The sequence below is a fragment of the Ambystoma mexicanum genome, chromosome 5p, assembly GCF_040938575.1.
Source record: "Ambystoma mexicanum isolate Mex_15411 chromosome 5p, UKY_AmexF1_1, whole genome shotgun sequence".
Lineage (NCBI taxonomy): Eukaryota > Metazoa > Chordata > Amphibia > Caudata > Ambystomatidae > Ambystoma > Ambystoma mexicanum.
Genome location: NC_090930.1, coordinates 234,331,050 through 234,475,228, shown reverse-complemented (window position 1 = coordinate 234,475,228; position 144,179 = coordinate 234,331,050).

Sequence of the window (144,179 nt, the reverse complement as noted above, 5' to 3'; positions counted from 1 at the left end):
CACTTCTGGGGGAAAGTGATAAAAGGCAGAATACCTCTAAGAAGGTGCAGCTGAAAGTTTGACTTCTTAGAGACAGCAAAGATGTGAGGAGAGAAGGAGAGGGTGGAGGTAAAGATGACACCAAGGTTCATAGCCTCACAGGAAGGAGAAGGAAGGGGGTCCAGTGTGGGCGGCCAGAGAAAGAGTGGAAAGGAAAGTGCAGGTGTCCTGATGAGGAGGATCTCTGTCCTACTGGCATTAAGGCAGAGATCATTGGCCATACACCATTCCTGAATTGCAGCAAGACAGTCTGGTATGAGAGAAGGAGCAGGGGTGACTGAGGGTAGCTTGAAGGAGAGCTGGGTGTCATTAGCATAACACTGAAAATTAGAACAGAATGAAGAGATGCAGTGGGCCAGAGGTGCCAGGTAGTGGTTGAGTAGCCAGGGAGAAATGTTAGACCCCTGGGGAACACCACAAGTAGAGAGAGAGATTGAAGAGAGGAAAGACCCCAATTGGATCTGGGAGGGTCGGTCAGTGAGAATGGAGGTCAACCAGCACAGGACCTGACCAGTGATACCCAGATTTTCTCAGGAAGTTAACTGAGCAGGATGGCATGGTTGACAATGACAAAAGCAGAGGATAGATTGAGGAAATTGAGGACAGAAGGAAGATTAGAGTCAAGATTAGAGAACAAGTCGTCATTGGTGTTCAGTAGAGCAGTTTCCATACTTCTGGCAGCTCTGAAATCAGACTGGTGGTCGTTGAGACAACTAAAAGATTCAGTGTGCAGATTAATCTCGGAGATGGCCGGCTTTTCCAGGATTTCACCCAGGAAAGGAGTAATGGAGATTGGGTGATAGATAGTCAGAGAGGAAGGATAGGCAGAGGGCTTCTTAAGAAGGGTGTGCACAAGGGAGTGCTTCAGGAGAGGGGAAGGTTCCTGTGGCAAAGGAGTGATTGCATAACTTGGCCAAGGCTGGAGCCACGGTGTCAATGTGGTCCTTGATTGTCCTGGGTGAGCAGGGGAGAACCTGATTTGATGAGACTTTCCTAGATAGGACTAGTCTAGAAACATTGTCAGGGGTGAACATGGGAATGGGGGAGAAAGGAGGAGGGCAAGAGGCCGAAGACAGGCCAGGGATGGCAGAAGAGGAGGAAGAGGAGGTAGAGGATGAGATAGTGGACAGGTTGTCCTGAGCTTTAGTGGTGAAACGAGAAGCCAGGGCCATGCAGACGGCCTGGGAGGGAACAGGAGTTGTTGAGACTGCAGCAGGATTGGCCAGTTCCTTGCACATTTTGAAATGCTCGTTCAAGTTGTTAGATGCCGCAGAGGCGCCAGCTTGGATGTATCCTCTCTTCCTAGAGAGGACAGAGAGTCTGTACTGCCTTTGGAGCAGTCTGCGGGCCAGTTTGTCAGAGGGTGTGCCTGATGCCCTCCCCTTCCTCTCAGCCACCCTACACTTGCATTTAAGGGTGGTGAGGTCAGAATCATACCGAGAGTTGCACTTGGAAGTGGGCTTCAAGCGGATCCTCATACAGGGGCAAGGAAATCAAGAATGTTAGAGATTGAGAGATGAAGTTTAGAGATGGCTGTGTTAGAGTGTGAGTCAGTGAAATGTGTAGGAGCAGGAGAGAAAGTAGTGGCGAAAGCCTCCACTGATACCCTCTTTATAGGTCAGATGACCGTGAAAGTAGGTGGCATTGCTGGGGGTGGCTTGACCTGAGTGGTAGAGAGAGAGAGGTGGGAGGGGAGGATGAAATTGTCACTCCAAGAGAGAGGAGTGGTGAGATGGTTAGAGAGGTAGAGGTCTGAGGAGATTAGAACATCCAGGGAGTGCCCTGCAGAGTGAGTTGGGCCAGAGGGAAGCATAGAGAGAGAAACAGAGTTGCAGAGGTTGTGAAAAGTCCCCGAAGAAGGGTTGGTGGCATCCAGGTGGATGTTCAGGTCTCCAAGGAGGAGAAGTTGAGAGGTAGAGTCAAGGAGGGAGGAGGAAAGGTCAGCTTACTCAGAGAGGAAGAGGGGGACCTGGCCTGGCAGCCTGAAGATAGTTGCCACAGTGAGAGAGAGGCCAGGAGAGATAGAGAGCCTGAAGACCAGGCATTCAAAGGAGGAGTAGTCCTGCGTAGGAATGTCTGAATCAGGGATCCACTCTGGGAAAATCAAGGCTACACCCCCGCTCGGATGGTTAGTTCGGGGTTTGGAGATCTTGTAGCCATTAGGAAGTGTCAAAACTCATAACCATGCTGGCTGTGAACCAAGTCTTGGTGAGACCGAGTACATCCAAATCAAGCTCTTCCAGGAGAAGGACTTCCGTGGAGGGGTATAGGCCAGAGGTGCACCCTGTGGAAATGTTAGAGGTACTTGAGGATGGGCAGAGGACTAAGGATGAGAAGACACAGTAGTCAGAAAGGAAGAAGAGAGTGCCAGAGAATAGTTGAGGAAGGAGGCAACAGGGTGGCCAGAGAAGCAGAAGAGAGTGCCAGAGGAAGGATGTGGCAGAGGAGCCAGAGAGGGGAAAGTAGGGACAGCAGGAGAACAAACGAAGTTGATAAGGTGCATCTATCAAAAAGGAGGAGATTGTCATGAGAGCCCAGGACCAAGACGGTGCCATTTAGGTAGACATTAATGATGGTCTTAGAGGAATGGAAAGGAGCCAGGAGGACCTCCCACCAGGTGCCACCATTAATGGGAGAAGAGGAAACACGAAAGAGAACAGAGACCATATGGGGGTCCATAGGCTTGGAGAGGGAACTACAAAGAGGATGTTGGTGAGGATCTATTTGGAGGAAACACTGGTGTATGTATCAGTGATAGGGAGGCCTGGGTTGGATACCGGGATGTCCCTTTTGAGCTTCTTCCTGCAAGACATAGTGAGAGGGATAGGATAGTTGATTGAGTAGCAGTTAGAGAGGATAGGTGAGACAGAGAGCCCCATAGAGGGTATGGGAGAAAAAGGGGGGAGGTTTGGGGGTCATGCAGGTGGGGGGGTAGCGCAGGGGGAAGACAGTAGGGAGGCACAAGGGGAGGAACAACAGTGAGGATAAACGGTACAGAACAAGAAACAACGCACTTATGAAATCAAATGTATGCAAGGACCATCAGCAAAGCAGAAAACACAGCAAGGAAGATTGCAAGCAATGCAAAGTAATGCCAAAACCAAGAGCAAAATCAGGGTAAAAAACAATCACCAGAGAACAAAACCACAACAAGGAATGTAGAAGTAAGGAATGCAGGCAATGCAAGTAATGCAAAAAAAACCATAGAGAACACTACCATGTCAATATATTAGGGAAGAAAACAATGACAGTTTCAAAGTACAAAGCAGAATCCCAACCCACCAGAACAGTAAACAACTGAGAGAACCTAGAAGTAATGAGTGCAGGCAAAGGCAAAGGTACTGTAATGTAACACACAGTGGAATGGGCAGGGAAGAGTAAGCAAGTGGGGTGACAACAATAGGTCAGAGAGCACAACTTACTGTGCAACAGAGTTCCTGTCCTCACCCCAGCACAGGAGAAGTTTTTGTTGCCTGATGATGGTGGCGATGGTCTGTGGGGACAGGGGGAGAAAACACATGTCAGTGCATGCTTACCTGTTGTCTAAGCAGGGGTTCAGGCCCTGGGTCCTCCTTGTCCGAACATGCCCAAACAGGAATTGACATTTTCTTTGTCTGCATTTCGCTTCAGTCATTCAGGCAAGAGATGCCCTTGATCTAAGAGTTAAGAGCAGAAAGGAAGAGGAACAGCTACGGTGATGTGTGGGGCTTAGGTCAGGTGACATAGATCCAATTGCACATGCTCACCAACTGCAAAGGAGAAGAGACTGGAGGGATGCTTAAGTAGGCAAAAAGAGCGGCAAACCAGGAAGGCAACAACAGTTTAAGTGATTGACAGGTGGGCAGGGCTTAGGCCAGCTTACCTAGATTCACTTTCACCTGCTCACCAAATGCCAAAATGAGCCTGTACAAAGGGGTATTGCTTTTCTCACAGCTCTCAAGGTATGCCCAGCCATGCACTGTTGGCACGTTGCACAGTTAACAATAACATTTACAAAATGTTCATACAGATTGGGGACAAACCACTCTTCTGAAATATCTGCTTCCACATATTCCCTTGTGGTGTGTGCTGGCGAGTGCAGTTGTTCAAACCCTACCATAAGTAACTTAATGGGCATGACATGCTTCCCTGTGCTATTCTTTTGCCACACTATGTCAATGGGGGACAGAGAAACACCCCTTCTTTATTCACAGACCCTGTCCTGTCTGTGGTGCGTGTCCCTGCATTTACACTATCTGTGTCAATGGTAGCACTTTATAACCCTCTTTTAACATTTGCTTAAGCATGATTGTGTGCGATTTTGTGCATCTGCTGCTTCATCAACATAGGAAGTCAAGTATGTTCCCTTAGTGTGAGCTGCACACTTCACCATGGCAGCCACTGTGGGATATGCCAGTGCATCGAGTAATCTCTCTAGTAATGGGACATGTTGTACTGGTGTGCCATCTTCATGATGAAAACCCTTCCTTCTCCACTGTGTCAGTCCTGCGTGTACTGTAGATGACACGTAGGTGGAGTCAGAATATATCTTCACTGTCTGGTCCATGTGCTGTTCAAATGCTAATATCAATGCTACTAACTCAGCTGCCTCCACAGAGAAATTTGCTGGTAATCTGGCAATGTCACAACCTCAAAATCATCACCCCTACTCCTTAGCACTTTTGCTCCTGAATGCTTTAATCCTGGGCTTTGTCTATTGGCGATGACCCATCAATGAAGACCACCTCTACCCCCTCTAACTTCTTTTCCCTTAGTAGGGGTATATCATCATGTTAGTCATTGTATGTAGAACAGTCATGAACCGCGTCTCCCCTGCACTGGTTCAGCAATCAATCTTGCAGGATTCACCGTGCAACATGCGACAAGGTTTATGGGTGGATTGGTCAGTATAACCTCATATCCAGATGCTCCCTGTGTATTGAGTGTTGACTTTGGTTTTTGATGAATGGCAAACAGGTTATGTTCTATGACAACGTTAATGCACTATCCATCATTATCATGGATGATTTCTCTATTGCAAAGGCTGCAACAGCCAGTGCTTTTTTGCATGGCTTACAATGCCCTCTCATAACTGCATCTAAGAACCTGCTGTAATACGCCAATGGTTTGTGCCCCATTGGAGTTTATTGTGTGAGGAAAACCGTCATCAGGTATTCATTTGAATGGGAGAATAGATAACATTGGTCCCTGTAATCTGGCATCACCAATTTGGGGGCTGTACCTATTACTTGTTTCAGTTCCTCAAATGCATCAATCATTTTGCCTGTCCACATTATAGGGCTCTTGTCTTTCTGTGCTTCCTATAGTCCTTCTAAAAGGGGTCGAACATACGTGCTGTAGTTAAAAACCCACACGTGACAATAGTTACATAGCCCCAGGAATTGCTGTAATTCTTTCACTGTCAATGGACGGGGCATATTTGCAGCTGCCTCTTCTCTGTCAGGTGTCATCTGCCTCCCTTCCTTTGGCATTACCTGGCCCAAATATGATTCTTACTCCAGGCAATACTGCAATTTCTCCTTGTCCACCATGTACCTCTTCTCAAGCAATACTGTTAATCACATCACTGAGTCAGTTCTGCACTCTTCCTCTGTTGTGCTAGACACCAGTAAATCATCAACATACTGTATAATTGCACTGGGTGCCTGTCTATTTGCAAAGTACATCTGTAGTACCCTATTGAAAACACTGGGGGAGCCTTGTATGTTGAAGCCTAATTCCTCCATATCAAAACACTGTGAGATATTTGAATCTGTATTCAAAGATAAGGACAATAAGGCGTCCTTTAAGTTAATGACCTTAAGGTGGTATGTTTCACAAAAATGTTGCCAAGTTGGGCACAACTGTAAATACTGCTTTCACAATGTTGTTTTAAGGGCGTAAATCATGTACATATCTCATTTAGCTTTTTTCACAGGATACACTGCCGTGCAAGGGGGTTCATATGGCACATTGATACCATGTCAGATCAAGGCAGCAATAATTTCACAAATACCGTCACCTGCCTCTTTTGACATGGGATACTGTTTAACTTTGTGTAAGATTGCTCCCTCCTTCAATTGCATTTGTACCACGTCAATCCTGTTCTGCAGACCTACATCATAAGGGCCATAGTTTGCTTGGTACCTTTGTCAAATCTTCTTGCATAAAAGATGGTATCTTTTTATACAAAAATATTATCTGAAGGGTTTCCCTGTACTGTATTTTCAAATGGTATGGAATACAAATCTCAAAAACTACCTCATCATTCGTATCACTGTATTCAAATAGGTCCTCATTTGTCATTTCTCTCAACTGCTGTGTTGAGTCCAGTGCTATTGTTGTGTGCCAATTAACAACGTCCTTGTCAGTTCCATGTAATACTACTCTGTCCTCTCGTACCACTGCTGCTTCTACATTTTTTGTTATAATTTCCCGTTCTGCCATAACTGTGGGTCCTTCTGCTCTAACAAAAAACTCTGTGGGTAATTTTAGTCATTTATCCTGTATTCAAGGGATCCAACCTAATAATACTTGTGATCCATAAAGGAATAATCTTAATTTAAAGGCATCCCTCGTAATGCTTTCTGACCATGGAATTCTCATATACAATCTCTCGCATTTGCATAATGAATGCCTGATGTTGAACATATTATCCCTTTCTCAGTCAATGAAATTGTGATATTTAATTCACTCATCAAATATATTCTCAATAAGTTAACCAGTGCCTTTCGGGAATACAGTAATTGCACAGCCATCATATTTTCTCCCACTATTATAGGTAATTCTTCTGTGAATGGAACCTTTGTCATAACCCCACAGAATCATTGTGCATCCATCGTTATTCCTGAAAGTGGAAACCCTCCCTGACACAAAATCTTGCTGCTTCAGTGTCAAATAAAAAGGAAAATGTCCTATCATCTATTGGCAGCCCACCCGGGGTAACTATTCTAGGTTGGGAGTTACTGATAGCACTGGACACATCATGCTTCCCTGTGGGCTGTCCTATTGGGGATAGATATTCATTCCTTTTCCAGTAATGGGTTTACTTCCCCTGTCATGGGCTCAGGAGTTTGTGGCAATATGTTACTGCCCCACTGTCCAGACTGTTGTGTTTTCTTTTGTAAGGGATTTAGTGATTGTTAGTTGTATTTGTGGCTGCTGTATATGGGGTGTCTGCTGCACAGTCTGATGTTGCTGCTGCATTGTCTGATGTATCTGTTATTTTGTGTTATTTTGTGGAAATTGCTGTTGTTGCGTATATTGACATGTAACCTGTTCTTGCTGTGACTGTGTGTACTGTGACAGGGGCACTACAGGCCCCCTCTTAGGCCATATTATTGCCATCCTTCACTCATTGCTCCTATATGCTCATGCATAATGCTCTGTCTTCCCACACGTCTAACATTGTCCTCCAAAACCTCCAAAACCTCTGAATCGTTGTCTCATTCCATCAAAACCTTCATACCTGTGCCCTCTTCCCCTCTGCACTTACCTTCTTTTTCTGGGGTAATAATTACTTTCTCCTCTCCCTCCTGAATGTCTGCTTGTCTCCTGCTGTTGATATTCTTAGTCATAATTTTCTCTCCCAACATTTGTTAATATTGCTCCCTCTACGGTTATCCTTCACGATTTCTTTTGCACCAATTTAGCATCCTTTCTCTGCCTTTCAACTACTTTGTTCCTTTCCATCTCTTGTTTCATTCAGCAATAGTGAACAATATTCAACTGTATTTTCTGCCATTGTTTCACCTCAATCCCTACAATTTCCTTTAGCTGTTTCTGCACTTCTTCTGGAAGACCCTGACATAAAATGTGATAAAACACAGGTATATTTTTATCCAAAAATTCCCTAGTTTTCGAAGTCAACTTCATGGTATTTCTTGTATATCTGCAGCTGGATCCTCATCTATCCTCATCTTACCTGTCATAATCACACTCATGTCTGATGTATTTGAAAATTGCACCCTCAATACCCTCCAAACGTTCGCTTTGCAATTGTTAAAAGGCGAACAATCATGTGCAGTGTTTTGTGCCATCAGATCGTGATTTCCTGCCCTTTCCATAAATCATCTGATTGTTGTGCCAATATCGAAGTGAATATGATATGGTATTTGTAACGCGCCTATACACAAGTGTTTCAAGGCACGAAATACATTCTTTAACTCCAATTCTGCCAATGTCATCCATGCAGTCCTTTTCTCCAACTCATATATTCACTTTCCTGCCTCTGCTGTCAATGATGATTAATTAGCCATTACATTCCTATTCCTATCACCGGCATGCTGGCTGGCTAACTTTGCAAAACAAGGCCAAATTAAAATGTCTCCTACTAGTGCATAGATCCATCCATGGTAAGGCATATCTATCCTCTTCTATCAACCCTTACAAGCCCTATTACACCTTTCACTCTACTTCCTACACCACCATTGTGGCACCTCACATTCCCTGTGCTTTCCCTCAACTCAGTTATTCACTCTTCTTCGTTCGCTTATTCGGAACTTCATCCCCACTGCATTTCGAAACATGGTCCACATGGATGTATTCAGAAGCAAATTGTAAGCCCATCTACTTTGTTCTGAGCTATCCTCTTGACTCACCTTTCCAGCCTTATTACTTACACTTTCCCGCAACACTAGCCAGACTCTTCTCTCTTTTATCTCCAACACACTAGCAGTTAAGAGTTTGAGGTCACAGCTCATACTTAGTCTGCATACCTGCTGATACTTAATTTTCCAAAGTTTGTTCACCGTATTGTTCTCAGTATCTGTCCAATATAGCCCTTCTCAAAAATGGTTATCATGCCAGTGAAGCTCTCCCATTCATAAGAGGCACAATGCCTCCTGATTGTCAGCTATATTATCTTTTGTACAATCCTTTGTGACAAAAAGATCATGTTTTCCTTATATGTATCTATGCTGTGTGTGCATTTTGGGAAGGCTGTGATTTGGTAAATGGGCAGTGCTTGATCATCCAAGAGGCCTAGCTGATTTTAAATTAAGAAAGACGCTTTCATGTAAATGTACTAATTGTTTTACACCTCCTCCTCTGGATATATACGAACAAACAATTTATTTCCAAATACTCTGCCATGTCGAGTAGCCCAAAATAGCCCACACATTCACATAATGTCCTGCACAAATGGTTTTTGAGTAACCCAGTTGTGTGGGAAATAGCCCCATCCGGCATGCATGGATGTGAGGGAGTTGACATACTGATAGAAGAGGATGAGCAGCGACAGCAAGCAGCACTACACCAGAACATGATAACACATGCACCTTCCACTGAAATTCATGATTGGGTGAATCATTGTAATACATCTGCATATTGGTTTAATTCCCCACAGACACAGGCAATAGCATTTAGTAATGTAGCAAATTCAAACCTGAGCATTTCCTGTTACCATGCCAATAAGATATCCTGCTACTGAACACCCAGGCTTCTTTCTAGTTTCAGCAATTTTGCCAAAGAGGTGGACTAACTGAACATTGTACATATAGCACATTTTGGGGCTGATTACTCAAAAATCAGTGCACCACTGTAATATGCGCCAATTGCTTGTTACATTATGCAACAGAGATTTCAAATATACAAGCACCACAACATTGCCTACCTGGAAGTTAAAACATCAAGAAAGGTAAAATAGAGAAAACATGTTTGAACTGCAGCACACCCAGATCTTAGAAACAGTACCAGAACACATCAGTTTCAAAAATGGAATTACGGTTATGCCCATCAAAATAATGCCATATTGGGCATTAGTGTCGAGAGTTGGGTGCCACATCTACATACCTTACCACCCTTCCCTTGCTGCAATGTCCTTTGTCCGGTCCTTCGTTTCTGAAGGAATGACCCTCTGTTCCCAATGCTTTTTTAAGGCCCTCCGTTTATTGGTTTGTGCTATAGAATTCCCTTATATACATGGTTATCGATGTATCTTTATGCATATAGGGGATTTGTGTGCTTTGGTTGCACTGTATTCACTTTCACATATGAATGTCACAAGTATGGCCAGCACTTATATGTGCATTGGGCCACGGGTGCAATATCGTTGGGGAGATGGTTTTATCAGGGGTCCTCCACAAGCAGGTAATCAATCGGACGTCAGAAGTAGTGCAAGAAGGTGCATACACCAAGCAAGAAGTAATTCAGTTTAGTACAGCTGGTTAAGCACAAATCAAACAGCACAGTGGAACAGAACTGGTTTATAGGAGCTGACTAAACCGCCCACTGCCACCAAACGTTTTAACCATTAAATATTAGACTTCCTACAAGGCGGATTGGCTGGACTACATCAGTCCCCTATAGCTAAACATATTTTAATCGAGAATGATTGGAGCAAACACTCTTAGCCCTTTTGTCCATCACCTACCCTGTGGCGTCACATTTCTTCCCACTCTGCCCATCAATTACTTGTTTCTTGTTTACACTATGCAACTGTGCTGACCTCTGAGAACTTTATTATTCTGCCATTGGCCAGCACACATAGAAAAACACAAACATCCTAAGCTGGTCGGAACGGAGACATTCACATGACATTCAACCAATGAGGCGGGATGCAGACATCAGCAAGAGCAAATTTTCCTTGTTACCATTCAAGGACACCAGGACTAATCTTCTGATTGGCTCCTTCTTGTATCAACCCATCGTCCCACTTCCTTCTTCCCAGGCCCATCTGCCAAGGAGCAATTTCAAACTGCTGACCACACCATAATTTTGCCTCCCAGAATATGTTTTCTTGCAAGTTTAATTTTCCCGCCACCCATGAACCTTGCTCATTGACCTTGTATGTAGCTGCTGGCTCCTGTTCCCACTGACTCCTGTGTTCTGGGAACAGTCAGCTGGCATCTGTGTTCCAGCACCCTGTTACCGCAGAGTGCTCATGCAATTCCTATTTTTGCCCATCATGCAGTGCCTGTTAATGTTAATCCCACGTTATTTACCTACCTGTGGCCCTCGCCTCATAAGAGTGGCTAAGTAGTTTCCTCCCGCGACAGGTTACCCTAGGTTACCCTAGTTATCTCGTTCTCATATCTAATACTTCTAAAGCCCTTTCAAACAGTGGTCGAAGTGTAAGAAAAGAAGTAGTGGAGCTATGTTCCCTACAGGCCTGCCCCGCCCCTCACAAACCCCATCGCCCTGCCCCCTCCCACACACAATACAAACCCCCAACCACATTTGTCTGCAGTTTAAGAGAATGTTCAGTGCTGTGAACTGAAAGTGCAAGTTACAACCTCTTCCTACACTTTTATTTTAAAACGAAACTGTTCCGGAACGGTTTCTTTTTAAAAGAAAAGTATAGGAGCTGTAAAACTTAATTTAAAAAAGTATAGGAGCACCGCTCCCGTCCGCTCCCGTTCACTTCGACCACTGCTTTCAAATCCCCCTTGGAGACCCTTCATCTCTGGATTTCTCGAGCTGTTCATGCTCATTAGACACCTTTATGACAGCTGTCAATGATATCCTATCCCACCCAGAAGTGCCCTATCCGGCTCTCCTTATTCCAGCAGCTGGTAGGTCCTCCCTCCTTGGCAGTGCTGAATCAGCACCCTCTCTGCATGGTCATCAGCAGACACTCAGCCACTATCCAATATTTGATTGAAGCTCATTTTGGCTGATGTATCCTAAAAGGCAGAGCACTGCAAAACAGTAGTAGGTCTGATAAGAACAGTGCTTGATGTTGTAAATGCCCCTCTGCCTGTTTCCACCAGGGAATATCACAGTGCAAGAGCATTACATTAAAAGGAAATTGTGTTTTTCTAAATTTGGATGTATACTTTTATGAATTGGGCCCCATTGTTCTCTGTGTTGGTGGACGCGCAAAGTACAAAGATTATTGCAGAGTATCCATTCAAAAGTAAATATATCCTAGACTAGAAACAGAACTGTTACATCATCTTACAGTGCTATTTAGTGTTGGCTCATAGGTAGTACTGCAGGATGAGTGTAGGAAGAGAGAGATGGCAACCAATCTGCCCTCTACACATGATTGTTTTCTTTGTCATTTGCTGCATCTGTGTGCTTTTACAGACTGCCTTTGATGTCACCCCAATAGAAACAGCTTTCCTAACCTGTAGGTATTATTATTTATTCTGTAAGCTTCAAAGACTGTGTCTATGAGGGAGGTATCTGTGTGGCCAGAATTCACCTTCTCCACTCTAACGTCATTGTCACAATAAAATGGTTTGTTGAAACGGAATAGGCTGCAGCAGTTGGACAAACAGCTTAGTACTCTGGCCCATGTAGCAGCTCTGAGAAGTAATCCTTCAACATAAAGACTTGGAACATTGTGTAGTGAAATTAAATGAACAATTGCTACTGGCAAAGTTCATAATTGTGTCTATGTTTTGTGAATAATAGGCAATTAAAAATTAAGAACGTTTCTGCTTCATTGACTTTATTCAAAGCTTTATTATTGCAGAGAATACGTGGCATACGAAATTATACTATCCCACGTTTAAATGAGTGTAAAAAACAAAGTTTTGGTATATGAAATGGCGTATTATATATACTATGAGATATTTTAGCTGTGCAAAAGTAGTAAGATCCGTTTTACAATGTGCAGCATGGCAAAATGTATTTACAATCATCGGAAAACAGAATTATTTTTAGTGAGAGAATTTGCACCATTTGCGTGTGCACAACAATTCAAACATTTTTAAGCAGTGCAATAATAGGTGTGATTATAGGTCTCAGGGCCTGATTCAGGGAGTTTTGTGCAATTTTGACTTTGCACCGCTGAAAAGTGACGTGGCACTGCGGACACAAACTCTGATACATGGAACTGTGAAAAGTGTATTTTTGGTGTGCAATGTCATGTTGTACTGCAAACATGACTTTGGGCCTCATTCGAACCTTGCCAGTATCCTGGCAGTAAACCCGACAGGATACCGGCAAAGGCTGTTACTGTTTCTGGCAGTCGGTCTGCCACCTTATTACGAGTGCTGCAGGGATGGAGTTAATCCCCATTCATAGAGTCCTCTAGGACTCCATGGGGGGATTTGCCATCAATGCCAGAAACTGCAATGCTGCTGCCGGTAAGGAGGGCTTTTATTGCCAGTAGCGCACCAGCCTTATCCCCAGCTGGAGGTAACCCAGGTGCCCCAACGGCAAACCCATAGTCGGCCAGTCAGGTTAAGTGCCTGTTTCCATGAATACTGGCACTTTTTTACTGGGCCGGTCAACTCGGAATGAGGCCCTTCGTACTGACTTTGCACTGAAAAAATACACCTTGCACAGTTCCATGAATCAGGGTTTGTGTCAGCAGTGGAAAGTCACTTCTCAGTAGTGCAAAGTCACTTTGAACCATGGAAAGAATTCCATGAATCAGGTCATAAATCTTCTCCAACAAAATAAATTAATCTGACATGCACAGATATTTGTGTGCAGCCATTTATTGCTGCTAGCTGAAGATTGTAGTGTAGCCCTGTATTTCATCTAGCTGAATATTTGAATATATCTTGCCGACTAACTCATAGACAACCTAATCCCCCTGATCTCTTGAAACATCCCACTGTCTGGAGGAACATACCCCACCTCACCACTCCCTTCGAATAGCCCACGACTCCTAAACACTCCCACACCGCTTTCTGACGGAACACTCCACACCCCAGCTTTCCTCTCCAACTTCCCCACCTCCCCCAACCCACCGACACTGCCTGCCTTCACCCCATGCCTTCCGGACCCCACTTCACCTCAGCCTACCCATCCCTAAGTGTTGCATGAGAATCCCTCAAACACCACCTCCTTGACAGACCGCCAATCCTCTCACACACACCAGAGGTAGTCAAGAATCCCTTCAAACACAGATTTTGCAACACCCATATCATCTAATGTCTGCATGCCCCTCCTTACTGGCCCCCTTCATACCTACTCATACCCCTTACCGGCATGATTCATTCACTGCCATCCTCCGTAGTCCAGTTAAGTCCCTCTTTACCGAATTTACCGAATTTAGCGAATCCTTTATTGCATATTTCCCCCAGCAACCTCAACATTCCCAGAAAAATCAGCAACAGAACATCCTCTTAAACCTCACACTGCCCCTCTCACTCCAACTACACTCTCTAACTACCTCTCACACTGACCCCTTTCACCACCTTGGACCTGACCAGCACACAAACACACCCTCTGAGACCCCACCTGCAACTCCTTCACACACTCCCCCTCCCCACCACACCTGACTGTCCCTCCAAGCCCCACACATCACAAACACTCTTTCCACAGACAACCCTCCCACCTATAGAGTTCACACATCCCTGTAAAGCCTCCACTATCGTCCCAACCCTGCACTCCCCCACTGGCTTCCCAAAGGGCCACCCACCCTCACCTTTCTTTCCCACTCTCATGCATTCTCATCAATGCCAGATCTGTGATGTGAAATAGGCAGGGCAAATTCGACTTAATCTCCTCTGAAAGCCCAGACATCATGTTCATACAGAAACCTGTTTGTCTGATGATTTCCAACCCATCGCACACAAGGCATTCCCCCGTGAATACCCACTCATCACTAACAACAGAGCTAGCAGTGTAAGTGAAATTGCCTTCCTTTACAAACATCTACTAACCTCACCTATCTATCTCACACTCCAAGGCACAGGCATACAGAGAAGATTGGCATTCTCTCTTAGTGAAATTTGCTCAGCCACAGTCCCCCTGGCGACAAACGATACTTCACTAACATCCTAAGTGACTCTCTAGCGACCATCCTGGCCTCTGCCACTTCTGTTATCCTACTAGGAAAACTCAACATATGGTTCAATGCCCTTAACAACCCCATGTCACAACCACTCTTCGACAAACTGGAAGCCATCAACATGACTCAGCAGGTAACAGGTGCCATCCACACAGCATGGCATAATCTTGATGCAATATTCAGCTCCACTGACCTCATCTTGTTAGGAAAGAATTCATGTTTGTAGGTAATTTTCCTTCCATGTGGCAACCCCCAAACTTTTTGCTGTTGTTTTACACCCTGATCTAGACTTTGTCGGAGAAGCACAGCCTTCCGCCGCACTTCTCTGGGCTTTCGCTCCATTCGTAGGGGGAAACTGACATGCCCTTAAGACATTCAGTACCGGGAGACTTTGTTTCCCTTAGTCCTTTCCACATGTTGCAGCTTTTGAGCAACATGAAACAAGAGTGCACCGTAAGTTACATTACCGTGCTCTTGGGTCTCTAGTCATTCCAATGGCCCTAGAAACTCTTGCTGGACTTATCATGAAATGTGCAAGTGTGTCACGGACGGGACTGGTGGCAGCTATCGTTTCTTTGTGTTTTGAACCCCTTTTTGCCATGTTAACCGCGCTTCCCGCGTTTGGCCCAAATGGGTGGCCTGGCCTCCAAAATGGCCATACCACGAGGTTCTTTGTCCTGTCTGCTGACCGTCATGCCCCTTCAGCTTCCCCCAGGTCGAGCCGACCCGGGGCGGTCCTTATTTGGTCATGCACTTTCCCACGAAACACAACGCTTTTGCAGGCTTCTGCATGCCTTGTGTGTGCCTCCAGGATGTGGGCTGGAGGTCTGTTCCCAATACACATCCTGGGTGCCAGAGAGTCTAGATTGTCTTGAATGCCTGGGACCAACGTGGTACTTGATAGGTCCACATATGGTGTGAGTGTTTTGTGAGCAGATCTCCCATTGGGTTTTCTCTGTTTTGGCGCGAAGGGAAGGGAAGAGGAGGCTGGAAACACCACTACCATGTCGATCTCCTGAGTTCTCACGAACGAAGGATAAGGAGCCAAGTATCCTGCAACTAAGAAGCTGAGTCGAGGAATCGCTGGTGACCCGCTGAAGGTTTGGCACCCTGCACTGCTGTCGTCCTGTGAGACCCCTCTGCCTCTGATCGAACGACAAGGCCTGTACTGGCGCTTCGACCCTTTAGAATAGTGGGAACAGCTATTCTCAGCATCTTCACCAAATCCTGTACGTAAGCCTTTGCAAGCATCCCTGGGCCATCCATTGGACTAACCAGCCTACACAGGAACCTTGCTCTGTCACTGCAGTCTGGTTACAGCTATTCCCGTGTCCTCATCACTCTCACACGATTGTTACACTTGGCATTCCCAGGTCTGAAGTGAGACGTGTGCTTTGGGACCGGAATACACGCTGTTGCTGAGTTGCCCTGCTGTGGTAACAAACCTGTGCGTGTTTGCTGCATCTGGGACACCCTCGACCCTGCTCCTGCTGTTGCGGAATCTACATGGCATCGAGACATCCTGCTGCTCGCATCTGAACTTGCCAGTACTGAAACGGAACCGGAGAAGCCTGGGTCTGCCTGCATCGGGGACCGGTGAGTAGTCAATACCCTAACCGGTCGCCATCCCGCAGGAGCCTGTGGCTTTCCATCGATGTCGTAAACAACAACCCTTTTCCGCACTCGCGCCTTGCTTCTGCCCACAAGTGGAGGCCACGCGTGAGTAGCGGGGAACTGTTCATCATCGTTTTTGTTCACCTCTCTGAACTGCCTGATCTCCCTGAAGAGACTCTCCTTTGCCCGTTGGCACCCGCGTGTGCAGGTACTTTTGAGCACAAGGCTCCACTCTTCGTAGGGCTCAGACTTCCTTCTAGTTAGGTGGCCCCTGATGTTGAACTGGGTCTAACGATTACTTGCACTGCCTGTTTTCCTCACCATCTATGTGGTCTGCATATTTCGTGCTTCTAACTCTTTAGACCCCTTGGTCTTGTATATATATTGTATTGCTTGTGATGTGTTGGTTTATTGGAGTTTTACCGTGATTCTTTACTATGGTCGATGTTACAAAGGCCTTGAAATAAATGTGTCTATATTTTTAATATAACACCTGTCTGGAGTAATTTGTAAGCATCCTTGCTTTGTATGCTCATTGTGTGCTTTCAGTCAGCCTCACCCCTCTTGAGACCTAGTCTTGACTGCCACCATCGCTACCCTGATTGGTCTGGCTTGTCCAGAGGTTACCCTGTTCCAAGAAACTAGGCTGGCCTTCTGAACCTCTGCCCCTCCAGGACAGAGTTCAGAAATCCATCTTAACACATCTCATACTCCCCCAATGACCGTTCATATGGACAGACCATGCAGCCATATTTTTCTCTTTGTATGGCTAACACAAGACCATCAACCCATGTCCCGCTATTGAACAAGGTCATACTAAACCCAGACCTGGCCGACTCCCTGCTCTCCTCCCTCCCCAACCTACCAGCCAATAAAGGATTACCTTCCATCAACCAATTTCTACTCATGGCTCGCTAATGCTCTCCTACCTCTCACCCACTCATGATGTATCCCCACCAGACAAGACGCCTTGCTCAAATGGTTCACCCCTCCTCAAATCTCTCAAAACATGCATCTGTATCCTGGAACATAGATAGTGGTCAGACCCATCTCCCCAAAACATAACAGCCTATGCCCGTCAGTACCATATCTAGAAAGCCAATATCTGTAAGGCAAAACACATCTTTTTACAAGAGCAGAATCCCTAACACTCATAACAATAGCAAGGAACTCCACAAGATTATCACACAATTCATGCCCGCCTGAACTTCTCCCCCATCTCATGTCTCCCAACATCTCTGAGACACTCACTTGCTCACATCTACAACACAGCGCTAGAAGGAACCTCCACCATCCTCATGATACGGACAACCCACCCATCTTCTTCTCTTTCTCTCCCATCTCTAGACATGAATTCTGAAAATTATTGGCTGACAGCCGTCCATTCAGAACCTTGGAGTGACCCATGCCCCCCACCCTCCTGAAAGAAATCTTCCCCTCTAGCTGTGCAGGCAGCATTGCAGGATCCATCCTTAACTCTTCCCTCACCTCAGGCACTTTTCCAGCAGCTTAAAAAAAATCTTACATCAAAAGCCTTCTGAAAAAGAAAACACTTGACTCCCTCCTGCATGCAAACTATACACCAATTTAAAAAACACCTGTTTCTTGACCAAACTCACCAACTGTACGGCCTACTCCCAGCTCAGCACCTTCACAGAAGCCAGCCACCTTCTCAATACTGCCCAGTCCAGCTTCAGACCCATGAACTGAATCATACCTAGCCTTCATATGAGATGACCTCCAAAACACTGCAGAAACTGAGGGCTGTGCCGTACTCATACTCCTCAACCTCTCTGCGGTTTTAGACACTATTAACCACAGCATCATCATTGACAGAATCCACTCCCTTGGCATTAGGGACACAGCACTAAGGTGGGTCTTCTGTTTCCTCGCCAACAGGCACCAAATCACCCACCTCCCTCCATTCACTTTGACCAGCCACCCCGCAAATAATGGAGTGCCTCAAGGCGCCTTTCTATCCCCTCTTCTCTTCAGTTTCTACATGAGCCCTCTCCCCACATGTATCAATTCACACAACCTCACCTGCTACAACTACATTGATGACATACAAATCATCTTTAGAATCCCGAAGTCTGCCTCCAACCCCCCCACCCTGACCATGCATCCTGCCTCACTGACATTGGATGACAGTCAACCACTTCCTGCTCAATGTCAGAGAAACAGAAATCACGTTCTATGGAAAGACAGCCCCCTTCTGTCAAACCACCCCCTGCCTCCCTCTATAGCCCCCTCGATGCATCCTCTGCAGTCAAACACCTGGGTTGTAAAATGAACACTGACCTGACTTGATCATACCACATTACCACTTTGTCAAAATCCTGCTACCTAGACCTCCACATACTTTGACATATCTTCCTTTACCTCTCTTATCCCAACAGAGTGCCTGCAATCATGTCCATTGTCCTCTTCCTACTAGGCTATGCCAAATCTCTCTACCCGGGTGTCCCTGCTTTAAAACTCAGAAAGCTCCAAAGAGCCCAGAGCTTCACAGCTAGACTACTCCTCACCCTCGGTCCCAGAGAGCATATCAAGATGCTATTCACCCATGCACCTTGACTAACCCTGTCCTGTCATCTTGAGCTAGCTATTCACCCAGGATGACTGGAGGCATGAATGAACTCCCATACATTCACCAAAAGATGGTAAGAATTAAGAATTAACCTGTTTACCAGCAAAAGCAGACTGGTATGTATCTCATTCCATACTTTAGCCAAAGGCAAGTGTAGGGAAGATAGCTCAATGGCAAAGTGCTTGCCTTGGAAGCAAGACGACACAGAGCAACACAGGTTCGATCCCCGGGTCCGCGCTTAGAAGCCTCTGGGTGTTAGGAGTGTTATAAATAACCTATCATATCATATCAAAGCTACGCACCCATGCACATCTGCAACATACACCTTTCCCAACCACATATTGGACAACACCTCTGCCATTAGAATCCCGATATCCCCATTACAAGAATTCAGTCTAGCTGGACACATAATGTACTTCCATTACTCTTGCATGCTCTCTTATCATTTTCAAAGCACCCATCCACGTGCCTGCTTGACCTGGGCAGCTAGTAGGGAACTTACCACCCCTGCCCAACTTTGCTTTAGATAAAATGCATACATACATTCTAAACTCCTCCAATGATTTTTCCCATACCTGGACTCTGGTCCCCAGAGGGCTGTTCAACCTAAAGTGTGTAGGGACCAAAAAGCGCTATACAAATGATGCTAATGATATGCAAGAAGACACACATTGCTGCAGCAGGCACTCGACACACAGATTTATCTTAAAAATCAAATAGCATGATGTGTGTGACATGTACTCTGGGGGCAAAGCTCTCTTGTTAACCTTAAGCTCTAATGATATTTTATACAGTGCCATTAAGACCTGTTGGTGACAATGAAATCACTACCAGGACAACTCCCATATGTAGTACACGCTTGATAATTATTTTATTTTTCGGACTAGCCCCAAGTTATTGAACATGCAAAAAGAACATACAAAAGACTAAATACATTCAAAACATTAAAGGTGTAAAATAGTAATTGCATTGAGAAAGCAAGTGTAGTAATTGTAGACTGTGCCAGTGTTTGTGGTAAGAGCAAATATGGAAAGTGCAGCTAGGTTTGCACAGCACACCCCTTGACAGGTAGACGTGACATAGAAGATTTAACTAAAGGAGCAATCTCCTTGTCAGTGTAATGCACACCAACAGAAACATATTTCTATGAAACTATCATTTTTTCTATCTCACAAAGTTTTCTAAAACCCTAGTTTTGGCTTTGATGAAATGACAATTGGTATGCAGGAGTTCAAGGATGAGTAGCAGTTCCTAAGCTCCTACTTAGCCCACACTACTAACAAACCAGCAGTGATCTCAAAAGCAAAGGTGACACAGGCACAACCTGAATGGTACTCCTCCTTCACTTCTTAAAGTAACATCAGCCAAAAACTGGCTATAATGTTCAAAAGGGGTATGAGGGTTATTATCTCAAGCATAGTTGTCCCCTTCCAAGGTTAGGAAGGATTTAGAACACAGGGGTAACAGCTAGACATTCTGGCTAAAATGTTTACATGTGTCCTTTTAAAATAACTAAATCAATGGATTGAGAACAACCAGGTTTTGCCTATTAACCAGACAGTATTCAGGATGAAGGCTAGTACCAGCCATAATATGATTTGTTACTGTCTACTGTGGAATATGTGTGGGATTGTCAGCAATTGCTAGTTTATGCTGCCTTCATCGATTCCAGCAAAGCTTTTGACACAGTCATTAGGAACAAACAATGGAGAAAGCTAGGGAACTGGAATATTCCTAATGGCCTGTTAAAAATGATACAGCTGCGTTATTCTGACACTAGTGTCCGGGTAAGAACTGACAATATGCCTGGCCATGTCACTGATGCATATCCAACAGTGAAGGGAGTTAAACAGGGGTGCATACTGCAGCTACACCTTTCAACCTGTTGCTCGCCTGGTGTCAAACTTTATTTGCCCAGATGCCCGACCAGTCAATTTTGGCCCTCTGAATTACAACTGGCTAGGATTTGCTGATGATTTTTTGGTAACTGATTACACACCAAAAGGTCTTCAAGTACGGCTAGATGCCCTGAGTGAGTATGCGTTGCCTAATGGCTTTCAAATTAATATCGGAAAAACCAAGATAATTGCATTTCAGGGTAAAAACAAGAACATGAAAAAACTGAATATGGTGTGGAAAATTGATGATAAAGAGATAGAGCAGGTGAAATGCTACCGATTCTTGTGCATAGTAATAGATGAGAAGTTGAGCTGGGACGAACAATGGCCAGCTAATGAAACTTAGAGGCCCATTCATTGAATTATTGTGCGCCGCGCAAGTGTGCGAAAGCGTGTGAATCGCAGCGCCAGCGGAAAAATCGCAGCGCAAGTGTGCGAAAGCCATGCACATCGATTCATGGAAGTCCCTGCGTGTGTAAATCCTGGGATGTGCGCTAAAATCCTGTGTGGCGCATGCGGGCGTACACGTCATCAAACGGCATGCGCTATGCGCACAGAGAAAGCGGACATAGCACGGCGCACACAACAAAATTAGGCGTAACACGGGGCGTAACACGTGGAATAGGGAACAACCTGTGAAAATGTGAGCGTTACGGGGGAAGTACAGGAGGCAAATGCGCGGAACGCCCACACGCACGCCTACAACACATATTCATGGAATCGAACAGGGGAAACGCGTGCACCAAAAAGATGCGCTAATCCCGAAACACGCACGCCAGCAGGAAGCAGGCGTACGCGGCCCCGCGCAGCATAAAAATACGCGCAAACAACAAACAACCTCAGACGCTATGATGAATATACCATTCCTCGCAGCAGTGATCGTGGGACACCGCAGGAGGAGGAGGATGACCAGGCCCAGAATTTTTACACCCAGGACCAGCCTTTTTGGGATGCCTGATGACTAGGTGTATGGGAGGTGCAGGTTCCCACCACACATAATACTCGACCTGGTGAGTGAGTGGGAGGATGACCTTACATCACCCACCCTGTGCTCCCAAGCACTGAGCCCCTTGGAAAAGGTGCATGGGAGGTACAGGTTCCCACCACACATAATACTCGACCTGGTGAGTGAGTGGGAGGATGACCTTACATCACCCACCCTGTGCTCCCAAGCACTGAGCCCCTTGGAAAAGGTGCTCAATGTACTGCACTTCTTGGCCAAAGGTTCATTTCAGTGGACAAGTGGCATAGTGGGGGGGTGTCACAGGTCACGCAGTCACGCTGCCTACACCAGGTGTTGGCCATCATGACTGCACGCTCTTCAGTCCGCAGGCACATATACATGCCCGGAACACCTGCAGAAAGTCAGGCTGCCGTCCAGGACTTTGACAGGGTGGCACACTTCCCCAAAGTGCTAGGTGCCATTGATTGCACCCATGTGGCTCTATGCCCTCCCAGGGCAACTGAGCACATCTATAGAAACCGCAAGCACTGGCATTCCATCAACGTGCAGGTAGTATGTGATGCCAAGGGAATCATCACCTCAGTATATGCCAACTATCCAGGCTCCACCCATGACAGTTTCATTTTCAGAATGTCACCGTTAAACCGGGACCTAGAAGCTGGGCGGCATGGCGATACATGGCTGCTTGGTGAGTATAAATGCCTCTGAACATGCATGCATGCCAGATACTGAGTAATGTCACAACCCCACTAATGATACCTATCATCACCTCCCCAGGGGACAATGCCTACCCTCTGAGCACCCACATGATGACACCAATTCAGAACCCCACCACACCACCCGAGGTAAGATACAACACAGCCCATATTGCAACCCGGGGCATAGTGGAGCGCACATTCGGAGTGCTCAAGTCATGCTTTCGCTCCCTTAACCGCTCTGGTGGGCAGCTGCTATATGCGCCCCCAGTAGTGTGCAGGATCATAGTGGCAGCATGTGTCCTGAACAACGTTGCAACACGCCGGGGCCTGCGGGTGGACATGGCGGTGCCCCCACATCCCCAACCACATGCACGGCCGCTGTGCATGGGAGGGGAAAGGGCAAGTGGTGAGGCAGCGCGTACGCAGATGGTGGCTAATTACTTCACCGAAAATCACACCCCTGTGGAGTGCACACAGCCCTGGTACATACCAGCTGACAATCAATGGTGATGACATAAGGGACAGTCAACTGTCACAACCATACCATCCTGAGATTGGTCACCTGGAAGTGTCACATTGTGTGCATCCCTACCTACTGAAAGACAACCAATGCTATGTCACAAAAAGGCACACATTTATGCTGCATTGCATGAATGACTACCCCCTTGCAAAATACAACATGAAAATAGTGCCATGTCATCCAAACCCTCCCCATCTCAGCTACCCAACACACCATGGCATGTCATACAATGTGAAACCAAACAAATGAATGCACAATACATGACACAAGTGTCACAAGGTGCACTGTCCCAAATGGAAACAGGCCACAGACAATATGCTCCCAGTAATCAATAACAAACCGCACACATGAACAAATACTTACCAGCAACACAATAAAGCAACACAGGATGAAACAGGACCAAAATATGACAGTACAAGTAGCGCAAGTCTTACAACCTGAATAAGCCAGCACATCGACCCCTTCTAACTGCAGAGGGTTGTTGTCAGGCAAATGTGTCAGCGTCCTGCATACAACATGAACTGCATCTGAAAAGGAGACGTCCTTGTGAAGACATGAAGAAGGGACCTGTGAATAAGGAGAAAGACATGGATGCACAAGCACATATCAATACACCATGCAGTGTTCAATACAACAACAATCCCCACTAGGGATGGCCACATAGTTTTGACCCCAGACTGCCCACACAGCTCATGGGAGCCCAATGTCACCGTGTAAGTCACTGTCACTTGGTCACACCCTTTGCAAGCCCATGGAAAGGGGAAGCAGGAGGGGTGTGTGTGTCAGGAACCCAAGCATCTAACCCAAACACAGGACAAGCCTGCATGTGCCCAGCTGGAATACACAGTGGATGCCTATGGGAGCCACACAAGGCAACACACTGTAAAAAAAAAAAAAATATATCAAAAATGGCCATGTGTGGGCCGGGGGGGAGGCCACCCAGGAGTTTCGAGGACAGGGTGCACACAAACACCCACCTGCGTGGATGTTGCGAAAAAAAAAAATACCTCCAGGGGCTCATGGCCTGCACGGCTACGCCAATGTTGGAGAAATGCTGTTGCTCTCTTCTCCCTCTGCTGCTACATCAGGAGGTGGCGGTGCTATGCGAGGCAGCCCACACAAAGCCCTGGTATGATCCTCCATGGCAGCAAGCATTCTGGTGTGGAAGGTCCCGTTCTGGAGGTTGATAGTACAGAGATCCCCATGCAGCACCTCACAGGTTGCCTGCATTTCTGCACGCATGGCCTTGCGTGATGCCCAGATCTCCTCACGAGTTGCCTGCAGCTCAGCTGAGAGCGAACGTGTGAGCTGCTCCAGCTGCTGTTCTGCCCTAAAATTTCGGGAAGCCTCAAGTTCTACCAGATTCTCCCTGAGGAAATGGAGTTCTAATCTCAGGGCTTCCCTGTGGCCCTGGGACTCTACAGATATGGCTTCGTGGAGAGTCTCCAGTGCTGCCCGTCGGTCCCTGTTGGACGCCAACATGTCCTCCCTTTGTGATTGGCAAAGGGACTCTGTTGCCTGCTGTTGGAGCTCCATCTGCCTTTCAGGGGGGAGAATGGAAGTGGCCAACTTCTACATTGCCTGAGCCATGATTTCAACCTATTGCTCCCTGTTGTGCTGCTATACCGTACATGGAGTTTTCCCATACAGTATTGCCTGGTGGTGCATGGCCACCAAGTCGGCGGGCACCACACCTGTTTGGGGCAAGGCGATCTGCACCTTGCTGTGCTGGCACTGCCTGAGGCTGCAGGACTGCATTCCCCCTCTGATCTGCTGGTCCAGGAACAGGATCAGATGTTTTGGAGTGTGACCCTGCATCCATTACCGCCAAAGGCAGAGTTACCAACACTGACATCCCCATAAAGGGGTCTACCCCTGGTGCAGGTGGGTTGGACAGAACAGCATCCCTACCAGAAACACTCACCTGCGCCAGCACATAAGTCTCATCATCCGAGGTGCACCTAGAGACACCCCTGGACAGTATGGTCTGCAGGAGGATTGGGTTTTCACCCACCACCACACCACGTCCTCCACTGGTGCCGGTCGTGCCTGAGATTCCTCCTGGGTCTGCACCATCTCCTCCACCTCTACAGCATCAAGTGCGTCATCACCTGCAAAAACATGAAAGACAACAAATGGAAACAGGCATGAGCACCATAGCACACACATAGGCTTGACATGCCAGAGATCCAGTAAATGAACAACACCTGTCCCACATGACCATAACCTTGGCATGCATGCACTGTCAATGATTTGGAAGGGGAGGCAAAAAGCAGACACTGAGGACTCCAAGATGGAAAATGAACACATGTGCTGCATGCTGGATAGCACTGTCATCACATATTAACCTGTGAGTGGCATGGTCAATCCACATACATGGCACATGCCAGCACACAGATGGCACGTAGCATAGCCATGGTACATTTGACAAGTACAGCCATATGTCAGTGAATGAATACTGTCACCAATCCATGTGAGATGGACATGGTGAGATGAAAAATGTAAAATAGTTTGACAAAATATGCATGTGCCACACACTGCAACACATCCAGTGTGCAATAATACATTGATGGCAGTCAGATGGATACATCAATGGTTGGTCACTTTAACATGACAGAACACAACAGTCATGTTCAACATTCAAACAGGGCCCAAAAATTAATGTGAGAAGGCCCTTACTCAATCAGCCTGAATGGTCAAATCATTCCCATAAAAGGTAATGTGGGCCAATGTGGGTTGTAATCTATGACAGAAGCATGTCACATATGTGGCATTGGGGCAGAAAAATGTGTTGCAAGAATGGGAGGTTTGAAACAATCAGGCTGAATGAACACTGAAAAATAAGAACAATGTTGTTGCAAGATGACAGTTCAAGGGCAACTGCAGTAATGGGGCGCTAATTGGCTACTGTGGTCAGAAGGGATACTCTCATACCCAAACCCAGGGCTGGTGAATGGTTTGGAGGAAGCACATGGGTGACCCATACTACTCAGGAGTACACACCCTCACCTGGCACTCAATCATTTCACATCACCCAAGAAATATACACATGGATTACACACACTTGCATGGGCACTCACCGGACAAAGCCTCATAATCTTGAAGGTCTCCCACGCCTTGGATCTGTTCCTCTGTGACAAAGGTTCCGGCAACAGACTCATTTTCAGTGAGTTGGTCGTCCTCTGGTGGAGACCCACCGCCAGTCACCAGAGAAGAGGCATGATTGGAAGTCAGCTTGTTCTTTGCTCTGCGTTTCAGGTAATTCAACTGCTTGTAGAAATCATCAGCTGTGCGCCTCACAAATCCAAGGGCACTAATGTGGTACGCGATGGTCTGCCAGTGGGCCCTACGTTGAGCAGGCTTAGTCTTACAGCCTGCAGTCACCAACATTTTGCGGCTATGTGCCGACACATAGGCCACAAATGCATCAAGTTCGGCGTCATTGCCGCTAGGCTTCCTTGACGTGCCGGAGTGTGTAGCCGTGTCTGGGGTCTCAGCCTATAGTGCAAGAGCACCCTTCTTCTTCTTCTTGTAAGGTGGTGCGGATCCTGAGTGGCTTACACTGCTCTGGTCAGTTGGGGCAGAAGCGCAGGTGGACTGGGTACTAGAAACCTGTAAAGGCACAATGACCATAGGTCTTGGTGCAGGCATTGGCTGCAGGGTGATGTCAGCAGGGCCAACGTCGGTGTGATGCACCTGGACCGACACTGTCCCGGCTGGGAGACTCGGAGCTGGGGGGGATTGAGCTGCAGCTGCCCCTGCAGCCTCCCCACCCTGCCTACTTGGTGCAGCAGATGACATTGCTGCCCCAGATCCACGTGGCCTGGTGACAGCAACTTTCACCGGCACACATGGATTAGACTTGCTGACCTGGAAGTCAGCCTGGGAGTCATCCTGTGCCGGTTCAGGTGACAAAATGGGCCGGTCCAACAAGGGCTGAGCTGGGATGGTGTCAACTACTTTTCCCACAACCATTGGGGGGGCATAGGTGTCCCCGATTGGTCCTCCACACACGGGGCTCTAAGGGCACCCTGTAAATCCTGGCCACGTCCCCTACCACGCCCACCATGCCCACCTTTTGGAGGTCGGCCACCTTTGCCTCCCTTACTGCTTGGTCGCCTCCCAACCATGGCACTGATGTTGTTGTGCATATGGCAGTTGCAGTAAACAATTGTCCTGGGCAATTGGGGTGAAAGGGGTAGGGTACTAGATGGAATTCGTACCCTAGTGCTCTAGCAAGGCAGGATGTGACCCCTGGGGGAAGATGACGGGTCACGAAATGCGCAGGCACCCCAAAAACAAAAGTACACGTGCACGCAACCCCTGGTAGACTATGTGTGTGGAAAAATGAACCCGCACTACGCTGTGGCACCCAGAAACACAAAAATAAGCGTACGCGTGTTACACGCAGCCTGGGGTATGCAACACACGGGGGCAACCACAGTTGAAAAATACATGCGTGACTCACTGTCTGCCTTTAAAAAGAATGTGAAAAAGACACGCGTGTGCTCGTTGGCAACACCCCCGCCAAAAGAAGAAAAGAATGCAGTCTGAGGAAACAGGGTGTACGAACTGAAAACGTTGTGAAGTAATCGCGTGTGAACCGAGGAGAAGTACAAGAAATACCCGCTCGCTCTCCACAAAAAGCACGTACAAGAAAATAGCGTGATACTCGTATCTTTTAAGCCAGCCCACACGTGCAACGTCACTTATGCGCTTACGCGCTAAGGGTCTTTCTTCGGATTTCACACTGACGTGCACTTTCTTCATGTGCCAAATCACTCTGTATCAAGCTGGCCATGCGAAAACACATGGAAGACCACGCCCCTGCCCAAAAGGCCATTTTCCTGCTCCCAAGAGCCCCGAGCACACTCCCAGCAGCCATCTGCTGCCTGCCTGCTGCCCAAGTGCCCTGCTATTTGGTGCCTGCACGTCAGACATCTGCAGGGGTCCAGTTGCTGTGTCCACCCCTGCTGGAACAGAAGACTCCCGACTGGGATACCATCGCTCCACAGCCCAGTCCCAGGACCTAGTTGCCCACCCACGCTTGCCTCGGGGGTCGCCATGTCAGGACAAACACCATCTGAGACCAGTGGCGACCCCCAGCCAGAGAGGCAGAGGGCCACCAGCTTCAGTGAGAAGGAAGTTGGTGTCCTGGTGGAGCACGTCCAGGGGCATTGTGATGCCCTCTTCGGAACATCACGTGCCAACAAGCAAGGACAGGAGAGGATCTGGTAGGACGCAGTGGTTGCCATCAACGCGGAGGGGGTGGCAACACGCGACATCAAGCACGTCCGGAAGGGCTGGGAGGTCTTCAGGTCCTGGACCGTCTACAAGGCCCGGCGCCTCGCGGAGGGGAGCCGGGTCAGCATGAGCAACATCCAGATGAGGGTCCTGGAACGCATAGGCCCAGCGCTCCACGCCCAGATCCTTCAGAGGCAGACCCGTCTAGAGTTGAGTGATAAGTGGCCAAGCATTGCTGTGTGAGACAGGGCATGTTGCAGTGTGCTGGTAGTCTGATACGTGCCTGTATGTGTGATATAGGCCATGTATTGATGTGTGTGTGCAGGGACATCATGGTCATGCATATGAGACCAGTAATGTGTGAACCACATGGATGGTGCATGTGTTCTAATGCAACATGGGAGCTGTATGCGGAATGCACACATGAACGCATGCCAGTCTCTGTTCTTGGACATAGAGGGGGGGTGAGGGATGGGTGCTGCTCTCATGTACATGTATGGTGCACATGTGTGTGTGTCTGAGAAGTGTGTGTGTGACTTTGAAACGCCATGGGCGGAGCACGCACGCCATCACGAACAGCGGCGTTGCGATGTGACACTGTTGGGAGGGGCCCTGGTCGGTGGGTTCCTACATGTGTCTCGCACTCTGGCAGGCCTCTCCTCCTCTGTGGAGACTATGCGCCAGTCATTCTCCCTACCGTCTTCCGGCCCAGATTCCACCAGGGCCCCCTGTGGACCTGGCCCGACCAACACAGCCAGCTTGGTGGAGATCCCATCCCTGCCACAGTCGGGAGTCAGCGGTCCAGCAGGGGTGGACACCCCAACAACTGGAGACCAGCAGATGGAGGATGTGCAGGCATCATCGGACAGGGCACATGGACTGCAGCAACAGCAGCAGGCTCTAGGTGGGAGCAATGATGGCTCGGGGCCATCAACATCAGAGGGGCAGGCATCGGCCAGAGGGCAGGAGGACCCTGGAATGGGTGTGTCTTCTGTGTGGCTGCAGTTGGGCCAGCGTATAGATCCGGAGTGCCGGCTAGCGCAAGAGGCGCAGCTCACCATGGTCATGGCGGAGTTCTCCATGCGTCGAGCGTTGAGGGGGGCAGAGTGCCTCGAGGCAACTCGCAGGGAGTTGGAACAGGCCATGAGTGCATCCCTGTGAGACCTCGGGGGCAGGGCAGAGTCCAGCCTCCGGGACATCGACATGGAGTTCGTTGATGCCCTAGCCCGGGACATCACAGAGTGAGCCGCAGGACTTGCCCGCCACCATTGTATATAGTTAGATAGTGTTAGGTTTCCTTTCTGTTATTATTTATTTTGGGGCGCTTGGACAATGCCCCACGTTTTTGTATATAGTTCTTCATTAGGTAGGGTTTTTTCTAGTTTTCAACTGAAAGGTTGGACTCATGGACCCTGGATTTGTACTTTGTTAATAGTTCAACACTGGATTTCACTTTTTATTTTTTATTTCTTTTCCCATGGATCAATGGTTTTGTCTTGGTTTATCACTTTGGATATGTTTTGCTGGACATTCACTTTGGACCCATGTGCATTTGGATTGATTTCAATTCTGCGTTCACTCATTTTCTTTTTATATTTTGGACATGCAGCTTTTTCTTCATCATTTCCATTCTTGTGTGTTTCATTTCATTCCCTTGCCTTTGTTTTTAATACATCTTAATTTCCTACTTCAATGTGTGGTATTTTCTCTTTGGTATGCATGTCAGGATGTGTGTTTTCTCAATCTCATGCACGCATTGTGTGGGTGTAACAGAACTGTGTTGATGTGCATACTTGCCACTTATGATGTTTCATGTGATAGGGATTACATTGTGGGGTGGATGTGGTACCTGGTTGTGTGTTTGGACTGGGGTGGCGTGGGGTGTGATGTGGCTGGCCATAAGGCCCATGATTGAGGATCGTCATGACGTGGGGGCGGGGGGACATGAGTCGGGCCCTGCTGGCAGGTGACCCTAACTGATGGGGGGTGGGGGTGCTGGGGGACATGAGTCGGGCCCTGCTGGCAGGTGACCCTCACTGATGGGGGTGGGGGGGCTGGGGTACATGAGTCGGGGCCTGCTGGCAGGTGACCCTCACTGATAGGGTTGGAGGGGCTGGGGGACATGGGTCGGGCCCTGCTGGCAGGTGACCCTCACTGATTGGGGGTGGGGGTGCTGGGGGTGCTGGGGGACATGAGTCGGGCCCTGCTGGCAGGTGACCCTCACTGATGGGGGGTGGGGGTGCTGGGGGACATGAGTTGGTGATCACTAGTGCAAGGTGACATTTGGGCTGGCTGGGGGGCATGCCCATGGTGGATGGGCTGCCTGCAGGACATGACATGGGGTGCACGGTAGTCCCCTGTGGTGTGGGCTGCCTGCAGGGGCCATGGAGGGGGTAGAGGGCACACCTGGTAGGACACACACTGCCAATTCACGTTTAAAACTTCCCGTGCACCCCAGTGATACAAGTACCCCTCTCGCACAGGGCCAATCGCGTGTGAAACTTCCCGCGAACCCCAGTAATACACGTACCCTGCTCGCACAGGGCCAATCGCGTGTGAAACTTCCTACGTACCCCCGAAATCCATGTACCCTGCTCGCACAGGGACAATCGCGTGTGAAACTTCCTTCGCACCCCCGAAATCCATGTACCCCTCTCGCACAGGGCCAATCGCATGTGAAACTTCCCACACACCCCAGTAATACACATACCCCGCTCGCACAGGCCCAATCGCGTGTGAAACTTCCTGCGAACCCCAGTAATACACGTACCCTGCTCGCACAGGGCCAATCGCGTGTGAAACTTCCCGCGTACCCCCAAAATCCACGCACCCCGCTCGCACAAGGCCAATTGCATGTGAAACTTCCCGCGCACCCCAGTAATACACGTACCCCTCTCGCACAGGGGCAATCACGTGTGAAACTTCCCGTGCACCCCAGTAATACACCTACCCCGCTTGCACAGGGCCAATTGCATGTGAAACTTCCTGCGCACCCCAGTAATACACGTACCCCACTCGCACAGGGACAATCGCGTGTGAAACTTCCCGCGCACCCCAGTAACACACGTATCCCGCTCGCACAGGGCCAATCGCGTGTGAAACTTCCCGCGCACCCCAGTAATACACGTACCCCGGAATGAGCCCCTGTATGTATTAAAATACAAAATAAAAAATAGCAATATAGGTTGGAGTACTGGTGATGAAATATAAAACATTATTTTAGTAATCAGTAAACGTACAACATGCGTTAATAAATTAAATGCATTGATACATTAAATGTGGTATTTATAATGCATGATTTAAATATCAAGTTCGACCTCATAAAACATCAAGTTTGTCTTCATAAAGTAGGAATTTTAATAGTAAGCTTTATTAAACTAGAATTATTTTAACAAGTGATGTATTAGGTGTAATGTACAAGTAAATGTTTTTTGTTTGAACAAAGCCAAAGCATGTTTTCCATATTAAAATAAAAAAAAAAAACTTGCCAAGTCCTCTAAGGAATGTTGCAACTGACTTATTTTGAAGATGGGATGTTTGGAATGCAGTCCTTGCAATTGTGTATTGACTGCATCCAGAGAATTCTAATTGGCTGAGAGGGGGGTCAATAATGACATCAATCTGTAATGTTGTCTTAACGACCGAGGTAGTTGTAATTTATCGTGGGTAATTGACCCAACCACAAGTTAAGGCCTGAGAACATTTCAAGGGGGTATAAGTTGAGTGAGGGTCTTAATCACAAGCAATCATGACCACTCCTGAGGTCTGTAAGGCTACTAACGCATTGTAGTAATACTAATGTAGGTTTCTGAGTTCTGGTGGTGATGTACAAGGTGTTTGCTTGACAGTGAGAACAATAAATACAAATTAAACAAGGTTTTGTTTTTCACTTTGGTGCATTATAAGGGATACTGCCTGTCACAGTAAATAACAAAGATCCTCATGTAATAATGCTAGTAAATGACATTGCTATTTCTTGAATGCAGAGAAAAGCTTTCTATGTTTGAAATCAGAATGTTTGGAATGCAGTCAACTCTAGTGGGGCTTGACACTAATCCCAACCTTCCGATTGGCTGAGCAAAGGTCAATAATGACTTTCATGTGCTAATCGGTTGTTTAAATGTGCTTTCTGAAGGCATGAACCTAAACTCTTGTTTTGGTCCAATATAAGGTATGTTCAGAGTCTTTGAGCTCATGGGTTTTGTAATATTAAACTTATACTGAAGTGATGCTACTTAGTGGAAGGTAGTTTTAATGTTTCTACTGTGATCAAATACCAGCGGCATTGTCTCTTAGTGCTGTCTTCTAGAGTAACAGAGCTTGGGTTTTCAGAGACACTACACACTGTAAAAAGCAACTGCTAGTGGCAGTGTGGGCATCCCAAAGCCTTTCTTTAAACGATTTCAGAAGTTGTTTCCTTGCAAAACAGCCATGCCTTAAGAGCACAAAATAAAATGAGATCCCGCTCTGTAGAAGCACGCTTCAGAGATTGTTCCTGTAGTCACCTAAAAGCCACCTCTATGGTTCTAGGTGTTGCACACTCAGTCGTGAACCTTTTTCTGATTTTAATTTTCTGGTTGCGCTCTATTGAGTGGAACCATAAAAGAGCAATTGAGATCCATTTGTGTATAACATAGTGGTACCGTTATTATAAGGCACCAGCTGCACACACTGATGCAAATGAACATCACAGTAGCATGTCAGCTACCATAGTTGTTAAAGATGTACCTTCCTAATCATAGGATGTCAAACAATAATTTAAATTAAAAAAAAAAAAATAGCAGCACCTTCCTTATGCTGTGCTTATGATGGAGTACCTGGTCATAGCCTTAACAATATAATTATTGGTGCTACTGACTCATAAAGTCATAACAGCTGGTGAATGGGGTGATAACAACAGCATATGTTGGCAGTGCCTGGCTAATGCCTATGCAATTGTTATACAAAAGTCAGAACTTCCTGCTTTGCCAATGCTTGTTCTGCATGGATACAGAATTGCAATTCTCATTGTGTAATCTTTAGTTCAGTGTATGGTTCTGGAAAGTTAATGTAACGTTTGTCAATCATCATTTCAGTGTGAGCGTTGCAAATCTGAAATACAAGAGTGCAGAGGAATCGCTCCATATGGATGAGGGAATGCACATCCGTTGCTGGCAAGGAAGCGTCACCTTGCTGTCATGGGTGGGACACTAACGGAGGCAAAGCCGTACTGCCAAGTAAGCTTGTTCATGACCCCGAATGGAGCGTCATGTCAAACGTCAATCACGGCCACTCGCTTCAAGATTCAAGTGGTAGCTTTGAGTCTGAAAATGAGATAAACCCCGTGTGTCCATTTGTAGTAAACCTCCACAAGATTCAAACTGTTCCAGCACGCCCTGTTATCCGGCCTTGGCCCCAGCTTCCTAGAATCCTAGAACCTACACCGCACAAGATGCAAAATGCTTCTGAATGACACGAAATGTTCTGCAGCGTGACAGGCATAATCCTCTGAAAAAATAAGCTTATTTATCTGCGACATTATCATCTGTCAACAAACTGAAGGGAAATCGTGTCAAGGGAGCTTTATAATGCGATTCCAGGTGGAGGTAACCTTGATTTGTGCTGCAATGATGGCACTTAAAGCTAACAAACATTAAACTGCCAGGATAATTGCAGCATGCCACAACTTGGCATTACTGAATGCATGTTTAAAATATATATATATTTTTTTGTGGAACCTATGCAGGAACATATGTATTTGCAAAGACGGGCGTATTTGTACTACACACACAGACATGACATTTTTATTGAATTTAAATATACATATTTATTTTAAATTAAACATATGAATATTTGTTCATTGTTTTAAAAAATACATATTTTACGAAGTGGAGCGGACATATATCCGAAATCGTATATTGATGCTAGTGCATTTTACAAGACATTTGTCCTAGTGCAAACATGTTTTAAGTTCATTTTTGCACAGAGGTATTGTTTACCTGCATGGACAGATCTCGTAGACTTTGCAACAGTGAACATTGCCTGCCATACAGGCCCAGCTCCTAAATCCCCGAATCACATGCAAATTCATTCTTATTACTCGTTTTTATTTTGCAGTGTGTAACTTTCCTTCGCGTCGAAATGCTGCTAAACTCTTTACTCTAGTCACCGTGTGTCAGCCTGCATTTGGAGACCCGTGTTCTGAGACCGGCGGGTTGTTCGCTGCTGTTTCCGGTGCAGCGGTGCTCTACAGTCTTCTTTTTATGGTTGGTGAGAGATTGAGTGCTCGTCTTCTGGTAAGGAGAGGAGAAGGGGGGTGTGGCAATCACCGGCGCTAAAGCCCGTGCTGTAAGGTCCTTCCCCCACATAATCTACCAACATTGGTTGTTCGCAATTTCGTGATTCACATCAAGACTGATGGGTGAAGAGAAGCAGGGTCAGTAACTGTGGGCTTAGAGCCGACCCTTGAGCACTATCACTGCGGCGGGCATTTGTTCTTTTGCCATCTTTAGCGCTTAGTGCATGGGTCCCCAAACGTTTGTACACATTGAGCAACATTTGCAGATCAAATGAAATGGTGAGCAACATCAATTTTTCGACAAAACATATCAGCGCCTAGTTGGCCGACAAATGATTGCAACACAAATTAGAAACGTAATACACTTAAGACTGCTTATAGAACATTTTAATTTGCAGTACTTAATAGTTATCTAGACCACGTGCAATTCTAGTAAAGTAAATTTGCAAGGCCTTTAACTTCATTTGACATTAAGTGGTTGTTTACAGGAAATGTTGAGGCAGTTGAGTAGTCAGTAGTACATTTTTAGACAAATATGGCATGTCAAGTTCTTCAAATATATAGTAGGACTAAATAAACATTACCAGGGGTTTCAGGTTCTCGAGCAAAATATTTTTACGAAAAGTAGTGCAAATGTTTGAACAGTAATATTGGTCACAAATGGAGTACTGATATTCAGGTGTACTTTGTGATTCTGCCTGAGGATTTTCTGGGATCTTTGGTGGCAAATGGTGCACTCCTAAACATACAAGATCAGCAATATTGTTCCAAAGACATTGATTACTGTATTGTGGATTGTTTTTTCTTCACGAATGTTATGACATTTTGCATTTCTGATTGAACGAAGAGTGAACACTATCCTTTTGCGTTACTTTTCCAATGGCCAGGGTGCGCACCACAAAGAAGATGTCTGACAGCGAGAGCGGCTGGTTGGCGATGTCTAACCTCGACAAAGTGACATTGCAAAGAATTACTAAATCACAAGAAATAAGGATATGTTCTTAAAACTGCTAAACAGTTCAGAGGCCACAAAGAAAAGTGTTAGTTTGTTTCAGTCTTTGATTCAAACTATCCGGGAGAAAGCTATTGGCAAATGGCATCCCCAAGTTCAGGAAGTCTAGGTTACAGAAATGGAGGCCTCACTGTTCGATGTAGAATGTAGAATAGCTTAAAGAAAATGGAACCATGATTCACTGAGTTATTTGCACATGGCTGGTCAGATTCATAGTTTAAAAATGCATATAGAAATTGCTAAAAGACAAAAAAAATATTTTTTTGAGAAACAATGGTAGCTTTTTTGAAGGACATCAAATTGTTTTATCTTTAATGCATTTGCAGAGACAGGCATTATGCCCTCTCCTTGGACCATCAGCCCACCATAGTTATAGGCCAATTTCCCCTCTGGACATTGCCAATAAAATATTCTCCAAATGTTTGTTGTTCAGACTGTAGGAGGCGACTCAAAGTAATAATATATTGAAGCCCTCCCAAACAGGGTTCAGTGGAGGGCTCAGTACAGTGGACCACTGCTTCACTCTGAAAACCATCATGGAGAAATAAGGTAAGCTTAAAAGAGGGAGATTATTTTGGGCTTTTTTTCACATTTGGAGAATTTGGTTTGATTGATAGAAACATAGTATGGCATAAATTAAATTGTATTGGAGTCCCTAACGTTTTATTAAATCCAACTGTGATATGCAGACATTTCAGCGTCTATCCAATATACAAGATCATGGAATTATACATTGTATTCCTCCACCAATAAACCTGAAAAGTAGAGATGTCAGTTTTCACCAATGTATTCCTTTCAGACAATGATTCTAGTACTTCTCTAAGAAAGGTTAATCCACCCTCTCTCCGAAGGGTACATTTTATAGCATGCTTCTTAATGCCAAAGACACAGCTATTTTGGATTTAATCCTGCCAGGTCTCTAAACACAAACTACATTTTTATAAACTATAGTTTTGTAACGCTCACCTGATTCTCGCAGAGGCGCCGGTCTTGACTGGGCGACTACTGTATCTTCAAAGGTGATGTGTAGCACCCGGTTGGCTCTTTGGGCTGGACCTCTGTGCACTGTATGCCTGACGTGTAGAGTAAGATGTCTGCAGATAGAAAATATGGGGTTAATGAACTGGGGTTATTGGGGTGTCCCTATCTCTTTCCTCTTCTCCTCTCCTGTAGACCCCCAAAGGTTAACGCTCTCACCTTAGGTAAGTGAATGCCGAGCTCTCCATCTGCCTCGGGGCAGGGTGCTGTAACCAGTTTCTTCACTGGATAGGTAGCGCAGGCCTCTTGACTTCAGAGGACTGCTGTCCGTCGTTTACTGCACGAACGGTAAGTTTCGAGTCATTCAAATGTCTTTAAAGTCTTTAATAATGATGTCTCTTGTTTTGCAGGGTTCTGGCGATGGCGGTTGACGGGCTGAAGTGAGTTGAAGATGGAGCCCGTGTGATGAATAGAAGCGCCTGGAAGCACGTAAGTAAGCGCTTGTTGCCTGCTTCACTATGCGCTCTAACTGTCTTTTTATTTTGCAGGTACGAGTTCGGAGCGGCTGCAGGGTGCCGGAATACCCACTGGATTAGATGTGGAAAGGAGTAATGGCACGTGAGTATTAAAGTTCCCCAATGTCTTTAAACGCACCTTGTTTTGTCTTTCAGATGCGGGATGCAGCGCCGAAGGCCTCCGGAGCGCACGAAGAGTAGGTAAGCCTTTGCCTTTCAGATGCCGGAATGCTAACCTGTTCTTTCTTGTCTTTATAGGTGTTGCTGAAGACTGGATTCAGGATGGTAAGCCTTTGCCTTTCAGATGCCGGAATGCTAACCTGTTCTTTCTTGTCTTTATAGGTGTTGCTGAAGACTGGATTCAGGATGGTAAGCCTTTTTCCTTAGGCCCAGGACCGGATGCAGAAGACACGATGAGCGTTCTGCTGCAGAGGTTGCAGAATAACGCAAAGCAAGATTCATCCACCGGGTGTGGTTTAAATAGCCTCCTGTAGTGCTTAGGTGTCTCCTTCCACAGCCACGCCTAAGTAAGAAAAGAGTTCCTGGTAAGAAAAGAGTTCCTGCCTTCCAGAAGAGTTCCAGTGTTCTGAATCTAGGGAGTGGCTCCAGCCCCACCCAACAGGAAAAGTAGTTCCAAACAGAAGAGGATCAGAGGCTCAACTGGCAGGCAAGTAAGCAGCATGGTCTGCTGAAGGTTAGTCCACCCAAGCATTATGAGCCCGGCGCTTCCAGCGCTGGGACTGGGCATATTTATGAGCCTGGTGCCACTGGCACCAGGACTGGGTCCAAAAGGTCCCAATTGGGACTGGTTGGCACTCGGAACCTGGGTTATGGATCTGCTTCCAAGGGAGTTGGGAAAACCCTGACCTTTTGGAAGCAGAGATCATGACAGTACCCCCCCTCAAGGCCCCTCCCAAACCGGGCTTCTCCGGGGGTTTTGGCTTGTCAGGAAATGTTCGGTGAAATCTTTTGATTAGGCGAGGAGCGTGGACATATTCAGCAGGTTCCCAGGATCTCTCTTGGGGGCCGTAGCCTTTCCAGTCAATTAGGTAGAATAGTTTAGATTTGGAGATCTTGGAGTCCAGAATGCTTTTGACTTCAAACTCGAGTTCTCCATCCACTAGGATAGGTTTTGGAGATTTGGTTAGTCGGGTTTGAGGTTGCACGGGTTTTAATAGAGAGACGTGGAAGACCGGATGTATCTTCATGTGCGGGGGCAAGTCCAATTTGACCGCTACTGGGTTTACTATGGTAGTGATGGAATAGGGACCAAGGTATCTTGGGTTGAATGTGCGTGGCCCTTTTAGAGATAGATATTTGGTGGATAACCAGACTTGATCCCCTACTTGATAGTGAGGGGCTTCCTTCCGATGTTGATCTGCTCCTTTCTTGTATTGTTCTTTAGCCCTTTGAAGGTGAGAAACAGCTTCCTTAAAGGCTTGGGTGATTGTAGAATGCAGGTAGTCTACTGCTGGTGTTTCAAGATCTTGGAGGGGATCCAACTCCGAGGTTCGAGGGTGACTGCCGTACAAAAGAAAAAACGGGGTTTTCCCAGTTCCCGAATGGACAGAGTTATTGTAGGCATACTCGGCTATCCAAAGGATATCTTTCCAAGTTTTTTCAGTTTGTTGCAGCATGCAGCGTAAATACTGTTCCAGAGTTTGATTGGTCCTCTCGGTTTGTCCGTCGGTCTGAGGGTGGTGACTGGTCGATAGTCTCACATCAATTTGAGCCGACCGACAGCAACTTCGCCAAAAATGAGAAATAAATTGACTACCTCGATCCGAAGTTAGAACCGAAGGAAAACCGTGCAGTCGGACGATGTTTTCGAGAAATTCTCGGGCCAGAGTTGCTGCTGTTGGCAAGCCTTTGAGCGGAATGAAATGCGCGATCTTGGAGAATAAGTCCACGATTACTAGAATCGTATTGTATCCGGAGCATGGAGGTAGATCGGTGATGAAGTCCATAGAAAGCGTATGCCAAGGGCGAGGTGGGATGTCAATAGGGCGTAGGAGGCCTGCTGGTCTTTCCTTTTGACTCTTGTTTTGGGCGCATACTCCACAGGACATTATAAAGTTTCTGATATCTTTTTTCCAAGACGGCCACCAGAAGTAGCGCTTGATCTTTTCTGAGGTCTTGGCTATACCGGGATGACCTTCCATTAAAGAGTCGTGATAACAAGAGATTACTTTTTTCTGTAAATCTGTGCTGGGTAGGTATAATCGTTCTTGGAAATACAATAAGTTGTCCTTTACTGCAAAGTCCTTTCCCTGCAGATGCCAATTCTGTATGTCTGCTGGAGTTACAAGTTGCCTGGCTTGATCCTTAACTTCCTCTATGGATTCTGTGGCGATTACACCCAGAATTCTTTGTTCGGGAATGATTGGTACAGGTTTAGGGTTGACCAAGTGTTCTTCCACTCCCATCCGAGAAAGGGCATCGGCTTTACCGTTCTTTGTACCAGGTCGATAGGTAATTATGAAGTCAAACTCGGCAAAGAATAATGCCCAACGGAGTTGTCTAGAGGATTGGGCTTTTGCGGTCTTCAAATATTGCAGGTTTCGGTGATCCGTAATCACAGTAACGGTGTGTCGGGCCCCCAGCAGATAATGCCGCCAAGCCTTAAAGGCAGACTTGATAGCCAGAAGTTCCTTGTCTGTAATCGTGTAATTGATTTCAGGAGGCGAGAATTTGCGGGACCAAAATGCCACGGGATGCAACTGATTGGTTACCGGGTCCTTTTGTGATAGAACTGCCCCCATGGCAAGGCTTGAAGCATCAGTTTCCACGATGTAGGGGAGTTCGGGGCAAGGGTGTTTTAAGATTGGTGCAGAGATAAATTTAGTCTTCAAATCCTGGAAAGCTTGTTCCGCCTCGGTAGACCATTCAAAACGTTTGTTTTTCTTTAACAAGGCAGTGATGGGCTGGACTATTCGAGAGAATTCGGGGATAAACCTGCGGTAAAAGTTAGCGAAGCCTAACATGCTTTGCACACCTTTTACGGAGGATGGTGATGGCCATTTGAGAACTGCATCAACCTTCTTTGAATCCATACGCACTCCGCCAGGTGATAATATGAATCCCAAGAATTCAACTTCAGTCACGTTGAAAACACATTTTTCCAACTTAGCGAAAAGTTTGTGTTGACGCAATCTTTCGAGGACCATTTTCACGTGTTTCCGATGTTCAGATTCCGATGAAGAATAAACGAGGATGTCGTCAATGTAAACAACAACACATACATCTATGAGCTCTCTGAGGACATCGTTCATAAAATATTGAAAGGCGGCCGGGGCATTGCAAAGTCCGAAGGGCATGACCTGATATTCAAATAGCCCATACTTGGTGCGGAAGGCCGTCTTCCATTCATCGCCCTCTTTTACTCGTACCAAGTGGTAAGCTCCTCTAAGATCCAGCTTTGTATATATGCATGCTTTTCTGACTTGGTCCAGGAGTTCAGGGATCAAAGGTAACGGATATCTATTCTTAACGGTGATCTGGTTCAGGGAGCGATAATCGATACAAGTTCTAAGGTCTCCTTCCTTTTTTGGAACGAAGAACAAAGCTGAAGAAGCAGGGGACTTGGAAGGACGAATAAACCCATTTGCCAGGTATTGATCCAGGTATTGTCGAAGGTGAAGGTTCTCAGGCTCGGTGAGGGCATAAATTCTACTACAAGGAGGAGTAGATCCAGGTATCAGGTCTATCTGGCAGTCATAAGACCTATGAGGAGGTAGAGAGTTAGCCTGATCCTTCCGGAAAACATCTTGGTATTCTAGGTATTCGGGAGGTAACTGGGGAGTCTCTGAAGAAATTGCGGCCAGTGCAACACCAGGTGGAGGGTGAGAAGTAGAGACACATTCTGGAAACTGGACCGTTCTTGCTCGCCAATCGATCAGAGGATTGTGTTTCTCTAACCAAGGTATTCCTAGAATAATCTGAAACTGAGGGGCCTTGATCACATCGAACACGATCTTCTCATGGTGTCCATCTTGACTTACTAGCGTCACCTCTTGAGTGGTATGCGTTACTGGCCCGGAGGCTATCTCCGTACCATCCACCGTAGTAATGACGTCCTTTACAGCCTTGGGACAAAGAGTTAGATTCATCCTCAAAACCATTTCATGATCCACATAATTGCCGATGGCACCGCTGTCGACGTAAGCTTCAATTGCATGTAATCGATCCGGATTATCAGGGCTAATGAGGACCATAGGTATCACGAAATGCGAGGTCACGGAACTGGTTTTCACGCTCGGCAAGAGGACCTCTATTCTTGTCGGGCGAGGTCGTTTCCCTGCTCAGAGTTTGTAACTTTGGTAACTGCAGCTCCTACTGCCTTCTTGGCAGGTTTCACCGGACAGTCTCGAAGAAAGTGCCCTGAGTTTCCGCAATATAGGCATAATTGCAACGGTTTCCTCCTTTCCCGCTCCCTTTGTGTTAGAGGACCTTTCAGACCCCCTATTTGCATGGGTTCCCCGGAGTCTACTCCTTTGGAAGGAGTTGGCGGTTTGGAAAATACTCGAGCATCAAACTTGGAACGATCGGCCTTCCTGTTCTGCAGCCTGTGATCTATTTGAACGACCAAGTCTATATAATCCGAACAGTCTTGTGGGGGATTCACTACTTGGGCTAAAACGTCTTTGAGCTCTCCACGTAGACCTCTATAAAACAGCGTAATCCTTTTGTCCTCAGGCCATTGAGTTTCCACTATTAGTCTATTGAAAGATGCAATATAAGCCAAAAGGTCTTGATTACCCTGTCGCAACGAAAGAAGCTCATTGTCCAAGGCCTGTCCCTGTGAATGTCTTGCGAACAGTTTTTCCATACTAAGCTGAAAGGCTTGAAAATCATGGAGAACCGGATCATCTTGATTAACTAGAGGGATCGACCAGTCTGCCGCATTGCCACTAAGGTACGAAAGTACAAAAGCTACTTTTGCTTGATCAGTTGGAAAGGCTGCTGGCCGGCATAAGAAGTGCAACCGGCACTGATTGATAAATACTGCAAACCTCTTTGGGTCACCAGAAAATCGTTCGGGCGGAGCCAGAGGTACATTCCCAGGTAGGTTGATCGGCACTGGATTCATAGAGGATGTTGAAGGAAGATTTGCCCCTGATGCGGGTAACGGGGTCTGTCCGGCTTGTGACTGTAGCACTTGTCTAGCAAGATTGTCTGTTCTCTCCTTGGAAATAATTAGTTCCCTTCTTAGAGCATTTGTTTCCTGACGAGCTGCATGCACTTCTGCCCTTAGTTCCCCAAGTAACCGGGCTAGGGGGTCAGTATCCGAGGTTTCCATAGCGCCTGGGCGAGAGTTTTGCGGTAGGCTTTGCGTTCTGTAACGCTCACCTGATTCTCGCAGAGGCGCCGGTCTTGACTGGGCGACTACCGTATCTTCAAAGGTGATGTGTAGCACCCGGTTGGCTCTTTGGGCTGGACCTCTGTGCACTGTATGCCTGACGTGTAGAGTAAGATGTCTGCAGATAGAAAATATGGGGTTAATGAACTGGGGTTATTGGGGTGTCCCTATCTCTTTCCTCTTCTCCTCTCCTGTAGACCCCCAAAGGTTAACGCTCTCACCTTAGGTAAGTGAATGCCGAGCTCTCCATCTGCCTCGGGGCAGGGTGCTGTAACCAGTTTCTTCACTGGATAGGTAGCGCAGGCCTCTTGACTTCAGAGGACTGCTGTCCGTCGTTTACTGCACGAACTGTAAGTTTCGAGTCATTCAAATGACTTTAAAGTCTTTAGTAATGATGTCTCTTGTTTTGCAGGGTTCTGGCGATGGCGGATGACGGGCTGAAGTGAGTTGAAGATGGAGCCCGTGTGATGAATAGAAGCGCCTGGAAGCACGTAAGTAAGCGCTTGTTGCCTGCTTCACTATGCGCTCTAACTGTCTTTTTATTTTGCAGGTACGAGTTCGGAGCGGCTGCAGGGTGCCGGAATACCCACTGGATTAGATGTGGAAAGGAGTAATGGCACGTGAGTATTAAAGTTCCCCAATGTCTTTAAACGCACCTTGTTTTGTCTTTCAGATGCGGGATGCAGCGCCGAAGGCCTCCGGAGCGCACGAAGAGTAGGTAAGCCTTTGCCTTTCAGATGCCGGAATGCTAACCTGTTCTTTCTTGTCTTTATAGGTGTTGCTGAAGACTGGATTCAGGATGGTAAGCCTTTGCCTTTCAGATGCCGGAATGCTAACCTGTTCTTTCTTGTCTTTATAGGTGTTGCTGAAGACTGGATTCAGGATGGTAAGCCTTTTTCCTTAGGCCCAGGACCGGATGCAGAAGACACGATGAGCGTTCTGCTGCAGAGGTTGCAGAATAACGCAAAGCAAGATTCATCCACCGGGTGTGGTTTAAATAGCCTCCTGTAGTGCTTAGGTGTCTCCTTCCACAGCCACGCCTAAGTAAGAAAAGAGTTCCTGGTAAGAAAAGAGTTCCTGCCTTCCAGAAGAGTTCCAGTGTTCTGAATCTAGGGAGTGGCTCCAGCCCCACCCAACAGGAAAAGTAGTTCCAAACAGAAGAGGATCAGAGGCTCAACTGGCAGGCAAGTAAGCAGCATGGTCTGCTGAAGGTAAGTCCACCCAAGCATTATGAGCCCGGCGCTTCCAGCGCTGGGACTGGGCATATTTATGAGCCTGGTGCCACTGGCACCAGGACTGGGTCCAAAAGGTCCCAATTGGGACTGGTTGGCACTCGGAACCTGGGTTATGGATCTGCTTCCAAGGGAGTTGGGAAAACCCTGACCTTTTGGAAGCAGAGATCATGACAAGTTTAAAATATGATAAAAACAAAAATGATGGTGTTTGAGAAAAGGGTGAAACCTTCAAGCTAGTTTTTAAATGAATGTAGAAATGAGGGGGCAGTCTGAAGGTAGAAATGAGGGGGCAGTCTCATTTTAATTTGAGCCTGCTCTTCTATAAGAGGGATGCTTGGATCAATTATTTTAAGAAGGCAATTGAAAGGGAATCATACACAATTAACAGCTTTTTATATTTTCTGTTCAAGTTTGGGGCATAATGATAAGACACGTGCTTGGAGGTATATTAAGCAAAAATCTGTATCATGATTTTCAAAAATGAACATAAAATTAATGTGCCAAATCACAGGTGTCCCTCCAGATACACCTGGTAGTGCCTAATGAGCTGAATTGGGGATGTTTAGTATGAAGGTGTGGGGCCGGTTAAGATGCTGTACTTATTTTTTTAAAAGACACCTGGGATTATCTGCTAATTATAAAGATACAATGAATTTCAGTTTAAGTGCTATTGCAGCATCTCATGGTAAAGAAAAATGTTTGTGTTACGGGTGGGATATAACTACATTTGGCACATTAAGTCAACTCAAAATAGCTCTTAAATCAAAAGCTTGTCCGATGGCCATAGATGCAGATATCCAAAATATCCATAGCTAACATCTTTAGCTTTGTATACAGACTCAGGTATACATATAAGATGGCAAAGAGACATCTACGAAACTAGATCCCCAAAATTCAGGAGGCTGGTACTTGTAAATGTACCCACCCCTCATTAAATTAAGAAGGTGTGCAGGAGGAAGCACAAAGTGTGCCTGCAAAATAGCATTCAATGAAGATTTGGTTTGTGTTCTGTTGATTTGTCGTTTTTCCTATTTTGCATAAGCGTGTAGACGCATAGGAGCTGTTTTATTTAATTAATTATTTGAGTATGGTAAAACTGATTTTTATTTCAAGCTTGTTCTATATGAATTGTATGAAATATGATGCATGTTTTTAAATGTTGCTAATTAATGGAGAAATACGATTAAATACATATATTTTTTATTGTTATGGCTGATTACTCAACCTTTCAATAGTTACAAAGACACATATTTCACATGCTTCATATATTTACAAAATGAATTGTGTGAACATTAATTGCATAAAAAAGGTAAAAAAAATTCAAGAAAATGCAACAACCAGTCAAGCAGAAACACAATGTACGCACATTGTTTCTAATAGAGATACATAGCAAAAGAACAAAGCAAAGACAAAAGAATTATAACAGTTTTCAAAATCACTATAAAACTATCAGTCTCAAGCAACATATTCATATTTTTAAATTGATTGAGTTAGCCCCTGATTCAATTAACTTGAGTTCTGTCTGTCTCAACTAGTCCAAGTGCAAGGAATGTATAAATCTTACAATGGCAATTGGTGCTCTTACCAAATGCGTCTGAAACAGTTTTAACCATAGATCTTCAGTTGTTAAATTTCTGTATTAAAAAAAAAAATGTGGTTTCAGATACATATCCCTTAAATTCACTACAGGAGAACACTCCGTTAGCAGATGTTGCAGAGTCTCTGATTGATTCTCCACTGAGCAGAACCTGCATATATCGCTAGTCTTAGGAATTTGTCCACAATTTGCTTGAATACATGTTGTATTACAAAGATGAAGCAGAAATCGCAAATACATGTTCCTAAAGTTAGAGGCAGGACATTTTAGGAGATAAGTTTCTGTAATCTGATTTATTTTTTTCCTTGAACAAATGATATTGGAAGCTGTTATATTTCCTGCATGTGTCAATTGTATATATTCAATCATTCTGAAGGAGTTTATTCTTAGCTCTGGTGGGATTTTTAATCAGTAAATCTGCAGTGATGTTGGCTTCCTCCAATATAAAGACAGAACCCATGTGTTTGCCACTCCCGTTCAAATGTATGGTCTGAGTTCAAAATGTATCCTGCGAGTTTCTCTACCAGAGTATGTGGTTTTTCAAAAAGTATGCATTTTCTATAAAGTGCACACATTTCCAATTACATATTGCATTCAATGATGGAATGCCTAATTCATACCTCAGAATGCACATAGGGAGGCTCTTAAGCAAAGCTAGGATTGCCTTCCAATATATGCCTTTCAGTTTAGACCAAAAGAGTGTGGATTTACAAGGTTTTGTTTCTGTTCCATAAAGTACAGTTGCAAATGCTTTTTGAACGTCGAACTTTATGATAGGCAGATATGAAAATTGGCATATCAGGCCTTAATTAGGTGGGCTTGAGATAGTGACGTTTTCATTTTCTGAGTTAACTCATCTACATACGGGAGGTCAGAGGGATGATTATTGATATTGATCCCAGAATATTTGTACTCATTAACCATCTCAAGTTTCTTGCCATCCAGAAGCCATTTTTGCGACTTTGCTTTGGTCCTGTTGTTAGGTCTGTAGCACAGAATCTTTGTTTTTGGTACATTAACCGGTAGCAAGTTCGGCTCCACATATGTTTCTAGGGCCATTAATAAATTCTGAAGCCCTCACAGTGTTTTCGATATTAACACTATGTCATCTGCATAAAATATCCACCCGACCTGTGCAGTGCCTAATCGTGGTGGATCGGAAGTCTGAGTGGAGAAGGAGTTGAACATTTCTGCTATAAAGAGGTTAAAAAGGGTTGATACTAAAATGCATCCCTGTTTTAATCCTCGATAAGTTTGTATAGGTGGGGAAAGTTTACCATCCAATGCGAGTGCAGTTGTGTTATAAGAGAAATCAATGAGAATGGGTAGCCTGCTTTATTTAATTTGGTTAATAGTAGATTTCTTGAAATGGAATCAAAGTGCGCCTTAAATTCAATGAATGCCTTAAAAAATAGGCTGCTTAGTTTGCTTAGCTTGTGTTTTAATTGCAGTTATAGTGATAAGATTGATGGCAGTACCATGGCCTGAAATAAAGCCGGTTTGATGTGGATCGTTTAGATTGTTTTTCGAGGCACATTTGTTGAAGTCTCTAAGAATGATACGCGCAAACAATTTGCCTGAGGCATCCAGCAATGCAATTGGGTGGTAAATATGGGAGAGTTGTCTATTTCCTTTTTTTAAAAAATTGAATTATAATTGATTTTCGCCAGGACAGTGGTATGATACCGTGCTTTTTTACTTTTGAGAAGATGTGACATAAGATTCTTTCCCATTGCATGGGGTTGGTTTTCAATATTAGAGAGCCCATTGGGCCCTGGAGCTCTCGAGAAGCTAAGCCGATAAATTTAATGTGTGATATCTTCTATATCGAATTCAGGTGATAGTGCAGTGTCAGATAGAACAGCAGTTAGAGGTGTGAGATGTTGGTCACAGCACATGTAAAGTTGAACAAAATGATTTATCCAAGCTTGTTCAGTGACAGCATTTATCTGAAGCGATCCTTGGGATGAATGGTTAAGTAATGGTTAAGAATGATTAAGTAAATGTCATATGTCATGCAAATTCTTTGATGCAAGAGATGATAACATCTGCACACCCTCGTGTTGATACATGTGGGCCTTTCTAGGTCTCAGCCAGTGTTTGGATTTGTTTTAAGAGAATGACTTGCAAGTACCTGTTTGAGTTGTGAGAATGCCTTTAATGACCTGATAGTTCTGCGCAAGGACACTGTCTCTTGATGAACAAAAGGGTCATATAAATGCTTATGAGAAAATACAGGTTTAGTGCCTTCTGATGGCTTTTGTTGGAATAATTGTAAGGTTGAGATATAGAGTGCATCTTCAAGGTACGGAGATGCAGATCTACATGAATTGAAGCACAAATGTGTCAAATATTGCTTTGAGTTGTTGATGCAACCATCGTAGGCAATTACGTCCTCCAGAAACTATTAAGTTAGAACAAGATTGAATGGATCCTAGAGTAATAGGAACACTTGGCCAGTGCCATGATACAGTAAGCTGATCATGATCACTTAAGTTTTGCTTTTGAATTATAAAAGTGTCAATGGAGTTGAACATTAGGCGGTCGGTGTAAATATAGTCTATCGTGGCATGCTCATTTTGTCTATGCCAGGTCAAGTTAGGAGGTATGTCTCCTTCAACTACACCATTTAACATGATAAACTGTCTGTTTGACATTAGAGACATCCAGGGGCAAGATGGAGTAGTCAAGCTAGTTAATGCTTGTTCCATGCAATGAAGATTTAAATTGCCAACTATATCAGTAGATGTTATTATGCAATCTAACAGAATTAAATTAAGGAGGGCTTCAATGTCAGTGAAAAAAGTGACTATGGGTATAGCAGCATGATTCCAATACGAATTCAGCAAAGCAATTGTTTTGGAATAGATTTGTATTTTCACCAATTGCATGTGGGTTTTCGGTTCAACCCATGGACTTATCTTACATCCAGATGAAATGTTGGCTGCTGTTAACAAGCCTGCCATGGGTCTTCCCCAGCTTTTTTTGGTAGCAGGTACGGTCAAAATTAACCTGAATTGTTGAAAATGATTTAATCCAGGTAGCTACGTCTCAGTTAGGCATCACGCATGTGAATTGCACAGGTGCTGCATTCGAGATGGACCATGTTTCAGAAGAATTTATTCAGAAATTCGCAAATTTAGGCGCAATTTGTGCAGTGGAAAAAGTGTTATGAAAGTTCTTTTTAGAGATTTCCTGGCTTTTTTCTATTGGTTCATACGAGAGAGTAAATCCCAAATCAAAAAGCTGTCATCTAGCCTGCCAAATTATATTGAGAATGACCCCTGATTTTATCCAGAGTCTTGATTCATTCAAATTGGTATGAGAGACAAACTCAACCTGATCAATATCCGTTGAAGAAAGGTAATGCAATCTATCATTTTCATTAAAGATGTTTAGGATAGATGTTCTGTTGAGGTTATAAGTAGTTGATACATCTGACCAACACTTGATAAGAAGATTGTGATAGAATGTAAATGGTTTATGCCCATGTTTTATTTTATTGGAGCCAACAGGATTTGGTATGGGATTTAGGTTAGGGTCCCAATGTACAGACATTAAAATGTCTGTTTGTTTGGGTGAGGGAGTAATTGAAATATTCCTATACTTAGTAATTCATCGCTCAGGGGTAGTGTTGTGTTGAAAATGCAGGAGAAGAGATTTCTCTATCTGATCTCTTCTCTGTTCTAAAGTGACGAAATACTGGATGATAGGGGTGGACTTTGAGATCACTGAATTAGCATTGGTCTCAATTTGCTTTAGATTAAAAGACGGATTTGCACCCTCATCTTTTTGACTTTCTATTTCAGCTATGAGCAAATCTAGTGGTTCTTGTAAACTTTGAGATGGTAATGATCAAATTGATTTGTTGCTTGCACTTAAGCGAGCAATATCCACATATTTCCTTGTGATGGCAGTGCTTATATTAGTAGATTTTGATCTGGGATTTGATACATTTTTAATAAAATGTTTTGTTGTGGTTTGATTAGACATCAAAGCAGTCTTGATGTTCTTACACTTTTTTTGTTGAGTTTGTGACTGTGATTGTGTATTAGGATTTTTTAAAGACTTTGAAAATATAGAGAAGTCACTCATTTTAAAACCAGAATTAGGTGTTTGGCCATCTAAAGGTGGAATTGGGGGCTGGCCACTCACCAAGGGGGGGCACAGCAGTATTCTGAGCTGCTAGCTGTGTATTGGAAAATGTTAAGATATTCTTAGTTCTTTGTTTTTTTATTTAATGACTTGAAGTGTTAGTCTCAATTAAACCAGATTTCGGTGACTGAAGGAGCAAATCCTTAGTGGATGATTCCACGGACATACAAATTACAGAGTCATTTGGTGGCACAGTCTTAGGTTGAGCATTGGTGTTGAGTGCTTCAGCTAGCGTAGCGTTATTTGATGATACAGCTGAATGTAGTAGCATATTTTGATTGCAAATTATGCTCTTTATTAGGGTTGTCTGCATAAGAACATTATCATGCAGCGATTCAAAAAGTTTGAGCATAGATGATAGGGCTATGTTCATCACTGTCAAAGTAGTTTGAAGAGCATGGTCAAAGTTAAGAGGAGCAACTACAGTAGGAGATTATTTATTTGGTAAATGCAGGGATTTAGATATAGGATGGTGATAAAAAGAAAGGTATAGTGTAGAAGAAAGTAGTGAGTTGTGTATTAGTGATTCAAACATTATTGGGGATTGGGATGAAGGTGCTTGGTGAGCAGTGGAGTTGATAGAATGTCGGGAAGTTGGGGAAGGAAAGGGATTATCTTCGAGAATTAAATTCGATATTAATGGCTCAGCTGTGATCAAGATTGTCTCTGGTGATCTCTGTGCAGTTATCATTGGGAACTGAGGCATAGTACCTGAAGGTGAATCAATTTCAATAAGGTCATGCCTAATAGCAGAATGTTTTGGGTCAAGCTGTGTGACTGCCTTGGTCACAGTGATGTTTCCCAGAGTGTTCATTTGTGTTCCGTAATGATGACAGGTCCAACACATGAGGAGCCGTCAATATAAGAGGCAAAAAAGCCATGGTAATGTCGCTAAGGTTTGTAACTGCTGCAGGTTGGGCAGGGTTGGAAGTAGTAATCTGAGGAGAACAACAGATTGCTTCTGAATGTGTGTTGCATACTGGCAGGTCGCCACTGGCTGAGTCTCTAGCAGCGGATGTGCGCATTCTGGATTTGTCAGCCTGATAAAAAGATCTTATATCTGCTAAGGATGATTGCAAGCGTTTGCGAGTGAGTACAGAAGTTGTTTTCGAGCGTGCTGCTGCGAGATTCATCTTTATAGGAGTGCACTTTAGTCATTCAATCAACTTAAGTGTGTCTAATTTTGATGGTACATTACTTTTGAGTGTATAAGAAATTTGCCTATGTGTTAATGACGTGCAAAAAGAAAAGAAAATAAATAATAACATTTTCCAATAATAATAACCAAAGAAGTGATACAAAAAACTATTTAAAATGCGAGAGTAGATGTTTGAAACAATATATAAAAACGAAAATGATAAGAAACAACAAAAATAAGCAAAAGTGAGAACCCACTCACTCACCCACACTGTTCTAAAAGCCACAACAGCCCTTCAGAGCCCTTCTCGATGGGTGTGCGCTGCAGTGCGCTTGTTCGGTTGATATAGGGTTTGTGGGTAGGGGAAGGAGTCAGGTCTCTGTGTCTCTAAATAAGAGAGAATACACACTTAAAAAAGATATTAAATTGTCCTGCAGTATACTGTTCTTGATCAGTACGTTGCAAGTTAGTGTATGCTCTGTTTACTGTCCATAAGTGTAGAGCATACCAAACAAGTCCTCGTCAGCATTCCAGGAATGAGTTTGCATGAGAAGAGAATCACCAGCTACAACAGCCCTTCCAAGCCCTCGATGCACGTGTGCTGATGTACATGCGCTCGGTTGATATAGGGTTTGTGGGTACGGGGGAGGCATCACATTTCTGTATCTCAAGCAAGTCCTCTTTAGCGTTCCAGGAATGAGTTTGCAGGAGAAGAGAGTCACCAGCCACAACAGCCATTCTGTGCTCTTCTCAATACGCACCAAATACACATTGATTGAGTAATACTGGTCATTAAATGGTAGACTTTAAATATCACTTCACTGGGGCTTTGGAGGCTCCTGAGGTGAAAAAGTGGTAAAAATAATATTTTCCTGAAGGATTTAGAGCCTCTTTTCTATAGAAAAAATCGATTTTACACAAGACTTAGAGGCACCCATTGGTCAAAACTGTGAGCATTTAATTATCACTTTTTAGAGGGGTCTGGTGTTGTTAAGTAAGTATTTGCATTAATTAGTTTGTTCACTAATTGAATTTTTTTAACAGTAACTTAATTGGATTTGAATTTAGGGGAAATTAATTATTAAACATGTGGCATGCATTTACCTTATCTGCCTAGTATTGTATGGGAGGAAAGGTCTTTTAGACCCCCCTCCCCTACATCCCTCTCCGACGTGGGCTTGTGACTCGTCGACAGCCACCTGTGAGCCTGGGCCCGGGATGCAGGATGGCTGCTGGCCAACGCATAAGACGGCACGGCTCACCTTGTGGCATGATATAGTCTCCATTTTTGTGATACACTTAGACTCCATTTTGAATAAACTAGCTCAGGCCTTTGCACAATAAACAGCCTGCAGAACTGCAGCTGTCCCCTATTTGATCACGCATAGTGACCCCACACTTCCCCCCAGCCTCCTCCCCATGGCGGCTCCACTGAAGGCCTGTTCTCACGAGCAACTAGGCGCAAACAAGTAACAGAACAAACACTCTATCATTTACCTTCCGCAGTACATCATTGCCCTGACGGTGACCGGAGTCCAAGTTGAGGTCTGGGGAAAAGCAAAGCTGTCCCTATCAAACATGCCTTGACCCCTCACAGACCCCCACACTCATAATATATGTTGTGCCCAATCCCATACCCTGCTCCCCGTTTCCTTGAAGCGTTAAAAACTGAATGCTGAACTCATGTGCCACCCAGTCATACCCATGCTGCTGAGCCATTTGCAAGAAGGCTCAAAACTCACAATGTTGATTGATGGGTGTTACCATTAAAAGGGACGACCCTTGCTCACCCCAAATACCTACATGCAAAGTTGTCATGATTCCTGCCCCTCATTTCCCCAGCCCTCCAAGATGTCAGGCTGCAGCCAGGCCACGATCACCTACATGGCCCTCAAGGGTCTCTCCATCCCTCCAAAGACCCTCTTGGAGTCAGACTTGGCGCTTGTGGCACCAGACTCACTCACTCCCATAGGATAACATTGGGGATTGAACTTGTAGTGCATTGATGGGGACAAGATGGATGCCCCCACATATTTTGGTTCCCAAAACTGCATGTGCTGTCTAGTATTTTGGGTGTGGTTCAACCCAGAGACACCTGGGATACCCAGAGACTATTTAAGCCACACCCAGGCTGAGAAACATGATTTGCGTTTTCTGCACCTGCAGCGTGGCACTCACCATGTTCGGATCGGTCTCCAGTAGGCCTGCATCTATCTTCTGTGCTCAGCTCCTGCAAGAACAAGAACACTGTTAGGAACAGCCTTACCTTGCAGCGCTTCTTCCCATCATTCATCGCTCCTTCTGTTCTGCGGGCATCTTCGGCGGTGTCATTCCCATCCTGGCACGCCACTTCCTAAGGAAAAAGGAAAAGAACAGAAAAAAAGCATTGGTAAGCATTCTGCAAATCTCCGCTTATTTTTAAATACTGTACAAGCTTCAAACGCTTACCTAAATCTTAGCCGCTCTGGGGGAACTCTGTCTCCGGAACTTCTCATCCATCTGCAAGAGGGAAAAGACACTCCAGGTTAGCATGGAAACATCTAGAGGCGCCGCATACCGCTCTTACCCACCGCATTTGTTCTTCATAACCGGCATCCACGCTGAAAACGTCACGGCACCTAAAAGACACAGAAAAAGAAGTCAGTTCAATGCAAATACTAAAGGGGTGCATCGCGCTCTCACTCACCTTCAGCGCTACTCATGTCAGCAGCACACCGCCATCCCCGGATGCCGGCCATCATCTAAGGAAGGAAAGGAACGAAGTTAGAGAACTGTTCAAAAGACTCATTATACCTACCTGTCGGACTCTTGCCGGTGAAGTAACTAGGCAGCAACGAGCCTGCATCAATCAATGCGCCCATGTGCTGAAAGCAGGACGGAGAGCACACTATCCAAGAAAACAAGGTGAGCTGTGGATCAAAGGGAAGGGTTGGACCCCGGGGAAGAAGGGGTTCAAGCACACAGAGAAAATAGGGAGTTAAAGTCTACCAATCCTGTGTTTCAGGCCCATTCTCCAGTCAAATAGCCTCCAGGGAAGGGTTTGAGGCCGTAAGAGGTCAGAACAGGTTGAGTGACATCCCCGTGGATACCAGGTGAGCGTTACAGTTGTCCAACATATGCCTAATCGAAACCTATTGACACAGACTAAAGGTTTTTGCTGCTGCACGATATTCACAAGGCAATGAACAAAATCCCTATGCATGATATGATCTTAAGTGTTGTAACATATACCAGCCATTTAAAGTATCACACCCCACCCGTTGGCAAATTGGATGTTGTTTGTAGTAATTGTTTTTTATCCTCAAGAATGTACATTAGTCCTATTATAACGATAATATTGTAATTTGTACCTACACACCAATCTCGTTCTGCCCCACACCCTATGCTAGCTTTCCCCATGTGTCCCCGCAACTAAATGAAGAATTGCGAATGATGTGATGTCTACAAAAAGTCTTCTATTGATTCTATAAACACAGAACTTATGGACCACGAAGAAGTGTAAAATGAATAGTGTCCACGATATATCCATAGATGAATGCAGATATGTAGACATGTAATTGTGCTGCCATGCCTCAGTTCTCCGTCTCTATGCGCCTGCTACGTGACAAATGTAGACCTGCGAGAAATTACAAGGCCATCTCCCCCTCCTGCTAGCGAGCCACGCATTCAACTCCCACATCCCCCCCTCCAAGGCCCGGCTGAGGCTTGAAGGGCCCTGGCTCACTGATGTTAGAATAATACAGCTACACATCCCTGCATTCCTGTTTAGCCCACACCAAGTATTCCCCTCCTCCCAGGCCCCCCTGACACCTGATTCCACCATAAAATCACCCTGTACCGCCATGCTCTGGAACAACACAGCCCCGCAGCCCGTCGCCTTTTGAGGTGCCAGCCATGTGCCCCTCTGACCCAATGGTACCTCGGTTCACCCCACCCTCAACTGACAACGGAGGTCGTCATTCACCCTTGTACTAACATATCGTAAAGCTGTCTCTCACTACATCTAACAAACCAAAGTGATGAAGGTACCCTAACCCGTGCCCCCTGATAAGACACTGGACTCAATATACTGGGTCCTTTGTACCAGCATTTTACGATGATGCATTGAGGATGCTCAGAGTTATATACTGTTTCTCTCTGTCTCTTTTATTGTATTAGAATAATGAGTTGTAGGATTTACAGGCTAAACTGACACAGAAAGTAGTGATGAATGTGAGTGTGTGGCCACAAGGGCAAACATTTTAGTGCACTAGCAAAGTATCCACATGAAAAGCTTGTGACCTGATACTCCACCCTGATGAGCCCAGCTGACCCAAGCACCCATCAAGCCCACCACGTGAATCTCCACCAAGCATGGATCACCGTACCTACATTGTACATAGTAGCTAGTCTTCGACACCCAAACCCAATGCTTATGTGCCCCCTATAGCTTACCTAATCCATGACGTATTTTTGTAATAAATATGACTGTCTTTGCTATTGTCAGACAGAGCACTCTCAGAGTTTGCAGAGTCCTTCGCATGCCCTATATTGATTTAGATAAAGCCTTTTATATCTCACCCACACTTGGTATTGGTCTCATTCCCTGCTGGGGTGTGTCCATTATTGACTTTCTTTGTGGAGTTCTAACTGCCTTTTTAGGGGACGCTCACTTTCAGTATCCATGCGCCAGATGGGTAGAGTATCAAACGATCACCACTTTTCCACTAAGACACTATGTATCAATAATTATAGGTGACAGTATAATACATTTTTCCAATAAATAGAATGCATGGTGGCACCAAACACAAACCCCACTTGTGCAAAAAGCAGTGCATGCTTATTATATAATAAAGGAAAGATGGGTAAGCAGTGTATGCTCCTACTAGATGTACAAAAGAACAGAATAAGACAATTTTCTCCAGAACACAAACATGGTTCAATTATTTTTCTCATTAATACCTTTGTCAGCCGAGCAAAGTATCTGAATATGAGAGGGTTTTCACAATAGCAAAACAAAGGAGGTGATAGCTGGAAGGTTTAGAAATAATCTTACCCTCCGTCATTGCTTAGGACAAACCTCCAGACCATCGTTCTTTGCCTGCTAAGCCATTACAAAGAGGAAAGACCATATGCAAATTAGCTTTGGTCCCACCCCAAAAGGGGCAGTTCAGCCAGAACTGTTTTGTCGCACCCCTTTTGCACAAGCCCACAAGCATCCCCAGACAGGTTTCAGCTTAAAAATGACACGGCTATAATGAGTAAAGACATTTACTGAAAAATAATAAGCATGGTCGAAACAAACACAAATCTTGCATGTATGAAAAATAATCTAGCTGAAACCACAGCAGGCTCATTGGCCAACATTCTCGCACTGTCCAGGACTCTGTCCTGGCTATATTGCTATTGAGTTCTCGTCCCCTCAACATCTCCTTTTAGACCTCCACACCATGGCCCAGAGCAACTGACGAGCAACACTTTAGGTTGCTGTGAGCAACATGTTGCTCCCGAGCTACATGTTGGCAATCACTGGCTAAGAGTATTGGGCTGTGTTGCGGGAAACATTATAATTGTTACAACCTTCCAGCAAGTAGCACTACGGCAGATTTACTGAGCCTTGTAATTGGAGTCTGAGTCAGAGTTGGAGCCTGACTCAGAGCCATTTGTCTGTTGATTTTTACTAGCGCTAGTAGCAGTGCTTGAGTTTGAGAGTAAAGCAATTGTTTCCTATGGACATTCATCTAAAAACTGTTGGCATCTCTTTTTGTAGTGCTCCTGTAACTTGCAAAAAAACTACTTAAAGAACTGCCTTTCTGAACTGTCCTTATCACTTGCAAAAACATGTAAAAAAACATGCAGAGCGCTCCATGAGTGCTGTTGGATGGAAGCTGTTTTCTTCTGTGATCAACTGTCCGTTGCTGGACTTTGAATTTCCACAACATTATTTCCTGCTATTGCTGGAGATTTGCATTGTGGATTGTGGGAAAGGTAATCTCCAGGATTTAAATACTGATGTTTCACCCATTGCTTTGCTAAAGTGACTCACCACGCTCCTCATCAGATGACCTGCAACAATAGTAGTGAGCCACACGCGCTCGCATCAGGAGAGTGCTCTGTGAGTGCTGTTGGGTATTGGGCCAGTGTTGACGGTGATTGAGAATTGGAGTACAACCACTTCGGCACACAGGGTTTTGAGTTCTGAAGCAGCCTTTTGGTAAGTGATACAATCTGACATTGTTACTGTGAGTATGTCATACTCTTATACCTTGAAAACTGCTATGCCTGCGATGCTCTCGACCCGATGGAAGCAAGCTTTACAACTCAACTCCGATATCCATATGTTAATGCACAAGAACATTAAGGAAAGTATTATATTGGAAAGTGCATCAACATCTATCATGATAGATGCAGACCAAACAACTCAGGAGATCTTAAATTTGAACCTGTTACCATCATTCACAGAAATCCCAGACTCTGCAATGATAGCTGGGGGAAATTAAGTGTTGAGATTTCTGAGCAACGTACATCTAATGAATTGAGTTTAACCTCAACAGAATTAGTTTAGCTGAATGCAGTCTCCTTTACTCACCAATTGCACAGTTTGTTTGAGGCAAATGGACTTGAATTCCAGGAAAAGGATTGTATGTCTCCTTTAATTAAGAAAGATTACACACAGTGAGAGGCTGTCTTTCTTTCCTACCCCATCTATGGCTAATAACATGTTTGTTGAAATGGATCCAAATGGATTTTTGGCCTCGGTTCTGAATGGTATAGAGTTCCCTTCTAGTAAAATTGTTGAAAAGACTTTAACATCTTCACAACCAGAGAATATAATACTCTTGGATGATCTAAATGAGAAGCTTTTGAATCACCCAAATGAAAAATGTTCTACCCAAAAGGAGTGTGTCAACCTATCGACTACTCCTGTTTTGTACTCTGATTCTTTAGACTCTTCTTCAGTCTCCTCCGTGTTTTTTGTCAACCCAACGCAGAGAAGATCTTTTTGATTGACTGGGGTGCTTCCTCTACCAGTTGTAGGGACAGCGTTATCTGCTATGAATGTCTTTGAAATCTTTACTGAGACTTTATGAATCTTTCCATTTCCGTGCCGAAGAACAATAAATAAATTTGGTTTCTTTCGGCTATGTAAAACAAAATAGATAGCCTATGTTCTAGTATTGACTTTGTAAAAAAGTCCTAACAATGTTGTTTCAAAGGTGGAGGCCTCGTCACAAACAGTCAATATGCAACCGCATTCAAAGATCAGGAATCTAGTCCAATGGTGGTTGGGTTACCTTCTGACATGTCAAGTGAGGCTATTGATATATCCCACTGTGATTTGATTATTGATTGTAGAGAGTAAGAGAGCATTGTGGTTGTGATGACGGAACATCCCATTGAGGAACAGTATGAACAGGATACCCATTATGACTTGTTTTAAATAACTCTGGTAGACTATCTATACATTTGCACAAAAAAAAAGAAATCTAAAAACCAAAAAGGTGCCATGAAACATTGAGCTGGTTCTAGGCAAATTCTGCTTTCTTAAACCTTGCCGCATTCTTCACCTAGGGCTTTGGTGGAAGGCTCTAAATATAAAAAGGATACAAAGAAAAAAACAGAAAGCAGATCTATTTGACATTCAGACTGCCATAGCAGAAATCGAGGAAATCACTATAAACTTGATTTTTGAAGAAGAAGAATTAAATCTGGTATATTTATTAACTTGTTCCATACCCGAAGATCACATTAGTGCCACAATTGTATCAGGAGAATTGTGGGCTCTTCCTCTTTTGGCAGCTATTGGATTCCATCCTTATAATCTCATGGATCTTAGTTCGCCACCTGTTTTTCAAACATTAGAAAAAGGAATACATGTGTTTCTCCAGTTATTTCAACTCTGGAAGACGGACATCTCGGTTCTCATCAGCTGCAAGCCATTCTTATGTCGGATCACCTAGGTGAGACTTCTCGCCCATGGTAATTGACTAACTGGATTGTCAGGTTTGAGGTCCAAGACTGAAATAGATTCTCGGAAGCTGGGTAGAGATTTTATAAATCTGACCCCCAAATTCTGCACTGCAACAAGGGATACAAATAACAAAAATCAGGTAGACACTTATTGCTGCAGCATCTAGTTGATTTTGGTGAGGTTTTGATTCTAAACAGGCCAGACATTGATTCCTAGTTTGTATCCGATACATTGAAATTGTGGAATTTTTAGAGGAAGAAATACTAGATAGAGTTGTATTACATTTTTCATCGAGTGTGATAGCAAAGGTGATTTTGGAAGCAGAGAAATAAATTCAACGGTTGGGGTAAGAAATCACAGAAGTGTTTAAAAGAGAATCATATCTTCCATTTAGATGGCCAGGGAAGGGCCATCTCTTTTGGATCCCTAGCCTGGGTGGTGGACAAGCAAGGGAGGATCACATGAGTGGAGGGTCACTGGGGATTGGGAGGAAAATGCCTAAAGGTGGGAGATGGTATTCCCCCTTTCCCAATTGTACACCAGCACACTCTCTCTCAGCCTTTATAGGGTATTTTCAGTCTCATCCCATCCCCCCTCCCCATTTCCAACATGTACTGGGACGAGGAAGAGACAACAGGGTGTTAGAAAGATTACCTACAGGAACAGTATTGTGCAGAGGAAGGGTCAGGCATTTGACACTAGCCATACGCACCTAACTCCAATTGACCTTCAGTTATGGTATACAAGGTGGAGATCTGCCAGAGTGAATGAGCAAGCTGGGGTTACTGAATGGATTCTGGAAGCCAGGCAATAGGAGGCTGCAACAGGAGGAACCTGTAGGTTACGAAGGAGTACAGGATGCCAGTACACGGATCCGGTATGTCACAGCAGTAGCAGCGTGGTGAGGGAGCTGTGTGCCATGGAGCTGGGTTGGAGAATGCTGTGAACTGTTAGCAGTATCAAGGCCAGTGTTTGTACCTCTGGGACATGTGCAGGTCCTCGGGGTGTCTGAGGGACAGGTGTTGATACACGGATCTCGACACACACATCCTGAGGGAACTGCCCACCAGTACTGCCCTACTCAGTGGGTTTCATGAGAGAGAAACTCAGTATTGTGCAGTTGTTGGATCTGGAGCACTAGCAGCAGAAGGTGCAAACGGCATGATAATTGAAAAGCGAGCAACCCGAAAGAAAAGACACAGCAAGGTTTAGAAAGTATGCAAGAGACATGGCAAGATAAAGGAAGTGTACAGGAGGCACAACAAAGCAGAAAAGTGTGCAAGACGTACGGAAAGGCAGAATGGGGCTAGAAAATGTGTAAGAGACACGGAAAGACAACAGGTGAAAAAGGAAAGTGTGCAAGAGGCACAGAGAGTAAAAAAAAGCCAAAGAGTGTAAGGACAGGGGCCAGGTATCAGAGTGGTCCTGCATGGTAAGAAGCAAAAGACTAGATACTCGAACAACTCTGATAATGCTCCGGTGTTAACCAAAAGAGGTGCACAGTGCCACTTGATAGAAGGTGGACAAAGAGGGAGCTACACTGAGAGTGAAGTGGGAGCAAAATCCTCCAATTAGAAGGAAAGGCTGTTACAACCTCACCAGAAGGAACTGCGCCATGAGTGGTGCATCCTGACAAGGTGTACTTTTGGTGTTTTGTTATTGTGAACCTTTGAGATTTTTTTTGAGACAAGCGGCTTGAGGATGGGAGCCCTGAGAGGTTCAAAGGAAACAACGGGAGACATTGTTGAAAAGATTGCTGCCTAGACTTGGGGAAGGGAATACTGAGATTCATAAAAGGAACTGTGTCTTGGGGAAGGGAAATTCAAGAGAGTCAGAGACATTGTAAAGTGTATTGTCCTGATACAAAAGCCCTACTTGGAAGATCCCAAAGGAATCCCATTTTTGTAGAACTATTTTTAAACTGGAAGAACTAAACCTGACATTAAGGCTATGTGATAAAAATGTGAGTTCAACCTGGTATAAAGGAATGCACTTATCACCTGCAAGAGTAGCACTGTAAAAGAGGAGGGGGCTATTTTTGATATCTGTGAAATATAATGTTTTAAAAAACAATCCATAAATGCAGGGGCACAGGAAAGTATAATCAAACTTAGTGGTAGAACGAAATACAGTAAATAGGCCTTAAAAGTTTGCTTCTGCAGAAAACATGTGTTAGCATTTGGTCTGCTGCAAAATCTGTTCTGGCTGGTGATTTAGTGCAGAGCCTGCGATTCCAGGCAAGTGCTGATAGAAGAATACAAAGGTTGATATTTTTCAAGGTCACAGATTAGAGCTCACTTGTCCCACCTACAATTAAGGAATATATGAACATTTTATAATTCAAAATCATTTATGAAATACTATTATGTTTTAATTATGAATGAACTAAATGTTTGCAAAAAGTTTTGTATTTGAAAAGTTGTTTAATTTCAACTAAATAATAAATAAATAAATAAATAAATAAATAAATAAATAAATAACTACTATTTTCTAATGTAGCCGAAAAGAACCACAGCGGTTTCAAATTTCTCCATCGAACATTTTCCCTGGGAAAAGAGTTAGAGTGTCCCCAATATGCAAAATTGGTGTAGCAGTATGTCCATGGTTCAAGGCTCTGTCGGAGTTGTCTCAAATGTTTCAATGACTTAACTTTGTGGTGTGAGAATTGGGGGTGGATTGTGACTTCACAAGTTTTATTTGAGAGCGGTATGGGAAGGTATGTGCACCCAATTATTGAACCCAATGAGTGCTTTTCTATGAGGGTGCAAAGTGTAAAATCCAATTCATTTTGTGTGGGGAGATTTTTGTCATTTAACACAATCACAAATATTAATTCCTTGCAATGTATACAAGTTCTAACTTTAGGGGTGCTTTTTTGAGAGCGCCTTTTCATGCAGTTCTGTTCCGCGATCTGTTTGAATTTGCTCTACCAGCTGTATCTGGGGCCCTGAATAAAACTGCGTTAATTCTTGCACTGGTGTACACTCCATTTTGATTGCTTTTGTTATATTTTGGTGAGTTTTTCAAGGCGACCCCGATACAGTTACCTGAAACCAGCCTTGGTTTGCATTTCCTTTTGAACCACCATTTTTCTTTAAGAAGACCTAAAATCACATGTGTTTTAAGAGTGAGGGTAAACATAGGTTTTGACAAAGACAGGCTTTGGTTTTGGACTTACGGACATCAAAGGCCCTTAGAAGCATCACTTAAGGGAACAACCCCATTAGAGTTAGTGTCAGTTAGGCATTACACCACCTTACAAAATTTTATAATAAAGGTTTTCAAACTGTTTCCTTTGAGTCCATGTCTCTCTTGATACCATGCCTGCCTCACGATATACATACACTTCCATTCAGATAAGATTGGATGATAATGGTCACCTAACCTCTCCTAAATTCACTTTCAGAGGACTAAATCAAGGGTGTACATAAGCCTCTGCTTCATTTGATCTATATTTGGATGACATGGGTATTGATTGGAATGCTGTGTGTTCTTTCCCTCCAAAAGTATCCTCATTTGTGCTTACAAGGCTTGATTGACCAAACTCTGATTGGATTACAAAGACAGTTAGCTAACTTAGTGTTATATGCTAATACAAATGTGTTATGTTTATCTCCAAAGACTGGGGGATAACTAATTTAAAATGGACTATATGTGATCATCTGTAACTGAGCTTTAAAAATGATTGATACCTCGTACTTTGTGTTTAATGATAAACAATATATTCTACTGTGTTTGCTAGAATGAAAAAAGTTAGGCACCTTTTATCTCAGGCTTTGATTATTCATAAACAATTTTGTAAATTCTCATGTATGCATGTTTCAATTCTTTTACAAAAAAAAGGTGAAAAGGAAATCCCTAGTCTGGCTTATGGATCTGAAAATATATTAATAAGCCAAAATATAAATTGGAATTATTTTTACAAAGGCCTATTTTGGAAGAAAGTGTTGTCCCTTCCTGGTGCTGTCCCAATTCAGATTATTAGATTTGAACTGGGTTTGCTGTCTTTAAGGGGTATGATATTTTGGAGGATGTTGTGCCTGTTTAGGAAATTTTGGTTGGCAAATTCTACTTCGATTGTATTTCATATGAAATGTATTTTATGGTCTGACACAGCAACATTTTTATCAAAATGGAATCAACATTGTTTAGACTATTTAAATGTAGATGAAATGTATCATGATACTCTGTTACACTTTACTGATAAGGCTAAAAAGAAACATTAGCAGTTTGATTGGATTCAAACCATAAATGATTGTGGGAGATAAAAGATGTTCAAGAAAGTTATTCATGAATACAAAATGTTGGGTACCTTAGCGAAATAACTAATGAAGTTTCCTTGTACCAAGAAACGCCTTCAGTTTTTGAAATTGAGATTTTATTTATGGCAAACTAGGAAACTCCTGGGTATAAAATTGGGTTTGCTAGAAAAGGTCTGTATTTGTTACTTTGCAACAATGAAGGAGATGTTGAAACATTAAAGCATTTGATTGTCGGTTGCCCTAATCTACTGACCAAAACAAGACTTTGTCTGGGAAGTTATTTTAAAGACTATACTAATCTTAAAGAAGATAAAATATGGTTGATGATTTTTTTGGGTCAACATAGCTCTTTCATTTTAGCTACATTGAATTTTTCAATGAATTTGAGGGAGGATCTCATTGGTGTATTGTAACTGATGATTTGTATGTATTCAATTTAGCATGTATTAACTTGTGTTGTAATGGATGTGCTTGATTTTATTTGTTGTGTTATTTGAAAAGGTGATTCATTTTCATTCATATCAAATTAAATAAATAATAAATAATAAGTTCTCATTTACTGATCGGTCCCCCTCCTGCACTTTGTCCGGCTCTGCCTTTGATGATACCAATCACTTTTTTCAACAGGTCCACTACTGCAAAGAAGACCTCCCTCTGCATTCATGAACTGCCTCATATTCCCTTGGCTGTCAAATGAATCATGCCACTTACAGGATATATGAACCCACATATCTCCCTTTTCATTAGGTTCTAGCTTTTTTGCTCCCATTTCTAATCTTCATCTTCTCCAATTTGAACTGTGTTGTTTTCCCTGCTTCATTTCCCCGGTGTTGCAAAGACAAATGAGCAAAATGATCACTCTGAACACCCTAACCCATTATTATGCCTTTTCTCATTAGTTATGGTGTTTCCTTAAAAATAGAAATTGGATTGCGCTCAGTTTACTTTGTATGATGCTTGGTAAGGTAGCCTTATTTTATCCGTTTTGTACTCTGGGTGGACCTTTAATGCTACCACAATAGCCAGATTTAACCTTATACAGAAGTTTGGAAGGGGAGGTAAGTAAACAATTCGAATAAATGGTGGGTTGTTTTCAGTGTATCGTTCTGCTGCTTCCTAAAACAGTAAACCACAGTAATGATTGTTCTTTTATGTACAAGAGCAGCTCATATGTACCCTTCTTGTCTTCATATGAACACAACTGTGCTGCCGATCTATATCCTCTACTTCTTCCAATGCTTTTTCCACTCTCTTTTGTTCCTGAACACTGCCATTGTTTTTTTTACTTGATTTGTCTTTTGGTTTGGTTCATCTACACTTGAAGGTGGCACAGGGTAATGGCTAATCCTGATAGTGGGGACACCATGTGGTACCCTACACCATGGAATTTGTGGGTTGCATCTTAACATGTGTTAAAGAGATGTTATTTCATATGTTCATTTTCTTGGCAGTTTTAACTTTTTAAGATACCTAATTTAGGAGAGAACATGTGTTGTTTCCAGGAATAGGTCTTTCTTTTTTTCTTTTTGCTCCTTATTATATGTTATCCATGAAGTTATAAATGTGGGCGATAGACAAGTACGATTTTGATGCACATATTAGATGCTATACATGAATGTATCTTTGGGACAGTGCCCCTAAGCATGAGAGTCAGACAAGACAAGCATCTGTATCACAACAGTTAACTTTTAGCTGTGCCGTGTCAAAACCAATGCCGACAGATATCCTTGTGATTCTCTGTAGAGTTGCATGAGCACAAATATGTCTTTGGACCTGCGTTGCATCTTCCTCAATTCCCTGCTCAGATCACCCACACGGAACCACCCAGGGGCAAACTGGCCTGCAAGAAATAATCATATACCTTGACTCTAGTCCTTCCTGCTTAGTGTGACAATCAATGATGATCAGCATCAACACAATTAAAACAGATTTCCCTATGGGCTAGAGCATTCTTGGGCATTGCCTGTGCCACTTCAAACATCTCCTCTCCATCCTACGCCTTACCACATATGTAAATAATAAACAGAAAATGACAGAATCATGAAATTCTGGATCACCACAATATAGTGCAGTATAGCTATTTTAACCTAATTCTGACCGTTTGTTTACACACCAAGGAGAATATAATGCATTGGAATAATGTGTGACCTAACTTAATAATAATAATAAAAATAGTAATAATAAAAATAATAATATGAACTAAAAAATCATGATCACTGATAATAAGATTGGTATTGATTTAGTTGATATCAGATTAGTTGTATTGCAAGGGAAACTGAGACGTAAACTTAATAAAAGGACACAGTAGAAATAACATTGTTAATTTCTGAAGTTTTCTGCATTAGATTACTTTAAGAATTTTGCATTTTTAAAACTCTGTTGGGGAAATGATTATAGTGAATGTTCAAATTACCATGATTATGCACAAAAGGCTTAAAAATGCAAAAGACAGATCATGAGAATAACATACATTTCACATCACCACATTATTGCATGATGCATTTGTGCAAGTCAAGTCATTAAACAGCATAGAAGAACTTAATGAAAAGATAAACAATTATAGAAATAGAGAGAATGGGGGGCATTACGAGGTTGGCAGTAGGGGTTTAACAGGGCCGTTAAACCCCTACCGCTGCATTACGAGGTTTGCTTGCGGGGCCTAGCAGACCAGAGAGCTAACAACGGGCCCGTTATTAACGGGCCCGTTAGCTCCCTCCCCATTCCCATTGAGCCTTATGGGGGCTCGAATGGGAATGGGGATGTACCGGGTCTGGGTTCCTCGAATGAGGAATTACTGGGTCCTCCAAGGTTGGAATGGCCCGGTAAATCCTCATTTAAGGAACCCGGACCCGGTACCCATTGTAAAGATATTTGTCTCCTGAAAACCTCTGGCAAGAGTGGAGCCAAGAATGTGGCACCCCTGGTCCCTCTCCCAGTGGTGGGAATTCCTTTTGAGAGGGTGGGCATTGACATTGTTGGTCCCCTTGACCCTCCCACAACTTCAGGGAACAGGTTTATCCTGGTTGTAGTAGACCATGCTACAAGATACCCAGAAGCTATACCTATGAGAACTGTTATGGCTCAGGCTGTGGCTAAGGCTATACTTGTTATTTATACCAGAGTAGGGTTCCTAAGGAAGTGAAATCTGACAGGGGATCCAATTGTATGCCCACTACATGCAAACCATGTGGAAAAACTGTGGTGTAACTTACAAGTTCTGTACAGCCTACCATCCACAGACAAATGGACTGGTAGAGAGGTTTAATCATACTATGAAGAGCATGATAGGTGCTTTAGATGAACCTCTTAGAAGAGAGTGGGACCTTCTACTACCATTCTTTCTCTTTGCTCATAGATAAGTCCTTCAGGAGGGAGTTGGATACAGTCCCTTTGAGCGTCTCTATGGCCATCCAATCAGAAGTCCTTTGGCCGTGATTAAGGAGGGGTTGGAGAGTGTTCCTTCCCCCAAGCCAGTCAGAGTGACTGACTATGTGATAGGTCTCCGGAGGAGAATGTCACACATGATGGCAGAAGCTAGTGATAACTTGAAAGCAGGTCAGGCTCTGGTCAAACATTGGCATGACCAGAAGGCCAGCATGGTTGAGTTTACTCAAGACCAGCTTATATTAGTTATGTTGCCAACAAGGCAGAGGGCCTTGCAGGACAAATCGATAGGACCCTTCAAGGTTGTGGGCAATCTTGGAGGGGTGAACTATTTGGTGGACTTAGGCAGACCTACGGAGGCTCCCAGAGTCTTTCACCCAAACCATTTGAAGGCATATGTCTCGAGACCAGAAGTGGGAGCTTTGCTTATAGCGTCAGCTGAAGAGAAGGAGGAGAGTGAACCTCTACCTGACCTCCTCAGGGGCCAACCTTTGGATGAGAAAATAGAAGGAGTTAATCTCTCTTCTCAGCTGACTTCTGAACAACAGGAGGAGTTCAAAGTTCTGTTGAATCAGTTTGCCTCCCTGTTTTCATTTTCACCAGGCTTGACCCCTTGGGGCCAGCATGATATTCTCACTGGTGATTGTTTACCTGTGAAAAGCAGAGGTTACAGAATGTCAGAACATGTGAGTTCCGACATCAAAGGTGAGTTCAACAAGATGCCTGATCGCAGGATTATAGAGCCCTCTACAAGTCCATAGTCTAGCCCAGTTGGCAAAAGGCAGGATCCAAGGAGTTGAGATTCTGTGTGTACTATAGAGCACTAAACGCAGTCACTAAGACTGATGCCCATCTTTTGCCAAGGACAGATGAGCTGGTGGTTAGACTTGATTGAGCCAAGTACCTCAGTACATTTGACCTCACTTCAGGCTATTGGCAAATAGCCCTGACAAACCATGCCAAGTAGAAAACTGCATTCTCAACCCCAGCAGGCCTCTACCAGTTTAAGGTTATGCCTTTTGGATTAAAAAATGCACCTGATACATTCCAACGAATGGTCAATCAAGTTCTGAATGGGATGGAGGACTTTTGCATGGCATACTTGGATGACATTGCAGTGTTCAGCCCTACATGGAAAGAACATATTGATCGCTTAGGATATGTTTTGCAGGCTCTTGAGCAGGCCCATCTGACCATAAAGGCAAGTCAATGTCAAATTGCTCAGAGCAAAGTGGTTTACCTTGGTCGTGAGGTGGGAGGAGGTGAGATAAGGTAATTGTCCAGCAAAGTACAAGCTGTGCAAAACTGGGCCACCCCTACTACTCAAACCCAAGTGAGAGCTTTGCTAGGTCTCACTGGGTACTACACAAATTTCATAGAGAACTATGGGACCATAGCTTCTCCCTTGAATGTGATCTACTCTCCAAAATTCCCTAAAAAGGTTAGATGGAATGAGGAGTGCACTCAAGCCTTTGAAAACCTGAAGAAAACCCTTTGTCAAGCTTCATTCCTAAGAGCTCTTGATTATCACCAACCCTTGATTGTGCAGACAGATCCATCGAATACAGGTATAGGTGCAGTCTAATGTTTTGCCATTGTGTGGTCTTTGAAGAAGTTTAGATCATACTTGTATGGATCTACTTTTGTGATTCAAACCGACCACCAACCCTTGAGATGGTTAATGCAAATGAAAGGGGAGAATGCAAAACTTCTGAAATGGTCAATCTTCCTTCAAGGGTTTGATTTCACCATTGAGCACAGAGCAGGATGTCACCACCAAAATGTTGTTGGTCTCTCTAGGATGTTTTTACCTGACTAGAGGTAGAGATTCATCCAGGAGTGGATTAAATTCTCCTGTCCCTTAGTCTGGGGGGTGAGTGTTAGGGATAATTCTCAAGTATGGCTAATTTCCCTTACCTAGTGAGTCCCTCAGCAGCTTTGCTGGATTTCTAAGATTTATTTTTTTCACCTGGTAAGATTGTGAGCCTTTTTTCCCACTCTTACATGTGTTTTGCTGTGTGTGTTTAACATGTTTGTGTTCATGGACTGTAGAGCCTCGCCTACTCCACAGGCATCATCTTTTTATATGTGTTGCACAGCACCCTCAGTGCAGTGACACAGGGTTGTCTTTTAGACTTCCCAACTCAGACTCCATTTTCTGGGGCTGACTACTGTCCCCCAGAACAAGTAAAGTTGCCATTAACTTTACTAGTCTATTTTAAATCCACATACCCAGTACACACCATCTTACATGGAGTACTGGAAAGGGTTAATACTTATCCCATTCTGTCTATTTCCCTTGGATCATTGTTTTGCTCCCTTTCCATTAAGACTGGTGGCAGTGGTAACTACCCTATTTTTCCTACCGCGGTTATCTTAAATAACCATGCTATTGTTTTAGGCTATCTGGTAGCCTCGAACTTAAACGCGCTTGACCATATTGTTTTTAATATTGTCCCGGCTAGGTTTAGTCACCATTTCTTTTTGGAAAAGTCTTTCCCGTGTTCGTCTCTAGGTGCCAAACCAGGTTTGGTTCCTTTGTTCACTGTCTTTTCGCGGGCTTCTCCACTACCGAGGATACGCATACCACTCATGAAAAAGCTGAACATTTCAGCCATTGCATCCCCCTCTAATCCTCCACCTGGCACCAAGGGCAGATTCTCAATGTCACCCTCCTCCTCCTCCACACCAAACCGTATCTCAAAAGAGGTCTCCATGCTGTGTGCCCCCTCTGTGTCAATGAAAGAAGTTCTCTGTCACTCCGGTGCGAAGGCTTCCACCACAATGACTTCATCTACATCATCTTCATCAGCAGCAGTTTCATCGGCACATGTCCCTTCGAGGAATTGGATGGCACTGGGCACGATCAGGATCTGTAGTGGTGTCTTGAGTCTTTGCCTCTGGCAGGCAGCTCCCCCTCAAGTCTAGGTCCTTATCCATGCGCTTCAGACACTGGGAAATAAGGATACAAAAAGAGAAATCAAAAACACCAAGTAGTTGCTGACATGGGTGTACATTGATCAATTTGCATAGCCACAATAATGCACTAGCTAACTGTATTACACACATACACAGCAACACTTTGATAATACTGTGTGAGACTGGGCATGACAGTGTCTGTTGTGGTGCCTGGAGGCCTGGTCCATGGCAGGCAGCTCTTCCTCTTGTCTGGGTCCCTCGTAATGGAAAATAAGGATGAGAGAAAACACAAAACACTATAGGTATGCTCAGGAATTGTATTGGACCAATGGATCAGGTACACACATTTGAGCAGTAAATCTGATCACCCGCCCCTCATGTTGATAGTGAAATCTCAAACTGATATGCTCCACCTCTTCTCATGACCTTGGTACCCAGCATAGCCAATTGTACCCTGTCATCACCTACATCGTCACGTTCCATAACGCAAAACCAGGAAGATCAACAAACACACCCAGCATACAACTTTCTTAAAAAGAAGAAAAAAACTTACACTTCTTTGCACTTGTGTTCCTGGTGTATTTGTATGAATGCACATGGCGTTCTGTTTGTGATAAAAAAAAGTTCTCCTTTCATGTTGAAATGCAGGACTTTGCCGTCCGCCGTTATTCATAGCGCAAATGCTTGCATGTTGCTCCGTATCACTGGGCAAACTTTTGCTTTGCAAACATTCCAGAATATGGTTATTACAATTCCATTATTGATGGTTATCTTCCAGTTCTGGTTAAAGAACCCATCAACAGGAAGATTGTATCCATGGCACACGCATATCGATATGATGTAACTATGAACATTTGGGAAGGCAAATATATAAATCAGTACCCAATTGGAAAAATAAGTTAGATAATAAATCAACATGTTAATTCAAATCTAAATTGTAATTATTCTATTTTTGTATTATTAATTTATTTTATTACATGCCAAAAACCTGATATGCATCAGGGCCTGACACAAAAACTTAAGACAAAAATATAAAACACAGAACAGCAGCTAATACTGGGGTAGAGAGGGGAGACATTTTCATTTTCATAAAAACAAGTACATTTTCAAACTCTTCCAAAAGGGTAGCAGATTTCATTTAAGGCGCAAATGTTTAAGGAGAGTATTCCAAGCAACATATGAGAATGATTTACCATTACCTTTCATCCGCTTTGGGCATGGGCAGTTCAGTAACATAGTGTTGCTTGAACTGACATTTACGATGTACACTCTTTGCGTTAACGTGAATATTAATTAAGTACATCATTAATCATGAAGCATACATTTGCATAAATAGTATTTAAAAGTGTACTTACATAATTTGCTGTTTTTCCACTCTAGCAATTTAAAGTTGAATGATCATCTTGCTGGAAAGCTCTTATGAATAGAAAGTTAACTTTTGTACGTTGCATTTCATTGTAGTGAATAATATGATTTCTTTGTGGTTACTCATGACATTGTGTCCTTGGAAATGCTAGTACAAGGGACTCAGGGACAAATAAAGAAACCCTTTATCATGTGGGCACATTGCAAAAGGAAGGCTTTGTTTTCAAAAACAAATATCACAAAATGAACAATAATATTGTCCAGTTTCAAATGCAGGCTGTGGTGTGAAAATACGAAAAGGTTTTAACTCTTAACAAGAAGCACATTCTTTCGTTATTTACTACAAATAAACACATTATTAATGTAACCTTTTTAAATAATTTTAACGTGCAAGACTACATGTGGACATTGGAGTGTTCATGTGGTCAGAATATATTAAAAATGCAAACAGTTTATAACTTGTCATCAACAATACAATTGTTTTTTTTTACAATCAATAACAACTAACTTCTTTCAACCCAATAACAAACAGTGTCCTATAGTAACAACAACATTAGTATCCATGGTTCTATGTGAATTTGCTACAACAATAACCAGTGACATCAGGAGTGGGGTCCGCTGGGGGGGCTGGTTTGGGTCCCTCTGCAAGGACAATTATGTTGCTGTATGCGCAGGGGCACACCAGAAGCAGGTGTCCATGTTGCATTGTGATGTGATTTGTACTGTGCACTGCTTCCATTTTCATGGTTTCCAGGCTCCCTGTGCCATCCCCATATGGCCCACTGTAGCAGTGGTGCGGGACATGGGCACCACACACTGCTACAGTGGTCAGGGCCACCCGAGGCATGGCCAGTCTCTGCAGATGACCAGTTCCCTGTGGCAATAGTGGATGAGACCCGCAGGCAACTGCTGACTGTCTGCTTACTGTGGCATGACTTTTTATCAGGGCATTTATGATAAGCTTTGTCATAGATGTCCAGAACGGAGGCTGTCGCACAGCAGTGGGGGGTTGGGGAGGTGCACTATGTGCACCTAAGGTTTTGGGCTGGCAAGGTGGTGATGCATACAATTTTCTTTATGGTGTGTGTTGTTGCTTAGCTAGAGTGCAGTTTGTGGCTGCCAGATCAGCATTTTCTTGCTGTGTCCTGATGCTTCTCTTTTGGGCATCCTGCCTGGGACAGCAGTGTTGCCATGTGTTCCTGCTCAGCCTGGCTGCCTGTAGAATGACAGCCTTGAACAGGACACATACAGCAAGCACAATGTTTGGCCCAGTAGGAGCATTAATCGTGTCACACTCCAGGACCTGAACTCCACTGCAGGCGTAATAAGGGGAAGCACCAGATGCACAGCATAAGCACACAGCTCCATGTCTCACCCCTGTCCGAATGTCACAGGGATAGAGTACTGATTCATTTCACCATGAAGGTTGTCGGAATGATTATGTGTAAATTTATAATTAATTGTCCAATGTGCATTTGGTGGGAAAAGTATGCATGCCCCCAGCCCCAGTCTTGGAACTTTGAATGGTCTCCTGATAATAATGGTTCTTAATATACCACCAACACATACACCCAAGTGAAAGGTGTTTTCATGTGTTTCTGTACTTGCTTCCTCTCTATGGATACAGCGAGCAACAAATGCAGTGGAAAAACACTTAGGTTTTTACACCTAGGCAGCAATAGGTGCCAAGTGTTGCGCTTATGCTCAGCCAGTTGGGTGGCGGGTAGCAGCGGTCCATGGGTTTTGCATTCTCAATGATAGGTTTGAAGTATGCAAGGTATACGACTTGTACTCTGTTGGGTAGGCTGGATCTGAGCTTGGGTGTCTGTGCTCTATGTCTTCAGAGAGTTGGATTTATTTATACATGTATTTTGTCTGTTTTAGACTACTTCTGTGAATTGATCTCTCAAATGATGGCATTACTGTCGTAAGAGCTTTTACAATCCGGTGCCAGTCTTTCTTCTATGCAAATCCCAGCACCCCTTTGGAACAAAACAGAACCATATCACACCTGGGCACAGTCAACCTATCTTCACAGTCCTCAATACACCCTACTTGATTACACACACTGAAAATATTCATTGCTACATGAAACCCAATGCAACTAACACACACATGAAATTCTGTCCATCAGTTACTTCATTTCACTCTTGTGACTCTCGCACCTCCTTCAAAATGAGTCACTTCACCTATTCCCTCAACTGATAAGTAAGCATTGCTGTGAACTACATAGCCACTCCCGATCCACCTTCTGTGCTGGATAAAAACACACTAGCTCATTTTATAAATCCTCTTTTTGCATCTCCCATGACTAGCTGTCTTCAAAAGGTTGTTCAAATACATATTAGAGCAGGCAATACCTTATATATGATTGAAAACAACAATAATACAAACGTTCAGAGAAACAGAGAGACAGAAATATAGACATAGGTTGTGGGCTACATGTTTCGGTTGGAGAATGGTTTATAGAGCTAAAAGTTTAGCCAGAAATATTAATAGATCACCAGAATGTTTTTTTATTACAGTGCCTGTAGTAGTGGCCCTGTAGTTATGGTTAAGTTTCTCAACCCATAGGAAGATCAATTTTTGGGTGGCTTATAACTATGCCCACCCTGAACGAATACTGTGAAGTTTGGTGATGGTTCGACAAGGGCAGGCAAAATTATATTGGGTGTCCCAGAATGTGTGATTTTACTCATAGACGCAATGAAAATAAAAAGGTTACTCACATATACAGCCCAAACCGCTGGATGGATTTTCACCAAATTTGCAGCAGTAGTGACGGCTTAGTCCCGAAAACGTGCTTTTGTAAATTTGGTGTGAATTGGTCCAGTATTTTTCTTTAAAATTATCAAAAAGTAGTTTTTAAAAAATGGTGATACATGGGTTCAGTCCGTGGACACACTCCCCAGTTCATTCCAAGGACGGGCCTCCGATTGGACCAGAGGGTGATGTGATGTCTGGGGACATCTGACGTGCCTGCTGATTGGTCAATAAAAAATGTGACGTGCGTCAGATTTTTGGAAAAGCTTGCCAAGATAGATTTGCGGGCACTGCGGACATCACGGTACAAACATATTAAAAAACACAACATTGCACTAGTCAAACTAATCAAAACCTATCTGGGGATGTGAAGGGTGATGAGGATGAGATGGGAGATGGGATATGGCCTTAAAAAGCCCCAAAAATTAGCGTGTTTCTTCTCTGATGTCCAAACAGTTCAGGACATTCCTGTGATTTCCGCGAACATCTCAGATGTTCGGGGACATCTATGCCTATTTGTGCATTAAGTGTTGGTGAAAAGTAGTTCTTGGATGGTTCATCATTTTGGTGCCACTCAATGCAACTGCATGATATTTTGGAATTTCATTATAGCCATGATTCTGAATGGTTTTCAAAAGGTTTGGTGCTGTTTTGTCAAGAGATATCATCATGACACACAAACGTGTGGTCACCATGATGTCAAATGTTCGCGAATGTCGACACAAAAACAGTGGAAAAAAACAGTGGAAAAAGTCGCAAAAAGTGTATAGAAGTCTTAAAAATGATCGTAAAAGGTGGGAAATGGCATAGTTTTAAAGTGAAACTTTGTAAATTGGACACAAATGTTACTTTATTGGGGTAAGTATGATATTAATAAGTTGTAGGAAATTAGCATGACCTGGTAAAAACCCTTTAAATTTACTGAAAAAACATTGTTAAAGGCATGTTATGGTTAAGTTTCACTAATAAAAACCTATGAAATTCACTGAGAAAATGTTTGTTAAAGGGATGTTATGGTAAATTTTCACTAATAAAAAAACCTATGAAATTCCCTGAAAAGGCTTTGTTAAAGAGATGTTATGGTTCAGTTGCATTAATACAAATCTATGAATGTCACTGAAAAGAAAGTTGTTAAATTAATGTTATGGTTAATTAAAGCAAGCAAAAAACAGAAATTCACCAGTTATGGTAAGCTAAGCAACCATAACTTGCACCACCACCATTCACTGCTAGGACTAACCCCCAGGACATCAAAGATGACATCACAAATTTCATTGATGGAATCACTGACGACATCACATATGAAATACATTTTTATGAAAAGTCCCTACAAGGGGTTGTGTTTATAATATTAGTAACAAGATGTCAGGGGTGATCAAGAGACCTATCATGAGCTTCTTAATCTATTAAAGAATGTACTCATCTAAACATGCACCATAAAAGTACACTATTTATAATCTTGTCATTTTGGATAGTAAAATAATGAATCCAACCATATCAATTTTGAGTATTGTTAATCATGTAACAATTAGCTAAAAATTCAACACTTACTGCACACTCGTGCTAGTACAAACAATACATATGAAGACCCACAATGCATACAAATCAGAGGACATACAGGGAAACTAAAGTAGGAAGATAGAAACAGCTTCTCCAGAAAATGTTAATAACATTAAAGTTCATCTTCATGTACACAAATGAATTGTGTGTTTGAGGCCTGCTTATTGCCCCATGTATTTGCACCATGAGCTGAGACCAAACCCTAAGAAAAGTACTTTAAAAACATATTTAACATCGAGATATATAGCACCTTTTGAATTTTAATATTCTGACTGTCAGTGAACAAAACCTCCTGGCATAGATATGTCAGTGAACAAAGACAAGTGGCCCAGATATGTGATCTCATCAGTGATGTAATTAATGACACTTGTGATGTCATAGTTCATGTCCTGGGTGTTAGTCTTAGCAGTGCACGGTGGTGGTGTGAGGTATGGTTGATTAGCTTACCATAACTGGCATATTTTTTCAGTTTTACTTGTAACCATAACTCCCCTTTATCAACGTTTTTCCTTTGATTTTATTACACGGCCCACGGTAGTGGCCGTGTAGTTATGGTTAATTTCCTCCCCCTCAAGTCTAGGTCCTTATCCATGCGCTTCAGACACTGGGAAATAAGGATACAAAAAGAGAAATCAAAAACACCATAAGTAGTTGCTGACATGGGTGTACAATGATCAATTTGCATAGCCACAATAATGCACTAGCCAACTGTATTACACACATACACAGCAACACTTTGATAATACTGTGTGAGACTGGGCATGACAGTGTCTGTTGTGGTGCCTGGAGGCCTGGTCCATGGCAGGCAGCTCTTCCTCTTGTCTGGGTCCCTCATAATGGGCTTCAAACACTGGAAAATAAGGATGAGAGAAAACACAAAACACTATAGGTATACTCAGGAATTGTATTGGACCAATGGATCAGGTACACACATTTGAGCAGTAAATCCGATCACCCGCCCCTCATGTTGATAGTGAAATCTCAAACTGATATGCTCCACCTCTTCTCATGACCTTGGTACCCAGCATAGCCAATTGTACCCTGTCATCACCTACATCGTCACGTTCCATAACGCAAAACCAGGAAGATCAACAAACACACCCAGCATACAACTTTCTTAAAAAGAAGAAAAAAACTTACACTTCTTTGCACTTGTGTTCCTGGTGTATTTGTATGAACGCACATGGCGTTCTGTTTGTGATGAAAAAAAGTTCTCCTTTCATGTTGAAATGCAGGACTTTGCCGTCCGCCGTTATTCATAGCGCAAATGCTTGCTTGTTGCTCCGTATCACTGGGCAAACTTTTGCTTTGCAAACATTCCAGAATATGGTTATTACAATTCCATTATTGATGGTTATCTTCCAGTTCTGGTTAAAGAACCCATCAACAGGAAGATTGTATCCATGGCGCACGCATATCAATATGATGTAACTATGAACATTTGGGAAGGCAAATATATAAATCAGTACCCAATTGGAAAAATAAGTTAGATAATAAATCAACATGTTAATTCAAATCTAAATTGTAATTATTCTATTTTTGTATTATTAATTTATTTTATTACATGCCAAAAACTTGATATGCATCAGGGCCTGACACAAAAACTTAAGACAAAAATATAAAACACAGAACAGCAGCTAATACTGGGGTAGAGAGGGGAGACATTTTCATTTTCATAAAAACAAGTATATTTTCAAACTCTTCCAAAAGGGTAGCAGATTTCATTTAAGGCGCAAATGTTTAAGGAGAGTATTCCAAGCAACATATGAGAATGATTTACCATTACCTTTCATCCGCTTTGGGCATGGGCAGTTCAGTAACATAGTGTTGCTTGAACTGACATTTACGATGTACACTCTTTGCGTTAACGTGAATATTAATTAAGCACATCGTTAATCATGAAGCATACATTTGCATAAATAGTATTTAAAAGTGTACTTACATAATTTGCTGTTTTTCCACTCTAGCAATTTAAAGTTGAATGATCATCTTGCTGGAAAGCTCTTATGAATAGAATGTTAACTTTTGTACGTTGCATTTCATTATAGTGAATAATATGATTTCTTTGTGGTTACTCATGACATTGTGTCCTTGGAAATGCTAGTACAAGGGACTCAGGGACAAATAACAAAGAAACCCTTTATCATGTGGGCACATTGCAAAAGGAAGGCTTTATTTTCAAAAACAAATACCACAAAATGAACAATAATATTGTCCAGTTTCAAATGCAGGCTGTGGTGTGAAAATAAGAAAAGGTTTTAACTCTTAACAAGAAGCACATTCTTTCGTTATTTACTACAAATAAACACATTATTAATGTAACCTTTTTAAATAATTTTAACGTGCAAGACTACATGTGGACATTGGAGTGTTCATGTGGTCAGAATATATTAACAATGCAAACAGTTTATAACTTGTCATCAACAATACAATTGTTTTTTTACAATCAATAACAAATAACTTCTTTCAACCCAATAACAAACAGTGTCCTATAGTAACAACAACATTAGTATCCATGGTTCTATGTGAATTTGCTACAACAATAACCAGTGACATCAGGAGTGGGGTCCGCTGGGGGGGCTGGTTTGGGTCCCTCTGCAAGGACAATTATGTTGCTGTATGCGCAGGGGCACACCAGAAGCAGGTGTCCATGTTGCATTGTGTTGTGATTTGTACTGTGCACTGCTTCCATTTTCATGGTTTCCAGGCTCCCTGTGCCATCCCCATATGGCCCACTGTAGCAGTGGTGCGGGACATGGGCACCACACACTGCTACAGTGGTCAGGGCCACCCGAGGCATGGCCAGTCTGTGCAGATGACCAGTTCCCTGAGGCAATAGTGGACGAGACCCGCAGGCAACTGCTGACTGTCTGCTTACTGTGGCATGACTTTTTATCTGGGCATTTATGATAAGCTTTGTCATAGATGTCCAGAACGGAGGCTGTCGCACAGCAGTGGGGGGTTGGGGAGGTGCACTATGTGCACCTAAGGTTTTGGGCTGGCAAGGTGGTGATGCATACAATTTTCTTTATGGTGAGTGTTGTTGCTTAGCTAGAGTGCAGTTTGTGGCTGCCAGATCAGCACTTTCTTGCTGTGTCCTGATGCTTCTCTTTTGGGCATCCTGCCTGGGACAGCAGTGTTGCCATGTGTTCCTGCTCAGCCTGGCTGCCTGTAGAATGACAGCCTTGAACAGGACACATACAGCAAGCACAATGTTTGGCACAGTAGGAGCATTAATCGTGTCACACTCCAGGACGTGAACTCCACTGCAGGCGTAATAAGGGGAAGCACCAGATGCACAGCATAAGCACACAGCTCCATGTCCCACCCCTGTCCGAATGTCACCGGGATAGAGTACTGATTCATTTCACCATAAAGGTTTTTGGAATGATTATGTGTAAATTTATAATTAATTGTCCAATGTGCATTTGGTGGGAAAAGTATGCATGCCCCCAGCCCCAGTCTTGGAACTTTGAATGGTCTCCTGATAATAATGGTTCTTAATATACCACCAACACATACACCCAGGTGAAAGGTGTTTTCATGTGTTTCTGTACTTGCTTCCTCTCTATGGATACAGCGAGCAACAAACACAGTGGAAAAACACTTAGGTTTTTACACCTAGGCAGCAATAGGTGCCAAGTGTTGCGCTTATGCTCAGCCAGTTGGGTGGCGGGTAGCAGCGGTCCATGGGTTTTGCATTCTCAATGATAGGTTTGAAGTATGCAAGGTATACGACTTGTACTCTGTTGGGTAGGCTGGATGTGAGCTTGGGTGTCTGTGCTCTATGTCTTCAGAGAGTTGGATTTATTTATACATTTATTTTGTCGGTTTTAGACTACTTCTGTGAATTGATCTCTCAAATCATGGCATTACTGTCGTAAGAGCTTTTACAATCCGGTGCCAGTCTTTCTTCTATGCAAATCCCAGCACCCCTTTGGAACAAAACAGAACCATATCACACCTGGGCACAGTCAACCTATCTTCACAGTCCTCAATACACCCTACTTGATTACACACACTGAAAACATTCATTGCTACATGAAACCCAATACAACTAAGACACACATGAAATTCTGTCCATCAGTTACTTCATTTCACTCTTGTGACTCTCGCACCTCCTTCAAAATGAGTCACTTCACCTATTCCCTCAACTGATAAGTAAGCATTGCTGTGAGCTACATAGCCACTCCCGATCCACCTTCTGTGCTGGATAAAAACACACTAGCTCATTTTATAAATCCTCTTTTCGCATCTCCCATGACTAGCTATGTCTTCAAAAGGTTGTTCAAATACATATTAGAGCAGGCAATACCTTATATATGATTGAAAACAACAATAATACAAACGTCCAGAGAAACAGAGAGACAGAAATATAGACATAGGTTGTGGGCTACCTGTTTCGGTTGGAGAATGGTTTATAGAGCTAAAAGTTTAGCCAGAAATATTAATAGATCACCAGAATGTTTTTTTATTACAGTGCCTGTAGTAGTGGCCCTGTAGTTATGGTTAAGTTTCTCAACCCATAGGAAGATCACTTTTTGGGCGGCTTATAACTATGCCCACCCTGAACGAATACTGTGAAGTTTGGTGATGGTTCGACAAGGGCAGGCAAAATTATAGTGGGTGTCCCAGAATGTGTGATTTTACTCATAGACGCAATGAAAATAAAAGGTTACTCACATATACAGCCCAAACCGCTGGATGGATTTTCACCAAATTTGCAGCAGTAGTGACGGCTTGGTCCCGAAAACGTGCTTTTGTAAATTTGGTGTGAATTGGTCCAGTATTTTTCTTTAAAATTATCAAAAAGTAGTTTTAAAAAAATAGTGATACATGGGTTCAGTCCGTGGACACACTCCCCAGTTCATTCCAAGGACGGGCCTCCGATTGGACCAGAGGGTGATGTGATGTCTGCGGACATCAGACGTGCCTGCTGATTGGTCAATAAAAAATGTGACGTGCGTCAGATTTTTGGAAAAGCCTGGCAAGATAGATTTGCGGGCACTGCGGACATCACGGTACAAACATATTAAAAAACACAACATTGCACTAGTCAAACTAATCAAAACATATCTGGGGATGTGAAGGGTGATGAGGATGAGATGGGAGATGGGATATGGCCTTAAAAAGCCCCAAAAATTAGCGTGTTTCTTCTCTGATGTCCAAACAGTTCAGGACATTCCTGTGATTTCCGCAAACATCTCAGATGTTTGGGGACATCTATGCCTATTTGTGCATTAAGAGTTGGTGAAAAGTAGTTCTTGGATGGTTCATCATTTTGGTGCCACTCAATGCAACTGCATGATATTTTGGAATTTCATTATAGCCATGATTCTGAATGGTTTTCAAAAAGTTTGGTGCTGTTTTGTCAAGAGATATCATCATGACACACAAACGTGTGGTCACCATGATGTCAAATGTTCGCGAATGTCGACACAAAAACAGTGGAAAAAAACAGTGGAAAAAGTCGCAAAAAGTGTATAGAAGTCTTAAAAATGATCGTAAAAGGTGGGAAATGGCAGAGTTTTAAAGTGAAACTTTGTAAATTGGACACAAATGTTACTATATTGGGGTAAGTATGATATTAATAAGTTGTAGGAAATTAGCATGACCTGGTAAAAACCCTTTAAATTTACTGAAAAAACGTTGTTAAAGGCATGTTATGGTTAAGTTTCACTAATAAAAACCTATGAAATTCACTGAGAAAATGTTTGTTAAAGGGATGTTATGGTAAATTTTCACTAATAAAAAAACCTATGAAATTCCCTGAAAAGGCTTTGTTAAAGAGATGTTATGGTTCAGTTGCATTAATACAAATATATGAATTCATGGAACAAATGTCACTGAAAAAAAAGTTGTTAAATTAATGTTATGGTTAATTAAAGCAAACAAAAAACAGAAATTCACCAGTTATGGTAAGCTAAGCAACCATAACTTGCACCACCACCATTCACTGCTAGGACTAACCCCCAGGACATCAAAGATGACATCACAAATTTCATTGATGGAATCACTGACGACATCACATATGAAATACATTTTTATGAAAAGTCCCTACAAGGGGTTGTGTTTATAATATTAGTAACAAGATGTCAGGGGTGATCAAGAGACCTATCATGAGCTTCTTAATCTATTAAAGAATGTACTCATCTAAACAAAACATTATATTGGAGTGTTGTTGTTAATACAGGAACCTAATCATACATAAACATAGGCAATGGCTGCAGCATGCACCATAAAAGTACACTATTTATAATCTTGTCATTTTGGATAGTAAAATAATGAATCCAACCATATCAATTTTGAGTATTGTTAATCATGTAACAATTAGCTAAAAATTCAACACTTACTGCACACTCGTGCTAGTACAAACAATACATATGAAGACCCACAATGCATACAAATCAGAGGACATACAGGGAAACTAAAGTAGGAAGATAGAAACAGCTTCTCCAGAAAATGTTAATAACATTAAAGTTCATCTTCATGTACACAAATGAATTGTGTGTTTGAGGCCTGCTTATTGCCCCATGTATTTGCACCATGAGCTGAGACCAAACCCTAAGAAAAGTACTTTAAAAACATATTTAACATCGAGATATATAGCACCTTTTGAATTTTAATATTCTGACTGTCAGTGAACAAAACCTCCTGGCATAGATATGTCAGTGAACAAAGACAAGTGGCCCAGATATGTGATCTCATCAGTGATGTAATTAATGACACTTGTGATGTCATAGTTCATGTCCTGGGTGTTAGTCTTAGCAGTGCACGGTGGTGGTGCGAGGTATGGTTGATTAGCTTACCATAACTGGCATATTTTTTCAGTTTTACTTGTAACCATAACTCCCCTTTATCAACGTTTTTCCTTTGATTTTATTACACGGCCCACGGTAGTGGCCGTGTAGTTATGGTTAATTTCCTAATCCCAGAGGAAGTGCACTTGTTGGGTTGCTTATAACTTCGCTCTCCCTGGGTGAATTCTCACCAAACTTTGCAAAGAAAGTATATGGCCCACTCTGAATTTATTTTGCAACGTTTAGTGAGGTTTGGTGCAGGGGACAAAGTTATAAGGGGGGTCCCAAAATGTATTTATATAACTTTGCTCACGCCTACTGCTCAAACCACTGGATGGATTTGCACCAACTGTGCGGCAGGAGCATTGGTTTAGTCCCAAAGCGTGCTTTTGAAAATTTGGTGGAAATCCATCCAGTAGTTTATTTTAAAATGACCAAAAAGTAGGTCTAAAAAAATTAGTGATATCTATGTCCGCTCCACGGACAGGACACCGGTATGCTAATCGGCTCGCGTCATGTATGCAGACATGTGACGTGTTCGCTGATTGGCTGGGGTGAAGCGTGAGGTGCATCACATTGTTTTGATGCGCCCGTCATCTTGGATCCGCAGATATCCGTGGACAGTGCGGTGTTGAACGGGGGAAAATACTATTTTGTGGAGTGTGTTGGTGTGTAAGAGTGGTTGGGGAGGGTGGGGGATTAAGAGATAGTTCAAATGCTGTATTTGTTTAGATGGCCAGTGCCCCTGATGTGTTTGTTATGTCCACGGTCTTCACGGCTGTCCACGGACATCAAAAAATGCACTATTGGCTATTTTACTTTAGCATGATATTGGTTTTGGGTTGTTAGTGGAGCACTGATTGTAATTAATATCCCGTGTAAGTAGCCAATATACCACCATTAAAATGCTTAATTCTATGGGTGTGTTATGCTGTGGTGGTTGTGGCCAGGGCCTAGAGTCTTGGGTGCATGGGAAAATATCCACACATCAAAAGTTTGTGTACTGTTTGATTTGTAGAGTTTGTATGTGAAGATTTGGCTAAGTCATGCAATTAAGATTGTAGAGTTTGGTAACAAGCACTGCAGTATAACATATCCATGGAAGTAAATATTGTGGATTGTGGTGTAGGGTTAGATGTTTGCTTGAATGGTTGTGTTATGCAGCAGTATTTGTGAGTTGAATTATTATATGCTTACTGTTTGACTTTTTGTGATTGGATATATCTTTTTCATGACTTCAGTAACTGGAGCAGATATTCTTTTTCAATTTCTGTGATAAAAGGAAAGATCATATGTTAGTGTAGCTAGTTCATAATGAGTTATTGCATTGCATAATAGACATTTCTGCATTATTTTGACCCTCATATTTAGTACTTTAGAAGTACAATATTCGAAACCAGTGTACTGTGCAATTTTCTCAGTTTCTGTGTTTGTTTATTAAATCATTGGGTGTGTGGGAAAAGAAATCCATGCTGGATTTTAAAAAAAATCCTTATGGTACAATATATTTCTTTCTTTGTTTGCAGTGCTTATTTGTTGTTTCTGGCTAATCTTCTATCTGTTGGCTTGTTGTAGGTTTTTGGGGCAGGTTGATACTTGCTAGTGTATTCTAATTTTTTACTTATAAGTTTATGCTAATCTTCTATCTGTTGGCTTGTTGCAGATTTTTTGGGGCAGTTAGATACCTGTTGGCGTATTCTAATTGTTTATAGTTTTCTAATTGAAGTTGTGTTAAAGTTTATGCACACATTAGTTATTAAATTTTGGTTTTAAGTATATTAAATAAGCGTTTATAAGATTTGCTGGTAATCTCTGCTTTAGAGAAATGGTACTATCATTACATTCAAACCATCCACAATTCTTTTTTATATATGCAGTATAGTGACCTGCATTGGTTGTGGCTCCTGCATGGTAGATTATACCTATTGTTGTGAAGGTTTTCTTACCAAGTGATACTTGACCATGTGTGAATCCAGTCAGCTTGGGGTTGTTTTTGGTACCATCTGCATTGTAACATATAAGCATTACTATTATGTATTTAATATGTGTCTGTATTTGTAAGGTGGAGCGATTATCTGAATTGCAGGTAGTACATAATCTGTCATGGTTTGCATTTTGTACAAGTTGCTGAAATGGAATGGATTCACAGTTAGGTATGGATACATACATGGCACGTTTATTAGGGATTTGTTCCTGTGCCACATGGTTGCAGAGAGTGCATGTATGTTTCCACATGTATGAAATCTGAAAGATTTCATTTATAGGTATGTTTTTGTTTTCCAGTACTTGTAGTAAGTACATTAGACATTCTTGTGAATCTTCTTGTGAGTTAACAGTGAATTTGACCATTCCAGCACAGTAGTCCAATTCTTGTCTTATTTTGTGAACACTGTAGGTGTTGTCAGGATTGTTGGTTGCATTTCTATGAAGGACTAACATTTGCAAACACAATTGGTCTGTATTGTGTAAGTAAATGTTGTCAATAACTGATGGCAATTGGAATAAAATATTTATTGCTACATTTGCGTAGCAATTTACACCAGTTATATTTGAAAATTTGAATGGATCTGATAATTCTGTGGCCAAGTCATTTGTTTGCAGTGCGTGTTGCTTCTTTGAAGAAGTACTTAAGTTACTTTGAACAGCAGATTCTTCTTTGGCTGTGGTAATTGATGAAGTATTAGCTTCTTTTACTTTCTTTGGAGGGATTGCAGTGAGATCCTGTATCGTTTCTGTTTGAAGTAGTTTTCTTTTAAAACATTTTGCTTTTGTGGAACAGGATAGGTCTTTAGATGAGGGGTCTAGAGTGAACATAGTGTATTGTATTCTAGAATACAAGGAATATCAGCATTTACTTGACTTGCATCAAAGTTGAATAGAAATAGTCCGCCAAGTGTACGTAAGCGTGATAGTGCTACATAACTCATGCCTTCTTTAAAGAGTGTTCTCTCAATATCTATCAATGCTTTATGTAGGGTAAGACCTTGTGATTTATGAATGGTGACTGCGTATGCTAGAGTTATAAAAAATTGTTCTCTGCGTACATATATGTCTTTGAAAAGAAGGAATCGGGCTGTTGAGCAGCCTATCCGTTTAACTTCTGATAGTTTGTCAAAGTGAATATTGACAAACTGAATGTTGTTGTCACGTGGGTATATTTGAAAGCCAACAACTGTACCAAGTGCTCCATTAACTAGTCCTTGCTCCACATCAAGGTTACGTTGAAGCATTACTCTACAGTTTTAAGATACTTTTAATATTTTCTTCAAACCAGCTGTGTTGGAGATAGAGTTTTCTAAGGTATTGTGGGGCCGATTCATGGAACAAATGTGCGCTGAAAATCTTGGCGCAAGCAGGCGCAAGCGCGAAAAAACAGGCGCACATGCACGCGTGCGATTCATGCAAGTCCCTGCATGTGTTTTCCTCGGGATGTGCGCCAAATCCATGCATGGCGCACACGTCACTGCAACATCCCGAACGGCGTGCGCAACGCGCACAGTGAAAGCGCACAACCTCGGAGCATACACCAGAAAGTGGGCGGAACACAGGGCGTAACGCACGGAATGGGGAACAACGCGCGAAAATAAAGGCGTAACTGGGGATGTACTGCAGGGAAGCAGACGGAACGCCCAAACGCACTCGAACCACACGTATTCATGGAATCGAATAGGGCAACGTGTTTGCAGGGGTGCGCGGGAAGTTTCACACGCGATTGAGTGGGGTACGTGTATTTTGGGGGTGCGTGGGAAGTTTCACACGCGATTGAGCGGGGTACGTGTTTTTCGGGGGTGCGCGGGAAGTTTCACACACGATAAAGCGGGGTACGTGTATTTCGGGGGTGCGCAGGAAGTTTCACACGCGATTGAGTGGGGTACGTGTATTTCGGGGGTGCGCAGAAAGTTTCACATGTGATTGAGCGGGGTACCTGTATTTCGGGGGTGCGCGGGAAGTTTCACACGCGATTGAGCGGGGTATGTGTATTTCAATGGGCAGGGTGCCACTCACCGTCCGCGCGTAGAAGAACGCGTAGCCAGCACCCACCCGCTGTGAAGTAATAGCGTGTGAACCCCAACGCCTGGAAAACACACGCACTGCACCCCACGGAAAGCACGTACAGAGCAATGGAAATCCACGTGGGATCTTCAAGCCCTGCCAGGGCAACGCCCGTGCGCAATACGTCACAGACGTGCTTACGCACTAAGAGCCTTTGGTCAAATGAAATCAGTTATGCGTGCTGACGCGCTTACGCGCTAAGGGCCTTTGGTCCAATGAAATCGTATATGCGTGCAGACGCACTTACGCGCTAAGGGCCTTTCCTCAAATCACACGCTGACGTGCAATTTTTTCATGTGCCAAATCACTCCGTATCAAGCTGGCCACGCGAAAACACATGGAAGACCACGCTCCTGCCCAAAAGGCCGACTCACTGCCCCCCAGAGCCCCGAGCACGCTCCCACCTGCCATCTGCTGCTGCCTGACTGCCTGCTGCCCTCGTGCCCTGCCATTTGGTGCCTGCATATCAGCCATCTGCAGGGGTCCAATTGCAGTGCCCACCCCTGCTGGAACAGAAGACTCCCGACTGGGATACCATCGCTCCACAGCCCAGCCCCAAGACCCAGTTGCCCACCCACGCCTGCCTCGGGGGTTGCCATGTCGGGGCAAACACCATCTGAGACCACTGGCGACCCCCAGCCAGAGGGGCAGAGGGCTACCAGCTTCAGTCAGAAGGAAGTTGGTGTCCTGGTGGAGCATGTCCTGGGGCATTATGATGCCCTCTTCGGATCATCAGGCGCCGACAAGGAAGGACGGGACAGGATCTGGGACGACTTTGTGGTTGCCATCAAAGCGGAGGGGGTGGCAACCAGCAACATCAAGCAAGTCAAGAAGCGCTGGGAGGACTTGAGGTCCAGGACCCTCATAATGGCCCGGCGCCTCGTGGAGGGGGGCCGGGGCAGCATGAGTACCATCCAGATGAGGGTCCTGGAACACGTACGCCCAGCACTCCATGCCCAGATCCTTGAGAGGCAGACCCATCTGGAGTCGAGCGGTAAGTGGCCAAGCATTGCTGTGTGAGACAGGGCATGTTGCAGTGTGCTGGTTGTCTGATACTTGCCTGTATGTGTGACATAGGCAATGTACGCATGTGTGTGTGCAGGGACATCATGGTCATGCATGTGAGACCAGTAATGTGTGAACCACACGGTTGGTGCATGTGTTTAAATGCAACATGGGGAGCCCTATGCGGAATGGACACATGAGAGCATGCCAGTCTCTGTTCCTGGACATGGGTGGGGGTGAGGGATGGGTGCTGATGCCATGTACATGTATGGTGTCCATGTCTGTGTGTCTGACCTGCGTGTCTGTGACTTGTGAATGCCATGGATGCATGACACATGTCTGTGACAATGTTCAGATTCACTGATGCAGCCTAGTTATCCTTGCATCCACTGTGTCTGGGGTGTATGAGGCCAGATGGATGAAACTACGGTGAAGTGTGTGCATGTGATAGGCATGACCCATGATGCATGTGAGTTCCAAAACAACATTGTATGTTTCAAGAGTCCCTTGGACATGTATGCTAATGTCCATAGCATGCGCCATGCCTGTTACTGCATGTGTTTTGCCTGCACTGACCCATGTGTTGTGGAGGGACATGATGGAAGTGATCTTTGACAGTGCCACTCATCTGCTATTGCTTCCTGTCTAGGGGACCATTGTACAGTACCCTGATGCTTGTGTTCTATGTCTCCCTCTACACAGCGCCAAGTGAAGAAGAGGGCTGAGACGGCGCTGTGGAGCAAAGCGACGGGGATGCCCCCACGGCTGCAGCGGAAGGGGTGGGTGAGCCCCCACATGGGCTTGCAATGGCGGAAGACGGTGTGGAGCCATCCAGGTTGGTGGTTTCCACAGAGGAGGGGGAGGCTGCTACTGAGCCGCACATGCGGCCTGGTGGGGGCATCCCTGCTGGTGCAAGTGGTGCGTTCCAGGGGCAGGGGCAGGAGGCAGCAGAGGTCACAGTGGAGGGGCCTGTGCATGTCACTGTCCCTGACACTGTGACTGCACCACCATGCACCAGCAGGGATGCCCCATCCCAGGCCCGTCCACGGGTAGGGGGGATGTCCATGTCATCTGACTCCTCTCCACCTGTGGACGAGGGGACCCCTGGCCGTATGGAGAAGGTCCTGATTGGTGTCGCGTTGTGCACGGGTGTCATTCGTGATGACGTGCGTGCTTCCCGGGGGGAGCACGCACGTCATCACGAAGAGCACCGTGCCAACGTGGCCCAGTTGGGAGCGGCCATGGTCGGGGGTTTCGTACATGTGTCGGCCACTTTGGCGACCCTCTCCTCCTCTGTGGAGGCTATGCGCCAGTCGTTCTCCATGCCGTCTTCCGGCCCAGATGCTACCAGGGCCCCCTGTGGACCTGCCCCGACCAACGCAGCCAACTCGGTGGGGATCCCATCCCTGCCACAGTCGGGAGTCGGAGGTCCAGCAGGGGTGGACACATCAGCAACTGGACCCCAGCAGATGGAGGATGTGATGGCATCATCGGGCAGGGCACGTGCACAACGGTGTCGGTGGATTCCATCAGCCTGGATGCCGTCGTGCTGGCAGAGGCAGTTGCGTCAGAGGTAGCGGCAGGCTCGACGTGGGAGGCATCATGGTTTGGGGCCATCAACATCAGGGGGGCAGGCATCGGCCCGAGGGCAGGAGAACCCTGGAATGGGAGTGTCTTCCGTGTGGGAGCGGTTGGGCCAGCAGATAGGTGCGGAGCGGCGGTGGGCAGAGGAGGAATGGCTCACAATGGTCAGTGCGGAGAACTCCATGCGGAGGGCGCTGAGGCGGGCTGAGTGCCTCGAGGGTATTCGCAGGGAGTTGGAGCTGGACACCGCATTATCCCTGCGAGACCTCGGGGCCAGGGAACATGCCCGCCCAAAGCCATTGAACAGGAGTTCGATGATGCCCTGGCCCATGACATCAACCAGCGAGCCGTTGGACTAGCCCGCCGCCTTTGTATATAGTTATTTAGGTTTAGGTTTCATTTCTTTATTATTATGATTTGGAGTCCACGGACTTTGCTCCACGTTTTGTAAATAGTTGTATTTTAGATAGGGTTCTTGGTAGGTTTCATTTGCTTTTGGGATAATGGACCCGTCAGACTTTCGTTTTCAATTTTCAGGACATGTATATACTTTCTTTTAGTAATATTCACATGGAGTAATGCTTTTTTATGCTTTCCATCTTTGGATTTCGTTCTATGGACTTTGGAGATGCACCACCTATATTTTTTCATGTTTTGGATTTCTTTTCTTGCTTGGATTTGACTTTCTTTTTCTTATTTCAAATATTATTTCTTCATTTGCATGTGTGCTTTTAATTTTGACATTTGGTATACTTTTTAATACATTTCTTTATTCAACATTATTGGTGTGGTGTACAGTGATGATTTTGGTCCATGTCTCCATGAGCATTGGCACAGTCATGTGTTGCAACTGTGTGGCTCTGTAGGACATTTGCTGATGGGCATGCTGTTTCTTTTCAGACTATCATGGAATGGGTGATTTACTAGGGAGTGGGTGCAGTGGTTCGTTGGGTGTTTGCACTGGGGGGGTGGAATTTGGGTTGGCATTAGGGCCATGGGTCTGTATAGTCATGGCGTGGTGTTTGGGGGACATGTGTGGGGGCCTGCGGCAGGTGCCCCACACTGTTGGGGGTTGGGGGTGCAAGGGGACATGAGTGGGACATGAGTGGGGGCCTGCTGGCAGGTGCCCCACACTGCTGGGGGTGCAAGGGGACATGAGTGGGACATGAGTGGGGACGTGCTGGCAGGTGCCCCACACTGCTGGGGGGTGGGGGTGCAAGGGGACATGAGTTGGTGATCAGTAGTGCAAGGAGACATGTGCCTTTGCTGAGGGGCATGCCCATGTTGGGTGGGCTGCCTGCAGGACATGAGCAGGGGGGCAGGGTAGTCCCCTGTGGTGTGGGCTGCCTGCAGGGGCCGTGGAGGGTGTACAGGGAACACCTGGGAGGACCCACACTGCCAAATCATGTGTAGGATTCCCCGGCACCCCTGAAATACACGTACCCTGCTAGAATCGCGTGTGAAACTTCCCGCGCACCCCTGAAATACACGTACCCTGCTGAAATTGCGTGTGAAACTTTCCGCGCACCCCTGAAATACACGTACCCTGCTGAAATGGCGTGTGAAACTTCGCGCGCACCCGTGAAATACACATACCCTGCTGAAATCGCGTGTGAAACTTCCCGCGCACCCATGATATGCACGTACCCCGCTTGCACAGGGCGAATCGCGTGTGAAACTTCCTGCGAACCCCAGTAATACACGTACCCTGCTGAAATCGCGAGTGAAACTACCCACACACCCCTGAAATACACGTACCCTGCTGAAATCGCGTGTGAAACTTCCCTCGCACCCCTGAAATACACATACCCTGCTGAAATCGCGTGTGAAACTTCCTGCACACCCCTGAAATACACGTACCCTGCTTAAATCCTGTGTGAAACTTCCCGCGCACCCCTGAAATACACGTATGTTAGGGAGAATTCTCTGTTTAGGCTGAATTTCCTAACCTAGTGAGTCCCCCAGCAGCTTTGCTGGATTTCTGGAGTTTGTTTTTTTCCATCCTGCCAAGAGTGAGACTCTTTTCTCCCACTCTTGGACATGAATGTGGTTGATTACTGTGAATGTCAATGTGTTCCATGGGCTATGGGATCTTTTACTCCATAGGGTCTCATGTGTTTTTGCTATGTGTGTTACACCACACCCTCCGTGCCGTAACACTGGGGCGTCCTAGAGGATCCCCACCATAGACTCCCTACCCTGGGACTGACTACTGTCTCCCAGGGCATGTAAAGTCACCATTGGCTTTACTAGACCTAAATTTACTAACAGAACTAGTACAAACCACCCTATTATGGACGTACTAGTAGGGGTAATTCGATTACCCCTGGGTCTGTTATTCGAGGGGGCACTGTTCCGTCCCCCCTCGACAAGTTTTGGTTGGTGGCAGTGGAAACTACTTGTTATATTCGACCCCGAATATAACTCTATGGGATTCTTCCCATTGTTGGAGGCTAATACTTTTTCCCGTTAGTCTCTAACATACCGCTGGTTTATTTGTCTTAAATAAATCTACCGGTCGGTATTTTCTGCCAGAACTCGGTTTTTAAAATGGTGTCTGTGTTCACCTCTGTAACTCCGAACCAAAGGTTGAGCCCTTTGTTCCATTTTTGGCGGGCTTCTACAGAGAAGCCCTCCAAAGTGGTGCCATTCTGTCTGGGTACCACAAGCGGGTGTGGGAGGGGGTTTAGGCACCCTGGACTGAGTTGCCATGCCAACTCAAGTTGCACTGTGGTGTGATTGGCCCAAGTGGTGAGCCACCCCGCTCACCACTTAGGGTTTTTTGATTGACAGCTAGGCTGAATGAATGGGGGTTTGCTGCATAAAAGCAGGGCTTTTGGGACTGGATCTTCAGAAGTCGCCAGAGGACCTAAGAATCCGACGAGGGTAAAGCTGAGCCGACCTGCAACGATGACACCTCCGGTGGAGCCCTGCTGGACCGACTCACCACTTTCCAACGACAGAGGAGATCTCCCAGCTGGAGAGTCTTCTTCCCCTGACTGGTGGGAACAACCAGTCCCTTCGCTTTTTCTTCGCTTCCAGGGCATAGTGGTCGAATTGCCCGTGCTGAGCACCCCGGCAACTGGATAGCCACTAGCCCATACCGCGACCAAAAGGTGGAGCCTTGTGACGGAGCACTCCGCGGCTGGTCTCTTCCCTGGTGGTGCAACAATCTTCAACTTTCCTTCGACGACGAGATCATCTCATCTCTTGGCAAAGCCCCGACTTGCATCCACCACCAGGAACAACTGCCCCCGCCGGAGCTGTCTCTCCGCATACAAGGTACCGTGTCCGCCTGGCTTCCCTGGTGACGGTTAGCGTGAGTTGTCTTAATCCTTGCCTCTCCATCGGGTCGCCTCCAGACCTTCTTAACTTTTTGTTCTAAACTGGTCCAACCTTTCTGTGACAATTTTCTACAATCGCCTTGCCTCTCTCCGAGTGGGCCTGGCCTCGGAACTTTGTGATCCACAGTAGACCCTGCCTTACTTGCCTTGCATTTGCTTCGCAAAAGAGTTGGTACCGAGTTGGTTTCATACCCTGCCTTTTCTCTCCAATTCTAACGAATATTAGAGTGCCATCTAGGTTAAAGCATTCACCTCTGTCTGCAAATAAGTGGTGCCGGTGAACCTAGACTTGTCAAAATATTGTTAGAGGAGTGAGATACTTATAGTAATTGTAATTGAAGTTGTTTGCCGTATTAGTGCCAGTGTGTTTTTCATAGATGTGTTTTTATAAATAAATAACTATATATCTTTACACCCAAGCTCTGTTCTGTGTCTGCTTGTTCTACTGTGTAAATTGCCCTATTTTGTATACTCCACATACTGCCTAACTCTTCTTGAGGGAAGTCTGACTGCTCAGCGACAGCTACCAAGTGAATCTGTGTGGTACAGACTGCTATCAAGTGGGTTTACTGCCAAACACCTGTAGGCCTAAATCTTTTGCAGTGGTACCAGAGGGAACTGCACAGGTTTCCGCTTAACAACGTACCCTGCTGGAATCACGTGTGACACTTCCTGCGCACCCCTGTAATATACGTACCCCGCTCGTACAGGGCCAATCGTGTGTCAAACTTCCCGAGAACGCCAGTAATACACGTACCCCGTTTGTCGTGCTGGTACAGGGTTAGCGCAGCCCTTTGCGCTGGATTGGGGATTTTGATGGCTTTTCCCTGCGCGAGGGGCGTTCTTGGGGGCGTAACTGGCGTTGCTGCACGGTCGCTGCACCACTGTGCGCCACGGCTGGTTTTGGACGCTGAAATCCATGAATACGCTGTGTACGGAAATGGATTTTAGCGCACGCGGCTGGCGCAGAGATTCACTCGCGCACACTGTGCGCCAGCCGCGTGCCCCACTTGTGTGCTAAATTCTATGAATTACCCCCTTAGTCTTGTTGAGTCTTATTGACACATGGGTAGTGTCATACCATGTACGTCCAGCTTGTCTGTGGAACTAATTTCAATTATTGGTTGCATTTCTCTTTTCAACATTGTTTCATTGAATTTTGAACAGCTTGCAATAGTTGGCATCAAGGACATACAATTGACATTTCTGTGTGCTTATTTTTCCATGACATCAGTAACACATGAGTTATGGCCATAGAGTGCATGGATGTGCCAGGTTTTTAATATTGATTAGGCTTCTTGAGGTAGTACACCAACTCTAATACTTTTTAAAATGTTTGCCTATGTGACGTCTGCAGACTGGCGCATGTTTTCTGTTAATTCTCTGTATTGGAAATGCTGCCAAAGGTTGACATTTCCTATGTTGCCAACAGTTTTACATCAGAGTTTGTGCCGTAAGGTTTTAAAAATAGTTCACCTTTGACTGGTGTTAATTGAAGAAGATCTCCAAAAACAATAATGTGTTTTCCTCCAAAGAGCTCTTTGTAGTCTGTTTTGAGTACCTCTTATAATCGGAGGTGAATCAAAGCCAACATTAGGTTTGAGACCATGGTCAATTCATCTATTAGTATCATTTTATTTTTTGCAAAACTCTGCGTAGTTTCATTGCAGCATCTGTAGAAAGTTTGTAATAATCTAATTTGTTTTGGTGTTCTACTGGAAGAAGTAGTAATCGGTGTAAAGTGACACCGCCTATGTTGTAGGCAGCTAAACCTGTGTGGGCAGTTACAACAGTTGACAGTTTGTTGTTTGTCAATTGTTGAAGGAACTTGCTAATGATTTTGATTAAGAATGTTCGTCCTGAACAAGCTTGACCACTGACGTATAGCAGTATAAGTTTGTAGTTTTGGCAGGTACAGTTTTTATTTTCATGTTATACACCATGTTCAATTTGTTGTGTTACTTCTTGGGAAATGCTACGCTGCTCATTGTTCAGTTTTGATTTCAGTGCAGTGAAGTCTTCTGTAGCTTGTTCATAGTGACACATGGTGTTTTCTACTTCTGTCATAGCTAATTCTGCCTTTTTTGCTATTAAAGGCTGTCCCAGTGGTTCTTGGCTTCCTGTTACAGAAGGTTGATTACTGTCAGGAGTGTCCTCATCTAGTAGGGCCTAGAGTTCTTCTTTGTGTTACTGTTCATTGTGCAACATTGTTTTGTACACTGTAAAGTGTCCATCTGTTTTAGTACTTTCATTTGCTGTGAAAGCGTCTTCATAGGAGTCATAGATATCTATTAACCTTTCTTCTTTTCTCCATGGTTTAAAAAAGCTGTAGCAGGGACATGTAATATAGTTCTTTATGTTGAGGAGTTTTTAATGACAATTTGATATGATTAATTAAGCTTTGTTTGGTGAGTTTCATCAAGCTGTCTTCACAGTTTGTAACTCTGTATCTACCTTTGGTTTCATCTGGTTTTATATTATTTTTGTATGTGAAGTTTTGGGCTATTTGGTATAGACCCATTGTTTCCAAAGAGGTACTCCTGTTTGGGTATTATGTGTCTAGTAAATTGTTTGTCAAAATGTCTTGGCTGTTGAGATACTTTTTGGCTATTGTTTCTATTTCCTCATATGATTTGAGGACTATTTTTCTAGATTAAGCAGGACCATGACTTAGCCATACTATATTTTCAGAATTTCCATACAAAGCAGTACCGGTTAAACAGTCTGCAGCTTCATAGCAGTCACATTCTCTATGAGAGAGCATTTTTATGCCTAAGCTTTACAATTTATGTGACAGTGTTTTGTCAGATGATAGGTCATCCCACTGGTCTTAAAGCTCTGTTTTTTCTGCTTTGGTTAAATAGGCTTGACATATCGTGCAACTGCAGTGGAATTGCCTGCAATGTACAGCACATCTATGTTTGCATTCCATAAGAGGGAAATGGTTGCATTGTAATCATAGATATATTTTGCTTCTTCTGTCCTTTTTATGTAATATGTGTTCTTAGGTGATTTACCTTTGACACAGTGAGCCTCATTACGAGTCCGGCGGTAACCGTGGCGGTAAAACCACCTGGTTACCACTGGACTCGTATTACCATTCCGCCTCTGTGATTCCCGGAATTACCGGGGCATTACAACCCCGGTTTTCCGGGAATCACGGAGGCGGAATGGTGTTAATCCCCATTCCCATTGAGTCCTATGGGACTCAATGGGAATGGGGATCATGGAAACACCAGCAGCATCTCGTAATGCTGCTGGTGTTTCCTCGGCCGCCTGCAGGTGGGCGGTGTTAAACCCGCCAGGTCAGACCTGGCGGGAACATCACCTCCCGCCTGCAGGAGTCGGGATCACGCGGTCCGGAAACAACGGTGGTGGCGGGTTTACCGCCACCGTTATTTCCGGACCGCCTGAGTTATAATGAGGCCCTAAGTCTAACAGAAGACATGAAGTTGTTTACTTGACCTGTTGTAGTAACTGGTCTAGGGAAACCAAAACGGCATTTGGTGTAGTATTTCCCTTTGTGTTTATATTTACGACGACAATATTTCCCACATTTGTGTCTTTGAAATTGTAAAATTTGTGAATGAAGGTCACTATTTGTTGTTTGTGAAGGAATTTCACAAGTGACATATTTTTCGATAAACTTTAAAACAGTGGCATCACTGTCTTGACCATATTTAGGAGCATCTTTAATTCATAAAAGCATGTGGTTATGTGGTGCTCCTCTGGCTTGGTATTCTTTTCTCCAAAAGAAGTGTTGCACTTCTCCAAGGGGAGGAACAGTTGTATTACAAATAAAGTGTAGCAAAGCAATGAAGTGATGATGGAAATATCTTGAAACATTAACAGGATCTAGAGAGCAGAGTTCTCCAGGTGTTAGTAAATCTATGCTTGTTTTGTTTTGAATTGCTATGCATAGGAAATCATTTAAATCTTCCCATGCACATTCTGCACAACTTACAGGGTAATTCATAGAATTTCGCAGAAAAGTGTCGCAAGCGGCTGGCGCAGAGTGTCCGCGTGCGATTGTCTGCGCCAGGCACGTGCGCTAAAACCGATTTCCGCGCACAGCGTATTCATGGATTTCAGGCTCCCAAACCAGCTGTGGCGCAGAGTATCGCAGCGACCCTGCAGCAGCGCCAGTAACGCCCCCAAGAACGCCCTCGCGCAAGGAAAAGCCATCAAAATCGCTAAATCATCGCAAAGGGCTGCGCTAACCCTGGACCAGTCTACAGGGCTGCCAAACAAGGAACGCAAAGCGGGTAATGTGCATATCAGGGGTACGCGTGAAGTCATACACGCGATTAGCCAGGGTACGTGTATTACAGGGGTACGCGGGAAGTTCTACACGCGGTTGGCCAGGGTACGTGTATTACAGGGGTGTGCGGGAAGTTCTACACGCGATTCGGCTGGGTACGTGTATTACAGGGGTGCGCGGTAATTCTCACATGCGATTTGGCCAGGTACGTGTATTACAGGGGTGCGCGGGAATTATCACACGCGATTTGGCCTGGTACGTGTATTACAGGGGTGCGTGGGAAGTTCTACACGCGATTGGCCAGGGTACGTGTATTACAGGGGTGCGCGGGAATTCTCACATGCGATTTGGCCAGGTACGTGTATTACAGGGGTGCGCGGGAATTATCACACGCGATTTGGCCTGGTACGTGTATTACAGGGGTGCGTGGGAAGTTCTACACGCGATTGGCCAGGGTACGTGTATTACAGGGGTGCGTGGGAATTCTCACATGCGATTTGGCCAGGTACGTGTATTACAGGGGTGTGCGGGAAGTTCTACACGCGATTCGGCTGGGTACGTGTATTACAGGGGTGCGCGGGAATTATCACACGCGATTTGGCCTGGTACGTGTATTACAGGGGTGCGTGGGAAGTTCTACACGCGATTGGCCAGGGTACGTGAATTACAGGGGTGCGCGGGAATTATCACACGGGATTTGGCTTGGTACGTGTATTACAGGGGTGCGTGGGAAGTACTACACGCGATTGGCCAAGGTACGTGTATTACAGGGGTGTGCGGGAAGTTCTACACGCGATTCGGCTGGGTACGTGTATTACAGGGGTGCGCGGGAATTCTCACATGCGATTTGGCCAGGTACGTGTATTACAGGGGTGCGCGGGAATTATCACACGCGATTTGGCCAGGTACGTGTATTACAGGGGTGTGCGGGAATTATCACACGCAATTAGGCTGGGTGGGTCCTCACAGGTGTTCCCTGTACACCCTCCACGGCCCCTGCAGGCAGCCCACAAAACAGGGGACTACCCTGCACACCTGCTCATGTCCCCCTGCACCCCCACCCCCCAGCAGTGCAGGGGCAGCCTCCACCAGGCCCCCACTCATGTCCCCTATCACCCCCACCCCCCCGCCACCAGGGGCACCCTCCACCAGGCCCCCACCCATGTCCCCTATCACCCCCACCCCCCAGCCACCAGGGGCACCCTCCACCAGGCCCCCACCCATGTCTCCCAACACCCCCACCCCCCAGCATCCAGGGGCACCCTCCACCAGGCCCCCACCCATGTCCCCTATCACACCCACCCCCCCGCCACCAGGGGCACCCTCCACCAGGCCCCCACCCATGTCCCCTATCACCCCCACCCCCCAGCAGTGCAGGGGCACCCTCCACCAGGCCCCCACTCATGTCTCCCACCACCCCCACCCCCCCGCCACCAGGGGCACCCTCCACCAGGCCCCCACCCATGTCCCCTATGACCCCCACCCCCCAGCAGTGCAGGGGCACCCTCCACCAGGCCCCCACCCATGTCCCCTATCACCCCCACCCCCCAGCAGTGCAGGGGCACCCTCCACCAGGCCCCCACTCATGTCCCCTATCACCCCCACCCCCCCGCCACCAGGGGCACCCTCCACCAGGCCCCCACCCATGTCCCCTATCACCCCCACCCCCCAGCAGTGCAGGGGCACCCTCCACCAGGCCCCCACTCATGTCTCCCACCACCCCCACCCCCCAGCCACCAGGGGCACCCTCCACCAGGCCCCCACCCATGTCCCCTATCACCCCCACCCCCCAGCAGTGCAGGGGCACCCTCCACCAGGCCCCCACCCATGTCCCCTATCACCCCCACCCCCCAGCAGTGCAGGGGCACCCTCCACCAGGCCCCCACCCATGTCCCCTATCACCCCCACCCCCCAGCAGTGCAGGGGCAGCAGGCAGTCAGGCAGCAGCAGGTGGGAGTGTGCTCGGGGCTCTGGGGGGCAGTAGTTCGGCCTTCCGGGCAGGAGCGTGGTATTCCGTGTGCGTAGGCGTGGCCAGCTTGGTACGGAGTGATTTGGCACGTGAAAATCCTGCACGTCAGCGTGAAAACTGAGGAAAGGCCCTCAGCGTGTAAGCGCGTCTGTGACGTGACCCGCACGGGTGTTTCCCACACAGCACGTGATGACAGAGCACACGTGGAAAGACTGCACGTCAGAGTGTAATCGCGTGTGATTGTTGGAAATGGCCCTACATGCAGAAGTGACAAAGCGTGTGATTGGTGGAAATGGCCCTACACGTAGAAGTGACAAAGCGTGCAATTGGTGGAAATGGCCCTACACGCAGAAGTGACAAAGCGTGTAATTGGTGGAAATGTCCCTACACGCAGAAGTGACAAAGCGTGTAATTGGTGGAAATGGCCCTAGCGCGTACACGCCGCGTAAGTGACGCTGGACGTGTGGCCCTGTATAAAAGGTATGTGTAGAACACGTTTTCCTTGTACGTGCTTTTCGTGGAGAGCGAGTGGGTGAATTCTGTACTTCTTGTCGTTTCACACGCGATTTACTTCACGGCGTTTCAAGTTCGTATTCCCTGTTACCTCTGACAGCTTTTTCTCTTTTTTCGCTTTTACTGGTTTACCTGGGCCTGTTCCCTCAAACAGTGTTCCCTTCTACTGTTGTCCTGTCTCCTCAGACAGCGTACAAATCTTCTTTTGGCGGGGGTGTTGCCAACCAAACGTGCTCCTTTTACACGCTCGTTTACCAGGCAGACGGTGAGTCACGCACGTATCTAACATCTGTGCTTGCCCCGTGTGTAGCCTACCCCTTCAGAGGTCATTCTAGGCTGCGTGTGACACGCATACGTTCATTCTTGTGTTACTGGGTGCCACAGCGTAGTGCAGGTTTTTCTTTCTGCACACGTGGTCTAGGAGGGGTTGCCTGCACGTCATCTCCCTTTTTTGGGGCTCCTGTGCGTAGCGTGACCCGTCATCTTTCCCCAGGGGTTACAATCAGCCTTGCAAGAGCACTAGGGTACAATTACCATCTGGTACCCAACCCCTTTGACCCCCAATTGCCCAGGACAATAGTTTCCAGCCACTCCCATACGCACATTTACATCAGTGCCATGGCTGGGAGGCGAGGATTCCGTAAGGGTGGCAAAGGTGGAAGAGCCACAAGTGGTGGCCGTGGTGGATCCGGTAGGGGACGTGGTCGTTACTTGCAGGGTGAGCCTGTCCCCCCATGTGTGGAGGACCAGTCAAGGGCACCCAAAATCCCCCCCTCCTCCCGTTGAGGCTGATGTGGCTGACACCATCCATGCTCAGCCCTTGTTGGACCAGCCCATTGTGGCACCAGATCTGGCTGACTCCATGGCTGACTTCCAGGTCAGCAGGCCTATGACATGTGCGCTGGTGCACGTTGATGTCACCATGCCACGTGCATCTGGGCCAGCAAGGTCATCTGCTGCAACAAGGAGGCAGGGCGGAGAGGCTGCAGGGGCAGCTGCGGCTCCATCCACCCCAGCCCTCACACACCCAGCCAGGACAGTGTCGGTCCTAGTCCATGCTGCTGACATTCCCCCTGACACCATCACACTAGAGCCAATGCCTGCACCAACTCCCATGCTGAGTGTGCAATCCCACACTCCTGATACAGAGTCCACCAGGGCTCCTGCCCCTAGTGTCCAGAGCGGCGCAGGACACTCAGGATCACCACCACCTTCCAAGCGGAAGAGGAAGAGTGCTCGTCCGGCACAGGCTGATGCCCCAGACACGGCTACACAGTCCGGCCCATCCAGGAAGCCCAGCTTCACGGATGACGAACTGAATGCACTTGTCGAGTATGTGTCCGGACATGACAACGAGATGGTCATTGTTGCAGGATCCAAGACCACACCTGCACAACGCCAGGCACACTGGCAGACTGTTGCGGACATCGTAAGTGCCCTTGGAATCGTGAGGCGCACAGCCAATGATTGCTATAAGTGCTGGAATTACCTAAAGCGCAGGGCAAAGAGTAAGCTGGCCTCAAGTCATGCCGCAACTCTAGTGACTGGACGTGGGTCTCCAGTAGTAGACATGGAACTCACTCCACATGAGTCAGTCGCTGGGACCTACGTCACGGAGGAACAGATCCAAGGCGTGGGAGATCTGGCTGATTACGAGGCATTGTCCGGTGAGTGCACATGCATGTGTGTGTCATCCATGTGCATGGTGTGTGTGTGAGGGCTTCTGTTTGTGTGCCAGGTGAGAGTGTGTGCGCCTGAGTCGTATGGGTCAGCCATGTGCTTCATGCAATACTTCCTGCGCAGCTGCATTTGGCCCTAGCAGTATCCCTTCTGCCAACAGTAGACATCTAGCCCAACTGCACGCCAGTTGCCCTTGAAGTGCCACCTTGCCACAACATAGTTGCTTATTTTTCACTGTTCATTCAGTCAGTTTGTTTGCAATCCAGCACTTTCACTAGGCATGTCGCTGTCCACTAGTCACATGTCTGACATGGCTATGGTAAAGTGGAGTGACTTTGTTACCTGGATATCATTTGTACACACATGTCCCTGTGCAATTGGACCATTTCAGACTGGCAGCTCCAGGTGAAAAATCGGACCTGTTAGAATTAGAAAAGCGATTACATGCGGGAACTGGACTGAATGAATAGGTGCTGCCCTCCTCTCCATCTTCACTCAATAGCAATGGTACATGCCATCTGTGTGATGGCATGTGTGTTTCACCTGGCAATCACAGGCCAATGTGTGATGCCACTGCCAGGCAGCATGCAGAAAATGTGTTCATCTTCCATCTTGGTGTCATCAGTGTGTGCCATTTGCCTGCACTTCATACGCAGTGAGGGTGCATGCATGGGAGGGTTTTAGTCATGTGGGACATGTGTCAATCAAGTACTGGTTCTCTTGCTTCTCAGCCCTCATTGTGTGCCATGGTGCTAATGCCTGTTTCCATTTCTTTGTTTTCATGTCTTTGCAGGGGAAGACGCACCTGATACTGCTGGGGTTGTGGAGATGGTGCAGACCCAGGAGGGGTCCGAGGGCGGACCAACCACCAGTGAGGGACGTGGTGTGGTGGTGGGGGAGAACCCACAAGTGCTGCAGGTCGTGCTCTCAAGGGGGGTCTCTGGCTGCACCTCCCCCGAGCTGTACTCAGGTGTTGATTCGGATGAGACCTACGTGCCGTCGCAGGTGAGTGTTCCAGGGAGGGATTCTGTTCTGTCTCACCCACCTGCACCAGGGTCAGAACCCACCATGGGGATGTCAGTGTTGGCAGCTACGCCTTCGGTGGTTACGGATGCAGGGTCACACTCCGCGACATCTGATCCTGTTCCTGGGCCAGCAGATCAGAGGGGGAATGCAGTCCTGCAGCCTCAGGCAGTGCCGGCACAGCAAGGCGCAGTTCGCCTTGCCCCAGACAGGTGTGGTGCCCGCCGACGTGGTGGCCATACGCCACCCGGCAATACCGCATGGGAGCAATCCATTTACGGTATGGCAACCCAACAGGCTGCATCATCCGAGATGATGGCTCAGGCCATGGATAGGGTGGCCACTTCCATTGTCCCCCCAGAAAGGCTGATGGAGCGACTAGAGCAGGCAACCTACTGCATCTGTAAGTCACACAGGGAGGACATGTTGGGGTCCAACAGGGACAGGCGAGCGGCACTGGCGACTCTGCAGGAGGCCATCTCCATTGAGTCCCAGGGCCACAGGGAAGCCCTGAGGCAGGAGCTCCTTCACCTCAGGACGACTCTTGTTGAGCTTGAGGCTTCAACACACCAAAGGACAGAACAGCAGCTGGAGCGTCTCACCCGTACGCTCTCAGCTGAGATGCAGGCAACGAGGGCGGAGGTCCGGGCATCCCGTGAGTTGTTGCATGGGGACCTCTGCACACTCATCCTCCAGAACCAGACCTACCACACCCGCATGCTTGCAGCCATGGAGGAGCAGACTAGGGCCTTGCGTGGGCTGCCTCCCATAGTGCAACCACCTCCGGATGCAGCTGCACAGGGTGATAATAGCGACAGCAGTGATACTCCCACAATAGGGTAGCCGTGTGGGCCATGAGCCCATGGAGGTGTTTTATCTTCCCAGGATCCACGCAGGTGGGTTCTGGTGTGCATCCTGTCCTCGTACCTCCTGGGTGGCCTCCCCAACCCCCCCGGGCCCATCAATGGCCATTTTTGTTTGTTTCTTATTTTTATTTTTATTTTGATTTCTTTTATTCCCAATTTTTTTGGGACGATTTGTTGGCTTCCGTGGTTCCTGTGGGCATACGCTGCATTGTGGCTGGGCACATGCAGGCTTGTAATGTATTTGGTTCAGATGCTTGGGTTTGAGTCACACACACCCCTCCTGCTTCCCGTTTCCATGGGCTTGCAAAGCGTGTGCCCAAGTGACAGTGAATTACACAGTGACGTTGGACTCCCATGAGCTGTGTGGGCAGTCTGTAGTCAATACTGTGTATACATTCCTAGTGCATATTGCTGTTGTGTTGTACACTGCATGTTGCATTGATGTGTAACTCTTCTTCTGTGTCTACCTCCCAATTTGCAGGTCCCTTCCTCATGTCTACACAAGGACCTCTAGTCTGGAGATGGGGTCCATGTTGGCAGCAGTGCACCTACAACTCTACATGGCGCCAACACTGCACAGTTGGTAGTGGTGGGAGTGCAGGCATTTCCAGGTGGTGAGACTACTAATATGTAACATTTGTGATGTCATGTTAATGGTAGTACGTGCTCACGTATGTTGTTGGTCCGGCATTGCTGTGAGCATTTCAGGTGTTGCAGGTTTCTAATAGGGACACTGTACATAGTGAGACTAGTGTCATGTTGTGGGGATTACTTTGTTTACCTGCAATTAGCATGACATGGCACGGTGTGTCGTGTGGCGGTGCTGGGGTTGGGTTGGCTGACATGGCACTGTCCTCTTGTTGCATTTTGCAAGTGGGTATTCATTTTAGCTGCTTGAATGTGTAACTTCACAAAACTGCATTGGTGGTGTCTGTGTGGGTAGGGATGCACACATTGTGACACTTCCAGGTGAAGAATCTCAGGCTGATATGGTATTCACGGTTCATTCTCCAGACATTCAGGATCAGTGTCAGGTTGAGTCATCATTGATTGTCAGATGGAATGTGCCAGGGCAGTGTGCACTCCACAGGGGTGTGATTTCTATGTGAAGTAATTAGCCACTAGCTGTGTACGGGCTGCCTCCCCCCGTGCCCTTTCCCCTCCCATGCGCAGCGGCTGTGCATGTGGTTGGGGATGTGGGGCCACCACCATGTCCACGGCCAGGCCCCGGCGTGTTGCAACGTTGTGCAGGACACATGCTGCCACTATGATCCTGCACACTACTGGGGGAGCGTATAACAGCTGCCCGCCAGAACGGTCAAGGGAGCGAAAGCGTGACTTTAGCACTCCGAATGTGCGCTCCACTATGCCCCGGGTCGTAATGTGGGCTGTGTTATATCTTACCTCGGGTGGCGTGGTGGGGTTCCGAATTGGCGTCATCATGTGGGGGCTGAGAGGGTAGGCACTGTCCCCTGTGGAGGTGGTGATTGGTATCATTGGTGGGGTTGTGACCTTGCTCAGTATCCAACATGCATGCATGTGCAGTGGCATACATACTCACCAAGCAGCCATGTATCGCCATGCCGCCCAGCTTCTAGGTCCCGGCTTAGGGTGGACATTCGGTAAATGAAGCTGTCGTGGGTGGAGCCGGGATAGTTGGCATATACTGAGGTGATGATTCCCTTGGCATTACATGCTACCTGCACGTTGATGGAATGCCAGTGCTTGCGGTTCCTATAGATGTGCTCAGATGCCCTGGGGCGACGTAGAGCCACATGGGTGCAGTCGATGGCACCTAGCACTTTGGGGAATCGTGCCACACCGTAAAAATCCAGCATGCCTTTCTGCAGGTGTTCTGGGCAGGTATATGTGCCTGCAGACTGATGGGCGTGCAGTGATGATGTTCAAGACCTGGTGTAGGCAGCGTGACTGGGTGGCCTGTGACACCCCACCCACTATGGCACTTGTCCGCTGAAATGATCCAGTGGCTAAGAAGTGCAGTACATTGAGGACCTTCTCCAGGGGGCTGAGTGCTTGGGAGCACAGGGTGGGTGATGTGAGGTCATCCTCCCACTCACTCACCAGGTCCAGTATAATGTGTGGTGGAAACCTGTACCTCCCATACACCTGGTCATCAGGCATCCCGAAAAGGCTGGTTCTGGGTGTGAATATTCTGGCCCTGACTATCCTCCTCCTCCTCCTTTGGTAGCCCACTGCCACTGCTGCTAGGAACGGTATGTTCATCCTGGCGTCTGAGCTTGTTATTGTTAAAGTGCGCAAATGTATGCTTTGCGCGTGTTCTAGGCGAGCGTGTGACCCGCGCACCCCTGGAATCCAGTTCCCAGTCCAATAGCGTGTGGAAATTCACACGCACCACGGGATACAGGTTCGCTGACGTACTTACGTGTGTAAGTGCCCGCGCACCCATGAAATACACGTACATAGGCCAATCGCGTGTACGCGCACTTTTGTCCAATTACATGCGATGACACTCTGACGTGCAGTATTTCCACGTGTGCTCCGTCATCACGTGCTGAGTGGGGAACACCCGTGCGGGTCACGTCACAGACGCGCTTACGCGCTGAGGGACTCTGGTCCAATAGAATCGCGTATGCGTGCTGACGCGCTTACGCGCTAAGGGCCTTTCCTCGGATTTCACGCTGACGTGCAGGATTTTCACGTGCCAAATCACTCCGTATCAAGCTGGCCACGCGAAAACACACGGAAGACCACGCTCCTGCCCAGAAGGCCGAGTTACTGCCCCCCAGTGCCCCGAGCAGCCTCCCACGTGCCATCTGCTGCTGCCTGCCTGCCTGCCTGCTGCCACCGTGCCCTGCCATTTGGTGCCTGCACATCAGCCATCTGCAGGGGTCCAGTTGTTGTGTCCACCCCTGCTGGAACTGAAGACTCCCGACTGGGATTACATCGCTCCACAGCCCAGCCCCAGGACCCAGTTGCCCACCCACACCTGCCTCTGGGGTTGCCATGTCGGGCACTTCCACATCTGGCACCAGTGGCAACCCCAGGCCAGAGGGGCAGAGGGGCACCAGCTTCACTGCCACCGAAGTTGGTGTCCTGGTGGAGCATGTCCTGGGGCAGTATGATGCCCTCTTTGGATCGTCCCGCGCCAGCAAGGAAGGACGGGAGAGGATCTGGGCCGACTGTGTGGTTGCCATCAACGCGGAGGGGGTGGCAACCCGCAATGTCCTGAAGATCAAGAAGCGCTGGGAGGACTTGAGGTCCAGGACCCTTGTGAAGGCCCGGCGCCTCGTGGAGGGGGGCCGGGGCCGCATGAGTTCCATCCAGATGAGGGTCCTGGAACGCGTACGCCCAGCGCTCCACGCCCAGATCCTTGAGAGGGAGGCCCGTCTGGAGTTGAGCGGTAAGTGTCCAGGCATTACTGTGTGGGACAGGGCATGTTGCGGTGTGCTGGTTCTATGATACTTGCCTGTATGTGTGCCATAGGCCATGTATGCATGTATGTGTGCAGGGACATCATGGTAATGCATGTGCGACCATTGATGTGTGACCCACATGGTTGTTGCATGTGTTCAAATGCCGCATGGGGAGCCCTATGCAGATTTTGAACATGAGAGCATGCCAGTCTCTGTACCTGGACATGGGTGGGGGTGAGGGATGGGTGCTGATGCCAGGTACATATATGGTAGCCATGTCTGTGTGCCTGACCTGCGTGTCTGTGACTTGTGCATGCCATGGATGCATGACACATGTGTGTGACAATGCACAGATTCAGTGAAGCAGCCAAATTACCCTTGTATCCGCTGTGTTTGGTGTGTTTGGGGCCAGATGGATGTGACTGAGGTGAAGTGTGTGGATGTGATAGGCATGAGCCATGATGCATGTGAGTTACATATCATTGAATGTTTCAAGAGTCCATTGGACATGCATGGAAATGTCCATGGCATGCACCATGCCTGTTACTGTATGTGTTTTGCCTGGACTGACCCATGTGTTGTGGAGGGACATGATGGAAGTGTACTTTGACAGTGGTGCTCATCGGCTATTGCTTCCTGTCTAGGGGACCATTGTACAGTGCCCTGATGCTTGTGTTCTTTGTCTCCCTCTACGCAGCGGCTAGTGAAGAAGAGGGCGGAGACGGCGCTGTGGAGCAAGGCGGCGGGGATGCCCCCACGGCTGCAGCGGAAGGGGTGGGTGAGCCCCCACAGGGGCCTGCTACGGTGGGAGACGGTGAGGAGCCATCCAGGTTGGTGGTTTGCACAGAGGAGGAGGAGGCCGCCACTGGGGCACACATGGGGCCTGGTGGGGGCATCCCTGCTGGTGCAAGTGGTGCAGTCCAGTGCCAGGGGCAGGAGGCAGCACAGGTCACCGTGGAGGGGCCTGTGCATGTCGCTGTCCCTGACCCTGTGAGTGCACCACCATGCACCAGCAGGGATGCCCCGTCCCAGGCCCGTCCGCAGGTAGAGGGGATGTCCATGTCACCTGACTCCCCTCCACCTGCGGACGTGGGAACCCCTAGCCATGTGGAGAAGGTCCTGATTGGGGTCGCGATGCGCACGGCTGTGATTCGTGATGCCGTGCGTGCTTCCCGGGAGGAGGACGCACGTCATCACGAAGTGCACCGTGCCGACGTGGCCCAATTGGGATCGGCCATGTTCGGGGGTTTCCTGCATGTGTTGTCCAATCTGGCGGCCCTCTCCTCCTCTGTGCAGGCTATATACCAGTCGTTCTCCTTGCCGTCTTCCGGCCCAGATGCCACCAGGGCCCCCTGTGGACCTGCCCCGACCAATGCAGCCAGCTCGGTGGGGATCCCATCCCTGCCACAGTTGGGAGTCGGAGGTCCAGCAGGGGTGGACAACACAGCAACTGGACCCCAGCAGATGGAAGATGTGACAGCATCATCAGGCAGGGCACGTGCACGACGGCGTCGGTGGTTTCCATCAGCCTGGATGCCGTCGTGCTGGCAGAGGCAGTGGCGTCGGAGGCAGCAGCAGGCTCGACGTGGGAGGCAGCGTAGTGCAGGTTTTTCTTTCTGCACACGTGGTCTAGGAGGGGTTGCGTGCACGTCATCTCCCTTTTTTGGGGCTCCTGTGCGTAGCGTGACCCGTCATCTTTCCCCAGGGGTTACAATCAGCCTTGCAAGAGCACTAGGGTACAATTACCATCTGGTACCCAACCCCTTTGACCCCCAATTGCCCAGGACAATAGTTTCCAGCCACTCCCATATGCACATTTACATCAGTGCCATGGCTGGGAGGCGAGGATTCCGTAAGGGTGGCAAAGGTGGAAGAGCCACAAGTGGTGGCCGTGGTGGATCCGGTAGGGGACGTGGTCGTTACTTGCAGGGTGAGCCTGTCCCCCCATGTGTGGAGGACCAGTCAAGGGCACCCATAATCCCCCCCCCTCCCGTTGAGGCTGATGTGGCTGACACCATCCATGCTCAGCCCTTGTTGGACCAGCCCATTGTGGCACCAGATCTGGCTGACTCCATGGCTGACTTCCAGGTCAGCAGGCCTATGACACGTGCGCTGGTGCACGTTGATGTCACCATGCCACGTGCATCTGGGCCAGCAAGGTCATCTGCTGCACCAAGGAGGCAGGGCGGAGAGGCTGCAGGGGCAGCTGCGGCTCCATCCACCCCAGCCCTCACACACCCAGCCAGGACAGTGTCGGTCCTAGTCCATGCTGCTGACATTCCCCCTGACACCATCACACTAGAGCCAATGCCTGCACCAACTCCCATGCTGAGTGTGCAATCCCACACTCCTGATACAGAGTCCACCAGGGCTCCTGCCCCTAGTGTCCAGAGCGGCGCAGGACACTCAGGATCACCACCACCTTCCAAGCGGAAGAGGAAGAGTGCTCGTCCGGCACAGGCTGATGCCCCAGACACGGCTACACAGTCCGGCCCATCCAGGAAGCCCAGCTTCACGGATGACGAACTGAATGCACTTGTCGAGTATGTGTCCGGACATGACAACGAGATGGTCATTGTTGCAGGATCCAAGACCACACCTGCACAACGCCAGGCACACTGGCAGACTGTTGCGGACATGGTAAGTGCCCTTGGAATCGTGAGGCGCACAGCCAATGATTGCTATAAGTGCTGGAATTACCTAAAGCGCAGGGCAAAGAGTAAGCTGGCCTCAAGTCATGCCGCAACTCTAGTGACTGGACGTGGGTCTCCAGTAGTAGACATGGAACTCACTCCACATGAGTCAGTCGCTGGGACCTACGTCACGGAGGAACAGATCCAAGGCGTGGGAGATCTGGCTGATTACGAGGCATTGTCCGGTGAGTGCACATGCATGTGTGTGTCATCCATGTGCATGGTGTGTGTGTGAGGGCTTCTGTTTGTGTGCCAGGTGAGAGTGTGTGCGCCTGAGTCGTATGGGTCAGCCATGTGCTTCATGCAATACTTCCTGCGCAGCTGCATTTGGCCATAGCAGTATCCCTTCTGCCAACAGTAGACATCTAGCCCAACTGCACGCCAGTTGCCCTTGAAGTGTCACCTTGCCACAACATAGTTGCTTATTTTTCACTGTTCATTCAGTCAGTTTGTTTGCAATCCACCACTTTCACTAGGCATGTCGCTGTCCACTAGTCACATGTCTGACATGGCTATGGTAAAGTGGAGTGACTTTGTTACCTGGATATCATTTGTACACACATGTCCCTGTGCAATTGGACCATTTCAGACTGGCAGCTCCAGGTGAAAAATCGGACCTGTTAGAATTAGAAAAGCGATTACATGCGGGAACTGGACTGAATGAATAGGTGCTGCCCTCCTCTCCATCTTCACTCAATAGCAATGGTACATGCCATCTGTGTGATGGCATGTGTGTTTCACCTGGCAATCACAGGCCAATGTGTGATGCCACTGCCAGGCAGCATGCAGAAAATGTGTTCATCTTCCATCTTGGTGTCATCAGTGTGTGCCATTTGCCTGCACTTCATACGCAGTGAGGGTGCATGCATGGGAGGGTTTTAGTCATGTGGGACATGTGTCAATCAAGTACTGGTTCTCTTGCTTCTCAGCCCTCATTGTGTGCCATGGTGCTAATGCCTGTTTCCATTTCTTTGTTTTCATGTCTTTGCAGGGGAAGACGCACCTGATACTGCTGGGGTTGTGGAGATGGTGCAGACCCAGGAGGGGTCCGAGGGCGGACCAACCACCAGTGAGGGACGTGGTGTGGTGGTGGGGGAGAACCCACAAGTGCTGCAGGTCGTGCTCTCAAGGGGGGTCTCTGGCTGCACCTCCCCCGAGCTGTACTCAGGTGTTGATTCGGATGAGACCTACGTGCCGTCGCAGGTGAGTGTTCCAGGGAGGGATTCTGTTCTGTCTCACCCACCTGCACCAGGGTCAGAACCCTCCATGGGGATGTCAGTGTTGGCAGCTACGCCTTCGGTGGTTACGGATGCAGGGTCACACTCCGCGACATCTGATCCTGTTCCTGGGCCAGCAGATCAGAGGGGGAATGCAGTCCTGCAGCCTCAGGCAGTGCCGGCACAGCAAGGCGCAGTTCGCCTTGCCCCAGACAGGTGTGGTGCCCGCCGACGTGGTGGCCGTACGCCACCCGGCAATACCGCATGGGAGCAATCCATTTATGGTATGGCAACCCAACAGGCTGCATCATTCGAGATGATGGCTCAGGCCATGGATAGGGTGGCCACTTCCATTGTCCCCCCAGAAAGGCTGATGGAGCGACTAGAGCAGGCAACCGACTCCATCTGCCAGTCACACTGGGAGGACATGTTGGGGTCCAACAGGGACAGGCGGGCGGCACTGGCGACTCTGCAGGAGGCCATCTCCATTGAGTCCCAGGGCCACAGGGAAGCCCTGAGGCAGGAGCTCCTTCACCTCAGGACGACTCTTGTTGAGCTTGAGGCTTCAACACACCAAAGGACAGAACAGCAGCTGGAGCGTCTCACCCGTACGCTCTCAGCTGAGATGCAGGCAACGAGGGCGGAGGTCCGGGCATCCCGTGAGTTGTTGCATGGGGACCTCCGCACACTCATCCTCCAGAATCAGACCTACCACACCCGCATGCTTGCAGCCATGGAGGAGCAGACTAGGGCCTTGCGTGGGCTGCCTCCCATAGTGCAACCACCTCCGGATGCAGCTGCACAGGGTGATAATAGCGACAGCAGTGATACTCCCACAATAGGGTAGCCGTGTGGGCCATGAGCCCATGGAGGTGTTTTATCTTCCCAGGATCCACGCAGGTGGGTTCTGGTGTGCATCCTGTCCTCGGACCTCCTGGGTGGCCTCCCCAACCCCCCCGGGCCCATCAATGGCCATTTTTGATTGTTTCTTATTTTTATTTTTATTTTGATTTCTTTTATTCCCAATTTTTTTGGGACAATTTGTTGGCTTCCGTGGTTCCTGTGGGCATACGCTGCATTGTGGCTGGGCACATGCAGGCTTGTAATGTATTTGGTTCAGATGCTTGGGTTTGAGTCACACACACCCCTCCTGCTTCCCGTTTCCATGGGCTTGCAAAGCGTGTGCCCAAGTGACAGTGAATTACACAGTGACGTTGGACTCCCATGAGCTGTGTGGGCAGTCTGTAGTCAATACTGTGTATACATTCCTAGTGCATATTGCTGTTGTGTTGTACACTGCATGTTGCATTGATGTGTAACTCTTCTTCTGTGTCTACCTCCCAATTTGCAGGTCCCTTCCTCATGTCTACACAAGGACCTCTAGTCTGGAGATGGGGTCCATGTTGGCAGCAGTGCACCTACAACTCTACATGGCGCCAACACTGCACAGTTGGTAGTGGTGGGAGTGCAGGCATTTCCAGGTGGTGAGACTACTAATATGTAACATTTGTGATGTCATGTTAATGGTAGTACGTGCTCACGTATGTTGTTGGTCCGGCATTGCTGTGAGCATTTCAGGTGTTGCAGGTTTCTAATAGGGACACTGTACATAGTGAGACTAGTGTCATGTTGTGGGGATTACTTTGTTTACCTGCAATTAGCATGACATGGCACGGTGTGTCGTGTGGCGGTGCTGGGGTTGGGTTGGCTGACATGGCACTGTCCTCTTGTTGCATTTTGCAAGTGGGTATTCATTTTAGCTGCTTGAATGTGTAACTTCACAAAACTGCATTGGTGGTGTCTGTGTGGGTAGGGATGCACACATTGTGACACTTCCAGGTGAAGAATCTCAGGCTGATATGGTATTCACGGTTCATTCTCCAGACATTCAGGATCAGTGTCAGGTTGAGTCATCATTGATTGTCAGATGGAATGTGCCAGGGCAGTGTGCACTCCACAGGGGTGTGATTTCTATGTGAAGTAATTAGCCACTAGCTGTGTACGGGCTGCCTCCCCCCGTGCCCTTTCCCCTCCCATGCGCAGCGGCTGTGCATGTGGTTGGGGATGTGGGGCCACCACCATGTCCACGGCCAGGCCCCGGCGTGTTGCAACGTTGTGCAGGACACATGCTGCCACTATGATCCTGCACACTACTGGGGGAGCGTATAACAGCTGCCCGCCAGAACGGTCAAGGGAGCGAAAGCGTGACTTTAGCACTCCGAATGTGCGCTCCACTATTCCCCGGGTCGTAATGTGGGCTGTGTTATATCTTACCTCGGGTGGCGTGGTGGGGTTCCGAATTGGCATCATCATGTGGGGGCTGAGAGGGTAGGCACTGTCCCCTGTGGAGGTGGTGATTGGTATCATTGGTGGGGTTGTGACCTTGCTCAGTATCCAACATGCATGCATGTGCAGTGGCATACATACTCACCAAGCAGCCATGTATCGCCATGCCGCCCAGCTTCTAGGTCCCGGCTTAGGGTGGACATTCGGTAAATGAAGCTGTCGTGGGTGGAGCCGGGATAGTTGGCATATACTGAGGTGATGATTCCCTTGGCATTACATGCTACCTGCACGTTGATGGAATGCCAGTGCTTGCGGTTCCTATAGATGTGCTCAGATGCCCTGGGGCGACGTAGAGCCACATGGGTGCAGTCGATGGCACCTAGCACTTTGGGGAATCGTGCCACACCGTAAAAATCCAGCATGCCTTTCTGCAGGTGTTCTGGGCAGGTATATGTGCCTGTAGACTGATGGGCGTGCAGTGATGATGTTCAAGACCTGGTGTAGGCAGCGTGACTGGGTGGCCTGTGACACCCCACCCACTATGGCACTTGTCCGCTGAAATGATCCAGTGGCTAAGAAGTGCAGTACATTGAGGACCTTCTCCAGGGGGCTGAGTGCTTGGGAGCACAGGGTGGGTGATGTGAGGTCATCCTCCCACTCACTCACCAGGTCCAGTATAATGTGTGGTGGAAACCTGTACCTCCCATACACCTGGTCATCAGGCATCCCGAAAAGGCTGGTTCTGGGTGTGAATATTCTGGCCCTGACTATCCTCCTCCTCCTCCTTTGGTAGCCCACTGCCACTGCTGCTAGGAACGGTATGTTCATCCTGGCGTCTGAGCTTGTTATTGTTAAAGTGCGCAAATTTATGCTTTGCGCGTGTTCTAGGCGAGCGTGTGACCCGCGCACCCCTGGAATCCAGTTCCCAGTCCAATAGCGTGTGGAAATTCATACGCACCACGGGATACAGGTTCGCTGACGTACTTGCGTGTGTAAGTGCCCGCGCACCCATGAAATACACGTACATAGGCCAATCGCGTGTACGCGCACTTTTGTCCAATTACATGCGATGACACTCTGACGTGCAGTATTTCCACGTGTGCTCCGTCATCACGTGCTGAGTGGGGAACACCCGTGCGGGTCACGTCACAGACGCGCTTACGCGCTGAGGGACTCTGGTCCAATAGAATCGCGTATGCGTGCTGACGCGCTTACGCGCTAAGGGCCTTTCCTCGGATTTCACGCTGACGTGCAGGATTTTCACGTGCCAAATCACTCCGTATCAAGCTGGCCACGCGAAAACACACGGAAGACCACGCTCCTGCCCAGAAGGCCGAGTTACTGCCCCCCAGTGCCCCGAGCAGCCTCCCACGTGCCATCTGCTGCTGCCTGCCTGCCTGCCTGCTGCCACCGTGCCCTGCCATTTGGTGCCTGCACATCAGCCATCTGCAGGGGTCCAGTTGCTGTGTCCACCCCTGCTGGAACTGAAGACTCCCGACTGGGATTACATCGCTCCACAGCCCAGCCCCAGGACCCAGTTGCCCACCCACACCTGCCTCTGGGGTTGCCATGTCGGGCACTTCCACATCTGTCACCAGTGGCAACCCCAGGCCAGAGGGGCAGAGGGGCACCAGCTTCACTGCCACCGAAGTTGGTGTCCTGGTGGAGCATGTCCTGGGGCAGTATGATGCCCTATTTGGATCGTCCCGCGCCAGCAAGGAAGGACGGGAGAGGATCTGGGCCGACTGTGTGGTTGCCATCAACGCGGAGGGGGTGGCAACCCGCAACGTCCTGAAGATCAAGAAGCGCTGGGAGGACTTGAGGTCCAGGACCCTTGTGAAGGCCCGGCGCCTCGTGGAGGGGGGCCGGGGCCGCATGAGTTCCATCCAGATGAGGGTCCTGGAACGCGTACGCCCAGCGCTCCACGCCCAGATCCTTGAGAGGGAGGCCCGTCTGGAGTTGAGCGGTAAGTGTCCAAGCATTACTGTGTGAGACAGGGCATGTTGCGGTGTGCTGGTTCTATGATACTTGCCTGTATGTGTGCCATAGGCCATGTATGCATGTATGTGTGCAGGGACATCATGGTAATGCATGTGCGACCAGTGATGTGTGACCCACATGGTTGTTGCATGTGTTCAAATGCCGCATGGGGAGCCCTATGCAGATTTTGAACATGAGAGCATGCCAGTCTCTGTACCTGGACATGGGTGGGGGTGAGGGATGGGTGCTGATGCCAGGTACATATATGGTAGCCATGTCTGTGTGCCTGACCTGCGTGTCTGTGACTTGTGCATGCCATGGATGCATGACACATGTGTGTGACAATGCACAGATTCAGTGAAGCAGCCAAATTACCCTTGTATCCGCTGTGTTTGGTGTGTTTGGGGCCAGATGGATGTGACTGAGGTGAAGTGTGTGGATGTGATAGGCATGAGCCATGATGCATGTGAGTTACATATCATTGAATGTTTCAAGAGTCCATTGGACATGCATGGAAATGTCCATGGCATGCACCATGCCTGTTACTGTGTGTGTTTTGCCTGGACTGACCCATGTGTTGTGGAGGGACATGATGGAAGTGTACTTTGACAGTGGTGCTCATCTGCTATTGCTTCCTGTCTAGGGGACCATTGTACAGTGCCCTGATGCTTGTGTTCTTTGTCTCCCTCTACGCAGCGGCTAGTGAAGAAGAGGGCGGAGACGGCGCTGTGGAGCAAGGCGGCGGGGATGCCCCCACGGCTGCAGCGGAAGGGGTGGGTGAGCCCCCACAGGGGCCTGCTACGGTGGGAGACGGTGAGGAGCCATCCAGGTTGGTGGTTTGCACAGAGGAGGAGGAGGCCGCCACTGGGGCACACATGGGGCCTGGTGGGGGCATCCCTGCTGGTGCAAGTGGTGCAGTCCAGTGCCAGGGGCAGGAGGCAGCACAGGTCACCGTGGAGGGGCCTGTGCATGTCGCTGTCCCTGACCCTGTGAGTGCACCACCATGCACCAGCAGGGATGCCCCGTCCCAGGCCCGTCCGCAGGTAGAGGGGGTGTCCATGTCACCTGACTCCCCTCCACCTGCAGACTTGGGAACCCCTGGCCGTGTGGAGAAGGTCCTGATTGGGGTCGCGATGCGCACGGCTGTGATTCGTGATGCCGTGCGTGCTTCCCGGGAGGAGGACGCACGTCATCACGAAGTGCACCGTGCCGACGTGGCCCAATTGGGATTGGCCATGTTCGGGGGTTTCCTGCATGTGTTGTCCAATCTGGCGGCCCTCTCCTCCTCTGTGCAGGCTATACACCAGTCGTTCTCCTTGCCGTCTTCCGGCCCAGATGCCACCAGGGCCCCCTGTGGACCTGCCCCGACCAATGCAGCCAGCTCGGTGGGGATCCCATCCCTGCCACAGTTGGGAGTCGGAGGTCCAGCAGGGGTGGACAACACAGCAACTGGACCCCAGCAGATGGAAGATGTGACAGCATCATCAGGCAGGGCACGTGCACGACGGCGTCTGTGGTTTCCATCAGCCTGGATGCCGTCGTGCTGGCAGAGGCAGTGGCGTCGGAGGCAGCAGCAGGCTCGACGTGGGAGGCATCATGGCTCGGGGCCTTCAAGATCAGAGGGGCAGGCATCGGCCTGAGGGCAGGGCAACCCTGGGATGGTGGTGTCTTCCGTGTGGGAGCAGTTGGTCCAGCGGATAGGTGCGGAGCGGCAGCGGGCGGAAGAGGAGCGGCTCACCATGGTCAGGGCGGAGTTCTCCATGCGTCGGGCGTTGAGGCGGGCTGAGTGCCTCGAGGAAGCTCGCAGGGAGTTTGAGCTGGACATGGGGTTATCCCTGCGAGACCTCGGGGCCAGGACAGAGTCCCGCCTCCAGGACATCGACATGGAGTTCGATGATGCCCTGGCCAGCAACATCACAGAGTGAGCCGCAGGACTTGCCCGCTGCCTTTGTATATAGTTATTTAGTTAGTTAGTGTTAGGTTTCCTTTATTAATTTTTGTTTTTTTGGACCGCTCGGACAATGGCCACTTTTTTGTATATATTATTTTCATTAGGTAGTAGTAGGTTTAATTTATGGTGCTCATGGACCCTGGAATTTTCGTGTATATAGTTTGCTTTTTGAAGAAATTTTTTTTTTATTAATTATTGTGTTCACCATGAGCAAATGGTTTTTCATTATTTTACTTCCACATGATTTTGCTTTGGACAACATTTGTTTTTGGATTACTTTGTTTTTTTTATTTTTACATTTGTTCTCGGACATGGACCATTTATTTTGTTATCCCCATTGTTGTATGTTTGATTTTTTTACTTATTTTTCATCTTTAATACATGTTTTTTTAACTTTCACTTGTGGTATTTTCTCATTGGTTTCATACATGTCATGATATGGGTTTTGACATTCACTTGCACCCATTGTGTATGTGTGTGTGACGGACATGTGTTCATTTACAGACTTGCCATTGGGGTTGTATCATGTAATTGCATTCACTATGTGGGTGGATGCAATCCTTGCCTGGGTGTTTGTGCTGGGTATGCTGGCCATTACTGCCATGATTGAGTATCGTCAGGACCTGGGGGCAGGGGGACATGTGTGGGTGCCTGGTGGAGGATGCCCCTGCACTGCCGGGGGGTGGGGGTGGTGGGAGACATGAGTGGGGGCCTGGTGGAGGCTGCCCCTGGTGGCTGGGGGGTGGGGGTGGTGGGAGACATGAGTGGGGGCCTGGTGGAGGGTGACCCTGGTGGCTGGGGGGTGGTGGTGGTGGGTGACATGAGTGGGGGCCTGGTGGAGGGTGCCCCTGCACTGCTGGTGGGTGGGGGTGATAGGGGACATGGGTGGGGGCCTGGTGGAAGGTGCCCCTGGATGCTGGGGGGTGGGGGTGGTGGGAGACATGAGTGGGGCCTGGTGGAGGGTGACCCTGGTGGCTGGGGGGTGGGGGTGGTGGGTGACATGAGTGGGGGCCTGGTGGAGGGTGCCCCTGCACTGCTGGGGGGTGGGGGTGATAGGGGACATGGGTGGGGGCCTGGTGGAGGGCGCCCCTGGATGCTGGGGGGTGGGGGTGTTGGGAGACATGGGTGGGGGCCTGGTGGAGGGTGCCCCTGGTGGCGGGGGAGTGGGGGTGGTGGGAGACATGAGTGGGGGCCTGGTGGAGGGTGCCCCTGCACTGCTGGGGGGTGGGGGTGATAGGGGACATGGGTGGGGGCCTGGTGGAGGGTGCCCCTGCACTGCTGGGGGGTGGGGGTGGTGGGTGACATGAGTGGGGGCCTGGTGGAGGGTGACCCTGGTGGCTGGGGGTGGGGGTGGTGGGTGACATGAGTGGGGGCCTGGTGGAGGGTGACCCTGGTGGCTGGGGGGTGGGGGTGGTGGGAGACATGGGTGGGGGCCTGGTGGAGGGTGACCCTGGTGGCTGGGGGGTGGGGGTGGTGGGTGACATGAGTGGGGGCCTGGTGGAGGCTGCCCCTGCACTGCTGGGGGGTGGGGGTGGTGGGAGACATGAGTGGGGGCCTGGTGGAGGGTGCCCCTGCACTGATGGGGTGTGGGGGTGGTGGGAGACATGAGTGGGGGCCTGGTGGAGGGTGACCCTGGTGGCTGGGGGGTGGGGGTGGTGGGTGACATGAGTGGGGGCCTGGTGGAGGCTGCCCCTGCACTGCTGGGGTGTGGGGGTGGTGGGAGACATGAGTGGGGGCCTGGTGGAGGGTGCCCCTGGTGGCTGGGGGGTGGGGGTGGTGGGTGACATGAGTGGGGGCCTGGTGGAGGGTGACCCTGGGGGGTGGGGGTGGTGGGAGATATGAGTGGGGGCCTGGTGGAGGGTGCCCCTGCACTGCTGGGGTGTGGGGGTGGTGGGAGACATGAGTGGGGGCCTGGTGGAGGGTGACCCTGGTGGCTGGGGGGTGGGGGTGGTGGGTGACATGAGTGGGGGCCTGGTGGAGGCTGCCCCTGCACTGCTGGGGTGTGGGGGTGGTGGGAGACATGAGTGGGGGCCTGGTGGAGGCTGCCCCTGCACTGCTGGGGTGTGGGGGTGGTGGGAGACATGAGTGGGGGCCTGGTGGAGGGTGACCCTGGTGGCTGGGGGTTGGGGGTGGTGGGAGAAATGGGTGGGGGCCTGGTGGAGGGTGACCCTGGTGGCTGGGGGGTGGGGGTGGTGGGTGACATGAGTGGGGGCCTGGTGGAGGCTGCCCCTGCACTGCTGGGGTGTGGGGGTGGTGGGAGACATGAGTGGGGGCCTGGTGGAGGCTGCCCCTGCACTGCTGGGGTGTGGGGGTGGTGGGAGACATGAGTGGGGGCCTGGTGGAGGGTGACCCTGGTGGCTGGGGGGTGGGGGTGGTGGGTGACATGAGTGGGGGCCTGGTGGAGGGTGCCCCTGCACTGCTGGGGGGTGGGGGTGATAGGGGACATGGGTGGGGGCCTGGTGGAGGGTGCCCCTGGATGCTGGGGGGTGGGGGTGTTGGGAGACATGGGTGGGGGCCTGGTGGAGGGTGCCCCTGGTGGCGGGGGGGTGGGGGTGGTGGGAGACATGAGTGGGGGCCTGGTGGAGGGTGCCCCTGCACTGCTGGGGTGTGGGGGTGGTGGGAGACATGAGTGGGGGCCTGGTGGAGGGTGCCCCTGGTGGCTGGGGGGGTGGGGGTGGTGGTAGACATGAGTGGGGGCCTGGTGGAGGGTGCCCCTGCACTGCTGGGGTGTGGGGGTGGTGGGAGACATGAGTGGGGGCCTGGTGGAGGGTGACCCTGGTGGCTGGGGGGTGGGGGTGGTGGGTGACATGAGTGGGGGCCTGGTGGAGGGTGACCCTGGTGGCTGGGGGGTGGGGGTGGTGGGAGACATGGGTGGGGGCCTGGTGGAGGGTGACCCTGGTGGCTGGGGGGTGGGGGTGGTGGGTGACATGAGTGGGGGCCTGGTGGAGGGTGACCCTGGTGGCTGGGGGGTGGGGGTGGTGGGAGACATGAGTTGGACATTGGTGGGGGCCTGCTGGCAGGTGCCCCACAGTGCTGGGGGGTGGGGGTGGTGGGGGACATGAGTTGGACATGGGTGGGGGCCTGCTGGCAGGTGCCCCACAGTGCTGGGGGGTGGGGGTGCAAGGGGACATGAGTTGGTGTTCATTAGTTCAAGGAGACATGTGCCTTTGCTGGGGGGCATGCCCATGTTGGGTGGGCTGCCTGCGGGACATGACCAGGGATGCAGGGTAGTCCCCTGTGGTGTGGGCTGCCTGCAGGGGCCGTGGAGGGTGTACAGGGTACACCTGGGAGGACCCACACTGTCAAATCACATGTGGGACTCCCCGGCACCCCTGAAATACACGTACCGTGCAGAAATCGCGTGTAAAACTTCCCACGCACCCCTGAAATACACGCGCACAGGCTATTCGCGTGTGGAACTTCCCGCGCACCCCTGAAAAACACGCGCCCAGGCTATTCGCGTGTAAAACTTCCCGCGCACCCCTGAAATACACGCGCACAGGCTATTCGCGTGTGGAACTTCCCGCGCACCCCTGAAATACACGCGCCCAGGCTATTCGCGTGTGGAACTTCCCGCACACCCCTGAAATACACGCGCCCAGGCTATTCGCGTGTGGAACTGCTCACGCACCCCTGGAATACACGTCGCCCGCTCCCCCAGGCCCGATCGCGTGAGGAACTTCACGCGCACCCCTGAAATACACGCGCCCAGGCTATTCGCGTGTGGAACTTCCCGCGCACCCCTGAAATACACGCGCCCAGGTTATTCGCGTGTGGAACTTCCCGCGCACCCATGAAATACACGCACCCAGGCTATTCGCGTGTAGAACTTCCCGCGCACTCCTCAAATACACGCGCCCAGGCTATTCGCGTGTGGAACTTCCCGCGCACCCCTCAAATACAGGCGCCCAGGCTATTCGCGTGTGGAACTTCCCGCGCACCCCTGAAATACACGCGCCCAGGCTATTCGCGTGTGGAACTTCTCACGCACCCCTGTAATACACGTAGCCCGCTCCCCCAGGCCCGATCGCGTGTGAAACTTCACGCGAACCCCTGAAATACACGTAGCACGCTCCCCCAGGCCCGATCGCGTGAGGAACTTCACGCGAACCCCTGTAATACACGTAGCCCGCTCCCCCAGGCCCGATCGCGTGTGAAACTTCACGCGAACCCCTGAAATACACGTAGCACGCTCCCCCAGGCCCGATCGCGTGAGAAACTTCACGCGAACCCCTGAAATACACATAGCCCGCTCCCCCAGGCCCGATCGCGTGAATGACTTCACGCGAACCCATGTGATGCACGTACCCTGCTGAAATCGCGTGTGAGACTTCCCGCGCACCCCGGTATACACGCACACGTATTTTTTGTCAGCGGGTGTCCGTGTTTGTGGGTACCCCTTTGCACGTCATTTTTCCTGGAGGGCCACAGTATGGGACATTCATCATGGCAGTATATAGGTGCTATTTGTTGGCGCACCTTTTGGCGCACATTTCTTACAGTCGCAGAGACGCTACCGCCTGCTTTCTTGTGGCGGTCGTGTTTGTGCCTGTGCGCTGGTTTGAGCGTGCGCTTTTTTCCCCTATTCTATTCCATGAATACGTGTTGTAGGCGAGCGTGTGGCCGTTCCGCGCACTTGTGCCCTGTACTTCCCCCGTGACGCCCACGTTTTGGCAAGTTGTTCCCCATTCCGAGTGTTACGCCCATGTTCCGCCTACTTTTGTTGCGTGCGCCGCGCTATGTGCGAATTTCGCTGTGGCCTGTGCGATTTTCGCTGTGACCTGGCGCACGCTGTTAGATGGCCTGTGCGCCAACGTGCGCCGCGCACTTTTGTATCGCACATCCGCTGGTTTTCTCGCGCACGGCCTTCCATGAATCGACGTGCGCTGCTTTTCGTGCGATTTTTGCACTTGCACTGAGATTTTCGCTATTACACTGCGATTCGCACGTTTTTGCCCACTTGCGCCGCGCTAATTATTCCATGAATCGGCCTGAGAATGTAACAAACCAAGTGGGTGGGCCAAGGTTTCTTATCATACAACATACTTCTCCATGACGTCGGAACCAGTATTCTTTTGTACCACGCATGTATGCTAACAGATTTGGCGTAGCTGACATATTTTGAAAATGGGTACCTGATTTCAATGTGTGTGAAACTCCGTAGCATAGAGTTTCTAGTACACTTTCAAAGAGTAGGAAGAATATGTATTCCACATTTTGTCTAAATCTGGGATCTTCAGAATACATTTGTAAAGAGTGGTATTCTGATGCTGTTATCTGAGTGGGTCTACCATTGAACCTTCCTTCTTTCCCAGTAGGAAAGAATAGAGGAAAGGCACATGCTTCTATACGTTTTCCCCATGTGCTGATTGGTGATCCTTTGGTTTGACGCATTTGGTACATTTCCAGTGCTTCATCTATTGGGTCTTTAGAGTGGAATGGATGAATTGTATAATGGTCTAAAATATTGGATACTGTAGCAGGATGTAGAAGTTGACATTGACCAGTTTATGGTGAATCTTGAATTATTTCAGTGGTTTCCTTCAGGTTTTCTTCAATATTAATTTCTTTCTAGTATTCATTATTGTCTTTTAGATATTGGAAGGTCTGATCTAACTTTATGTAAATCCACGAGTTGTTGCCAAATTTTGTTGTCTTTTGTAGGTACACCATTTACTAAGACAATTAAAGATTGATCTATTGGAATTTGCATCCCCCAGAGTGTGTACATTTTCTTTTGGATTTAATGGTAAATAAACTACTTTGCCACAAATACCTTTCACTAATTCAGAGGGAGGTAATTTTGCTTTTTTGGTTGAAGGCGTATTATTGCTTGAAATGGGTGCACTGTTTGAATTATGATGCTCTCATATAAATTGAGTTGTTGCAAGGGTTTTGGTGTTGAGAATAATTCCACGTTATTTGTGGTAGCATGTGAAGGAGTTTGGTTGTTGTCAAGTTTTGCAGTGCAGTAACTGCAAAGTATTAAGGGGTCAATAATTTCGTATTTGTTTTTTGCTATAAGGTAGAGAGCGAATTCAAACCATATGGAATCCTCATTGTGTTCTATTTTGTATGTTATGTCTACAGTTTTTTTCTACTTTTATAAAAAGTTCTGTGACAACATACACACACATAGTTTGGTACTTTAGCGGATGTACTTTTAAATTTTAGTATTTCGTTTTTGAATATGTGTAGTAGAAGGTTGCCATCTGTACAATAGTTGCGAGTCTGTTGTAAAGCTATTGCAGTTTGTAAGGGGCTTTCACTTTCAAAATATTTTCTCTGGTTATGCTCTATTTCTTTGAATAGTTATTTGGCTGTACCATGTAGAAGCTTTTTATTTAAATTGGCTAGTGCTAAAGCAGGAGTTTTAGCAGAGTAGAGTTTATGGACCAGATTTCTTATAGTTGAATGATGCGTTGATATCATTTTTTTGCAAATAGGTCCTGAATTGCAGGCTAATGAATGTCCTGTGTATTTGCGCACTGGACAGGCATACATATTTTGTAGTAGTAGTAGTAGTTTCACTGGCGTAAAGATTTGAAAGCTTTTTTGGCAATGTTACACATTGATGTGCACGGCCATTTGAACGTTGGACGTTTTGGTTTAGTATTATGGAGAGGTGATATTTTTGTGAGCAGAGTTTCTTGTTCCATAATGGTGTTGTTAAGTTTTTCATATCCTCATCCACTGCTATTTTTCCAAGTGCTGACGAATCGCCAGTCATTGAGGAACACTCCTCCTTCCAGCAGTATTCACTCAATTGAGGACACCAGTATATCTTGCATATATTCTTTATTGGTTAACATCATGGCTCCATATACAGCCACCTTTCATCCCGGCTCACCCAAACAGTTGACGCATTTTTCCACGCATCTTGCCGCTTGCTCACAACACCAAATCACTACCACCACCATGTTTAAAATACATGAAGTCATGACTATGGACATGGAAAGGGGACATGAGAATCGACATGAAGAAAGGACTAATGTGTCCCGCAACGCAGGCGGCCATCTTATAACAGGCTTAGTACCTACAATATATTACTAAGCAGTCTTTGTATTGTCCCTGATTAAATAATTGTGACAGACTGTCATCATATCAAATCTTGTCATACATCAGCTGCTTTTTTTCATATAATTTTTGCATACATCCACCGCGCACATGATAATTTCTTAATTCAATTCATTATCCCTTGTCCCATTTAAAATATATGCGACCAATATTGGGCAGTCCCATAATCCTTCGGTTGGTTCTCTAGATACCATCTATATTAAGTACAACATGCCTATCTCAATGCATAAAGTGCATTGTGCAGTAACATTCATCAATGACCATTAACCATAAAGTGCAAAGTGCCTGCAACTTTTAAAGTGCAAAGTGCTAACGTGCTAACCATCCTCCAAACTACCTAAAGTGCACAGTGCTTGCAACTTCAAATAATTAATACGGTACTGGTCTCTCCAGAGAATACCCTGTAATTTTACATTCAGATCACATTAAATATATCAAGCTCATCTTACTAGTCAAATGCCTTTGGAAGTGTCAGTTTAAGGTACTTAAAACATACCCACACCCGTGACACCTAATGTTCACAAACACACCTGTGTGTAAAAAAGTTTTCAACACTCAATTAAAAACAGGCAACAATCATAAAATCACAATTGTTAAAAAACAAAATTAATACAAAACATATTTTCAGTCATTATTATGAAGTTGGGATCCTTATTCAATTCCCTGCTAATATCCTAAAAAAGTACTTATAATTTGTATAAGTTACCCCTAATCTGTCAAGTTTGTCGAAGAGTGGTTTAGTGAAGATGTTGTATATTGTGGGAGAGACACATGAACCTTGTGGAACACTACAGGTGATTTGTATTGGGTCCGCTGAAGCTATGGGGGAGAACACTCTCATCGTACGGTTGGCTAGGAAGGATTGTACCCAGGCTATAGCTTCCCTTGAGATATGGGCGGCAGACGCTAGATGCTTGCATAACACTGCATGGTCAACCAGGTCGAAGGCCGCCGATAGGTCGAGGAGGAGGAGCATAGCTGTTTTACCTTTATCCTTCAACTCGTCGATTTGTGTCTTCAGGTCAATTAATGTCGTTTCAGTACCATGTTGTGGTCTGAATGTAGATTGGCGTGATCCCAGTAGTTGGTTCGTTTCTAAGTAATTTTGGATCTGGAGGTAGGCTACTCTGTCAATGATTTTAAAGAGGAACATGACAGTAGTAATGGGCCTATAATTGGTGTGGATAGCTGGGTCAAGGGTCTGTTTTTTGAGGAGTGGCAGTACCCATGATTCTTTGAGGTTTGAGGGCACAGTGCTTGATCTAAAGGAGGCACTAATTAGCTTAGAAATGAAGGGTGCTAAATCTCTAGCTACATCCTTAATTACTTGTGCCGGGCAACTGTCACCCTGACAGTTTGAGGGTTTCAAAGATAAAATAACCTTTTCTGTTTCCAGTATGGAGATGTTGGTGAACCTAAATGGTTTACAGCTACTTGGTACCTCTGTACTTAGTGTATCTGTCAGAGGAGTGGTCTGAGTTCCTGTGGAACTCAAAGTGGCCTTCTTCTTTGCGATTTTTGATTGTAAAGTTATTTTTTTATTTGCTAATGCATTTTGGATGCTGGTGCACCATTGTTTGTCTTTAGGGACATTGTCCGTGGGAGCTATTGGGTTTTCCATTTCTCGGAGGATGGAGAAAAGTTCTTTAGAATTAGAGTTGGCATTACTAATTCTCTCATTGAATGTATTTTTTTTTGTTTGGATTATTTCTTTCTTGTATTTGTTGGCGAAGTTGGTAAGTAGAGTTTTATTCTCAGCTGAAGGTGAGTGCCTCCAGATTGCTTGGAGTTTACGTTTTTGGATACGTAGTTCCTTGAGATGGGGGGTGAACCACGAATTGAGGTGTGATTCTTGTTTACTTCTACGTAATCTGATAGGGGCAATGCTATCCAAAGCTTTAGACATGGCTGTATTAAATGTATGGACTAATGTATTAGGGTCAATGTTGTTGGCGCTGGCCGTTAGAGCTGGTAGGAGGAGGGGGATTAATTTTTCAGCCGTAATTTCTTTTTTGCTTCTGGTTGGCAGAGAGGGTGCTATTTCACAAGTAACTACTTTAGGTGGTTCAATGTTAGATGAAAAGCAAATAAGATGGTGGTCAGTCCAGACTTGAGGTGTAATACTAGAGATGGTAGTGGTGCAGATCCGATTAGCTATCCAATCTAGTGTGCGTTCTTTTGTATGTGTTGGAATTAGGACTTTTTGGGTAAGGCCATGTTCGACTAAGATCGATTGGATGTATTGGGCTTGTTTGTCCTCAGCATTGTCAAATCCCAGGTTAAAGTCACCTAGTAATAGGAGCTTGGTGGAGTCTTTGATGTTGTTAGTCAGGATGCTGGAAAGGTCTTCCTCGAAGTTCCCTAAGGGGCCAGGTGGTCTGTACACCAGGAAAATGGTTAGTGTGCTATTGCTAGATATGGGTAGTTTAGCTGAGATTAGTTCACACGATGTGATAGCTGGGGGTGGGGTGAGTCTTAATGCTAACTTAGTTTTCGCGATAATAGCCAGGCCGCCGCCTCTAGAGTTAGGTTGGTCGACTCTAAGTATATTGTAGTTGTCTGGTATGGCAGTCATAAGTGCGGGACCTGCAGCATCATGGAGCCAGGTCTCGGAGACAGCCAAGAAGTCTAGGTTATCCATAGTAAGTATGTCTGCAATTTCTGTGTTATGTGCTATGAGGGACCTTGCATTGATGAGTGCACCTGATATGGTGGGGGTGGTATTTATTTCCCGAGTAGGTTTAAGTTTGGGGTGTTTAGAACCCTTCTGATTATGAAGAGCATGATTGTGCATTTTTTGGGGTTTTGCTGCAGCTGTGGCGGGTAGATTGGTGGCAGTTAGAGTTAATGTGGGGAACGGTAGTCTTGTTCTGTTGTGTTTGAGGTCATAGAGACGTGGCAGCCTAGCTCTAAGTTGCGTGTTTCTCTCCTGCAGATTGCAAGGTGTGGGGTTGGTGTGGACCATTGTTGTGATGATTATTAGCGTAGCCTAGAGTAAGGAATAGAGTGTGTATATAAGGTAGGTCTTGGTGATGTGCATGTTGGGTTATTCTGTGGTCACTACTGCATGATATAGGGAGGTGCTACGTAGATACTGTATAGTAGCTACGGGGCAGCGAAGGGTCACTTATATTTGACAATCCCAACAATAGCTAAAAAATGTAAGCATGCCACATAAGAGGGGCGCCTGGAATTGACAAACCCTATCATGCATATATGTTGCCGAGAAGGGAGAGTTTATCAGTCTCAGGCTGTGTGCTAGTACAGGTACAGTTGGCCTGCAAGTATATATAACAACTAACTTGAGCACTGACTTCAGCAGGGTCCATCTGAATGTGAAAATCAGATAAATGGGCTAAAATGGGGTATAACAATTAACATGAACACTAACAGCAGCAGGGTCCATAATAATAATTACGCGGATGGCACGCAGATCCTCATACCACTATCTGGCAACTTTGCCGCAGACACAGCACTAGTAAACAAGATTTACCTCCTCATACAGGCATGGATGGCCTCCCATGAACTCTGCCTGAACGACGACAAAACAGAGATACTGATCCTGGGCTCCAACTCTAACCTCAAAAAACTTAGCCCCAGCTACACAGCCTTTAATATAGATGGTAATGTAATCAAGGTGGTAACCGAGGTAAAAACACTAGGCTTCTACCTTGATTCCACACTATCTCTTAAAAAACAAGTCAACTCCTTGGCCTCATCTACAGCCTACACCTGCAAATTAATCAGGGCCTGTAGACCCTACCTCTCCAAAACTGCATCACTCTAGCCAATGCCTTAATAATGTCCAAATTAGATTATTGCTACGCCCTATATGCAGGTGCCAATAAAACTATCATAAATAAAATGCAAATACTACAAAACAATGCTCTTAGAGCAGCCTTGGACATAACCCGAAGAGAGCATATATTTAACATCAGGAAAGACCACCACTGGCTAAAAATCAGAGACAGAATTCACCTCAAGACGCTGTCCATCACCTATACAGGACTAAACAATACCGCGCCACCATATATCTCGGCCATACTGACCAGAAAATCTTCCAGTCACCACACCAGAGGCTCTAACCATCTTCTGCTAGAAACACCCAGATTCAGACTCACAAAATTGGGCGGTGCGAGCTTCCCTGTTAGAGCTGCCCGTGCCTGGAATGCACTCCCCTCTGCGCTAAGAGATGCTCAGACCAACTCTAGATTTAGATGTAAAGTGAAAAGTTGGCTCTGGACTAACAACACCTACCAAACAGCTCCCCGGCTCTAGACAATGGATTTCTACACGTAAATATCTTGAAACCTGAACTTCCTTGAAACCTGTACTATAGACTTTTGTGAAGTGATGTTCTTACAGATTGTATATTTGTACTGTAAATAATGCAATTACATGTTATGCATTCACTGTATGTAACTAAGCTTAAGTATTCTTGTTACCGCTGCGCCCGGCTACCCTAGGGTTTTGAGCGCATTATCAAATAATAAACTAAATTAAACTAGTCAAATGCCTTTGGAAGTGTCAGTTTAAGGTACTTAAAACATACCCACACCTGTGACACCTAATGTTCACAAACACATCCGTGTGTAAAAAAGTTTTCAACACTCAGTTAAAAACAGGCAACAATCATAAAATCACAATTGTTAAAAAACAATTGTAAAAAAACATATTTTCAGTCATTATTATGAAGTTGGGATCCTTATTCATTTCCCTACTAATATCCTAAAAAAGTATATAGTTCTTCGTCTATATTGTATCCATTAGGCTGGTTAGTTTCAAAGTCAGGGATGCAGCGAGTCTCTTGTTATCAAAGCTTTCTTTCTCTATCACCCCCTCTTGGACTGCTCTCTATGGCGTGAATTCCAAAGAAGGCAAAACTTTTCATGTTCTTTTCATTATACTCAGTAAAATGTTTTGCCATTGGGTAATTTGCATCTTTGTTTAGGATAGCTCTGAAATGTTGTTGCACTCTTATTTTTAGTTTGCATTTAGTACTTCCGACGTACATTTTGCATTCACATGACAGTATGTATACTACATACTCTGTCTCGCATGTGATTTTTTCATCTATACACACAGTTACTCCTGTTATTGGATGCTCAAAAGTGGCACAGTTCTTTGCAAACTTACAGATATTGCACCTAGTGCATTTTTAAAAGCCCTTACTTCGGCTCGTCAGCCACGTATTAGCATCTCCAACTTCTTCTTTTTGCATGAAACTATGGATCAACATGTCTTTAATAGAGGTATTAAACTGCTATGTGTGGCAATTGTGTTTGTTTGCTTTTGTTTGTACGCTTTTTCATTAAAATATGGGTCTGTGCTTGTGGTGTTACTCCATTCACCTCCACAGATATTTAAGAAGTTATTTTTGTTGAAATTCCATTTATTGAGAAGTCTTTTTTGTAGTTTAGTAGTTAGTTTTGTTAGTGGTTTCATTCTGTTTAAAACTAAAATAAATAACTTCCTTTTGAGAAGGATTGCACTGTCTATGAGAGCTTCTAAGATTAATTTTCTATGGTAGGTTTTAAGGATTGTGCATGCTTTCTCTCCTGTTTTTAAAAGATTCCGAAGAACTCTGTGGCGGAACGTTTTTTGTAAAATACTATTATGGGTATGGTTACTTGCACTACATCAAGATTTATAGGAGCAGTGTTAGCAGTGGTGGCAAAAGTCTTGTTAATCACTTTCTGTTTCGTTTTACATTTTGAAAGAGGAGGCAAGTTTCTGTACTGGAAGCTTGTTTTGTTTCACTTATTGACTGTATTAGCTGTTTTGTTTGAACTTTTTGTAGAAATTCTGCTATAGATGGATGCCTATTTTGGACACTTTTATTTTGATTGGCTCTACTTCTGCGTTGCTTTCTACAGAGTTGCTTTTTGGTAGACATTCTTTGGGGTCTGTTGGAAAACAAAGCATGTATGGGTTGGGCTGTTGTGCAATCTATGTGTGCTGTGCGCATGAGTGTCTGAGTATGATGGTAAGTATGTATCTGACATGAGACTTGTACTCAGAGTGATCAACAGTACATCTGAAGTGCTGAACTATGATGATGGGGTTAGATATAGAGTTTTTGGATGTTTTTGGTGGATGGTTGTGTGACTGCCTAGCTGTAGCCAATGAGGGAATGGTACAGAGAGTGAAGTGGAGAGGGTAGAAGGGCTGTCCAAGAGTTACGTTTTCTGTGGACACAGCAGCTGTCCGCGGACAGGGCGTGCCACATACGGGACTTATCAACATATCTGGCATGGAAACAGGACTGAAGGGATCAGCCAATCAGGTGTTGAAGTTGTGGATTTGTGTTGAAAGAGGCTGTTTGTAGTGAAGATGGCAGAAGTGGAGAAAGTCAGAGTGTTGGTGGTTGGAGATATGTTTGTGAATGGTTTGGAGCAGTATGCTAAATGCAGAAATGTGGCAAACAATGTTGATGTTAAAGGAGTGGAGGTGGTGTGGAGCACTGTGCTTGATTTCAATGTGCAGGGAATTGTACAAGTTTGTGAAGATATGGGCAGGATGAACAGCCCCCATGTGGTAGTTTTGCACTGTGGTGCTTTGCATTTGGGCTATGTCAGTGCCCCTACTTTGTTGGCAGATTTGGAACACTTGGTTCAAGCAGTAATGAAAGTCCTTCCAAATGTCAAAGTTATTTTTTCTGCTTTGAACCTAGGGCATATGGGACAATAGTTTTGTTTTTTGTCCTCAGCAAAATATTGCTAGGTGTGCAATCAACCGAGGCATGTTTGCTTTCATGCTTAGAGCTGGTATGTTATTTGTAATAATGAGAACATTGATTCTGATAATGTTGTTTATTTTAAAGAAGATGGCATTTCTTTACATTTTATTGGAAATGCCATGCTGTTCTGGAACATAAGGGTTGCTTTGGAGAAGCTAATGTGAAGATTTTTGGAGGAAAATAAGAAAAAAGAACAAAAAAAACAAAATAAAAGGTGTTTCTGAAGCATCTGCAGAAAAACCAAAAAAAGGTTATTTTCAGAGCCAGATTCAAAGGGGAAATGGGGCACACTATCTAAATTTTCATTCTGCACGTTCAGATTTTTGATCTGTCCGCGGACACTGCGGTTGTCTGCAGAAAACGTGTATTACATACAGGGATTTTGGGGTTGAGAGGCATGCAAATGGGAATGAGCAGAGCAAAGGATTGGTTAAAAAGGTTTACTGGGTGTGTTATGTAAGGAGAGAGTTTGTCGGTGGGTCTTTTTCCTGTGAGAAGAGCAGATAGCTATGGCTGTGTGTTTCAGAAAGCAGATTGTCTGGATTTTGGGATGTTCTTGGATAAATTGGTTGGAGGTGCATGCAAATCGCTGTGGAGTGGCTGCACATCTTAGATTCTCTCATGTGGATGTGCACTGGCATGAAGTGAGTGAAATGAAGTGGGTGGATTTGGTACCTCTCTGTGCTTCTTTGGTGACACAGCGTCATCCAGACATCATTATTATTCATTGTGGAAGGAACAGTTTAGGACATGTGTCTGGAATCTCTTTGCAATTTGCAATGAAAGAAGACTTGGGAAAGTCATGGACATGTATCAAAACTCCAGAGTCATTTTTTCCTGTATTACGCAGAGACAAAAGTCTTTTTCATTTGGTCCACAAGTGGAGAAAGCAAGGCACAATGTTAACAAGGTTGTTTGTGCCTTTTTGAGATATGTTGGTATGTCCTCTTTTCAGAATGAAAACATTCGGGGTCATTATGACCTGGGTGCAAAGGGACACCGGGCACTGGTAATGACACCAGTAATCCCTTTGCGCCCTATTCCGAGTTCCCTTTGCGGGTACTCCCTTAACGTCTGATTTTACCAGGTGTTATGGACGGGACCCGCAAAGGGATACCGGGGTCAATAACGGTACCGCAATTTGCAGTACCGTTATTCCCACATTCACTCCTTCCCATTGAGCCCTATCAGGGCTCAAATGGGAATGGGGAATGGCTCTGGTGAATGGGGAATTACTGGTCCCGCCAACCTCGTTCTGGACCGGTAATTACTCCCTTCACCAGACCGGAGTTGGACCGATTTTGGAGGCAGCCATAGGGCTAATAGTGTCATGGCTGCCTCCAAACTCGGAATGACGCCATTATGTTTTGTAGCAAGCACATTTTTCGCAGAGATGGAGTACATCTTACTTATGCCAGCAATCAGATTTTTCTGTGATATATACAAAATGCATTGCAATCTTTTTTGGAATCACAGCAATCCATTTTACACTAGGTGTTGACCATTTGAAGTTTCTGAAACAGAAGAAACAGAAGAAAACACCACAATAAGGCTCTTTTCAGAGCCAAGACTTCCTCCCATAGAAAGTGCAATGGTTCTGATAGGGCAGTATACCCCCAAAAATACATGTCCACGGACTGTCTGCGGACTTCTAAAAATGCACAGGACCCTGCAGTATTTATTTGTCACTTCTATTTTTAAACTGTGAAAGGTGGCTCTGAAAAGAGCCTTTGTTTTAGTTTTTTTTTGTTTTTGTTGTTTTGTAATTTTTTTGTTTTTTGGGGTAAGGAAGGTACACCAACCACGGGGATAAGAAAGGACAGGTGGCGAGAGGAAGATGTAGGGTGGGCCTTTTTGACTTAGGTTGCAGACCTTCTGATGTTCCTTAACCTAAGTCTCGAAAGCACTCCAATGGTTCTCACCCCCTGCAGAGTACTGTGTCACAGTACATGCACAATATTGTGACCTTTGAAAGGTATGGGCCAACAGCATCAATGATGGCCTGTGAGTCAGCTGGAGGGATGTGCTGTCCCACAGGAGTGTTGTTTGTGGTGACAGGAGTGGAAACGGAGGATGCTGAAGAGGAATTCAACCTACGACGTTTATCACAAGGTACAACCTTATGAATAACCCCATCGTGGAATGACTTTAGGTGTCACTCATTGATGTAGTACCATAGCTATACGAACCAGGCTTGCCATGACTGAGCACCATGCAGCACTGAGTGCAGATCACCTTGCTCACATCAGCTTTTGACTTTCCATCAACGGTGGTAAATAACTGCTACACCCAAGACTCACAATGAGTGCTAGTAGTAGGGACTTCCACTACCTCATCCTCTTCATCCTCTTCATCACTCTCCTCTGCGTCCTCACGCCTGTTCCTGCAGGCCCTTGGGGACGTGGTGGTGGTGGAGGGGGTGGGGGTGCTGATGCCGAGGCAGTAGCAGCAGAAGCAATTTGGGATGCCATCTCGAAGGTTAATAACTAGGAACCAGGAACCAAGAACAGCAACCTGAACAATTGTCCTGTTGTAAATTTTGGAAATCCAAAAGCAGAATGAGGATCAGCTCTGGGGTGTGGCCTTTTTATAGGGGTGCTGGGGTGTGCTTCCCGGACACCCGTGCCGTCCCCGAACACTTCAAACACCAAGAAAGGGCTCAAAAAGTTCCAAAAAGTACGTAGATCAGTAGGGACGTTGTCTGGGACATGTGCAATGGTGAACTTTTACTGTAAAATACTTTGGAGTGCTCAATAAAGCACTTCTTAAATGTTCAGGGGCCCGGACAGTGTCCACAAATCAGGACACACGCTCAGCGTGGGTGTGGTCACATGATGACATCGGGGACACGTTCATGAATGAGACGGCTGTCCGCAGGACACTAATGTGCAGGGATGGTGTGTACATGTGCGCGGGTGTTCTACGGACAGTGTTTGGGTCCCCAAACTAATTAAAAGTGCAACACACATGCAGCGGACAGTTATGGACAGGCGTGATGTTTGTAGGACCCAAGGGTGTGGTGCGCATGTGGGCGGGTGTTCTACGAACAGTGTTGAAGTCCCTGAGTAAAATGAATGTGCATCAAAACTTTGCGGACAGGCAGACGGGATATGCGTTCGATGGATATATTCATTATGGTTGCCGACATTACGAACAGGGGGGTGTTCTTCTTTTGGGTGATTGCGGACATGCAGACATCTTGTGTGTTCTAAGGACACCTCCATTTTAATTACAAACAGTACAAGCAGGTATATTGTCCTTAGGACACCCCCATTTGGGTTAATTGCGGTCAAGCAGACAACTTGTGTGTTCTAAGGACACCTCCATCTTAATTACGAACAGTACGAACAGGTATATTGTCCTAAGGACACCCCCATCTGGGTTAATTGCGGTCAAGCAGACATCGTGTGTGTTCTAAGGGCACCGCCATTTTAAGTACGAACAGTACGAACAAGTATATTGTCCTTAGGAAACCCCCATTTTGGTTAATTGCGGACATAACCGACACCTGTGCTGTCCGCGGACACCCTAACTGCCAAGACACAGGCAAATACTAAGAAAACACTTAACATTTTATTATTGTTTAACAGTATAAAAATTACGAAAGAAAGGGGGAAGCAGAAACTGAAACAAATACAGGGGAATTAGGGGTTTGGACATGATGTATGGAAGGGGAGGAAGGGATGGAAGTCTCATCGTAACGTTTTTCTTACTGGGGAGGGTTTGGGGATAGTTGGCTGGGACATGGAGAGGGGGAACTGGTACATGTGGGACAGTGATATTTCATCTTTTCTTTAATGTGTTCCTCAACAAGCTGTTTTAGAAGATTGAAACTTTTCATTAACATATCCATTTTTAGTTCCATTTGTTTCAGAGGATCTTCTAATGTCTCTCTTGGTATATTATACTTAATGTCTGTATGGTCTATTAAAAACTATATGTTAACTACACATAAATTAATTGTAATTAATTGGCTTATATAGAGAAATGTAGTGTGTACCATTAGTATCACTATCTTCACTCGTTGCATCTCGTGGGAAATGTTCTTCCAGCCATTCCAACGTACTGGACATTTCCAGAAAATAAAAGAAAAATATATAATATATATATATATATATATATATATATATATATATATATATATATATATATATATATATATTAGTTTTAGTGTACGCAGTACTGAAAATGTATAAATATATGAAATACATATTGTGTACTTACTAGTTTCTTACAAACCTTTGGTGTTACTGCTGTGTAGGTATGTTCTTGCTTTTTGCTGCACGGTTTCTGTGAGGTAATTCTGTTGGAGGCATATTTATTTTGTTTTGGAATATTCCATTATATTGGAACCACTATTTCAGTGGATGTTTGGTGTCTTACATATACAGTTTTCACTTCTTAATCAAGGACATTAGTGATGTCATCTTTGATGTCCTGGGTGTTAGTCTTAGCAGTGCACGGTGGTGGTGCGAGTTATGGTTGCTTAGCTTACCATAACTGGCAAATTTCAAGGGTTTTTCAGTTTTACTTGGAACCATAACGTCCCTTTAACGTTTTTTTAACTGAATTTCATAGCACGGCTACAGGCGAAACCGCTGGATGGATTTTCACCAAAGTTGCCGCAGGGGCTTGGTCCCGAAAGTGTGCTTTTGTAAATTTGGTGACAATCCATCCAGTAGTTTCCTTAAAAACGATCAAAAAGTATGTGTTTACAAATTAGTGATATCTATGTCCGCTCCGCGGTCACACTTCCCTGTTCGCTCGTGGAGAAGATTGCAATTGGCTATTCCATGGCGTGCTGGCCGTGACCATTTTGCGCTTTCACCGATTGGTTGTGGCACAGCGTGACGTGCATCTTAATCTTTCGATACATCCGCCATGTTTACTTCGTTTTCTGTTGGATGCAGCCATCGCCTTAATATACCTAAACGAAGAAGACACCAATGCACTTGTTACACTTATGGAATACTGTTTTGAAGGGTGAACGTTAATGAGATTTGCTAGTAGAAAGTGAACCATTGAAGTATTCTTGTTAGCACTGTCATACGGTACAGTGAAACTTGCTATTCATTGGACGAAATTAACTTACTGCGTCCATTTTACAATACATAAACAACATTACTGCTGTCAGACTGGCGGGACTCTGAGGCAGGCACCTGCTCTATTTCCTACACACAGCAGTTCCGCCCGTGTACTTGAGTAGCGGTTCTCATGAATAGCCGCTGATATGTTGTTGCAAAATGAGAATGTATTTGCATTCGCAGTGAAGGCCACTTCATTTTCCGTTTGAAATACAAGCTCGGTACGGCCGCAAATTTTTCGACAGCCATAAGGGGCAGTTGTTTTTTAACCTTGAGGTCCAGGGAAAGAGCAGAAAGAATGTAGGGAGTACCAGTTAGAAAAACATATCGTTTGATAAGGTTATGCTTCAAAAACGTTTGCACCAACCATGAAGTATTAGTTACACCACTGTATGACTGCAGCTAACACAATGGAGCCAGTCCACCTCATATAAGTGTATTTTTCCCGCCTACATACGAAATTGACAGTACATTTTTACTTTGGAGGAAAAACAAAAATGTTTTCCTACTGCATTACAAGGTTGCCATTTTATCCCCATTATGGATATTGCACATTGTCGCCGTTTGCAGGGTGCCTGTACATATACCAAAATTAAATTATTATTTAGTAGTAAAAGTATGTGTTACAACTTTGTTTTGTGCAGAGGTTGCGAATTGACATACATTTCTTTTATGCTTCTCCCCTGAGATACTTCATTTCCTATTGTGATTATCACGGATTACAGCTAGCGAGTGACACCTTTTTTAACCGTCAAATGCAACTGTTAATTACCGCTTGTCTGTGCGTCACATTGCACATTGTCACCGTTTGTAGGGTGCCAGTACATTTCCCCCAATTTAAATTATTCTTTACTAATAAAAGTATGTGTTACAACTTTGTTTTGTGCAGAGGTTGCGTATTGATATACCTTTTATTTATGGTTTTCCCCTCAGATACTTCATTCCCTATTGTGATTGTCACAGATTACAGCTGCCGAGTGGCGCCTTTTTTAACCGTCAAATACAACTGTTCATTACCAGTTGTCTGTGCATTATAATTGAGTGGGATGATCGTGTTGGACCTCTCTGTCTGTACGTTGCTGTCGCAATAAGAAGTAACATTCCATCCTTTCTGGTGGTGTAGATCACAGCGGTTGACGTCGTCTTGCACATCAATTTGGGAGAAAACGACTATTGTGGCGGCAACGCTCACTTTCTGTGTGTGAAAGAAATCAACGTGCCCATTAACATTTTCATTGCCGACGAAAGACAGAAACTTACCACTTGTATGGAAATGTGCATAGGGAAATCATTTTGCACAGTTCATTGTGAAACACAACTACTATACTAATTGCTTAGGGCGATGATTTTGCTTTGTTTATTGTGAAATAAAACTACTGTACTAATTTTGAAATGTCAGTGTTTTTTTTACAAATGTACTTTCTGCTTTCACATTGTGGCATGCTACGTTGTATGTTGTAATGTATTCTTTTGTCGGTGCTACATCACGGCATGTACATCAATATGGACGCATTTGTTGAAGCTGCCAAGGAACGTTATGGAGAAAGGTACTGCATACCCCATCTGCTTTGGCTACGGGAGGGTCAGGCCCATATCATATGCTTTAGTGCCGTCAGGCCAATTTTTGTCACTGTCAGACTAATTTTTATCACCCAGATGCGCTATTAACCAACATTGGTTCAGAATACTTACTATCTTCTTAAAAGCGGGAAAATGAGGTAAGGTGCACTGAAAGTGTTTGGTTCACAGAAATGTTTGTAAAATAATACATGGTTACACCCTCCCAATATACATATTTTCACACCTTTCGACCTGTGCCACTTACGAAATTATGTGTCGAACGGTGAGTGGTAATGGTGTTGCTTCCAGTCCTTCTAACGTCATTGCGCTTCCCATCACAGAGTTTGTTTCAGATTTTATGTAACCGTAAGTAGAGTAATCCTTTGCATTTTTTAAGCACATTTTTACAGAAAAAAAGTTTGTACATTTACTACACATGTAATTAAAGGCCATTGCCAACATCCGAAAAGGTTTATGTTGTGTATGTGATAGTGTTTTGATGTTTAACAAGTGTACTCATGTACATAACAAATCAACGGTACAGCTCCATCTCTGAGGGGTAACATATATGTATGGTTAGCGGCCACAATGTCGGGATGTGGCTACTGGCAATTACTGGAAGGGACAAAACATTGCATTGAGTTTGCCATGTCCACCAGGGACTGCCTTTCTGGTGAAGGTGTTGCTTATAACCATACATTTCTCAAGGAACACAAATGTGGTGCTGCCTTTACGGTCACACAGTTTCATTTTTGCTTTCTGTAGCCTGCAATGGAAAGCGAAGAAGGGTTTCTATCCAACACCCCTCTTCCCTTTCCATGGTGGCCATCTTAAAGAAGGATTTGTTTTCTTCAGCCGGGAACGCCGGCGGTGTTCCGGTGGAAGACAAAAACTCCTCTTTCTTGGTAGCATGGGTTACTGCTGTAAAATCTCAATTGCTTATGGCATTCATCCCCCACTCTTTGGGGAGGATATGCACTCTTGCTTATATGGTGTTGCATGCTTGCCTTGTTCTGTGCCGGAAATTTTTCATTTTCAAGTTTGTACAAGAATATACAATGTACTTCTCCACTATCACCCAGTTACACATGTCATTGTGAAGTGTGTATGACTTTTCGAACACCATCAATGATATTTGTCATGTCATATTTGATGTCCTGGGTGTTAGTCTTAGCAATGCATGTAGATGCTGCGAGTTATGGTTGCTGAGCTTACCATAATGGGGGCATGTGCAGTGTCTAACATCCCTTCAACAAAGTTTTTTTACTGATTGTACATATATACATGTGGCAGGGAACGAAAACAAAGGGGCTAAACATGTGATGCCATCAGTGATGTCATCAATAACATTTGTGATGCCATCTTTCATGTTCTGGGTGTTAGTGTTAGCAGTGCACAACGGTGATGGCAGGTATGGGGGCTTAGTTTACCATAATTGGTGAATTTCAGGGGTTTTTCGGTTTTAATTTGAACCATAATGGGGAGGGCGAATATTTTTTTTTTTTTTTTTTAGTGAAGTGCACAGGTTTTTGGTAGGGCAACTTAACCATAACGTCCCCTCAACAAAGTTTTTTTGTAGTGAATATATATATATAAATATATATATATATATTCAGTGAAAAATCTTTGTTAAAGGGACGAAGGGACATTATGGTTAAGTTGCGCTACTAAAAACATATGAAATTCAGTGAAAAAATGTTGTTAAAGGGACGTTATGGTTCCAAGTAAAACCGAAAACCCCCTGAAATTCACAAGTTAAGGTAAGCTAAGCAACCATAACTCACGCTACCACCATGCACTGCTAAGACTAACATCCAGGACAACAAAGATTTCATCACAAATGTCATTGATGGCATCACTGATGACATCACATGTGCATTTACTTTTCATGAAAAGTCTGTACAAGGTATTCGTATTGTAATGTTGATAGAAAAGTGTCAAGGATCATTGGAATAAATATCATGAGGTACGTAGTGCATTTAGCAATGCATTGATACAAACAGCATTCTATTATTAAGTTTTTTCCAGTATACTAAGGTACACATGTAGAAACATAGGCAGTGTGTGCAGCAGACAGGATGCAGGTGCAATATTAATAATCTTGCCATGTTAAATACTAAAATTATAAATGCTTTCTCATTAGCGTTTTGCATAATGTAAACATGTAATAAGTACCTAATAAAACCCACTTAAAACATAATTGCATTATTGCAAACTTATCTCAAACAGACAACAACATATACAAATATGAGCATATACAGGGAAAGTGAAGCAAACAAAAAAAACAGCAATATTACCAGACAATCTCCATAACCTAACTGATTATCTTCATGCACAGAAATGATTGCTTTGCTTCAAAGCTACCACTTCCCTATGTATAACTATCACATGAGGTGACTGGACCCTAATGAAAGTAGTGTGGGTACAAATATGAGCATATCCAGAGAAAGTACAGAAATAAAAATAAAACAGCAGAACAATAAGAAAGTGTTGATAACCTTACTGGTTATCTTCATACACAGAAAGCATTGCTATCTTTCATGTCTGTGTTTTCCCCTATGTATATGCTTCATATGCTGTGAGTGGACCCCGATTGAATTACTGTAAGAACATATTTGAACTATAATTCTATAAATATAGTACTTATTGAATTTTTAAATCCTGACTGTCACTGGCCTAGATATGTCAGAAAAGGAAAAAAGAGGGAGCCAGACATGTGATGTTATCAGTGATGTCATCAATGACATTTGTGATGTCATCTTTGATGTACTGGGTGTTAGTCTTAGCAGTGAACGGTGGTGGCGCGAGTTATGGTTGCTTAGCTTACCATAAATTGCGAATTTCAGGGGGGTTTTCGGTTTTACTTGGAGCCATAAGGTCCCTTTAACAACGTTTTTTCACTGAATTTCATAGCGCAACTTAACCATAACGTCCCTTTAACACAGTTTTTTCACTGAATATATATGTATATTCAATGAAAAAACTTTGTTAAAGGGCTGTTATGGCTATGTTGGACTAATGAAAACCTATGAAATTCAAAGAAAAAATGTTGTTAAAGGGACGTTATGGTTTCAAGTAAAATGGAAAAACACCAGAAATTTGCCAGTTATGGTAAGCTAAACAAGCATAAATCGCGCCAACCCACGTGCACTGCTCAGACTAACACCCAGGACATCAAAGTTGACATCACAAACGTAATTGATGACATCACTGAGAACACGTCCGCACTTTACGATAAGATCTCTGCTTGGCGGACAGTTCGGAACTGCATTTGCTACTGATCTAGGAACTTCCAACTTCAAAATTTCCGTTGCACAGCTCCAACACCTATTCCTACTCATTATCCATTAACAATCTAGTACACAGTACATACTTTTAGCAAAACTGCTATTTATCTTAAAATGGCATCAGGTAATGCCATCTCTCCTCCCCAAGAGCCACCACCACTGCTGTAATCAAGGAGCATGAGAAACAGTGCCTCCTAACTTAGAAATAACACACACGCAACATTTTGGCTGGTCCACCTACCCCTCCATATTAGTGTTTGGTTGCTCTTCCCTCATTTCCCTCCCCGCCTTTCGTTCTCAGCTCTCCTGTCAAAAGAAATACATCCAAAAACAACAAACAACATATTCCTTTAGGAACCACCTTTCACAGTTAAAAATTAGAACTAAAAAAAAAATATAGACTCCATCTACTTTATATTTCTCAGTAAAGTACATAGACTAAATAAGATTTTCCACCATTTCTATTTGCATTGTGTGTTATGCTAATGGGAATATTGTGGCGTTCATCCTCTTTTCCAGGCACTGGAACGGTGGATACCGGGCCAGCAGCCCAAGTTATCAGCCCAAGCGAAGCGAGGATGGATAACGAGGTCTCTGGACCATTATGCACCCATTCCAGCCCCTGAAATGGGGGATGAAGGCCATTAGCACCCTAGGTTCCCAAAGCCGGAATCCGGGGTGCTAAAAAATAGGATTGATCTTCCTACACCTGGATGCCTCCGGCGTCCCGGTATAGGAAGGGAAATCCTTTTCCAGGATGGTAAGCCATTGAAAGGGAAGGTGAGGGATCCATACAGGGCTCCTCTTTGCTTTCCATAGCAGCCTGCAGAAGGCAAAAAGAGAACCCTTTGACCATATTACCACGAGCACATTTTTCTTCTCTTTCAAATCTATCCTAATTTCGAATAACTTTAACACAAAGCCAGTCCCTTGTGGTCATGGCCAGTAGCCAGATTGACCGGAGCATGACCTTATTCCATGGCTACAGGCTACCCCTCAGTCACTAAAGGTATACCGCTTTTTTTTGTAGCTACATTATGACACTTGTCAAATAATAAAACACTGGCACATTTGCAAAACCATGCTTGTAGGTCCTTACCAATGATCCTTACACAAGTTTGCTGGAAATCCACCCTTGTTTTATTTTTTCAAAAGTGTCAAATGCATGCACATGCAATCGTCATATATCCTAGCCCCCACTTGACAAAATCAAATCAGACTTCACGAAAACATCTAAATCTAGATTTATAATCTTTTTGCGAACCTTTGTGTAGATTTGTCAAATGGCACCACATTTATAAGCGTTTATAATATTTTGGGACCCCGACTCTAATTTTGCTTCCTCTCGATAGAATCCCACCAAACTTTGCAAAAACATTTATATCGTGATCTATTATCAGTTTGCCAAATGAAGTGTAGATTTGTAAAATGGCACCTCATTTATAAGCCTTTACATTATTTTGGGACCCCCATCTAATTTTGCCCCTCATGACAGAATCCCACCAAACTTTGCATACTCACTCAGAATCATCCCAGGAATATACATGCAGTTCCATTAAGTGGCGCCAAAGTTATAAGCCATCCAAGAACTGCATTTCACCAACCCTGTAATGCTAAGGTGTTCGCAAACTTTCACAGGACTGTTCGCGAACATCAGGACGGTTCGAGGACTTTCGCGGCAAAAAACACTTGTTTTATTTGCTTCTTGCAGCCATATCCCATCCCATCCTTATCACCCCTCACCTCCCCAGAGATTATTTGATAAGTTTGACAAGTGGAATGCTGTGTTTTTTCATATGTTTCTACTGCATTGTCTGTGGACATCGGCCGCTGTCCGCGAATCCAAGATGGCAGGAGTTTCCAAAAATCTGACGCACTTCACGCTCCTCACCATCCAATCAGCGAACACGTCGCATGCACGCGGACATAGATATCACTAATTTTTTGTGACCTACTTTTTGGTCATTTTTTAAAAATCTACTGGATGGATTTTCACCAAATTTACAAAATCATGCTTTCGAGACCATGTCGCAAATTTGGTGAAAATCCATCCAGCGGTTTGGGCTGTAGGCGTGAGCAAAGTTTTTTCCCCATTCAGTCTATGGGAAAAAAAGAAATTTTGGGACCCCCGCTATATCTTTGCCCCCTCTGGACCAAACCTCACCAAAACTTTGCAATAAAATCAGAGCGGGCCACATACTTTTTTTTGCAAAGTTTGGTTAGGATTCGTCCAGGGAGAGCGAAATATAAGCTGCCCAAAAATTGCTCTTCCTATGGTATTAGCAACTTAACCATAACTACACGGCAACTACCGTTATATATAGGAACACACAGCATAGATCCCAAGATTCAATCGCCACACACCACCAAAAGACAATAGTAAATGGCAAGGTGACAGACAGAACTATAAAAAATCCCCAGCACACGATCTCGTAAAAAATAATCAATGTATTCAAAATTAGTCGTACAAAGCAGTAAAACTCATGGACTTACGAGCAACTGTGACTCGAAGAATAGGAGATCAACCACACATTTCACCCATCTGCAGGGCCTTTGTCAGGATCCTTTGTTATTAGTTTATGTTCATGCACATCACGTGATCCTTACTTCATCACCTTTCAGAGATGCAAGTGCATTTCAAATGTTAGAAAAGACAAGCGGCCATGATGGAAATGCTTGTTTGCACTGATAAGCATATAGTTTCACATATATTACAATACAACACACGATAATTTCCAGATTGCAAATATTGTACTTTATGGTGCATGCTGCAGCCATTCTATATGTATATGTTTGATTAGGTTCCTGTATTAACTACAACACTCCAGTATAATATATTGTTTATATGAGTACATTCTTTAATAAATGAAGTACTTCATGATAGGTCTCCTAATCACCTCTTAACGCAAGTAATTTAATATTGATGTCATCAGTGATGGCATACATGACATGTGTGATGTCATCTTTGATGTCCTCAGTGTTAGTGTTAGCAGTGCAGGGTGGTGGCGTGAGTTATGGTTGCTTAGTTTACCATAACTGGCGAATTTCTGGGGGTTTTCAGTTTTACTTGTAACCATAACATCCCTTTTCATGGAATTTCATAGGTTTTTTTAGTGCAACTGAACCATAACCTCCCTTTAACAATGTTTTTTCACTCAATTGCATAGTTTTTATTAGTGCAACTTAACCATAAGGTCCCTTTAATAAAGTGTTTTACTGAATTTCATGTGTATTTTACCAATGCACCCTAATTTGCTACAACTTCCTAATATACTTAACCCCAATATAGCAGCATTTTCATCTGATCTAGAAAGTTTTACCTTAAAACTGCGCCATTCCCCACCTTACCGCAACATTTTTAACACTTCTATGAAATGACTGCAACTTTTTGCACCGTTTTTTGTTCACTGATGTTCGCAGACCTCTGTCGTCATCCTAGACTTTAGGAACATCGTCACATGACCACGCATATGCGGTGTGATGACGTCTTTGCAAATGGATCTGCACTTCACAAATGGGTCTGTGCTTCATGAACAGTTCAAATTTGCATTTTTAGCTGATCTAGAAAGTTTCAAGCTGAAAATGTACCCTAGCACAGCTCCGAAACCTATTCTTACTGATTTTCCATCTGCATCCAGGAGAGAACACATGCTTGGAAGAATATTAACACAACTGATTGTTAACTTCAAACATTGCATCAGCCATGGCCATTCCTCCTCCCCAGGATCCACCACCTCCAACACCACCACCAGCTGGAGGGCCTACACAGCGTAAAAAATGCAATAATTCAGAAAAGAATCAAGAGGACCAGGAAGATGAGATAGAGGAAATGCCTACCTTCATTTCAGAGAATCATGGTTGTGGCGGTTCTTTACCACCGTTGGGGGTGTACCAAAGGCTAGGGCTACCAACGTCAAATGCACTGAGTACTCAGTCATGGACCATCTGGACAGTACTCCTGTGTGACAACCTCCATGTGCTGCCACACTAAATCCAGCCATCTGGATGTTCTGAGAAAGGCTGTCTTCCTCTACCTCATCTTCCTCAGTGAATACTGCCACCACACAGGCTACTCTGTGGGGCACACAATTCCACCAGCTACCCTGCAAGCCAGAAAAGTGGTTGTTGATCCATATCTTTCCAAGACAACAGTACTTTGTATATATTGTAATACACCGCTCTGCCGCAGTAGCAGTCTCAAAGTGATTTTGAGGCTGTAATCAAGGAGCATGAAAAACACTGCGGCCTACCTTAGATTTAACACATCGCATACCCAACATCTTCCACTGTTCACCTGGCCCTTCATATCTGTAGTATGTGCCCTCCCCTCCCCCCCACCTAACTTCCTGGCGTCTCCTGCACCAACAAAAAATATATAAATTAAAAAACGTCAAAAAAAGATTCCTTTAGGAACCACCTTTCACAGGTAAGAAGTAGAAGTAAAAAAAATAAGCTTATAGACTCTGTCTACTTTACATTTTTCAGTAAAGTTGTTAGACTCAATAAGATTCTCAAACATTACCATGAGCATATTCTACTATGCTAATAGAAATATTGGACAATTTTATACTAGAGAAAAATGCACAGCGACAATTTTCTGTCCCAAATACTATTCTCTAGCATAAAATCAAGCCAATAATCCATGGACCTTCTTAGCTATCCAAGGTCTCTGCAGTCCCCTCACTAGGCCATGCATGATTAGCAAACCTGGATTGCAAGCGCACAACATTGTACAAGACATTGTCGTGCTCTGAAACACGTGTGTACCAGCGCAATACAAATAAAATATCATATATCATAAGACAGCCCTGCTACCCTTTTTACTGTTATGTTTGTAATAGTCCCTCATTGCCTGCTTTCAAACAATCACACATCTATCCAATAATCAGTTCAGAAACCTCTACATATAACCCTGTCAACATATTAAACTCCCACAAATTAACTGCCACATAAAAATGTTCAAAACATCTTTTGCATATGCATTTCCCTTGCTTATCCAAAAATATTGTACACTCTGCTGCTATAAATGCACATATGTAATGGAGTGGGGAGTAGGGATTGCCAAGTGCTGATAGGAGCCCAGAAGGAAAGGGTCTGGAAC